At 41.3% G+C, this 144,179-nt stretch overlaps 4 protein-coding genes across 5 annotated transcripts; 2 read left to right on the top strand and 2 right to left on the bottom strand.

The window, feature by feature from the left end:
- The first annotated feature begins 1,188 nt into the window (after positions 1 to 1,188).
- On the top strand, positions 1,189 to 45,232 carry vps37d (VPS37D subunit of ESCRT-I). 2 transcript variants are annotated; one of them, XM_026181806.2, is made up of 4 exons: positions 1,189 to 1,445; positions 10,378 to 10,549; positions 28,587 to 28,669; positions 40,475 to 45,232. In XM_026181806.2, the coding sequence occupies exons 1-4, from the start codon at positions 1,323 to 1,325 to the stop codon at positions 41,009 to 41,011; spliced, it is 915 nt and encodes a 304-aa protein (XP_026037591.2). In that variant the 5' UTR covers positions 1,189 to 1,322; the 3' UTR covers positions 41,012 to 45,232. The 2 variants fall into 2 exon arrangements, with proteins under 2 accessions (XP_026037591.2, XP_026037592.2); XM_026181807.2 differs by lacking the exon at positions 1,189 to 1,445 and adding an exon at positions 8,910 to 9,051.
- Positions 45,233 to 54,793: 9,561 nt separating this feature from the next.
- Positions 54,794 to 59,076, bottom strand: kcnj1b (potassium inwardly rectifying channel subfamily J member 1b). Its single transcript, XM_026183309.2, has 2 exons — positions 58,663 to 59,076; positions 54,794 to 56,603 (listed from the first exon to the last, which is right to left on the bottom strand). The coding sequence occupies exons 1-2, from the start codon at positions 58,677 to 58,679 to the stop codon at positions 55,448 to 55,450; spliced, it is 1,173 nt and encodes a 390-aa protein (XP_026039094.2). The 5' UTR covers positions 58,680 to 59,076; the 3' UTR covers positions 54,794 to 55,447.
- A 4,037-nt stretch (positions 59,077 to 63,113) lies between these two features.
- On the bottom strand, positions 63,114 to 78,889 carry foxred1 (FAD-dependent oxidoreductase domain containing 1). The gene is made up of 11 exons (XM_026182575.2): positions 78,590 to 78,889; positions 77,958 to 78,178; positions 77,648 to 77,758; positions 77,254 to 77,372; positions 76,807 to 76,901; positions 74,596 to 74,697; positions 69,350 to 69,426; positions 67,522 to 67,682; positions 66,007 to 66,136; positions 65,329 to 65,433; positions 63,114 to 65,090 (listed from the first exon to the last, which is right to left on the bottom strand). The coding sequence occupies exons 1-11, from the start codon at positions 78,747 to 78,749 to the stop codon at positions 64,836 to 64,838; spliced, it is 1,536 nt and encodes a 511-aa protein (XP_026038360.2). The 5' UTR covers positions 78,750 to 78,889; the 3' UTR covers positions 63,114 to 64,835.
- A 4,110-nt stretch (positions 78,890 to 82,999) lies between these two features.
- Positions 83,000 to 125,371, top strand: LOC113030191 (F-BAR and double SH3 domains protein 2-like). The gene is made up of 20 exons (XM_026181371.2): positions 83,000 to 83,241; positions 86,644 to 86,741; positions 91,764 to 91,809; positions 100,689 to 100,759; positions 102,654 to 102,798; positions 105,830 to 105,963; positions 108,731 to 108,785; positions 108,868 to 108,996; positions 109,078 to 109,200; positions 114,121 to 114,216; positions 118,326 to 118,442; positions 120,337 to 120,435; positions 120,729 to 120,881; positions 120,978 to 121,112; positions 122,393 to 122,476; positions 123,968 to 124,151; positions 124,236 to 124,459; positions 124,697 to 124,907; positions 124,995 to 125,059; positions 125,142 to 125,371. The coding sequence occupies exons 1-20, from the start codon at positions 83,221 to 83,223 to the stop codon at positions 125,223 to 125,225; spliced, it is 2,274 nt and encodes a 757-aa protein (XP_026037156.1). The 5' UTR covers positions 83,000 to 83,220; the 3' UTR covers positions 125,226 to 125,371.
- The last annotated feature ends 18,808 nt before the right edge of the window (positions 125,372 to 144,179 follow it).

Raw genomic sequence — 144,179 nt, 5'->3', positions numbered from 1 at the left:
GATGTGCCTTATAGTGGAGACTTCCTATAGGACCTACTTATTAGGGGTGCAACAATACTCGTATCGATATTGAACCGCTCATACAATGCTTTTGGTTCGGTACGCATATGTATCGAACAATACAATTTTTTTTAAATTTATTTTATCAACTTTTCTTCTGACGACGCTGTCTGTGTTGAGCGCTCAGTGGATCTGCGTTCGACTACTCCACCTAGGCTGCACCGTCGAGTGCAGATCCACTGAGCGCAGCGCAAGACAGAAGCTAAGCTCATTGCAACATGGCAACTGCCTCAACCTACCCGAAATTAAACCTCCCCCATCCTCATTCAGATTTGGCATTTGGAACTATCTTGGTTTTCATGTGAAGCATGACCCTGTTGGTAAGCGCGCCATGGACAAAAGTAAAACAGTATGTCGGATGTGCCACGCAATGCTCAATTGGTGGGAACTAGTGTGTTAGCGCAGTTAGCTTGTTAACGTGTTGACGCTGTCCAGCCCCACGCACGGGGCGATCCGCGGTAGCTCGTTAACTGAGATTTGCCGTGTTGTGGCGTTAACGTCACTTCAACAAGATTACCGCTGACAGCACTAGTGGGAACAACGAATATGACTGCACATTTATGCAAAGACAAGTGGAAGCAGACAAAAACAACAAGCACGCATGCTACAAACTTTACCCGAGACAGCCGTTAGCACATGATTCTCATTATGGGGACTTGATATGTTTAATGTGCTGCTGAGAATATAGCCCAGAAGAAGGGTATAGCTTTTATTTTGGAAAGAGCCATTTCTCTTTTCCAAAGATGAGTGATTTCTCAATCAGATAGATTTATTTATTTTTTATTATTTTGTTGTTTCAGCAACATTAAATTTAAAAACTGTACTTTTGAGTTAAAATATATATTTATAATTTTAATAAATGACAAATTAAAAAGGAATGAACATTTTTTTTGTATAGAAAAAATATCAAACCGTGACACCAAAGTATTGAACCGAACTGTGAATTTTGTGTATCGTTGCACCCCTACTACTTATGTGTTGTTAAATTAGTTCATGTTTAATCTGATTAATGATTAAGCTGGTCTACCAAAATTAATCTAATTTTCTTTGGAGGTCCCTTGTGCCACCCCTTGTAAACGCCCCTGATGTCAGTGCGGTGGAGGTGTTTTATTTTGAAGGAATTGACAGGAAGCGTGACGGCTGTCTGGTAGACGCTGTGTGCGGGACGGTCGCTGTAGCGCATTCCAATGTGAGCAGAGATGTAACCGCTGTGCGGACTTTATGTTTCCCAGCCGTGTTCAGCCGCAATTTCAAGGAATAAAATGTCCAACTTGAAGGAGGCCAGCACTTGTCCTGACGGCTACAGGGCTTTAAGCGCGAGTGAGCTGAGGGAGCTTTTACAAAACGACGACAAAATGGACCAAATCATTCGCCTCAATGAGAAGGTAGGGATCCTCCGTGCTCCCCCCAAGAACCAAAGTGCCGAGAGTAATTTGCTCTGTGTTGGCGCTTCGTTAGCAGTACCTCCTATTTTTTAGCACAGTTTTTGGGGGTTTGTTTGTGGTCATTGCTGAATATTCTGCTGTTTGTGGTCCTCATATTTGGTGTGCGGTGTGTGAAACAGCCCAGCTTTCAGTGCACGGCTCATCGATTGTCTGCGTGGCGAGCGGTCGGATTTCCAATTCGTTCTCATTAAACTCCGCGCTATTAATATTTGCGGTGAATGATTAATTACTGAAGCGAATGTAAAACTCTGGGATATCTCTGTGTTTGGTTCGTACAAGTGGTTTATTTCAGTCTGTAAACCTTCTCACTGGACAGAAAGCTTCGTATCGTGGTCTTGAAGCCCCCCCACATACGCGCCGTCATGTGGCTTGAGTCCTCGCTCCGAATTCCCTTTGAGAAATCTCGCATTGCAGATTTTTTTCATTTGCATGTGGGGTTAAACTCGAAGTGGAAGATGACTTTAAGAGAAAAACTAAAGTAATTACATGCTATTAAGTTCGGCGATATTTGAATGTACATAACGTTACACATCCGAGTAAAATTCCCACTTTTAAAACTGGATATGCTTAATCTTTTCGCTCAAGAGACACAATTGTAAGTTAAGCGGCAGTACTTCATTCAAGAGTTGTGTTACTGCAGTAAACTGCATCTTGGTGTATTGCATTCAAGCCGAATTGAGGAGTGGTAGCCAATCTTTAGAAAACGCCCGAAGTCGTGTTTGTAGGTTTTTGTAAATTTGCGTGGAACCGTGGTAAATATAAATTGGACATTTTCTAAAGGGAGTAACCACTCTGCACTTTAGAGAGGCGCATTTCCAGGGGGGTTGCATGGTGATTTTTGTGGTGTCAAGCGACACCACATCTCTCTCTCTCTCTCTCTCTCTCTGACACTCACACACAGACGCACGCTCATACTCATCTTTCCATCACTTAGTTATGGTAAACCTCATGTACACCTAGCTAGCGCGTCTTATCTTACCCAAGCTTTCAAGAAATCCGCATATTCAACACAGTTTCGCACCAATTCCTGAAATACTCGTGACCTGTAATGTATTGACCTGTGTTTCTGAACATGCATTTTCCAACATTATTTTTTAAGACATCTGATCAGTCTGGTATGCAATGATTTGTGTCCATCTACATGACATTAACATTTTCCCCTAAAGGTAAAAAAAAGTCCACACTCGGAGGCTGGGTGGTTTGGTTGGTTTAGTGAATCATTTACAGCTCACATCAGAGACCACCATTTGAGTCCCACATGTCAGAGTTTAACACTATTAATATATGGAAAAATGAATTATCAAATAAAACATGCTTTTAATTCTCACTGAAAACTACTCTGTTAGGGTTAAAGACTTAAATAAAAATAAACTCTGTAGTTGTTACGGAACAGCTAAAACTGCTGTTACACTCCTTTGAAGTCCACTGCCTGGGGCGGATGCTTATTTGGCGCATTGTAATGTAAATTCACCATGGACAAAACACAGTTACCCTCTGAAGACAAAATTTTCATTGCTCTGACCCAAGCCAACCATTCGATGATTCACATGGCTATTAAAGCTGTTCAGTTTAGGCCTTACACACTAGTAACGTTTAGGATATCAAACCATCTAGGTTTAGAGATGACCAAGCTGCTCATTTTAGTTTAGAATATAAAAGAAACTGGATCTTAATGCCTAAACACACCTATCTCTTAGGTTTAACAGACTAAATACTACTCCTAGAGCTGGTCCCAAGCCCGGATAAATGGATAGGGTTACAAACATGCAGATTGTCAAAAATTAGATTTCTGTACCGGATTGAGGCCTGGGTTAACAACCGCTGGTGCTGCTGTCCAACAGGGTGCCGGTGGAAGCTGTGTTACTGTTGGCTGAAGACAAAGGAAGCGGAAATGGGGAAGCCGTGTTAGAAGGCAGCGAGAGAGATGGGGGTGAAAGTGGGGCTTTAACGGGAAAGAGCTGGCTCATGTGATGAAAGGTAGGTAGATTAGGGTTAGGTGCAGGGACCAGGTGTAAGGAAAGCAAGGTTTGGAGACTTGGTGGCGGAAGGCAGCTTGGTTTATTTTAGGGATTAAACACTAATCAGTTTAGTTTAGAAAAAGAGCATTGGTTGGGTTAAAGCCAGTGGTTGCCATGGAGAGTGTGCATCCATAGCCCAGTTGTTTGGGGTTTTTGTGTGTTTTTCTGTGAGATCAGGCTGATGCATTAGGATCTAATGAATCAGACACTTGCAGACAGATCTACACCAGTTGTAACCAGACGTCTTTTTCTTGGGCCCCATTCGGATGAGTTTTGCCTTGGGGTTGCTCAAACAGAAAAGGCTCTCAGTTGGGATTCAGCAGCTATAGAATTGCAGTGCTTTTTCACAGCCACGGGTAGAGTAACAACAACAGCGTGTTCACTGAAACGTAACCATTGTGGATTAGTCATCCTCAAACACTGCAAGTGTGCTTAAATCGATGGAGCTAAATAATTAAGAAATGCAATTATTTTGCATTTTGTTTGCAACCCTCTGCATTGTAGCAGCATAAAACACAGTATTACTGAGACAGAAGCATGAGAGTCACATCATTAGAAACGACCCTGGCTCTGTGTCGTAGATATAATTAAAACCTGGAGTTTTGAGCAAGTTGGTATAATGAAACTAGACTCGTGCAACAGGTCTTATTTCTGATGCGCTGTTAGACAGTTTGACTTTGGGAGGGCTCTATGAGAGTAGGGTCACTTTGGGAGCAGCCTCAAGTGGACATTAGAGGAACTGCTGTTCGGGGTATTTTTGGGGTTTGCTTGGTTTTTAAGCTCTGAACGTTGCTGCTTCACTGATGTATGGGATTAGTTAATAACAATAATAATGCGGAGCTTAAATTGGTTGAAAAAAAAAAATGAGCAGCTACCAGTCTACCAGTCAGGTTGACATCTGTGAGAGCCATTCATTCCTCTTTTGTTCCTGCTTTTGTTTTGTTGTGATACGTGTTTGAATACCAGCTGTGTAATGCATTACTGCAGGATGCTTAACAGTTTCTGACATATTCAGCAGGAATTAGAGCACCGATGTTGGTAGGCTGAACAAGACCCACGTGTGTCCGACTGTATGACATAAAGGAGAAACGACTGCAAAGATGTTCGGAGCGCACAGCTTGTGGGAACATCAGAAATCGCTCACACGATGTGACAACAACACAGCGACCCACTGGAAAGCTGATAAAATGTCAAAACATAAACTGTAGCCTACACATGCCGTAATCACTGCTTGCTGTTTCATTAACCCTTATCAGTGAGGAATGGTATCTGAATCACTCTTCAGACTAAATGTGGGGCGAAGGTGGTGTTTACGTGGAACCTGAGGGGTATGCTGCCAACATAGTTCAACAAAGCCAGGCTTTCTTTGCTTTAGCTGGCTCTAGCTGGACTTTCTGCTTCAGGGTCTGTGTACGCTCACATAAAAAGGGGTGTGTCATGCATCACATGACTCTTCTTCCTCAGAAAATGATCCCCGCGAGAGAAGTTATCAGATTATGATGGTGATTTAAAAATCTGTAAAGAACATGAAAAATGTAACAGTGAAAAGCAACAACATAGAAAATGAGACAAGCTATTAATGCTGCAGAAGGTCATTAATCTGGTGATTTAGCACCCAGAGTGATAAAATAAACAAAGAAATCAAGTTTTCTATGTTAATGCTGATTTTTATCAGTGCTGCTGTTTTATTTCTAAGATGACAGCTGCACATTAGAGCTCTGAAACTTGGGACTGGACACATTTAAGCATTGAATGTTACTGTCTCATAGCCTAATAGAGGAGTCATGGAAATAGCTTTTGTTTCCTGGCAGATCAAAGTGAAATTAATTTGAATGATTACACAGGTATTTTCACTGTGTGTCTATGTGTTCTTGTAGCTGCAGTTCAGAAGTGTAAAAGGGACCTCGCAGCAGATTAGAACCGACTATAAAGACTGTTCATACATTTTCTACATCACAAAATTAACACAAACACAATCCTGTGATAATGTTACGGATTTTGCATTTTATCCAGCGGGTTTACTCAGGTACAACTTAGCAGCTTGCACATATAAAACATATTTGCCCAGCAGATTATCCGTATTACACTTAAATCATGTTATAAATAAAAGAATCAGTAAAAAGCGTGACGCGTTCAGCCAAGACTTGCAATGCAACCTGCTCCTAACCAGGTTGGGTGTTCAGCACGAGTTGCCATGGTGATTTAGACACTTTCATGTCACAGAACTTAAATAATCAAATCATTAAAAGAAAACAAACATAAATAATCAGTCTGACATTTTATTTTACTGCCATGCATCATCTGTTGAAGCCTTAAAGTGTGAACCTGAGCCAGTCTTTAGTGGTTAGTTCAGAGGAAACTGCTTAAACAAATTCTTTAGAGTCATATCTCAGTTAATGTAATATCTCAGCTGGTGTGAAGATTGTATAGAAGATTGTATAGAAACACATTTTAAGCCTGTCTTAGGGGTAGTTTGATCTGTCCAAATAATATAATGTTAAAGATATGGCATTGAGTCTTTATGGTCCCGTGCAAAGACTCAGAACACCTTTTCCCATTTACAGCAGTTATTTTAGTTATGCATGAGAAATGTTCACTTTAAACAAGAGGACACAGGATAAAAATGCCACTCAGTCCCACATGAAATGGGATACCTGACCACTCTATTTATAATCAGCCACACAACAAGCTTCATGCTGTGTTGTATTTTCAGTTGCGCTTCATTACTTCATATTCGGATGTAGTTTTTTGGTGTCTGGAGATCTTTCCACTTTGCTGGGCTCTTTAATCTTGCAGACTGGTAAAAATCATCCTCGGAGGGGAAACCAGGTAGAGACAGACCTCACGTAACCGCTAAACTTCAGATCTAGGTCATCTTCCCAGTGATTCTGTGTGAACATGAGAATCACAACTAGCTGAAGACTTGGGGGAGGGGATGAGAGCGGTACATTAAACATGGGGGGTGGGTTTATGTCGTGGAAGCTGTCAAGTACTGAGCGCTGGCATCCAATAGATTCATTTACCTTCTTTGTCTTTGAGTAAAATTACTCAAAATTTGCTTGACAAAATTTCATGAAAATTGGTGAGGAGGTGGTGTTTGGGTGAAGGAGTAACCCATTACATTTTGGTGCAGACTGGATGACTTGCTCAAGGTGAACTGCTCTCCCTGAGAATCCTCCTAGTTCTTTGATGAGAGAAGGTTTGAATTTTAATCTCCATTTTGCCTTTTTAAAGGCTATTGAGGGTTTTCCTGGCTCAGAGTGGGCCTTCAGTGGAACGTCATTAAACTCGGGTGGTCTGCAGAGAGTCTGCATTGTTGTTCGACAGAAATCTTTGCATTTCCCCTTAAATCAAACCACAAATCCCACATGATAAAGTCTTAGTAAAGGAAAAGCTTCACTGTCAGTACATGAGTCATAGGTTAAAAACAGAGGTGTACAATTGTATTTAAAAATTCAAACGCTTTAGAGCCCTCCTTTGTAAATAAAAGGAGGGCTTTTTAATATCTCGTGTACTTATCATTTACACATTCTTCAGGGTATTTTGGAGAGTGCTGCTAGTGCTGGTTTGAAAGCTTTATTGTTTAATCTAAAAGCTTAGTTTCAGCTCCTCTTCCTCAGAAAGTTGGTATGACGATAATGCTGCATTGCTGGTGTAGACCTCTAAAGTGCCATCAACCGCGAAGCATCAGTGTAGCTGCCACCATGTAGCTTCAAACTTCCATTTAACGCATTAATATAACTGAGAATTTTTTTTATTTTTTATAAAATGCTTTTGTTGGGTGATAAAATCAGGACTTTAGCTATGATTTTACATGACTCTTAATGCCCATGCAGTCATCTGAGTAGGAGCGAGGCAGATAGATGTAACGTTATCCCCTTTATCTGTTTACACCAAACACACACTGGTTTCTCATTTGTTGAGGAGATGTTACTGTTGGGATTGAACCATAATTCACTGCATCATCACTTTTTGGGATACTGGGATACAATCCGGACCTGCACTGGGTATGGTTGGGTTAATGCTTGAACTGATGCTAGTACCTGGAATTCAATGCTAGTACCCTTTAGTATTTAGTATTTTATTTAAGTTCAGACCTCCCGCCCCCAGCCACCTCCTCCAGCTTTATCAGAGGGAATACTGAGGTGTTCCCCAGCCAGCTCAGAGATGTAATCTGACAGCCTGAAGAAGAAGAAGATGCCAATGTTTCACTAGCTGCATCATGTTCATTCATGGATTCACTTTTCAGGCTGTGAAACGCAGTACACTCTTCACCTTTTGGTTAGATTTTGTTTGATCAGGTGTCTGATGTGCTGTCAAGACCAGCTTTGCAGTTTGTGTTACAAATTTTGCAGACGGCATCATGTAACCTCGCGCAAGATTACTTTGGGGTTGCCGCAGCAACGATTGCAGTTTGTTTGTTCGTCAGCACGTTGCAGGAGTGACGTCACTAAAAGCAGTTTTTTGTTGTTGTTTTTTTACGGTTTATTAAATGCATGACATTTGTGAAGTTAATGAATAAATGAGAAAATAACGGTGATTTTTTAAAAAAAAATAATCAAGCAGCGTTATTTGATATTTTTCTCCTACATGTGGAGATTAGTACAGCTGCCTGCTGTGACCAAGAAGAAAAAAAAAACGCCCGCTGTGAGATAAGTCAGAGTCAAAACAGTTTCATGCAAGACAGCCAAACAATGAGCTAGAAGAAGATATAAAGCTCTGAGAAGAGTGGGCGAAACTCGCAGTGGGTTCACAAAATCTGCAGGGGGGCGACGCCACATTACACACTGTCGTTTGATCCATTATTGTTTTTATAAAAATATTTTTCTATCTCGTTTATGAAAGTCTTCATAATCATACAAGCTGGCTCCGTGACAGGAGACTGTCAGCGCAACACTGCTTCCTTTCTTGCAGGTACATACTCGGTGTTGCGTGAAGAATTCTTTAATGGAAAAGACTTTTAAGGCCTTCAATTTCTTCACAGACTGAGTTGTTAAATTGGCGGCTTGAGCCTCGTTTAAGACAACAGGAACACCTTTTTTATTGCAGTTTACGTGGCAGAAGAAAACAACAATGCGTCGCCTCGTCTTCTCCAGTGCAGAGTTCCTGACTCTGAAGTGTCATTTGTCTTGGGCGGTAAACACCGCCAGCCTATGCATCGGAATACAGAAAGCACTCCCTCGCTGAAGACTGCAGCAGTTGTTGTTTGGTAAACTGGGCGGACCAGCCGAGGCAGGAAATGCGTCCGTTTGGATTCTTGTTTAAGGAAAGAAAGGAGCTTTATTGGAGTGTGAGTGTGAGTTGATCTGTATTATCTTTTGATTTCTGAGAATGAATGAAAAGAAGATCTGACATCCTGTTTTTCAGCAGCTCAGACAGTCATCCTTCTTTCGACCTCAGGGCAAATTCTGCAAATTTTTTTGAGACTAATCCATCCTTTTGATGACCCGGAAAATGCGAGACAGATGCACCGTGCAGCATGGACTCAATGCAGAGGGCTTCAGGCCCAAAGAGGCTGACCGCTGAAAGTGAGCAATTGAGCAAAAAGAAAGTGGCGGGAATGTGTGAAACTGACTCTTTTAACTTTGTGAAACTCACAAAGTGGCATTGTGTCTGTGTTTGAGACGCCAGCTGCTATTGCTGGGACCAGACTTAAAGGGAGTGGCTTTGAGTTTAATAATTTATGGTGGTCTCATGCTCCAGTGACAATATCACATTTACCACTCCTCCTCCCCATTTACCCAGATCTTACTCCTTTATCAACATTACGGCTGCAAACAACAGCATTTTATAGTTATCACACTTGATGTTTTTTTGTTTTCTTTTAAACCTTGGCGTTAGCTTTCTTTTATGTTCCTCTTTCTTTACACAGCAGTTTTTGCTGGTAGCCATTCGTTGTGCTTGCGATTAGTGATAGTGTGAGTGGCTGATCCTCGCTTTTCCCTCATAGCACAAAGAAACTGTAGAGGAAGAAAAACAATATACACTGTTCAATTTAAAAAAAAACCAGAAAAACATGAACATTAGAAAAATATCATGTTTTCTTTTTAATGAGAGACAGTGTAACAATATTGTGGTGAAATAATGAACATGTGACTGAAATGCATCACTTTAACTGTTTAGGAATTTGAGGCATTTTTATGCACCGGCCATCATTTTCAGGGACTCAGAAGTAGTCAGACTAATAACTGATAAGCAGCATCATGGCCACAGAAGACCAGTCCCCCCATTCTGTTAATTCATGACAAATTAAGTCGATTTCAGGAGCTGAAATTGCAACAGGAGCGCCAAAGGGATGTGAATATATGTGAAGGTGGCCATCAGGAGACTGAAGAGCCCAAATAATCTAGTTATTTAGAAGGAATCACAGAAGACAAAGTGGATGATCACAGAATTATTATTTAAATTTCTAAGAAAAAAACCTTCACAATATTTAGTGTGTTGTCAAGAACACTTGAGATAATAGGTGTATCATTTTTAAGGTCCACAATCAGTTTCTCTCACTGAAGTGTTAAAAACATCCTTCTAGTTAAATTTTTTGTCCACTTGCTTCTGAGCCTCTGAAAATGAGGCGCTATGTATAAAAATGTCTGTAATTCCTAATGCAGGTGATGCAGTTCTTTCTTGAATTACAGCACAAAGTCTGCAATTAGCGTTTTGATGGTTTATACACACCACAGTCAAAGTCGGAGGCAAAATTGCAAGAGATGTGTCATTGCCCAAATACTTTCACTGTTCTGTGCAGCACTGTGGCTGCACAGCTGTTCATGAGCCGGTTGTCACGAGAGTCTTTGCATGTACGAGGGAAAAATGTCAGCTAATTTAACACTAATTGTTTTTCTTTCCCCTCACAGTTTCAGGAGCTCCAGTTTGACAGGGAGATGCTGCTGACCTCTAACCGGAGTTTGGCCGAGGAGAGCCTCGCTCGGCGACCTCGCCTTAATAACGGCAAGCTCCAACTGGCGGAGAAATACCGGGAACTGTCCAACCTGGCAACCACATGCTGGGAAAAACAGAGTCAGCTTGGTAAGTTTGCCCCCACCGCCGAGGAGACAAAGACGGGGAGGGGGGAAGGCCAGTTTTGGGTTTTTCTTTCTTTCTTTTTTTTTTTGGGTGGATGGGGTGCCAGCGCAGAATCATTGTCAAGACATAAGTCAAGACGAGTGTGGTTGTGATGACAGGGTCACTGGTTCAGAGTCCAAAACCGGGTGAGTAAATATGGGCTTTCTAAGTGAGAGTGCAGCACTGAATTTTTCATTTTTCTGATGATAGCCTCAGAGATTTCAAAAGGTTCAACCAAAAGAAAAAATTCCTCAAATCCAAAGGAAAGGTTTCATCCCAACCACTTAAGGTTTAAACTAATTACACACGATAACCCACAGCGGCTCCTCGTTGTCTCTTCCCCATGTGATTGCACTAAGAAACACACACTCGCTGTTGCACACTTTGAGACACAGAAAGCAAAACTAAACGTAAATCACGTTTGACTTGATGCGACACCCTCGCTGGTTCAGAGGATGAGATGATGGAAGTTTCACGTCGGGAGTGCAGCAACGCTGCGAGACGAGCCTTCAACCGCCTCGGCGTGACTGGAGTTCGGTCATGGGAACGAAATGGAGCATATCAAATGCCAGCAGGAAGCTTGCAGCAGTTGTCAAGGAATTTGTGGGGTGAAAGGGGCCTTGTCTTTGTTTAGGGAAGTCATGCTTTTGACGGCGCGGCAGCAGCAGAGGATGTCCTCTAAGCCATGCTCCTAAATGTTTAAGCCTCGTGAACGAGTTTAGACATTCCTCCAAGAACAGTTGATAAAATAAATCCTGCTGCATGAGTTTCCATAGGTAATGGCGGCTGCTGCTGCTTATTTGTAAACCTAATGTGTGAGTTTGTATGGATCAGGTCTAGTGCGTGGTTTCTGACACAGCTGCCGGCCAGCGGTGGAAGTTGGAACTTGGGTGGAATTTTAAACTTCCTGTCAATGTGTTCACGTTATTACACAGATGCTATCCCACCTCCCCTGCAAAGCAGGATGGGCGGGGGTCCGTACTTCCTCTCCAAAACATCTGATTCTCATTTGGTGCTGGAGGAGTGTGTGTGGGGGGGGGGGGGATGAATGAGGCGAATAATCGTAGCGGAGACAAACGTCGGAGTGGATCAAGGCAGACAGCTGTATTGTTTAATACATCCTGCAGTTTGGTGTAGGGAACGCTGGCCTGGGTGAGCTGTAGTTGTAGTCCCCGGGTGGAGCTGAGGCCTTGAGTGTTTCTGCTTCAGTTTCTCACAAATATTATTGGCATTGTTTTCCACTGCTGCCTTCTCCTGTTACACTAGAAACCAAGAGCTCTGACTTCCATGGGATGGAAACCCACTAAAAACATGAACATATTGTGGCTTGTTCAGAAATATTTGTTGAAGATGTTCTTTTATGACAACCACCAGGTTTCTAGAGAAAAGGAGGAACAACACTAATGAGCGGGGGGAAATAAATGAAGAGAAACTTGAGATCGCTGGAATGTGACACAAAAGAGGACTATGTTGCCAAAAGAGACTCCAAAGCTGGGATTAATGTTCGCAGATCACGCCAACTTAACTGCCTAACCAGACCAGTAAGATTTACTAGTTGGACCTCTTTAAACGGCAATATTTGTAAACATAAAAGTTACCTGTGTGTGTGTGACAGGTGTGGAGGTGAAAACTAATCTCTGGACCAGTCTCCAGTTGCACTGAAAACACAAATTAGCCCAAATAGAAACTAGTGTTGGTGTGACTTTGCACAAACTGGGTAGTGTTTAACTAGTAAACATTGACAAGGTACACAGTACTGATGGGGTACTTATAGATGGCTGCTCACACTCAATCAACAGCCCTGTTTCAAATTTAAAAGTAGTCACCATGAAAGAGAGGGAAAGAGAGAAATTACGGCTACTAGAGACCACTACTCTACATCATCCATTGGTTACTGAGGTCCCATTGTGCAGCCTCAAGCTGTTACTGTGTTAACATCATAGATCAAGTGTGCAGAGGGTCAGTTTACCACTGCCTTTTGTAGCCGGAGGAGTTGCCCCCTGCTGGTCAGTAGAAGTAATACAGCTTTAACCCCTTCATTTAACAAACAATTCAAGCCAAAGGAAACCACAAGGCTTGGTTAGGTTAACACATTTCTGTTATAGAATTTCCTTTTGGGTTTACCAATATAGGTTAAAATTACATATTAATCAGTATACGTGAACCCAACCTTAAACAGGTCACTGGGAAACTTGCAGATATTTAGAGGTTGAGCCACTCATGTGTTAGACTCACTTTTCAGACTGAGAACCTCTCACCTTGAGGCCCAACAATAAGACATTAATGCATTATTTAACAAGTACTCAGCACTCTGTCTGGACCGCAACCGCGTTCGAACTCCGCCTTAGTTTTGATTTCTGTTACTCGATTTCTGCTACTGTATCTGTGCACAGACAGGCAGGCATGTAACTAGAGACTATCTTCTGATGTGATCGCTACAGCTGTGGCGCCACTGACTTCTCATATTTAGATGCCACATAAAGAAACTTTAAACGGACACTTGGATGCATTCAATGTACGTAAGAGTTGGCGACTGCCACCCTCTGCAACCCAGATAAGCAGCAAAGGTTGGATGGATGTATAAAATATGATGTGAAATATAAATAATGTGGATCATGGGCGTAAACACAGACCCCTTGGCTGCCTCCTCCTTCCATACCCATTTACTCACTACTTTAGTAGCCATTTTCACACAAACCTTTATTTTTCCCCAAACTAAAAACCCACCAAATTATTAAAAAACACATTTGTGGCCAGTTTTTCTGAGCGTGTTTTCCATGATGAATTTCTTGTGGCTCAGGAGATGGAGGGAGTTGTCAACTACTCTAAAGGTCAGTGCTTCAGTCGCTCGCACCTCCATATGAACACCTGAGCCGAAAAGGTCTGTTTGCTATTTACAGATACTTAAAATGACAGCAGCTTCAATCGGTCACGATATATGGAAGCCGCTGTAACTGTAAGTTGTTTTTAGTTGGAAGTCGGTCCACAGTTACAGGCCCCCGCGTGAAAAGAAGTGGTATCTTTGCTATATTTTACTTTGAAAAGGATTCTTGGACAGCCTATTAGCAAAGCAGAGGAAGTCCAGCTGAGGCAGGTAACTGTACTGAACAGCATTTCAAACTTTGGATTTCTCAGTCAAGTCACATTGAAATCAAGCTCAAACATCAGCTGATAGCATTTCCAATTTCCTGGATTATCGATTGCATCTGAGGGGAACAAATCTCTGAAACTGTCGATCGGCTGTGTTATCAATTCTCTTTGTTTGGGGGTCAGGGAAAGAGGCTTCTTGGGCTGAATCTCATAATACTTAAATTTTTTTACATTTTACAGTCTGGATGCCGCTAGTTTCATGTCACAAATTTGCTCGATTAACTGCATCGTTCTTTCAGTATCCTCATAGTCTTTTGTTAATGAGAAAATAATTACTGCAAGGAAACGCTACCTGGTAGTGATGTTCCCTTCGCCCTGCCTTTGTTTTCTCGGTTTTTCAAATGAGGCATTAAAAGCTTTGCTTGGGTATCACAGCAGGGAAAGATTGAATTATGGGTACAATAACGTGGACGTTTGACAAGAGCTATATTTGTCCTTATTGCTCCATACTGCTCTACATTGAAACACAAGAACAATGCTGTTTTCTTCTTCTGTGTGGGTCGTCAGCTTTTGAGGAGGCTGATGTTTGCCCGAGGCACATTGGCTCCAGTCTTATAGAGTGGTATCATGTATGTAGCCATCGAGTGCATATTTAATTAACCTTTCAGTGGTTTTCCCCTGGGTTGACAGCTTTGCGGTGGGCCTCAGCTAGGGAGTTGGGGGTGGGGTATCTTTTGCCTATCAGCTGCTCTTTTTTCAAATTCAAAGCTGAGCAAGAGTCACCCCCCCATTGATTTATGTGGTTTAACCCATATATGGAAGACTTTATTGCTCTTAGAGCAGTAGTTCTCCTTTTTTATAGATGCCTAAAGAATTCAGACCCAATGATTTTTAAATTTAAATAGTCTAAGTTGAAATTCACATTAAATACAGGTTGTTGCAATTGCCAAACGTCACCAAACTCTTGTTTCACCTTATAGTTTTCATCCAGTTGGCCTCAACTGACCTGCAGTGGCTCAACAGTTTGCTGGTGGGGCCCATGGTTCATTTTGAGAAACACTCTCTCCTACAGTAACACAACGAGCTGTCTTCATTTAAAATAACCTTGTCTTTATGTCGGTTGTCTCTGCTTCCTGCTTGCCTCTACTGACTAGAAGCACAGAGTGAAACAGACATGCGGTGAAATCGAGAGCACAGGAGAGACTCTTGTATTGCGGTGAAGTTAAACTAGTACACAAAGAGTATAAACGGTACACATGTAATATGTTATCTTGACTTCCGTGATAAAGACAGAAAGACGGCGATAAAACCGAGAGCAGAGGAGAGAAACTGTAAACGAGGACAAAACACATTAGAGACTCAACCCTGAAACACAATCCTGAAATTAAACTAGTGCACATGTTTAAAAAAACAAACAAAAGTAATGCACAGTCTTCACATGAGAAACGTGGTGAAACCAGGAGCAGAGGAGAGAAACCAACTGTAAAGACTGTACTAGTTTCATTTCAGGACCGTGGAAGCAAAGTGTATATAAAAAAACACAAATCTAACATTTTTGGTGTCTCTATGGAGGGGACAGTCTGTCAGTAGTTGGTGGGAACATTTGTGTGTATATTTCTTTATTTTTCAGTGATTTCTGTTGCGAACATTGGCAGTATGCAAGTATAAATGGTTAGAAGCTGCTTTTGTCCCTTTCTGGAATCAAGGGCCCATTATTTTAATGATTACTGATTGGTTTCACAGTAGATCTGCCACCTTAATTACTGCAAACTGGAAATATGTTGTGTAAGGTGCCAAATCTTGACTTGTAGCAATAGTAAATGAGGAGCACATGAGGACAAAATGGCCCTCTGGAAAGCGATGGATGATCTCATAGTCCTTGCCTGTTGCAACTGGGAACCATTTTACCCACTGTTAAAGCTATAAACTATGTAGACTTCATATGAGGTTTGATTTTGAAGAGATATCAAAACTTTTGCCATAGCTGAAAACATGAAAATGAGGCATGGCAGCTTTGTAACGCCGCTTGTCAGCGCTGCGAGCGGAACGGTTGCTGGCACCAGTTTAATCAAACCGTTGTAGGTAGTCGGATCGTTGCGGATCGTTTGAGGCCATTGAATGTTTTCAGCTGTTTGAATTCTGTGGTTTACTAACAGCGACCTGACTGCACCTTTCTTTTATATCCACGTGCCGATCGCTTTTTTACGTTTTTTAAATTTTACAGAGTAATAAGAATGAAAGTGCAGATATTAATATCCTGTCATAAAGCAATTTATAAAAGCAGTGGCCTCTCAATAAGTTCTCTTTACACCCACATGTTCAGGACAATCAGAGGTCAGCATTAGACGGGACTGTACTTGCTGTGTCTTGTTTCATACTTGTAGCTGGGTGTGGTCATTAAAATGGGATTATTGGCTTTCTTGTTGCTATCATAGCAGATCTAAATGAATGGGAACTGTGAGACGGGGCTTTTATGTTCCCTTCCTTTGTGGACCCAGCTGACTGAGACTATCCAGCACCTCTGCTGCTGGAGAACAAAGTGCCTAACCAAGCTTTTTGTTCGGGACTTTCCATACTCTGATTTAAATAAAAAGGATTACACCCTCTGACTGAAAGTCAACAAGTCACTTGTGGGTTTGAATGATTTAAAAGAGCTGAACGTTTCTTCGGGTTTCTCTGCGTGTGGATTTAGACATTTATGAGGCACTTGGCCTTCTGATATCATTCACTTTTTGACTGTGTTAGTTGGCTCAGTGTCTGTTGCATATTTTAGAGATTCAGAGTGAGTGAAGTGGTGTCAGAGGAGATGCAGAGCAAAGTGAAGATGCTGAGCGTGTTGCACTCAACTTGGGTGCATGTTTCTACCTCCGCTTTCAGCTCGAGGGCTGCACGTGTGAGTATTTAATCCAGGCTATCGGTGTGACCGTTGTTGGCTGCTTCACCACTTGCCCTGTACTGACCGGGTGGTGTTTAAACACTTTCTTTAGCAGCTCAGATATAACTTAATGTGCATATCGATTTTCACAGGGGCAGCACTTTGAGCAGAGATATGCAGACCTCCCTTTTCCAATGCACAAAGCAAACAGCAAACACAATGAGGGAATCTAACTGTCAACAAAAGACAAGTGGGAGCAAATCACAGGTACAGACGATCAACCACAGTTGGAGAACAAATTAGGGCGGAGCAGACGGTCACAAAGGAGGGAAAAGTTAGATTAGACATAAGAGAAAACTAACCTTCAAAGTAGAGCAGGAAATGACGAGGGAACAAATGCCACTAATTTCAAAACAGAAATCATCTCAAACACCCAGGACCCCAGAAATAGGAGCTAAAACCCGTCACCAGGCACCCACCCATGGACCTCGGTATCCTGTCCCAGGATCTGGCCCCTAGGTTATTTGTTCATAGGGTTTTTTATTCTTTTTTCTTTTTTTCTTCAAACGTGTTCAGTCTGGCCTCTTATCCAAGACACTTTGCTTTGGGCCACTAAGGCTTCTGGGAAAATTCAGCACCACCACATTGTGTCCACCACAGTGAGCTGGTGATTTTTGGATGTATAATGGTGACACTAGTGGGGACAAATCAAAGCAAACATCATCTTGTCTTCACTAAAATTAGAAACTAGTGACCAAGCCCACGAATGCTCATAAGGAAGGTTACTGAGGTCATGAATCATGAAAGCTGATGGGTCAGTTTCTCATAGAGGTCTATATGATTGGACCTTTTTGCTGGTGGGGTTTTTGCTGGCACAGATTGGACCTTTGTGGGGTGACTAGGCACATAAGCACAGTGAGTCTGCAGACAGTAGGAGTCAGAGTTGGCTCATCTGACAGACATTTTGGGCCTATTCAACAAAAGTGATTTAAAAACCTATTTTGTCCTTGCAGGCCATCAAATGCAGTTTTAGATTGTCTGTCTGCAGGTGGATCTGATTCCTGTTGGGTTTGTATTTATTAAAAAAAAAAGGCATCTGTATCATTGTAACAAGAAAGCAAGTGCACAGCAGCAGGAGTGTTCGAAATGGGCAAAATCGAAAAATAGATTGAATATGAAGCTGCGAGCGGAGGTCTTCAACTTGTCGGGCTCCAGCATTAGAGAGCGGTCTTAAAGCCAAGTTTAATCCCATGAGCTGTGCTGACCGTGGAGGCTGGAGAAACATCGTTAACCCTCAAAAACTCAAAGAGCAGAGAGTGAAGGGGCAGGGAAAAGACGTGATCGAAGGGCCACAGCAGCAGATGGGAAAATCATCTTTACACTTCAAATCTTGTTTCTTTGGCTTTCAGCAAAGTGCTAGTTTCTGTTTTGAGCATTTTTAGAAGAAGCTGTGAAGCTGTTATCACACTTGTGTAGCAGTTTGTTGCATTAGAGAGGACAAACACAAGGCTGATGTGCTGCAGGCGGTCTAATTCACTGCTGCTGACTTGCTAGTTAATTTTCAATCCTCTGATACATGCAAGTCCTGCAAGGGCCCCATCTGCAATACCGTGACCTATTTGTGTGTGATCGGCGACAGATCACTTCCCCGACATCTTGAGCTGCGTTTCTTAACTTGATTTCTTGTGTCAGTGCAGCAAATTTAGCAACCTTCGAGGGGAAAAAGATCGCATTAGCTCTTGTGGAGCGTTGGCTTCCACATGTTTGTGTTTCCAGCTGCTGCTCCATTAGTCGTACTCATTGATATTCCGCAGCCTTCGACCCGAGAGGACATTATCAGCAGGACAGGCGTGCAGTGTGCGAACGTGTCGTGCTTAAAGGCATAAATAGACTCTAATAAAAGCCATTTCTGTTGGTCATACAGAGTAAATCGGTTCACTGCATTCCCAGTTCACCGATCGGCCGAGCTAACGTATCGCTTTTCGGCATGCACACCGGAACTATGAACAAATTTATTTATTTATTTTTAGCATGGTTCACTGGGTTTTATTCATTTATTTCTGGGGATAAAAGCAAAGAAATAAAGGTTAAATAGAAATCATCAAAAGAGAATAAACACTGTAAAGATAAAAATGGAATCTGGCACAGCAAATAAGAAAACTGCATAAATAGGATGATGATAATATTCATTTAACATCAATAGCAGTTACATATATACACGCACATGCATGGACATTAAATCAGCCCTGACAGTCTCACAGAAGTCTCTGTGATGGAGTTGCTTTAAAATCGATCTGAGAACAATCCCTCAAATATGAATCCAGCACTTTTCAACTACTCGATGTGTTTAAATCATCATTAACCATACCAAATATGTGATTGATTGATTGGCAAAATCACGTATAATCACTTTTGATTCTCCAAAAAATGATTTACAGTGCTTAGAATCAAAGATTGCGTTTATGGCATGAATTTAAAATAAAGATCAATCTGCATAAAGATCAGTCTGATCTTTCAGTTGAGCGGACTGACTTAAAGTGTAGGTAAAGCAGCTTGTTTCAGATGGTGACATAGCTGCACTGGTGCTTATTATAAATCAAATTAGGATTGTTTTGTACTGTGAATCATACTAAGCTACTCTGTTAGACGCCCAAGATTAAAAATATGAAGCAGAAAAGGGCAGAATCATGATCTTCCGACTGCACACACACCTCCAGGTTCACTCCCGCCCCCCACACACACCTCTACATGTGTCCGATGGGTAGGTTAGAGGAGCAGGTGGGCTTTTTGACTCACTGCTCTTTCAGAGCCCACGGGTCTTTTGCACTTTGCCCTGGTGCACTTCGTCGACCAAAATAGAAGATGCTAATCGCACCCACAATACCAGAGCCCAGGACCTACCACAGATCACTGTGCTTGTGCAGCAAGAGAAGGGACTTTCTGACTTTTGGTTGCCGCGATGCGTTATATCATACTGGTGTTGCTAACGATGCACACTTGCGGTGTCTCCTTGAAGGCATCCTTTTGTGTCACACTCTGCTGTAGACGTAAAGAGTGTCAGAGAGAAGTGTGAAGTCTAGGTTAAATGTCTGATCGTCTCTTTCAGAGAGTGAAAACAAGTTTCAAGGTGAGGAGAGATAAAACTGATCTCTCATTTTCATGTGCAGCGTTAAGGATGTTTCTGCCTGCCGATCACAGCGGGGACCTGCACTGCAGCAGTGCTTTTTGTGACTGCACACTTGTCTGCAGAGAATTGACTTCACAAACTATACACGCACCCAGCCCGTGGACTTCAAAGATGTATAGCTGCTCTTAAGATCTGTTAATCTGTTTAATTCTGTTAATCTGAACGTTTTCAGTTGGAGAAATGTTCCATCACTCATCTGTGTGACCTTCTCAGTCTCAGCTGAGCGCGACCTTATAGATGGCACAGCTGCAGAACGACCGAAACTAGCACCACTGACTAACCATGTGCGATGAGTCAGTTTCACGATCGGTAATATGGAAACTGTCACGACTATTGATCAGTGGCTGTGAGTGCTATTCACAGAGGTTTGGGCAATGGCGGTTGAATGGTTATTACATTGACTGCCTACTCAAACCAGCATTTCTGTCCAGGATGTGCACACAATGACTGTAAAGAGCCTGTGGGTGTAAATAGAGTCCTGGCCTGATGCTTAGCCAGAGGTTGTTATAATTCACAGAAGTCCTACTTGCACTCAACAGCGTACACTGTATTGCTCTGTTTGCACCGAGGGACCCGATCCCAGGGGTGGTAGCTTGTGTTGGGGTTTGAAAGACACAGAGACACAGTATCTCAGCTGTTCTCATACTCCTGACACATAAAGGATCATCACTGGTTTTCGCCTGGGCAGCAGTTATCCTCCTTCTCTCCTGATTCGCCTCGGGCGTTCGTTAAAAGTGTCCTCCTAGCAGGTTAGGTCTGCAGTATAAGATAACACAGTGAAAAATTAACCACCTTCATTATACTGAAGGTCGAACTTGAAGTTAGCTTACTAATCCTCTAATCCTACTGATTTCAGCTTCTTCCTCCACTTTACGGGAAAGATTTAACTCTGTTTAATGTACCTCAGTGCTCGGCGGTGCCTCAGCGGGGTCTGTTAACATGTTGACATCAGCTGTTTGCTGAGAGCTTGTTTCTTTGCCTTCACGGTAACTGTCACATCGATCAGCGTTCCCGCAGCACCAGGCCGATAACAACACGATGCTGGTTTTGACTGCACATCATCTCAGATCAGTGTAGAGGATTTTAATGCTGACTGCGAACCTGCCCCGACTCCGTGGGCGTCCGTGTAGTCGGAGCTTTAAGGGGCATCGGTGCCTGACGAGTCGAGTCGATCTGGGTAATTTGTTTTGGCTGTTGAACTGCAGACCAGTCCAGACCGAATATAAATAAATAAAACGGTGATTTTTTTAAAAACGTGTTCAGTGCTGCGTGTGCAGACGGAGCCGTGACACTGTGGAGATGAAATATGATGCTGAGAACAGAAGATTCAGTTAAATGTTAACCTTCATGCGACCAGGAGTCATTTATATCTTTGACCATTAATTCATCAAACCACCTCTCCTACAACTTCCCATAGTTTATTTTACAGGATTTGGCCCATTGATAAGAGGATAAACTTTTTTATGTTTTTATTTCATTGATATTTTCAATTTTCTTTTTTTGTTTCTGCACAACATATTTTAAATATCATGTTTGTTTAGATTTAGTAATTTTGAAATGGACCATTTTGCCACAAGCAGCAGACATGGCTCTATTACACAGTCTTGTTCAGCTTTCAAACTAAATCCAAATCACATCAGTTAAAATTGCCCGTTAACATTTTTTCCAGATTCAAAGCTCACTATAAAAATGCTTTTTTTTTTTTTTTCCCTCCCCTTGTCTGGCCGGCAGTTTAAAATTCCAACCGTCTAACTTGCTTAACGGAAAAAGAACAAATTATTAACAAATTAGAACTGGAATCAGATATTTTTAGGCATTTTAATTAATGACTGATTGCGTCCTCAGTTTGCGATTAACCCTCAAGCAACAGTCCTTATTTTAAAGGCTCTTGTTTGTATTTATCTTGCCCGCACATATTCAGAAATTATTTGATGTAATAATCGTAGTTTTCAATCATTTTTATGCATAATGGCGTTAACGAGACAAATTCCAACATCAGCTTTGTTGCTTTCGTTCACTTGGGCCATGAAGTGTCTGCCTCAAGGCCTCTGCAGCCATAAAGCTGCCAACTTTAGCTCTGTTAGCCTCGGTTCACTGCAGAATATCGCAATGCACAAGGAGACGTGGAAAATTAAAGGCTAATGTTATAAATGAAATCTGAAATCTTAAAATCTTAATCACAACTCAGCATTGGCGAAAATGAATTTTCTTCAACTTTAATCACCAAGTAGTTTTATCCTTAGTGAAAAGTGTGCTTATTCCTTTTTGTCTATAAGTAGACTGTCTGAGATTTCAGTCGCCTCCCCGATACAGTGGAAGTGAAGGAAGTTTAATCCTGACACCACAGAAAATGACTCCAAGGAAAAATTTTAAATTCTATCTCCTTAATAAATGAAACCAAAATTGCCTTGAATGTGTATTTCTTCCTTTGAAGAAGAGGGGAAGTGTAATCTTTGTGAACTGACCCTTTAACAGCAAAACGCCAAAGCGAGGTCATGCTGGTCCGTCCATCTGTGAGCCCAGCCCTCTGTTCACTCGCCTGTTCCCAGAGGAGGATTTAAAATGTTTTGGTGACCTGCTGAACTGTGTTTACGGTTCAACTAGAGACTCTGCTAAGAAAGAAATGTTTAGTTTAAAGGTTTATCTCACTTTCTGCTGTGTTTAGTCTAATTAGGAAGCAAAACTTGATTTACGTAACATTAAATTCCAGATGGAGCACAGTGTGCTGCACAAAGTGTGAACTACCACTGAGCATGCAGGAAAAAAATAAAAGAAGTGAACCTTTTCAAAGCCTGAACGTTAAAATAATTTTTTTTTAAATTTAGTGCTTATTACACCTTCAGACATATTAAAAAATGAAATGAAATTCAATTTGCAAATATTGGCTGAAGTATAAAGGGTAAAGGCAGCTTCACGTTTCCAGAAACAGTTTCAGTAGAGCACAGTCGCAGTGTTGAAGTAAAGAAATCAAAACACAGAGTGATTAAAAATGAGGGTTGGGTTTTTAAATTGATCAAAGGGACCGCGAATAACTTCAAGGAGATCATTTTTAAAGTCTTTTGAGTCTTTTACTTCCTGCTTTTATCTGCTCCCTCCTTTGATTGTCTGCCTCGCCCTCATAACTCACCTGCGTTTAAGTATTTCCACCTCCGCTTCCTTCCTGTGGATCAGCCCCTCGCGCCTCAGGCTTCTTGTGCCAAAACAAACAAGACGGCTTGTTTCAGACAGGATGAACTGAAGTCCAGGAATAAGACAGACAAGGATTATTTTGAACTCTGAATCATGATCTACTAGAATCCAAGAATTAAAATATGGAGCTGGAAATGAGAGAAGTAGAAGTAGACAGAGGATTAAGAGTTACTATAGCAGAGCAGTCACAGCAAATACACACTGCTGTATTCACATGGTTACATACAGCATCTGTACTGAGGTGAACCCATGCCAGGCGATGCAAATGGATACAAATTTGCAATCTGCATTTGCTTCACGCTGGGTCTTAAAAGCCCATCAGCTTGGATTTTCCCATAGATTGTCCTGACAGCGCGGTTAAGGACAGTCTTGCTGTTTATGGGCAGCTGGGTGTGAATGATTCAACTCCACTTTTTATAGAAACATTAAAAAAGAGTTAGGGCCTAGAGAAACAGAGAGCGACATCGTGGGAGTTCTTGGTAACTTCTCAAAAAATGTTACGGTAACCTGAATTCAGCTTTCAGTTGTACTCCTCTAAATGCTCATCACGCGGTGTTATGAGTGAAGAGTAGAAGCTAAAACGACATCATTTTTGAGTTAAACATACTGCTCCTTTCTTTTTTTCTTTTTAGCTTTGGGAAGAAGATGTTCACCTCTGCGCTTCCCTCTATTAACCAGCCTGACCTCTAGGGCTCTTACATGTTAAATTGCTTTCAGGTTTGTGAGTGGGAGTAGGAGTAAAATGATTTTCACTTTCAGCCTGCACTCCTAAACGTCCCTTTCAGCAGTTTGATTTATCTCAGATGAAGCAGCATCCACAGATGACACTGAAATTCCTGCAAAGTGGCGTTTCATAATTGAGCTGTGCACTGACAGAGGTATGATTTGTATCTCTGCCTTATCGCCATTTTAGCTGGAAGAAATTTGGAGACATCTACTAACAGATGGCATGATGTCGATTTCGGAGGGACTTAATTTTACTGAAAATTGTTTGCGGCATCACACAAGATGAATAGTAGATAGACGGATTCTGTTTGCTTTTAGTGTGAAGCGTCCACAGGAGGGCAAAAAAAAGGGAGGCTTGGGAAAAAGAGTCACAGTGCGACTGCTTCGGTGCCTCATTGTCTCAGATCAGCTCCCAGGCAGGACGTGCGACTCCATCGTCGATAGCATTCACTCTTTAGTACAGCTGACAGCAGCCTCCAGGTCCACTCCCGCCCCCCCCATCAGCTCCTGAATGTAGGCCACATACAGCTGCTCTAAGAGCATTTGTTTGCTTGGCTGTCACCTCTCATTGCACCCCCATCTCCCAGCATCTGCAGCGTGGGGTCAGCTGCAGGGCCATGCCTGCTTTTCACTACACCTGAGCGGATGTTTGCGAGCACTAGAACGTAGCGTGGCGTGATAGATTATTAATGGGGAGGTGACTGTAGTATCCGTCTGTTAAGCGATGGAGTAAAGACCCCGTTTTCAGGTCCAAGTATCTCCGGTGATGTTCAAACAGTTTAAGACTCAAGCGTACTTCATACTTCAGTAGGACATCTTCAGCCTAAAAAGAAAATAGTTGCTCTCGGGCCAACTAGGTTTAGAATCTGGACCTTTTCACTGTGAATAATCCAAAAACATGCCGAAAAACAGTTACTGACTAACCTCATTGTCGATTGGCTCAGACGTCCTCTTAGCCTGAAGTTTCCGGCGTCGTCTTCCTGCCATATGATGGCATCTCTCTGTGCCCATTTGGACTATTTCTAACCATCAGAAGTGCCTCACCATGTGTTTGCTTTTGGGAACTCAAGGAGTGTTTAGACCTGGAATCAGCTAATAGTGCCAGCTTAGCTCTGATGAAGCTTTTCATATCAGAATCCCAGTAACGATGATTATCGCATTTAAAGATGCGTGACTGACTTCACTGCTTGGGTGCTGACATTCAGTAAGAGCAAGCGAAGGGGAAGCGACTGCCTTGAACGCATTGTCTACTACTCCCTCCCCCCCCAATACAACTAGATGGGGGGTAGGATTTTCCCGAGGGGCTCAGAGTTATTACTGTGACCTTTATTTGCCCCTTGGTTTCGACTGAACCCGGTCTGACTTGTGTGGGGGGGGGGATTAGCGTGGCTGTCATATCGTCTCTCGGAGGGACAAGACACTTTGCAGTCAGCTGGGTCAGTTTGTTCGCAGTGACGACCGACTGTGATCCCCAGGAGGTGAACACATGCTGCGAGAGCGGCACTACATGCATATTTATGTTTGCACGCTGTACCAGTTTGTGATGATGGCCGGCAGTTGGGTGTACCATTAGGGATACTTTCTCTTTTTTAATTACATAATCAAATTATATTAAATCAAAACTCAAATGGAAACCTCTAATTTGAGTTTTTAGACATTTTTGTGTTTATTACTAAAGGCATCTTCAAATAAAACGAGGAGTTTGTCTGTGGGATGCGATCTGAACCTCATTTTGTTTTCATTTGGGCAAATTGGCACCGTTAGAAGTGCGGCAGATTAGCTGTTTGCAGTCCTTGTTTACACTAGGCTCATAGACATGCAAATGGCTTTGATGCCAAAGAGAAATGATTATTCTGAGGCAAGTGCTACAGTTATGAGCCTCTCGTTTTTTTCTTTGATTTCCAGGAGATTTAAGGAGTTTTATTCACAATCGGCTTCAAAGATAATGACATCCTCTGGCAAGTGAGAGTCGCGCCAAATCTAAAAATAAGTGTATCAGTTCTGTGTGTTCAGTTTTGACTGCGAGGAGTGTCGTTTTATGCAGATTTTGGCAGCTACACTCCCAAATTCCTGAATTACCTCCGTCTGTGTCACAACCCCTGCTGTTCAGAGGCAGGGGGAATCATTTGGCACAAACTACAATCAGTAACCAGTAGCTGGTTTTAAAGCGTCTGCATGCACATTTCCTTTTAACCTCTGAGTAACTTTAGCTCATAAGTGTCCATCACAGAAGGAAAATGTGAGCTTTGCCAGCCAAAAGTTGGAAACTGGAGGAAATAAGAAGATTTTATGGACAACACTGTGCAGAATATGTTGTAGTTTTTGGAAGCTCAAGGCAAACAAACCACACAACTGTGTAGCCCTTCAATAACACAAGAGACATTAAAAGAGAAACGGGGGCACTGAGAGATTTATGAGTAGGTTTTCTTGTTAACCAAGAAAAAAGACTTGAATGTTTTACAAGAGTGTCCTGGTCAACAAAGACAGTAGTACAGTCATAAATATTATAAATTAGTAGGATGTATGTCCACATTCAAATCTATACACCACTTAAGTACAGGCAGTAAAAATGAAATACAGCAACTATCAAATTTATGACCTTCAGTGTTGCTTACTAAGTTATTCATTTTTAATCACGACTTTTATTCCAGAAACAACAGTGATAATATTCATGCAAAACATTAAAAGCCTGGAGTAACTACATCCAAGTCACTTAAAATCACCTAAAATTCATTGAGATCAGTTCCTTCAGTTTTATTTCATTCTGCAGCCGTTTTTTCAGAGCCGCCTCTGACTTGATGTGAGGTGAAAACACCAAAATGGAAATGCAGAAAAAGCATCGCTGGTTTTTAATCACTTTGTTAAACTTTATAACTTTGTTATTCGTTTTTTATGTGCACAAAAAAAAAACTGGTAATGCCAACCAAATGTAACAGTTGTACATTTGGTCTTGAATATATGCAGACTACTGGCTCCAGTATAACCACCATGCTGGTCTTTGGAAGTCAACGGCGACGTCACCACAGCTGTGTACCATTTATACCAGCACTGGATTATGAATTATGGAGTTTTCAAACTGTTGCAACGTTTCCCGCTGTATAATCTTTAAATCTAAATATCAGAGCTTCTGTGCTGATAGATGATTTAAAATGGCAGCAAAAACTGAACCAACCATACCTTTTGTATATTCAGCGGCAGCAGCACAATGTGTCACGGCGAGTGAGATGAGCCGCGTGGAAGAAATAAAGGAGGATCCGAACGCAGGCACTTGTAAAGGTGTGAGGGTGGTTTATTAAACAGAAAGTAAAAATGGGCAAATGGAACAGAAGGCTATCTAAACTGAGAACAACTAAACTAGTGAACACAAACCAGGACATGAACATGAAGGCGGATGAGCGGCGGAGAATGACGACGGAGAACACACAGACGAACCAGCGACTATAATGACAGAAGACACGACTTAAATACACTCAGAGAAACACAGGTAGATTACACACAGGTGGGGGACACAGCTGGGAGTAATTAACGAGACAAGACAAGGGAGGTAAACAGAACACACTCACATGAGACGCAGACCTTCACAATAAAACAGGAAACAAGAAATCACTACACAAAGACGCAGACTCGACACTGAGAGACAGACAGAATATAACACATGGAACCTTAACTAAACGTGAGACACAACCGAAGAACAAATCCTTAAACGTGAATAAACAGAAACATGGAATTCAAATAATAACCAACAAATCACAAAGGTAACAAAACGATAATTCAAGAATAAACCAAAAATATAATAAACACAGAATGCTGGGTCGAACCGACCCAGAACCGTGGCAGTATGTGCCAGGTTACAAAAATCCAAGTGGTCGACAAACCCCCAGAACAATACCAAACCGATGGCTAGTGCCAGCAGAGGTGACCCTAACCCGTACAGAAGAACAGCGAGCATAATGAATCTTTCCCTTGAGGAGCAACTTGTCTCTCTTTGCTCTCTGTCCGAAAAAAGGAAGCAGACGTCATCCTTCCACCCACCAGTCTGGTGTTCGTGATAGTTTCACTCGCATGACTGTTGCGCAGTGCTGCTGTGTCATCACAGCACTGTCTCCTTTCATTTTTAAGGTTGTAAACATGGTAATCTTTTCCCATCTCTGCCTTTCAAACGGGTGCACGACGTGAGCGTGGCACCACTGTGGTTCATTAGACACTCGCCTTCACCTTGAAGTCCATATTAGTGATTTAGGCCTACAACCTGTCCGATCATCTGACTTCGTCATTGTTGAGATTTTTCCAGATGTCAAACCATTAAATTAGAGCGTTATTATTAGATTTTTAACATTAAAGGAGTGTTGAGCATTCATCAGCCTCTGACAGTTTGCTGACACGTTAAAATGTCGAAACATAATCTTGTCAGCCATCACGTCGCCGCTTACTCGCTTAAATGCGATGCTGATGTGAGCCGGTTTAAATCCTTTGGTGGCATTTGCATTTATTTGTGATGCAGTTCTTACGATTCTGTGAGCTGCTGTCTTCGTCTTTTTATTTAAGAGTTTCCTGCATTTGTTTTTATCATATTGACAGAGACTTAAATCATTTATGTACTTGTCAATAGTAAATGCAAATGAGAAAATGAGAGACTGGCAAGAATGAGCCCCCGGATCAGCCTGACCTCGTGGTCAAACCAAACTGCAACCGGTTTCCCAAAATAGCTCAAAGTAGAATATTTACAGCCCCTGTTTCCCCTTTTTACTAGCCAGAAAACGCCCACCCCATCACCAGCGTCTCCTCGTCAGCACATACCCTAAAGGCTCTTTGTGATTTGGAAAATAATTTTCTCTACTGTGGTTTCTTGGTTTCTGGATCTTTTTTTTTCTTCTTTTCCAGCTCCCTTTAAAGTAATCTTCATGCATCCATGTTGTTTCTCTCTGTCGTTGCAGAGGCTCATGTGCAGAAGCACAGCCTGCAGACGGCGCAGAACCTCCTGCAGGAAGAGGTGGCACGTGCAGAGGAGCATTCAGAGGTAAAAACACACAGACGCGCAAAAGCTGTGAAAACTGAGCTGGTTTCTCTTGTTCTTGCAGAGAATCAAACAGTCTTTCATCACGTTGGCAGCACTCTTGCGGCTGCCTCTCAAAAGCCTTTAGTCTAGCTGACAGCCCACCCTCTTCTGTACAGTCTGATCTCGAAAGCCACGAGGCATGCTGTACATACAGTGAGCTCTACCCACTTCACCAAAGCAGCCTCAGCAGCGATGCCCCCACGTACACGTGTTTAGTCAGCACTGCATTCAAACTGCTGCCTCTCTGTTAATTGCCCTTTTTCTGCAATAGCTACCAAGTGTCCTTGCACCATTGAATTCTGAAGACAGGGCTCAAATCCATTTAGCTGCAGGCAGAAAGGAGGGAAGAAGCACAATATCCTAGATGAGAAAAGACAGAATTTAGCTCAACATAGATCAATGTGAAGATTAATGTGAGGCTTCAGAAAGCGATTAAGGAAAGACAGAAAATGTTTTTATCTTTCCAGACTTTTCTCCCGACCCTCTTGTTTATCCTAACCTGACTGTCATAGACTAGAATATGCAGTCCATGCCACTGCAAAACAGGCGTTGTCTCGATCCCTTTCTGGAGATTTGCAGAGATTTTTTTTTTAAGTTAAGGATTAAGAAAACAGAGCAGACATGTCTGCAGGAGACGTACAGGTCTGTCTCACCTCAGTCCATCACAAATATACACCTAAACCTATCATGTATGATCACTGGCCACTTTACTGGGTACACCTTTAGCATCTTTTCCAATCACCTCAATGTCAACCCTTGTCGTGTTGTTTGTGTCGCATAAAAATTACATCACAGGACTTTTGGGCCACCCACATCGAGGTGGCACTGTCACTACCCGATCCGTACCGGAAACCCGATCGGTACCCCGCATGCGCGAAAGGTTTCTACTTCCGGTCGTAGCGTTTTACGATAGTTATGGGTCAGAGTATCTGTTAAGATGTTAAGAATAACAAGTATATCTTAAAATGTTTGCAATAATGAAGCATTTCAGTACAATGTAGACAAAAACGAAAAATAAAAAGAAAGTTACGGATCAGGACTCTCCGATCCTTACTGCGCATGTGTAAAGTCTGACCGTACAAATCGGGTCTACCCGATCCGTACCGCGCATGTGCAGATGTTTTCTTCTTCTTCTGTTCGTTTAATGGCAGTTTACTCCCCAGTGTACGAGGATACCGCCACCTGCTGACCGAGCGAATAAACCCTATTATAAACTGATTTATCGTCATTACAAACGTGTGTTAAATCTGATTTAGCGATAGTCGAGTGTGTTTATGCTTGTCTGTGAGGAGAGGATTGTTGGAATAGTGATGATGATGTGCGCTATCACTGTCAATTGTCAGTAAACACTTCATCTGGCTGATGAATCTACACGTGAGATATTACAAAGTCTGCATTATTAACTCTGTAATTAGGCGCCATTCTTCTTATTTTACGGCGCTGTTGCTCAATCAGGGGACGCTCTCTGTTGAGGAGAAAAGCATGAATTTCTTTGTATACGGATTATCCATTGTTTAAATGTCCCGGGCAGTCGAAAAGGAGGCAGAGCTGTTGAGAAATGCTAGGAGCTAACTGGGCGCTAACCGCATCATTCAAATATATTGAATGTCGCAAAGAGAGGAAGTGACGTAAGATTTGCACATGCGGGGTACCGATCGGGTTTCCGGTACGGATCGGGTAGTGACAGGCACTAAATTGTAATGGAAAACATCCAAAACTCAAACACTGCTAGTGAAAAAGAAGCATGTGATAGTAACGTGTTGTCTTCAGAATTGCCTTAATTAAGGCTACGTTCACACTGCAGGCGAAAGCGCATCAAATCCGATTTTTTTTTTGACCCTATGCGACCCATATCTGATCATGGTATGACAGTGTGAACGGCACAAATCCGATATTTTCAAATCCGATCTGGGTCACTTTCGTATGTGGTACTGAATCCGATACATATCCGATGTTTTAGAAAGCGACTGCTGTTTGAACGGTCATGTCGCATTAAATCAGTCTTTTACGTCACTGACACGAGACAGGCGCCAATTATCAGCGCCGGAGAAGACATCACGAACGCTTCCTGGCCATCCAGTGTAGATATCAGTGAAACTGTTGGGAAGACAATGTTGGAGAAACATGAACATTTTATTTGTACTGTATAATCTGCAGATTCTGACAGAAATCTGCAGCTATCCTTTGAAGCACCGCTCCTCTACAACAGCAATAAGGATCATTATTAGGTTATTTACATTATTATGTAAATAACAAAATGACTTAAAGCAAAAATTGGGAAACGTAAAGTCCGAAGTCTTTATATTAACGGCCATTAGTCAAACAATATTGTTTGGTCTGGGTCTAAACAGAGCGCGCTGTGTGTGACGTCTTCTTTTGCGCACGCGGGCCGCTTTGAGCGTTCACACTAGAGCGCGTTTGCTGTCACATTTTATTTGTAGTGTGAACAAGCAGACAAAAAAAATCGGATTTGATCAAAAAATCGGAATTGAGCATCAAGACCTGCAGTGTGAACGTAGCCTTAGATTCAACAAGGTGCTGGTAACATTTCTCAGATTTTGGTCCACATGGACACGATAGCATCGTACAGATTTGTCAGCTGCACATCCATGATGTGAATCTCCTGTTCCCCTACATCCCAGAGGTGCTCTATTGGATTGAGCTCTTGTGACTGTGGAGTCCATTTGAGTACAGACAACTAATTATGATGTTAAGAAACCAATGTGAGATGATCTGAGCTTTATCACATGGCATGCTATCCTGCTGGAAGCAGCCATCGAAGATGGGAACACTGTGGTTAAAAGGTTGGACGTGTTCAGCAGTAGTACTCGAGTAGGCTGTGGTTTTTAAACAATGCTCAACTGATACTGAAGGGCAGAACGTGTGTCAATAAAATATCCCCAGTGTTCTGTCTCCTCCAGTTCTAGTGAGCCTGTGTGAACTGCAGCATCAGCTTTCTGTTCTTCACTGACAGCAGTGGCACTCGTGTGGTCTTCTGCTGCTGTAACCCATCTGCAAGTTTTGACATGTTGTGCATTCAGAGATGCAGTTACTCAAGTGTTTATGAGTTCATGTTGCCTTTCCCTGCACAGAAAGTCCCAGTAAATCAGCCAATCACCAATAACCTTTCTGATGTTCAGTTTAAACTTGAGCAGGTCGCCATGTTATTGGCTGATTAGATATTTGCATGAGCAATGAAGAGATATACCTAATGAAGTGACCAGTGAGTGTACGTCTGTTCCAAACATAAGGGATCAATCTCCTTAATTGCCAAAAAGTTGATGCTCCTTCCTACTTAATTCCTTACTGTGCGTGGCCAAATCCTATGACTCACTAAAATGTAAATAGTTTCCAAATAACTCTAAATTCCCTCTGTGTTGGTGGGGTGATCCCAAACAGCTGCCTGTTGACTTTAAAAGGAGAAATGGGCTGTCTTGTAAATTAAACTTGATAAATATTTGTAAGTAAAAACTTTAGTTTAAAAGATTCGCCACATCCAAACAAACCACACATGCCTGCATGAGCCGCAGAAATGAGACTGACAACAATGATTTTGGACAGTCTGATCACAGCAGCTCAGGACACTCCACAGCCACAACTGTCTGTAATTGACTGTCCACTAGAACAGCGATCCCCAACCTTATTTGCGCCACGGACCGGTTTATGCCCGTCAATATTTTCACGGACCGGCCTTTAAGGTGTCGCGGATAAATACATCAAAATAAAACTAGTACCGGTACCAAAAAAAAGAAAATTTATTCATAACACACGTGAAAAGACCCAGGAAAACCGAGTTAACGATAAAAACGATAACAAAATAACGCTGAAAACTATACATTTCACACCTGAGCCTAAACTCTCGCGGCCCGGTACCAAACGACTCACGGACCAGTAACGGTCTGAGGCCCGGGGGTTGGGGACCGCTGCACTAGAATATAATTTAGCCAGTCCCTTTGATTTGTTCTGCAGGAATAAACCAGGCTGTGAATGGATGATCAGGATGAGCTCATCACTGTAGTAAATAATACCTGCATGTAGGCCTGTACTGTGTAATTCCCATCATCCACTGGCATGACAAATGTCCACAGCCCAGTGAGCACGTTCAGCTCATCCCATCTTCATGACTGTCCAATTTAAGATGATTACTAAACAGTGGACAGTGCCGTGCATGTGCTGGGTAGATTTTTGGAGTCGTACTTCTCTCGCCTGCCTGGCCGGCTCATCGTGGATTAGTGGAGGATTTTTCACAGGCAGTGTTTATCAACAGCACATCGGTCATTTTTTAAAGCCCAACTGGAATTAAACTGACAGGCTTTTTCTGCTTTACGCACACAATTCGAATGGGGAAGAAATAGCTGGACAATCGGCAGACAGTTTACATAGAGGCAGAGGAAAAGAGAGCTAAAGTGGCTCATTTTAGATGGAGGATATAGCTTGAATACGTAGAATAATATAGTATGGTAAAGAGTGAGAAGCTGCATCAAAGTACAGTATGAGGTAAATAAGGATTAGTTTGAGGTATGAGTTACCAGCTGCACTGGTATACCAGTGATAATCTCATGCATTATAGAAATTTATTCTAATACAGTAATACACCATAAAACCAGCCATGCGTGCATTTTCTGATTCATATCTGGGTCTGGGCTGTGTGGGCAGCAGTCCCAGCAGAAAGGCCCAGACCTCTTCCTCCAGCACTTCGGAAGTATTCCCAAACCAGCCAAGAGACATAATCTCTTCAGTTTAGCCCGGGTTTACCCCGGGTTTCCTCTTGGTACAACATGCCCAAAACACATCAGCTGGCTCCTGTTAGTGTGGAAGGCTTTTCAACAACTTCATATGCACTGCTCAAAGAAACTTAAAGGAACACTTTTTAATCATGTTTCATTTCCATCAAACAATATGGCATCCTTTCCTTCCTAATACATTATCGAGTACGTATCAGTGTAGATATCAGCGTGATTTTTATTTTTTTAATTGCGACGTGATGTTTTCAAAGTGTTCCTTAATTTTTTTGAGCAGTGTATTTGGATTCTCATCTTATTTCACCAAACAGAGTCAAACTGATTTAAAAAAAAAAGGTTTTCTAGCTCTTCTGGTTGCTGTTTAGTTGGAGGCTTGTTTTTCCTTTCCCCTTCACTTAGTGTGAAATTAATGACCAAATCTTTGATTATATGACTGGTATTGGTCTTTTCTTTTAAAGATCTTACTTTACTTGTAGCGCCTAAACATTTGCACAATCCTGTATAAACTATGAGTGCTTGGAGTATCCAAAGTGTGCTCTGTGTAAACATAAAACACTTATAAGTAGACTGGAGGAAGGCCTTTGCTGAAATAAAGCATCAGCAGCGATGTTTTGACATTTATCTTTGTCATGGCGGTGTGCAGCACATACACAACGTGCCACGATAACACAGCGGTCCTGTTTAAATCCTGCACGCTCCTCTGGCCTCAATCAGGACTCTGAGGGAGTCTCATCCCCACCTTCAAACCCACACGTCTGCACCCGGCTCAGATTGATCCGCCCAGCACGCCTCCCTCCCCCATCTCGTGTGGCTGCAATCAATACCAGCACGACTCAGTCATTGGATCGGCTGCTCGCTGATTGATTAAGCAACACCCAGCACAAACCAAGCAGCCTCACTGAATGAGAAAGCACACCTGAGAGCAGACACATTGGTAAACATCCCGGTCTGCTGCTTTACAAACAGCCTCAGAACAGCTTCAGCTGACGGGATTTTAAACTATTTGGCGACACATGAAAGAATTTGTAAAAATATTCAAGTCGGCATTTAATAAAAGTTGTACAGTTTACTGGGCTCGAATCCATACACATGAAGCTGTTTTATGTCTCCACGGCTATCTGTGTGGATCTCATTTCAGATTAAGCCCTCACAGAGCGGTCGGTTCAGTGGGAAGCCATCTTGATTTTCATGGTCGTTCGTCAGGAGAGCTGACATCAGATACAGCTGTTTCCCAACATCATCTCTCAGATTAATTCACACTAGTCTCTCTGTGGCCTTAAAACTTCTCAAAGCTTTTTTTTTTCTTGGCCACCATGACAAACGGATCCCAGCCCTCGAAGACTCTGCACAGCATCATCTTCTTATTTTGTCGCCTTAAGTCAAACATTCTTCCATATAGGGAAGATTCCTCGTCAGGTACCGACATGAAGATGGATATCTGATGAAGGAAACAAAACCCAAACGTGTGTTTGGCTTCCACGCTCGCATAGATTAAATCACCTGTCAGCCTCCGAGCTAACCTTGTTTTACTTGCTGAGCTGAGGGAACACAGCGCACACTGGTTTGGGATTTTTCTTTCAAGTTGACAATGCTAGTTCACAGCTCCATTTTCCTAAAGGCCTGCTGGCAAAGTGTAAAAGCTGTCAGACAAAAGCCCAGAGGGAAACATTGGTTCTTGTCATGTTTAGTCTTTGTCATACAGACCAAGGTTATTATTTTTTACTAAAACAAATGAGAAATAAAAATTACCTAAGCAGTATTGTGCTGTTATAAAGACTAATACATGATAACAACCAAAAACTGTGCATTCTATAAGGAGATGTGGCACCAAGGTTATTACATTAAACTAAAACTCAGTGTGGCAAACATTTTAGACAGGAAAAAGGAGAAAAGTGAGCAAATTCGTAGGATTTGAATTCCAGCTAACCCTTATCATTGGCCCAATGACTACTAGTGGCAAATGTTTGTAGGTTTCCATGTCTTACCACACCATCTGTACTTAAAAAACAAACCATAATTCCTGTCACAGGTACAGATGTTGGATTGAAATGTGTGCCACAAACAAGGGGCACCTTCGTGAAGGTGCAAACTACTGGGCTGAGACCATTAAGAATACGTGATTGTCACTTTCATATAAAACAAACGGCAGCAAGTTAGTCGCACCTGAGAAAAGTAAGAGCAAGAAAGGGAGAAGCGCTGGCTCAGCTATGTTGGGGGTCCGACAGGTGCTCAAAAGAAGACTAAACAAAATTCACATAAAAATGTATACAAGCCTTGTCTGCCTTTGCACGTCTATGATGTCGACCAACTGCAACTATGATGGCTTCAACTCTTCTGGAAAGGCTTTGTGCAAGGTTTTGGAGTGTGTTTGAGAATATTTGTAAGATCAGACACTGATGTTGGACTAGAAGGCCTGGCTCACAGTCTTCCCTCTAATTTGTCCTAGAGGTGTTCTGTTGGGTTGAGGTCAGGACTCTGTGCAGGCCAGTCAAGGTGTTCCACACCAAACTTCCTCAACCATGTCTTTGTGGACCTTGGTTTGTGCATTGCTGCACAGTCAGGTGGGAAGAGTAAGCGGCCATCCTCAAATTGTTCCCACTAAGTTGGACGCATGAGTTCTATTCATTGGATCTAAGGTTCCAGGCCCAACTCCTGAAACCCAACCGTCAAACCCAGACTCGTGCATCAGACTTACAGACAGAAGTACGATTTGTCTTTCCAGAGAACGCGTCTCCGCTGCTCTAGAGTCCAGTTGCGATGTGCTTTACACCACTGCTTCTGATGCTTTGGATTGCTCTTGCCGATGTAAGGCTTGGAAGCAGCTGCTCGTCCATGGAAACACATTCCATGAATCTCTCTACGTTCAGTTTTTGAGCTAATCTGAAGGCCTCGTGAAGTTTGGAGGTCTGTAGATAACGGCTCTGAACAAAGTCGGCGACCTCTGTGCACTATGTGCCTGAGCATCCACTGATCCTCCGACTTTTACATGGCCTACCACCTCGTGGCTGAGTTGCTGTCATTTCCAATCGCTTTGACTTTGTTATAAAACCACTAACATGTGACTGTGGAATATTCACTAGCGAATACATTTTATGACTGGACTTGTCGCACAGGTAGCATCCTAGCACGATAGCACGCTTGAATTCACTGAGCTCCTGAGAGCGAACCATTCTTTCACAAATGTTTGTAGAAGCAATCTGTAAGGCTAGGTGCTTGATTTTATATAACTGTGGCCATGGAGGCTGTTCATGTGGTTAGAAATCACCCGTTGTTAGTGTTCAACGGCTAAGAAGCTGGGAACACCAGGAAAGATGCCAGGCTTTATTGTAGATAAGTATGCACTCATACGTGATGTTTGACTTGCGTGTTAGTCAAAGTCGTGGCTCTTCTTCCTGTCCTGACTTTGGTTTCTGGACGTGTGCTGCTCAGTATGAACATTAAACTAAAATGTCACGTATAGTTTGCTCACTCCGGATGAAATTAAAAGCACTCTGCCTGTAGCAGCTGTTGTTTATTGTCAGAAAGGCCAACGTATTCTTGGGGACCGGGGCTCTGTTTGTTTCACGGTGTCCACGCCAGATGGAGAACCTCTCACAAGTCGCAGTGGGGGGAAGACACAGCGGGAGGAAATGTAATAAACCCAAAAATCCACCAGTCACATGACGGTGACTGTTAATGGAGGGTACTCTGCAGGAGTATAAACATCCGCTTTAACAGCTGTTTTTGTGATTTAACCCCTCACTGTCACAAATTCATGCGCCTGTGTATCAAACTCTTCTGACCCACTGAGAAAATCACTGTGAAAATAATCAATTAAATACAGTGTTTATGACCCATTTTTAACCCTCACGTGACCAAGCTGCTCTAGCAACTCAAATCACCAACTGGGGGTCAATTATGACCCAGTTATATTTCATACAGGAATATTTCTTTAAACGTTGCCTCCATGCTTCAGTTTCTTTCTGCTTTTACATCTTCTATTTCAAATATTTTGTGCAGAGACTCTAAAAGTGAAGACTTCTGCAGCAGTCAATGCTGCATCTCTAACAGCAAAACATTTTAATACAGTGACGGCAAGTGGCAAGTTAGAATAAAATCAAAACCTATGCTATTTTATGATTATAATGATTAAAATAATCCCTTACTGTCTTCACTTTTATCCAGTCAAATAGCAATAATAAAATAAACTTTATTTACACCGTACATTTCTTAACAAAGTACTTCACAGAAGTGTAGGGGTTTATTTTAAGTCCGCAAAAAACTTAAAAGTTAAAAGAAAGAAATAAAATGAACAAAGCATAGAAAACCCTGATGCACATCATTCAAAAATACTATTTTATTACTAAAATGATATTAATGTCTTATAATACACAATTTGCTCCAAAGTACCTTCAGTTTTATTTATTATTATTAATCAGATTTAGTTTTGTTTCTTTTTGGGAGTTTTTTAAAGACGAGACAAGGATTTTGTGAATAAATCTGCTTTATTCTGCTACTTTAGGCCTATCAGCCATGGCGTACTACAGAGCATGACAATATAGTGATCAAAAAATGAAAATGAAATTATTCAGCTTGGTCACTTTCAAATTGAACATTTTAAATCTTGAAAAGTTTAAAGTTAGAGTTAATTAGAATAACATCAGCCTCATCTGTCCATCAGTTCACTGGTGACTCCACTTCTTCCCATTCTTAACCTCCTAAGACCCGAACTCTTTCATGGCGTGCGTTTTTAATGTCTCTTTTCTATTTTGGCTGATTAGGGGCTCATGAATGTAAAAACAAAGAATTACCTTTGTTTTTTTGTTTTGTTTTTGTTTGTGTTTTTGTTTTTAAACCTGATTTTTGTTTCTGAAAAAAATTACATCCACATATGAGGACATTTGTTTTAAATTTTGATAGAACAGTGGTAGTATAATGTCCTCGTAGGTGCATATCAGGCCCTTGTAGAGCAAAACTTTGTATTTTGGTCTAGACAACCCAAAATGTGATGTCCGCATATATGGACGCCAGGTCCTAGCAGGTTAATGCAAACCATTTAGGAAAAACCAGGATATCGATAAAGGAGGGAAAGAAATAAAAGCAGGACATAAAGACAATATGAGACAAGAAAAAGAGCCTTCAAAATAAAATTAACCGATAGACAAATATCTAACATTAAAGTATGACAAAACCAACAAATAAAAGAGGAACTAGACAACAAATATATCACAGTATTAAGGATAAAATAATTATACGAACAACAATTAAATTGGCAATTAAAGGCTATAAACACCAGGACCATCATAGCAGTACATAATTGTACTACTTTATTTTCTTAGTCCAATTTTTAATTTTTTTAATGCACAACATACCAGCAAATAAAGAAGAACATGCAAATACCTGATAATAAAGATTGCAGGTTTTGAATCAAAAATCAGGTTTTATTGAAGGTTTTATTGCTGGTTGATGTCCAGTTAGTCACCCTGTGCTCTCTGCATCACTCTGTGCTTTGACACATGTGGCAGAAACCAGGTCAGTGGTAGAAATCAGGTTATAGGGGACATCAGAGGACACATTTAGACCTGAAAATATCCATCAGCCACCTGACAGCGAAATCTGGCAACAAATTTATTAACAAATTTAGTTTTCAAGCAAAAAAAGCGAAACACTTACCAGATTCAGATCTTCAGATGTGACGATTTCTATTATTATTTAATTCCAGGGTTTTTTTTTGCGGTTTGTTTGTTTGTTTGTTAATTAGTTCACGGTTTTAAAGCCAATTAAAAGAAAACAGGGGATTTATGAGGAGCTTTGTAAGATACACAAGGATTATTTTGATCTTTGGATCATACCGAGCCACTCTCGTAGAGTCAAAGAATAAAGACATGTAGCCAAAAATTAGTAATCAGTCCCTGAAAACAGAAATTCACTGTTCAGTCCTCACCAAGCTGTGAGTTTAACTCTAGTTTCACACTGATCACACTGATCTTCACTATCATCTGACCACACTCCTCACTGCTCATTTGTAGCTTTTGCCATGGACGTGTTTAATTAAAATCCCATTTAGAACCTGATTATTTGTATACATGACCATGGAAATGACCTCCACCTTTATACCGCTTCTATGAAAATGCAGTTAAAGGACGTGTGCGTGTGTGACAGAGAAGTCTAACAAATGTACAGTATCCGTATTTACATCAACTTTAAACGCTCAAAGCTGCATGGAGCAGGACGGCGTACCAGAGGTATCTGAACGTCTTTAAGCACCTGAAAAACGTATTATGTCCTAGATTACATGCACGAAAGTCGAATATTTTCTCTAGCTTTTCTTAGACAGTGGCGTCTGCTTTGTGTGATATTTTTTTTTTTTTTTTTTTTTTGTGCTCTCAGGAGACAATAAACACCTACAAACAACCGAGCGTGGTTTGACAGTGGATTGTGTGCGCACGCTTTCAGTTTGCACATCAAACACTGTCAGCTGCACAGCCGAATGAGCTCAACAACTTGAAAGGAGGAAGTGTCAATTTTAGCAAAGATTTGAGTCAGTTAATTCTGTGTGTGTGTGGGTGTGTGGAAACCAAACGGGAGTAACTCCAGGCTTGCAAAGAAAGTGGGTAAGCTTGCTTTTAATCGTTAAGTTTTAAACTTAATTTGGTGAACTCTAAAGAAGCTACGTAAGTATTGTGGAATAAATCTGAGTTTTGGTTTCCGGTATGTGTAAAAAAAACCAAAAAAACCCAAAACCTGACTGTGATTAATTCAGTGATTACTCCATAAATAAAACTTCTATTGTCAGTGCTCGGTTCAGCCAGACGATGCTTGTATGGTGCTGAGAACACACACACAGTCTTTGAAGCTTTGCCAGAAGTAATAGTTGTAGGACATGTGTAGTAGTATTAAATTTAGTTGCAGTGAAATATTGTGTTGGACAAAGTTCACCGGTAAACATCCCTGATCAGATTGAGCTTGTTTGAACGAGTCCCGCTCTGCTTAGTGTGACGTCCTGTCTGCTAATGCCGCTTTATTTGTCTACCCTGCTTCACAGGAGCTCCTGGAGAAGTTCATGGGGGGAAACGTAAGCCTGGACGAGTTCTTGGACTCCTTTCAAAGCTCCAGGAAGACGTATCACATCCGCAGGGCTCAGGCAGAGAAGATGCAAGAGCTCGCTCAGGCCAGGAAGCAGCAGGGGAAAACCAAGAGAGCGGAGGAGTGCAAAGCCCCGGAGGTAAAGGACTCGGAAAAGCTGCAGGAGCCTCAGCGGCCGAACGGCTTTTTAGCGCAGGGACCTCTTAGAGTGTTCCAAGTGCGCTATGGCCTCACGCCTGCCATTCTACTCCCTCATTACCCTGTTTCCCCGCCCGCCTCGGCGCCATGCCTTCAAAGTAGCGCCCCCACCACTGAGCCCCAGCTGGGACAGACCCACATCCTCAGCCCCAGCGCCCCACTTCCAGGACACGGCCACGCGGTGGGCCTCAGGGTTATCGGACAGCTATCGGGAGGCTGGCCGGCTAACGGGCGGCCCGTGCGAGTGCAGCAGCTTTACAGGCCGAACCCTCAACAGCCCGAACCGCCGTACCGATAAGCCGGAGGAGGAGGAGCAAGGGGAGGATGAAAAGCCGAGAGGTCTTCCGAGACGTTGGAAGCAAACGGTGGCTGTCACAATCATGTAAGCAAAGACTGATCGAGAGACGGGCAGCGCTGCAGACGTCCGTTTCTGTTCTCCATCCATGACACTCAAACGTAACACATCGAGGGAAGGCGAGCAGAGGGAGCGAGGCAGGGGGGGGCTAGGGATGGGCTGTGATAGCTGGTAAACAAATCTCTCATTAAGCCTTTTTTTATTAAAGAACAACAAAAGCAGAAAGAGGAGCCGGCTGCAGATTCAGCTGGAGGAAAACTTGATTTGATGGGGGCTGAAATGAAAACTTCGGCGTTTGTTCAAAGTTTTAGCTTCACACTCAAACATTTTCAGGTTCTTATCCAAAACTTCTCGTACTTTGATTTTTTTGTGCCAAACTTTCTAACCCTGTGAGACATAAGTAGCCTAACTCTGTTTTAAAGAAAAAACTAACAATAATTTGTTTTCTGGGTTTTTTTTAAGCGTGTTAGGTGGTATATTTGTTTTTCTCCCACCTGCTGGGATAACAATTTTCACAGGCCTTGACGACTTGGAGATCTACCCAAGTCACTTGAGCAACTGCAAAAGTTTGCAAGAAATTGCTAGATTGAAATCGGCGAGCCTAAAACAATTATAAAAATTAATACTGTGCCATCAACAAGCTGTGTTGAAAGGTGGATGATAGGTGCTTCTCCCCTTCACAGCCGTAGCAACGAGTCTTAAACCTGGAAATGACTTTGCACTTCCGGTTCTTTGTAGCTCAAATTAAGGCGCGTGTTTTACGTGAGCTTTACACTTTCTCCTCGTTTTGTTCCACAACATAAAAGATGCCAGTGAATAGTCCACTCGTGGATTCTGTGGAAGGGCACCAAACACCCAGCGAGCTTTAGCGGTGATAGCGTGGTGTTAAATCTTTTATAGCCTAAGATTATGTTGCTCAATAAAACATGAGCTTTTCTCTGTTACAAATCTTATTTTTCTGGCGTTTTTGGTTGTTGAGGCACATACGGCGACATGAACTTCCTGCTTGGCCTGCAAATTATGTCGTCTTTTCAACTTTCTGTAAAAGAAATGTCTGAAAAATAGAGCCAGCAGCAGAGCAGAGGGCGATCGTGGATAGAGACCTGCAGGAAGAACACGGGCACCAGTTAAAGTGTGATATTCGATATTTTAAACTCTGATTCGGGCTGAAGCTTGCAAACAACACCAGTAAAACTACACAGGCATACAGTCCAGTACAGTTTCATGAAAGCTGTGTTAGCATCATGTTGTTATAGTCTCGTATTTACCTGCCGGACTTGTTCAAGTTCAGCTCAGATGAGTGTTTTTATCCCCAGTGATCCGGGCCACTCGTGAATTTCGCTTATAAACAAACATATTTATACGACAGGCCGTTCTCTCACCTCTGCAACGCTCCAGCGTGGAGTCGGTGCTGTTTTTTGCCTCGTTAAATCACCCCGAGCGTTTTAGAGTCGCTGGTGAAGTACAGTAGCCTGCAGCTTTTAATTAAATGTGTCACATACATTTAATTAATATTTCATACTTTATGCTGCTCGGCTCATGTTTATTTAATCAAGCTGCCACTAAAAACAGCAGCTTTTCGTTACTGGAGATCTGACACTTGAAACGCTATCCAACCCCGTCCCTAGTGAGAGTTTTAACTGTTATTTTAATATATTTCAAAGAGATCGAGGTGAAGCACAGAGTTGCGACGCACATCTACAAGCCGGGCGAGACGGACGAGTATGTCGTCGTTAATTTGTACAGACGGAGACGCTCCGTCACCGACGTGAACGATGACATCAATAAAGTGGCGTTTAATATAAACTCTCGTCATCCGTCGCCTCATCGAATAAAGCGACTTTCATTCTTCGCGACCGCCGAGCAAAGTTTGAACAAAGGCGCAGCGCAGACCGGAGCAGGTGGTATTTATTAATAATTCCCAGACTTGAACCTCGCAGTGTTATTTGCAGTGTCATGTGTGTTAGAATCACAGACGATTACCCAAAGCCTTCTGCCTCACATCAGTGAGCGATTTATTTATTCATGTAAATCCTATTTTAAATGGCTGACTTCAAAGCTTCTTGTTTACCGTGCTAAATGAGGAGCTGCTTCTCCTTTTCAAAGCAGCCCGCTGTTTTCATTTTTGTTGTTGTTGTTGTTTTGTTTGTTTTTTTCCTCTCTCTCCGTCAAACTGAGCTGCAGAGTGAGGCAGACTTGATCTCTATGAGAATGCGAGCCCTCAGTAAAATGAGAGGAAGTTTCCTTCTTCATTTTCTCATCACGCCATTTTGCATCATTTTTAAAGGAGGGAAAATCTTTGCATTGTAGTTGTAATGACTCTGCTCTTCAACATACATTTCGCTGATGAATAACTCATAAGTACGTGCTTACTAAAGCCTGACGAAGTACATGAAAATGCCTTTTTACAGCCCGGCGCCCAGTTACATGCAGCGTGTCACAGTATGGGAAGAGTCGTTATATACACTTTGCACTAGAAGTGTGAATGGATTCCAAGGCTCTGAGTTCTTTAACCTTCAAGTGACCGAGTGCTGTGTATTTATACATGTGTGGGAAAACAAGTTCGTCCATCTACTTCTGCAACTTTTCATTGTTCTTTATTGGAACTGGTGCTGCAAAGATGATGTAGAGTTCTGTTTTGCAATGTTATTTGTTAGAATTTTTCACTTTTAATCTCCACTTTTTTTTTTCTTCCTCTCTTTTTGTTGTGGCTACTACTAGTGACTTGCATTTTTGTAAGTGGATAAAAGTGATTTAAAACCATAATTATTATTAATTATTAGAAAATTTCATCACAGGTCAAGAAAACCCCACAAACTTGGACAGAGCCGTACAAAATGTGTTCCCATGTAGTTAAGAGCTTGGTTGCTTGAGGGTTAAAGGTTGTGTGTTTTGTTTTTGTTTTTTACATCTTTTACATTATTTTTTGTTTTTTTGCACATCATTTCTGTCCGCTAGCATTCAGTTCAAAAAAGTCGACTCCTAAGATCTGAAAACGGTTTTATCTCACTACAGAGAAGCAGGAATGTTGTGGTGTGTTTGGGGTAAACGCAAAGCAAAGTTTGCACCCTGTAGCGCTCAGAGAGGCGAAAATACGTTCTTGTATGTTTGTAACGGGCATGCTAGCGATTAATCAACTAGATGTGTAAGCGTCGCCACCCTTGCTGTACAACAGGATTTGCCCGCTGGTTCTCGAGGGGCGTCCACCCAGGAAGCGACTAGCAGCAACGTCACTGCGACCAGAAATCATAAAAAGCCACTTAAACTTAGAGATACCAGATCAAAGCTTTTCTAGGCTTTGCAGTCAAGGCAAATTGAAGCAAGTACTAATAAGAGTAAAGGATACTGTTGGTTGACATGAGGAGGTGGTACATGCAACCGGAGCCTGGACCGCACCCTTGCAAGCAGCCCTTCCTGTTTGAAGGCCCCTTAAAACTTAGCAGATCTTTATGATGGCGAAAGTGTAAACAAGTGAGCCAGCGTCAGTTCTGCGGTACTTTAACCCTCAAAGATGAGGACTGTAATCTTAAACACTGTCCATTAAAGCAAATTTTAACCCTATTTGTTCGACCCCTCCCATGTGCTCTCCTGATGCCACAAGTGATCAGAAAAGGAGGAAAATCTAATCGTTTGTGAGCATCTGGAGATTCTCTTTTATATATACAGAAAAAAGGGAGGGATCTGTATCTGCTGCAGTCTGGATAAAAGTAGTTGTCTTGCTTGCTGCTAGTGGCCACATTGTCCACATAAAAAAAATAATAAAAAGTGCTAAAGTGACTTCATTCATGAGGCAAAACCTCGCTTTGCACTTACTCTGAACACACCATTAGACTCAAAATGTCTGGGTAAAAAATACCAGTCATTGATTTAAGAGTGCAAACACCTTTTGTATCCTGAGATCTTAGTTTTGTTTTTTTTTTTAAATGGTTTAAAAGGTTTGCTTTTGTATTCCTGCTATTAAAAGGCAACTTGCAGATGGCGCATTACATCTGATCTAAATGAACCTGCCTTTTCATTTTAATGTTTGCCTTTTATGAACTAATGTGTGTCTGTTTGTTGTTTCCATGTGTCTGTGTTTCTGTTTGTTTTTTATGCTGTTTGTGTTTTTATTTATTGTTGGGAAAACAATAAAGTAAATACAACAGACGAGAAGTCGGAGAAAAACACGAGCAGTCACTCTGTTTTAACCTCACGTGTTCACGGGTCTTATGTTGTTGTTGTTGTTGTTGAAAGATAAAAATCGTGGGAATAACTCAGATTTTTATTTTAAAGTCTGTGTTCAGGTGTTCAAACATCCAGAACGATCTGAAAACAGAAAAACATAAATATTTAAAAGATGGACCCACCTAAAACCAGGATTCTGTTTTGATTGTTGATTGGATGAATCGCACCTCGTCTTTCCATTACTTCTTTTTTTATTTTTTCCACATGTGACTTCATGCCTTGGGCCACACCAACTTAAATGACAAAGTATCCTGTTAATGTGCACAAATAAAAATAATAAATCACAAATTCCTTAATAATTAGAAACTTTTTTAATTACTTTTTAATATGCTGATATGCTTTCGTTTCAAGTTGAGATATTAATCAAATGTCTCTATGATCAGTGTAAAGGAGATGGTTTAATCCCTCTCTGCGGTTTCTCCTGCAGAACTAAGAATATGGAAAAAGCCTGAATTGTTGAAACCTTTCTTTAGCTGCAACATTTACAGAAAATTAACATCTGAAAAACATCTGAGCATAAACTGCTGATGTAACTGGGCGCTGGCTTCAACAAACATGCAGTTGTGTGTCCACTCAGGGTCTTTTTTGGGGGGCGGGGCAAAGTGGTGCTGCTTGTTGAGCTTTAGCACAGATGGACCCAAGGGTCCCTTTCTACGGCAGTGGTTCTCAAGCTGTGGGGCGTGGATGTCCAGAGGGGACGTATGGAATGAAACTAAATCAGGATGATTTTTGTAGAGAAAATAGAAGTATAGTAGTATAGAGTTTATTCTGATATTCAGATTTCTACTTGAGTTTCTGGACACACATAATTTTGGTTTGGGGGGCGTTTCTTATTTTTATGTTTCTAATTGCAGTTTTTCATGTTTTCTGTTGTTTCAGAATACAAACTTTCACATTTTTTGTTTTGTTTTTTGTTTTTTTACATTTCTGTAGACTTTCACCTTTAATTTTTTTTCCCCCAGTGTGATTCTACCGACAAATTACATAATACAAAACACCAACAATTAATATTTTTCACTTTTAAAGGGTGAAAAACTCAACATTTGAAGTTGTCCGCTGTAGCTTGTGACATGGGGCCGTGGGCATTTTTAAGATGGGCATGCCATAAAAAGTTTGAGAACCACTGCTTTACCAGATCCCTCCCCCCATCCATAACCAGAGCAACGATACCAAATCACCTCCAAGCACATCCCATAGTTGCAGTAAGATTCTGGGGCTTCAGAGGCTTAGAGCCCCCCCCCCCCCCCCTTTTTTTTTTTCTTTTTTTTCCCCTCTCTGTCTGAATCCCCTCAACCCTCCAAATTCACTGGGATTTTATTCATGCTGATGATTTGTGTAAGACTGGCTGCTTAATGTGTTTGGAGAATCCTCAAAAACGATGTAAAGTGCTTGTTTTGTTGTTTCTGAGCCCGTGCTTTTTGTTTGTTTGGTTATTGTGTGTCTCTTTTCTAACTCGGACTCATCCCAGCAGCCTTTCCCAAAAAAAACAACAAAAAAAGAGAGTAATAAAACAGATAAATGAATGTCTCTTTATAATTTAAATTATGAGCCAAACGGCCTCAAAACATTTCAGATGATTTGCATCGCAGCATCCGCGGTGGAGGAGCTGTGGCTGCAGGCGCTTGCACCAGATGATTATGAGTGACGTCAAAGCTGATCAGCGCCACAGTGAGTGAAGATGAGCTAATAATATCCAAGTTGAGTCATTTACATGCCTGCATCAGCTTATGGTACAGTACAGTATGTGTGACTGGATCCACGTGGCTGTCAGAAGCACTCAAAGAGCTGAAAGCTGTGAATGTCACCTTACTGAGGAGAAACAATAAGAGTGTGCTTTAAAAATAACTTCATCCTTTGAGTGATTTCTGAGGGTCTTTTACTTTTCAAAATAAAATGACAGCAGAAGCCTCATATTTAAACTGTGGGAATACACAACAAAGCATGTCAACTCCCACAGCAGGGAAACAGATGATGATTCAGATACTGAATCATTATATTCATGGTAAAGGGCAACATGCCATTAAAAGTCCCGAGTCTGGGAGAAAAGCTGTGCCATTTCTGTAAATACGTTTTGTCATTTGAGTCCGAGCTTGCTTCGTAAAATCTCCAGAGCAGGTTTTGTGGAGCACACCACATGGCTTTAATTTGCTGTGACAGCTACTTTCCAACCCAAAATAATTGAGCCGAACGATCTAAAGACACAATTTTATATTTTCCAGCCTCTCTGGAAGCTTTCAAGTCGCAGCAGCTTGTCAAAGATGGAAACGTTTCAGTCCCCTGCGTGATGGATGGAGCTGTGACGTTTCAACGTTATGTTAAACAGAAATTTCTTGCATGGATGCGGAAACTTGAAATCCAGACTCTTTCTTACAGTTGGAAGTGAGTACTTACTTTGAGTTGTTCACAGAAAGTTAAGTAGGTTACAAGCACACAGGAGAAGTCAAGTATACCTCAGAGCTGCACAGAGGAAACGGGAAAAACATTCAAAAAATGACTAAAAATAAACGAAACAAAAACCCAACTGGGAAGTAGTAGAGTGACAGTGGTTCCCAACATGTAGGTCAGAACCCCACACGTGGCCACAGTTGAAGGGTCCTGAGGTAATAAAAGCCAAACTGTTTTTAAGTGAAAAGAACAATTCTCCCGCTAAACAGTTAGTTTGAAATGCCATATAAACATCAGGTTTCACTTTCTCTCTCTTAAGGGTTTGGTACCAAAACATCCTGTTTTAGAACAGTACAAGGTAATAGTTCAGGTTAAAAAGCACCTGGTTTGTAAGATACCAAGATAGTGGATTCCACACGTGTTCATCTTAGATGTATGTATTGACATAGCCACTTAACATCACCATAATGAACAGTATAAAAAAATGAACATAGCTATGGTGGTATTACCCATCGGTTAATCCAAGCAATTTTGCTGTCGCCATATTGGAGTTTTCAAACCAAGGCATGTCTGAAATTTTATAAAATGTGCTTAATGTTTTAATTATTTTGACCTAAAATGAGCGAGATTAGAGCTGAGGGCTGTTTTCCCAAAAGATATATACAGGACCAGTCTTTGTGCAACCAGAGGAGTCCCCCCTTTGTGGCCATTAAAAAGAAGGCAGATTTGAGGCACCCACTTTGGTTGATGATAATACATCTACACCTTAACTTGTAGTACAATGGAGGAGGATGGTCTCAGAAGAAATGCTTGTATCCTGGGATTAAACTAGGCTCAGAGCTGATCCTGCTAACCAAAGCTGCGGTGTTGGTCACACAGCAGAATAACTATTAATACCTGTGTGACTCATTAAAATATATTTTTCTAAACAACAGGTTTCATAACCCAGAAAACTTTTCAAAGTCTGATCTTTCCATCAGTTGCAGCGACCTCCCACTCGGTGCTTTTTCGACACCAGGTTACAAAAATTTGCAAGGTCTGCAAAAACATTCAAACTGCCCGTAAAGTTTAAAGTTCCACCAAATGCACCACACCATGTTTCAGAAGCAGCTGTACCTTCAGCCCTCGTTTTAGCGACTCAGTCTGTTGTTTTTTTACGGAAATAACGTCATACTGAGCAGAGCAGCTGAGGCGGGAAGGAAGTTGGATGCAAAAACAACATACAGGGACCTGTTAGACTAAACATTTTGCTTTAGAAACGGTTCCAGTGTGATAAGCCAAAACCACATATGAACCCATTGTGTTCCTGGGTGAAGTCCTCCAGAGGGAGCACATGGATGTATTATAGGACCTGGATAATTGACTCAGAAAAGCTTTAACCGTCTGCATTTGCAGAAGCTGTTGTTAAGTGTCTCCAAATCAAACAGCTACTAAATTTTTAAGTTTTATTTTAAAACTAAATTCACCTCACTGAGCAGTTTCAATCTCGCCCTGATGACCATGAAGATCTAAGCGTAATTCCTTTGCAGGGAAGGCAATCTATAAAATGAGAGACTCTGCTCCCCATTAGTTCAAAAGAATAAAGGCACCTATCTTAGTGCCAGCAGGTGTGTGACTGAAAGGTCACTGGTTTATATCACTGGTCCACCTGGGAGAGGAAATACGGGCATTCATAAATCTTTCTGTTAACTGCCGGGCAAAAAAACGAATAAACTAATGCCTCAAACCAAACAATGATGCATTATAGTTCGCTTTTAAATCAGTCTTTATGGCAAAGCTGAGGAAAGTCGTAAATTATTTACATCAAATACATTAGGCCATACACAGCCTCTCTGTTCAGTTGAGGAGCTGCTGAAACATGTATGTGATGAATATTTTTGCTGGCAGTACAGCTGGTCGACTGAGAGAGGCTGTCTGCACATCTGATTTGCTGAAACACAGTGAGCAACATCCCTGTTGAATTTGTTTGGTGAAGGCATAATTTTAGGAATGATAGCATAAAAGCTCTGTGCATCATTTTCCTCCACCTGACACTGAGATATCACAATCTCTTCACTGCAGTTGTGACATCTGGATTTAGCACACCAGCCCTCGAGGACAGCTTCTAAAGCAGAAGCAGCTGCTCCACTCATGACTCCTGCATCTTTTTTTGGAGAGAGTGTCACTTAGGTCATATTTAAACTTTGTTTAATCAGTATTTTTAGCACATTAGCCACTCTCACTCTGGGGATCGGTATGTTTGCTGGCTGATCCAGCATTTTTGGTCCAGACTGAAATAATTAGGTTGATGACTTGCAGGGGGGGCGCTAATAGTTATACATAAATTCAAGTCCCCTGAAGTGAAATCCTGAATTTTAGCGGTCCCTGACTGCTTCACGAGGTTCACTATGAAGTTTTCTCCTGGTTTAGAGATTCAATTCCCCTTTTGATCTCCTAACTTTCATGTAGCACCACCATCAAGTTTAAATGCAGACAAAAAGTGGATGTTTCCCATGGCTTTAGCTTTGTGTTTGCATACTGAAACAGTGGAATAACATGGTGAGCATGGTAACCATGGTTACCTTGGAAAGTGTCTGCCTTTTAGCAGTGTTATGATGAACAAGTAATTGATAAATGTAGATAACCTACGCTGCCATTCATTCCAGCAGTGTGCCAACCACGGGCTGAAAAATGAATCCACCGCAAAGTATTAAACACTGCAGTTCCTTTTATGGCCACTTGAGGCTGCGTCCAAATAAAGAATTTGCAGAATAAAAGGTTTTGGTCTATATGCACACAAAACACACACACACTCCATCCCCACTGTCTGGGCTTCCAGGGACAATAGCTACAAGATGACAGTAATACAAACGACAATGCAAATAGCAGCTTTATGGAAGGGCAAGCAGGGCCTGTTTTGCTTGCCCTGATGAAATGCCACTGCCTTTGATTGGCAAGATTGTGAAAAAACCTGATGTGGGGTTTAGATAACAGGTTGAGTAGGTAAAGACTGTTTGTCTGTGATGTGTTACTAAAGCTGCTGGGGTCCCCTTTTGCAGCTGCTTTTATTTGTTTTAAAAGAGATTAAAGGTGCTGTAAGCCATGCTGACAATGACAATAATCCAGATGTCACAAGGATGTCCAATTTGTCCGTCCTTGTGGCATATTTCAGTACCAATCCAAATTTATTGTATAGTAATTTCTAAAAAAAAAAAAAAAAGCTTCCCAGGAAATTGATTAATTTCATAGTATATTCTTTTATTTTACAAACAAAAGGGCTTGTGTGGAGGATTAGGCGTGACTCTCCTGGCCCTCCATAGTCATAGGTGATGAAATGAAAACTTCACTGACAATGTTTTTCAGGAGAGCCAACAGATAGTTTCAAATTATGAACATGTAGCTCTGCTCTCAGTTTTGTTGGAAACTGAAGGTGGCGAAATTAAATCACAGCTGTAATTAAAACGCAGAAATAGGTCCTAAATGAAAGGCAGCTCCATCAGCTTCACTAATTAATTAGTTCTTAAATAGTTAATTAAAAGGAAGCACACTTGCTCAGTGGTTGGCACTGATCACATAGCGAGTAGACTGACTAAGGTGTCGGAGTGCAAGTTGCTCATTCTGTTTCCTCCCACAGTTCAAAAGCATCAGATGATGGGGCTTCCTGGTCTCTTTACTGTTTATGAGCTGTATTTACTGATCATATGAGAGTCTCTCAATCGGTGGAAATACATCTATGTCTACAACAGAAATTAATACAGAAGTCAACTCTTTCATTAATTCTTTTTTTAAAAAGCTTACAAACATGGTTGGAAATCAGATTTCTGAGTTTAACAAGAATACTGAGCCTTTTTATCAAATCAGTATCGTGACTGTCCAAATGTGGGTCATCTTGACTTAAACAGTTTAATTATGAGGCTTCTGTTGATTTAAACATAATTAAATAACTAAATGTTCTTTAGTAAAGGCTCAACCATCCATATTTTTTCTCCGACCCAGTTTTTTTCATTTCATCCAGTGAAATAAAGGCTGCTGGGAAAGTTCTTGTGCATGCTGAGCTTTACATAAGAAATCTACTAATACGATCGTGCTGACATACTATTGAAGAATTTCAGTGGGATGACATCTCTTGTTGCTACAGTGTGTTTCCTGCCAACACTCCAACATCCAAGTGACCTTAAACAACATGTTTACATGTGAAATGAATTCCATTTGCTTCCCACATGAATCCAGAGGAGTTGACAATAAAATACATTTAACATTCGGAGTGAATCTGTCCTTCACTTTATTACTGTTTAATTACAGTTTCTTGAATTTCTTTTGTTGTGCTTCATTGACTACAGTCAGAACATTGAATTCTTTTGTGCTAACAGAATCCAGATTGATGGTGGAATATTGGATCTATTGTTTTGCATCACAGCAAATTATAGCATAATTAGAAAAAAAATGCAAATTTTAAAAGAAATAAATCAGGACAAAAGATGAATAAAGCGAGCATTACTTATGGTTGTAGAAAAATGGGTCACATCTGCACATTGTAGCCAGTCTTGAATGTAAATTTGTGATAATTCATATAAATAACATCACTACCGTACTCTCAAAATATTAGGTGCATGTGTTAACTACTAAAATAACGACCCACACACTAAATAAAACCATAATTTATCAAATGAATAGAAAAGAAAAAGTTATTTTAAAAGGTTTTGCCATAGATTTCCATAGAGCTCAACATTGACCTCCCACTTTTTCAAAGGCTACATTCTGGTATTAAATTTTCATGTCATTTTCTTGAGAAAATCCCTATATAAAGTTTTTATAACTTCACTGCTTTCTCAATGCATTTTTTTCTTACTAGTCTGATGTCAGTTAAGCCCCGCCTCCTACTGTATAAATATGACCTATCAAAAATAATTAGGCATCAAAGTACTCTTGGGAACAGCTGCATGTTCTTAATTCTTATACATCATTTAAAAAACCAAAGATTAATGAGAAAATATATAATGAAATACTTAACCTCCTAATTACATTTTTAAATCCACCCTCCAACTTGCATAAAAACTCCAGCAACAGTTAGCCAAATGTATGTTAAGCTGATGCTAACAAGCTAACAGCCCATTGATAACATTAGCATTCTGTGTTACATAACTTTGTGATTTTACAGGTTATATTTGAATGTCTTTGCATGACTTCCTAAGCTTGTAGGAACTGAGACTGTTGTGGAGGACGGCGCCAATGAGATGAGACTGGTAAGAATAAATGTTACAATTAGGCAATGATGAAAATGTGAAACAGCTATTGTTAAAAATGCCAAAATTTTATCACTATTTAATCAACAATTGCAAAAAAATTGTCCACGTTTTGCAAATTTTAATAGACTTTTAACTTTATACAAGTGCTGTTACTATTTTGTCTGTAGTTTAATTGCTTCTGCAGGTCTTCACTTCTTTTTTTCTTGTTTGGTTAGAGAAATGTAGCCTATTTGGCCTTGAACAAGTGCATTAAAGTCAGATTCAGTGTCAGGGACAACCAAAGGGCAGGATGTAGCTGTACAATACCCAGGTCTGGTCTTAAAGCCTTATGTAGGTCTCAGAAGTTCTAGAACTTCAAAGTTCTGTGACCAGAACTTTAAAACAACATCCTCTAAATAAAAACTAGACAAACATAGCAACAGTAACCAAGGAAAGCAGTGCTTTTGTGTAATTATTCCATCTCCATGGCACTGGGGGATAAAGTGCGTCGTTATAAACGAATCAGGCCTCTACCAGATTAACAAAAGCTTCTGCACCTTCCACTCAGCTCTCTCATCTCTGTCTACTTAATTTTTTCTATTCAGCTGCTTCAGACTCACTGTGCCGATCTCTTTCAGCAGTTCTGCTCATTGTTATGCAGATGAAGCCCAGTAAACTTGCCTCTGTAAATCCAAATGGGATGAAAGCCATTTCAGAAGTCTGTCACTTCCTCACTGACAAAAATGTCGAATGCCGGTCTTAAATGAACAGCCTGCCTTGCTGTTGGAACACCTGCAGAGACGCGGTGCTGCCATAACAAGGTCCATCAATCCACCCCGAAACGGTGGATGAATGTTATCAGATGTTGTTTTGTCGGTTCTGTCTTCTGCCATCAGTACACTGTGGGGCATTGGGGAAAAGTGTGAACATCAAAAGTTTGTTGTATGAACCTTTTCAAACATCCCTGAGAATATGAGAGACTGCTGGCAGAACTGGGACAGTTGGGAGAGAAAAAAACAACAAAAACCGTCTTTATTGCTGAATGAATTCTTTGTAATGTAAGATGGCACTGATCCTAGCCATGGTCTGATCTTCTTTGGTGGTTCGGCCAGCTGTCTCAGCTTTTTTGGCATCTTTATGTATTGTTGAAAACAGACATCAATTTAGGAGAACATGACTATGTGACGAACATCTTATACAGAGTCATCAGGATGAGTCCTCATTGCCTCTTATGTTTTACATTTCATTTATGTTTCATGAAATCTGGGAAATAATCCTTTATACTCAAGCTAATACTATACTAATACTAATATTAATGCAGAATGACTATCAAAAGCTGTTGCAATACAAAAAAGCTTTAATTTTTTTGTCAGCAAATGATAGACATCCTATATCCATCCAGTTTCTGGCACTTACATGGGTCTGGGTTGTGAAGGGGGAGGCAGTCGACACTCTTCTCGGGGGACACTGAGGTGTTCCAGAGCCAGCCAAGACCTTTCCAGCATGTCCTGGGTCTGCCCAGCGGGCCTCCTCCTGGCTATATGAAAGACCTCACATGGGAGACGCCCCAGTCGGGTACCAGAACTACGTTAGCTTGCTTCTCCTGTGGACCCGTCACTCATAGGAGGGTATAAGGCCTCCTTCAACTGTGGATTGGGGTGGCACTCAGGGGCAAAGGTCCTGGGAGTCCGATCACCAGCTCCCAAACTACTAAGGGTTGTCCTATCTCTGCATGCACAGTACTGCACAATGCATCTACTACATGATACACCCATTTCGCATAAATCAGTCAATTTGAAGTTATATTATCTACATCTTTGTGGTATATTTCAGTTCTGTTTATAGCACACTCTGATGAAATATTCAATGTGTAAAGTACAAATTGTGCAATAAAATCAAATGTAAGTCAGTGAATTGTGAAAAAGCTTTTATTCCAACTAAGGATGTTACTTTCCCTGAGAAGTTAGCGTACAGCGTTACACAGGATGATCTACAAAATGTAGACTGGTCACAGTTAAAATCCCAGTTTCCTAATTATTCAGGCATACAGGATCTGTCAAAATGACAAAAAACACCACAAAGTTAGTGTTGTAATAGAAATAATATGCAAACTCAAAAGGCACTACCTTTTATTTCCTCCTGCAGCCTTTAAGGCACACACTTTTCATTATAACAGGCTCAGGTCCTAATCTTCTCAAGAAGTACCCACTGTGCATCTGCTCTTTTACCCCCTTTCATTTTCTGTGCGTCAGAGCTACAATCCATCTTTCTGACGTTACCTATTCAAAGTCCCAACAGAGGTTTGATTGCAATGAGCAACTCCCACTCTGTCTGATTTTTTTTCAAACAGTTTAACAGCTGTGGATGTTCGTTCTGTTTAAGGAAAAAGAGCTGACAACAATTCAGATGCTGAATGGTTCACCGTGACCAAATATTTATTCGCCGGTGCAGTCTGACTTAGAGTGAAACTGGTTCAAAGGAAGTGATAGGCGCCAGCTTTTACCACTTTACTTCCCACATTCTGATTCACAGTTTCAATGAAAGCGTAGGCTCCTTTTCTACCAGCTCACATTGTAGTGACATCCACAGAGTCATGTATGTCAATCACCTGAAAGCCCAGGTTATCAATCCCCCTCTTTAGCTGGTTATTGTGATTTTCTTGGCTGTGGTTGTTGTGGTTTCTCTGGTCTACGTCGGCCTCAAAGCAGTGGACGCAGTGTGGAGTGGTGACCCGGACGCTCTTGGAAAAGTTAGAAAAATCCACATGGTACTTTCCTGTCTTGGTGCGGGAGATAATTGGCAGAAAGCTGTATCCCCACTGGATCTCCTGTGGGATGTAGGAAGTTCGGACCTGACAGGAGGAGCTGGTGGACTCGGCTGTCCCATCCAAAAAGACCACCAATTCAAAGTCCTGCTGAGGAAGGGTGTCAGCCGACAGATCAAAGAAAGGACTCGATCTGTTAATCACATGGTACAGGGTCAAGGGGCAAACAAAAAACAAGTTATCCTTGCCAGCATCAACCATGAAGTCAATATCCACCTGCTCCAGGATGATGGTCTCGCCATCCGGTGTGGTCGTTGTCCTCAGCAACTTCCCATAGATCTGGCTTCCGATTAGTAAGGTCTTTCGAAGGTTGGCCACTCTGATCAGGAGACACAGACTTCCTTTCTTCAAGCAGATGACAGCTGTGTGGCTGAAGGTCACAGTCTTTGCCCTTTTCTTTGGTAAGGAGATTTTAGCTAGGATGATACCACACATGAAGCAGTTGATAAAAACCCCAACTAGAGACTGGATGACAATTAGAGCCACCGTGCCAGCACAGTGGCCAGTCAGTGCTCTGCCTCCATACCCAATGGTGGTCTGGGTCTCTAACGAGTACAGGAATGCCGTTGTGAGCCCGTTAACGTTGTCTATACACTGGATGTGTCCTTCAGTGCGGTTCTGTCCAGCGAGATCCCCGTTGCTCTTTGCAATCCAGTACCACAACAGGCTGAAAATGAACCAGCTGCCTGTGAACACAGCCACAAACAAAAGGAGAACAAACCGCCAGCGAATCTCCACAAAGGTGGTCCAGAAGTCTACCAGGTACGCAAACTGGTTACTGTACTCGATGTTCCCGAACTCAATGTTGCAGTGCCCGTCTTTGGTGACCAGGCGGGTTCTGTGGTTTCGTTGTCCAGCTGGCTGGTTGTGACCCTGGAGCAGCTGGAACATCCTGGAGCTGGAGGAACAAATACAGTTAAGTATTAGAGAGTACAAACTCTCCTCTAGGGAAGTTAATGCTTGCAAAATCACACATGCAACACCTACACATTCAGAAAAAAAACCCTCTCAGTTGACATATTTCTACTTTTATTATCGCTATGACCTTTAGTACCTTTAGTCTTCTTTCAGATAATTCCACCTTTAGTACCTTTATTCTACTGTTTGATAATTCTACTTTTATTACCTTTGTTTTACGTTTGTCAGGGGTTGTTTTTAGTATTGTCTTTTGTGCCTTAAAAGGTCAGACTTGTATTTAAATGAACTAGTTTAAAAATTTGCAAAATTAGGTACATGCTGCCCCTTATTTTATAATATGCTTTTTTTCATCTTACTGATGGCTCAAAGCTCCCACAACTACAAAGCAGATACAGAATGAAACTTGTCAGAGTGTAAAATCTTAAAATCTAAGCATTAAATGTTTTGTATTTGACCAAACAAAGACTCTTTCCTGATATTGCACCTAAAATCTAGAAGAAATTGTACTGTACTAAAAGGTACACACAGTTACTTTAAGGTAAAATAATTAGCCCAAGAGAGTAGATTCAGGTTCACTGTTCCGCTGGGACAGAAACTGAGTGTACTATCGTTTAACGTTATCGTTAGAATGAGGAGAAAGTTAGCTGAGACCTTACACAGATAATATTAAAAAAAACATTTGACAGATTTAATGTCCACATAGACAAACAGGGCAAAAGTCAGTGTGTTACACTAGTGATCTGTGTTTCCATGCATGTCTAACTACCAAGAAAATCTAATTTAAAGACTAAAACAAATAATGATTCGATTTTGATTAACAAGTATTTTCTGCGCTGGCCTGTTGCTCATTCCCGTGTGACACGGAGCTCCATTATCATTATAAATCTATTAGAAACATCAATTAACCACTCAGTTTATTACCACAAACACACACACTACATTTAATTTAGATTTAATCACACATACACATGCCCTGCTGCTGTAAATACTAATTACAGGAATTTGTAACTGAGAATAGTCCCTCCACAAATCCACATTTACACCTTTAACTGTTTAAAAAAAACTATGATGCACAGCAAACTACTGAACCTTTTTTTAAATAAAAGTGTAATGCATCTTATGGATTTTAGTTTTCTTTATGAAGATTTACAAATAGAGCAATAAAAAAAAAACAGGTTTTGAGCAGAAATATATGAGCAATATGATCATACAGTTTTAGCCAGTTTTGTTAATTAAGGCTTTGTGCTCAAATATGAGATATTATAGTATTTTTTTTTTAAATTGTAAAAAGAAAATGTATAGATTCCTGTCAAGTAAGGTGACCCAGACTCATTTCTTGCACTGTAAATTACATTTTGGCCCCCCAATGTTTTCTTCAGTAGAAAAAAAGACCACTCACAGATGCATTGTTCTGGTCTTCTTATAAAACATGTAAAACCTGCACCAGGCTCGTTCAACCTTGACCATACAGCCTCAACCAGTAAACAAATGTCAGAACAAGACAGAAAAGGGGGACTAAAATTTAGAGATCGAGGGTATAACAGGTAGAGAATTTCCTTTCTTATCATTAGAATAGAAGTATTTCCAAGATAATACATAACCTATGTATGCACAAATACATTGTACTTATTAACTGATCTGAATGGTCGTTAAATAGCAGAGTATGTACCGTGCAGCGTGTACCGCGTGGTCCACTTTGAGTGTTGCATAAGACGTACTGAATAGATTGCAAAAAGGACCCAAAACTTTAAAAGTTACATATTTTTGGACTGAAGTTTACCCCAGATTGAAAATAACCACAGGTTGTATCTTAAGAGCTATTTGTTCAACATTTAACCGTTTTAACAACTGTTTTTTTTTCAGTCATTCATGGAGGTGAATGACTGAAAACGGAGGTAATTTTCTTCCAAGCAGCTACAGTCGCCCTAAAAACACTATGGATAATATATATATATATATATATATGTGTGTGTGTAAAATAAGTAAAGCTTTAGATCTTCAGTTTTGTAGAAAAATAGAAAAGTTTTGTTGGGACATACCTGCTCCGTGAGACCATGGGCCCAAAGTGCTCACTGGATCTCTGCAGGACCTTCAGACTCCTTTCTTTCAGCAAGTGGCCATGGAGGCGTTGGAAAGATTTTAATCCACAGTGAAATTTCCTAATCCCAGCCACATGCCACCATGTACACTGGCTCCATACACTCAGAAGAGCCAGCCAGGGAGCTCCCAGTGGCCGTCAGTCCTCTGAGACCGACAGAAGGACTCTCTTCTTCAACCCATCAAAAAAGTTTAATAACACAACCTCGGGCTCGCCTCGGCTGCAGCAGCTTTTGACAGTGTAGATTTGGGGACCAGCACGAGGAGGGGGGAATGTTCGGGAAGTTTGGTGTAAAAGGCCTCGACGCCTTTGTGTGGCTGAAGGTGCGTCTATTGAAGAGGCCTCAGTGACCGGTGCAAGCACTCATGCTGTTTTGTTTTCAGCCCTGAGAACATTTGAGATTTACGTCAGGCCTCACAAAGAATTCCCTCAGTTGCATTTCCCCTGGTTCCCCTCCCCCTCTTTGAACCTGCAAGGCTGCCTCCCATTTACATCAGAATGAAGAGCTGCAGGGCAAGAGTGTCTGCAATATTCTGCTGGCTGCAGGAGGACCATTTTCATATCTGTGGAGCAGATTACCATGATCTGTGATGCTGAATTGATAAGCCCACCCCAACCCCAGCAGTGATGAATATAAATGCCACAGCTGCATGTAAGTAAAGGGAGAAGGAAGTGGATGCAGAGGGTCTGCAATTCAGATAGAATCTTACAGGCTCCTGTAGCAGCGTAATTTAAAGAAAGTCATCTCACACCCAAGTGTGTTTAGCTCCAGGCGCTGTGCATTTCTAAACGTGCTGGCAGAACACATCTGCACATCACACTCTGCAGGTTCATTGAAGGCAAAGTTCAGCATTTGGGGAAATAAGCTCATTAAGTTTCTTGCCAAGAGTTAGAAAAAGCATGTCTGTATGCTCGATATGAGGGAAATACGACCCTCGACTGAGTTAGCTGTGCAAAAAGAATGGAAACGGCAAGAGGAGCACACCCTGGTTTAGTCCTCCACATCTCACTAATGAACGTTGATTCATACAAAAGGAGAACTGTGTGAATGTGAAACACTATGAAGCAAGCTGAGGTTAAAAGGTGATATATAAGTGCAGACCATTAACAATCATCACATTCTCCCAGCAGGACTCCAAGAAACTGCTGTGACCAACAAAGTCAGAGCACGTCAACTACAACTGTTCAGAGAAAATACTTTATTTTTATAGGTTTTATTTTTATTTTTACACCATTTTTCACTCTAAATGTGATACAAAGTGGATCTTTGCGTGAAGAGGGGGGAAGAGGAAGCAGAAAGAGTTCAATCCAAATCGCTTATCCAGGCCGAGGTCAAAGACACAAAAGTTCGTTCCCAGTATGCCCACCTGTGCAAATCAGGTAAATCCAATGATGACGAGTTCAAAGGTAAGGAAGCAGCAAAAAGACACAAAATTCAAAGAAAAGACGTGACACTTGTTTTTTCAATGCAAAGGTTTCAGCCTTGTGGCCTTCAACTGCCACAGGCTAAGGAGGAAAACAACACTTTACAGTTCCTCCATGGAGATCCTGAGATATATATAATCTCTCCAGCAGGTTTAGGCCCTACCCTGGGGCGTCCTCCTACTCGGATTTGCCTGGAAAACCTGGACACATCCAAGTGCGGGACAACATTGCTTGGAAGTGGGAAACCGCGGTTTCCTCTTGGAGCCAGAACTAGGAGGAGAGCATTTAAGGCAGTGTCTAATGGCCAGGCCTGGATGGAGCCGTGGACCCTGTTCACCACCCTCCAGGACAGGCACTGGGTGCACAGCGAGCTAGCGAAGGTTGGAGCCTGGGAGTGTTGATGGTCACATTGTAGATAGCTGCCTCTCCTTGAGCGTGGATCAGCTGGAGGTTTCTTCCTGTTAAAAGGGAGCTTTTCCTTCCCACTGTCACCAAAGTGTTTGCTCATAGGGGGTCATCTAATTGTTGAGGTTTTTTCTCTCTTTTCTCTGTATTATTGTTGGGTCTTTAGCTTAAAATATAAAGTGCCTTGGGGTGACTGGTATTGTGATTTGGCACGAAATAAATAACAAAATTTAATTTAATTCAGTTGAAAGGAACCAAAACAAGACAGACCAGACCAATCAGAATGGAAAGGAGCACAGACAATCCAAATAAACCATTTAATTTATTTATACTGGGTTCTGTGTCTGCTTTGGCTTTCCACATAAATTATGACAGATTTAATGAGCAGCTTTCTCAACATCCCTTAACTGTAAAATAAACCCCAATGGTTTTAATCGTGTGTACCCTGAGCTGATTTGATGACGGAGGGGGTTAAGTTCAGCCCGACAGCTCACTCATTACCATCTCTGTGATGAAAACATGATCCACTTTCAAGGCAGTTTATGAATTGCTTTCCGGTAACTTTGGCAGAGGGGCTTTTGTCGTAGCTCTGCTTTCATACTTACCTCAGAGGCAGTGAAGGAACCTGTTGGTGGGGTTTTGCCGGTGACTGACTCTGCCGTGCAAAATGATTCATTCTTTGCTGGTTTGCTGCATTGAGCGGCAGGAAGCTGAGATGTGGAGGATGCGGAGGTGTCTGGTCTGTGGGGAGCAGGGTGGTTCATAAACTCCTCTGAAGTTGCAAGGCGAAACCACAAATAATGCAAAATTGTTTTTCAGCGATGGAAGGCAACACTTGCAGGTGCAATTAGTCCCAAACTTGTCGCTGTGTGCTGCTCGTACTTCTTCTGCAGCACCTGGCAGTCCTCTTCACTGTTTTTAAAGAGGGAACAGCTGTGCCATCCTGAACGATCTGGTGCCTTTCTTAGGTGTGATAAATTAACCTAAACTTGTAGAGTTTTCTGTAATTTAAAAATTATAGATGGACTACTATGTGGGAACAGTGGAGCCCTGAAGTCAATCAGGGCCCTTCACCAGCACGTTTCTTAATAATTAGTGTCACTTTTGATCAAATTCACAACATGGTCCAATGGGGAAAGATATTGTATCATTTTTATGACACACCAAAAAATACATTTTACATGTTTTACGTGATGGCAAGCTACATTGTAGCCACAGCCGCCCCGGAGCAGCTGTGGCTACAATGTAGCTTGCCATCACCAGTGTGTGAATGTGTGTGTGAATAGGTGGATGACTGAATCTGTAAAGCGCTTTGAGGTCCTTAGGGACTAGTAAAGCACTATACAAATACAGGCCATTTACCATTATTGTATTTACGTAAGTGATCTCTCTATCACTATCTCTACCACTAACTGAAAACAACAAATGGTTCACCTCATCTTCAGTTTCTTCAGTTCTAAAACCACAAGATAAAGAGTCCAAGGTAGTGGGGGTTGTCCCTTAGACCTACTAGGGCCAGTTTTTGCCTTTTCCCCTTCTTATGCACCTCATCACTGTGGTGTACATCCTTCTTCCTAAAAAGCATTATTGTAGCCAGTTAATTCTTTCCCCTGACCTTACAGCAGTATTCTTTTTTTTTTTTTATCATCCACACCAGTGTGACATTTTCCAGTTTGAAAGGTTAATTTTTGAATATATTTAGAATAAACAGATCCAGTCTTGGTATGAAAAATGAAAAGTCTGTTTTGAAACGTTCAGACTCCGATCTGGCATCCAGACCGCAGCTCCTGCTGCCTACATGTGTGCCCCGAAGAAATATTAACTCGCATGATAATCACAGGCAAAATATACAAGTGGCAGCTGTGGTACTGACTTGAATTAATCACCTAGCTCTGGGTTCTAAATCTATACAGAGTTTGCATGAAACATGTCAGAAGCGATGACGCTCCAAGCTTAAAATTACCCACTGAAATGGCGCCATCTGCTGCATGTTTTGTGTAAAACACCAGGAACTCCTGCATAAAAGACTATTGTTTTGTTTGCAGTGCTCGATAAGAAAGTAAGGCGGATGTTTTTAAGAAATGAAATGCTTTGAGAGTGTCTACATATAAGGTCTTATTTTGAAAAGGTTCAGTATCTGTATATTTATGATCGTACTGACCACCTGCTGTGCCGCCTTTTATGCGCTTTTTAATCACACAAATTCAATACAGAGTAAACATTCTGACAGTAAATCATACTGAGAGAAAGCAGATAACACCACCTTATATATGTTTACACATTTAAGTGTATGACAGATATAGTTTTTCACTTTCAGTAAGCAGATGATTGTCAAAGACATTTTTTTAATGATGTTTTTTAAGACATGGAAACTGCAAAGTTCAGCTTACACAGGATAATCCGATGATCCTGTCACTAATTAGTTATTTGGAAAATTAGCTTTTCTTCTTTCTAAAGTTAAATGAGTCACTGCACCTTTTTTATGCCTATTCCTTCTGGAGATTTAAAAGAGGAGCAGCGGCAACAAATGAAGGAAACAGGAAGTCAGGCAACAACTCCACGTTTTTCTTGAAAAATTGTCTTACTGATAAAAATGTAATTACACTGATCAATACAACACAATTACAGTATATTGATCAAATTAGAAAAATACACAAAAAGTATACAAAGCTGTTAAAAGTACCACAGTTAAACCGTTGCATGGGACAGCACATATGCATCTGATGATGTTTCATTCTAAATTTGCACGTTCCGACTGCGTAACGGTACCAAACAGCAGAGTTCAGTGGAAATCTGGAAAGCAGAAGTTATTCCTGTTACTCTGTATCAGGAGTGAGTCAGCTGCTGGCTCACCTCCATGCATATTTTTTGTCTTCTAATGAAGAAGCATCTCTTAGTTCCACTTTATTCTCAGTGGTTCCTCCTGCTGATTTCTTTAGAAAGGAACATTATTGCCTCTGAAATCAGACTAATAAAAGATACTGGTGCTGCCAGTAAGGTTCATTATTAAATGAAATCAAATGATCATTTAAAAGAATTAAACTCTTGATTTAAAACATGTTCTATATGCACGGAAAAAGTCCAAATTAAAGGATAATTCAGTTCACCACACCTTTGGTCTCATCACAGCAATAAGCGGGGCGTGGCCACGTGACCGGCTGACGGTGCCCACTCAATTCAACGCTTGATAGTTTACCAAATTGAAATGCACAGAGGAGCCAGTCAGTTTCAAAATGAAAGACCCCGAGCAGAGTAGGTGCTCTGAATCTGAAGCAAAATCTTGTAGGAAGTCATTTCCAGGGTTGTTATATTAAATATGACACTTTTACTATTATGGTTTATAACATAGTCTGAGCAACAGTTTTACTGTTTGCCTTTTTTGTGTTTAATGTCTTTAAGATCTTAAATAGTGTTTTCTGAAAATTTGTGTGCCTGAGAATTGGAAAAAATTCAAAATCTTTAAATATAATAAAGAAATGTATCAAAATCCAGGCTGAAAAAGTAAAATTTAGGGCATACTGACTCATTATTTTTGGTAACATCCATTAATACCCTAATTTATTTGTTTTTTGTTGTTGTAATTTTTAAAATTGAAAAAGTGGGATCACTAATACATACATTTTTTCCTTATTATCAGATTATAAACTACAACAGAAAGTTGTAAAATTGATTAACAATATCAGCTATCATCACCATTTGGCTGTGATAATTGTGTAGTGAAGATTTGAGGCTGTGACAGCCAAATAATTTAATTTTAATAACTAAATCACACGTCAGCTACACATCAGAAAAAGCAACATATAAATACCTTTAAGATACGGGACTCATTTATGTCTTTCAGTGACACATCAGAGAGATCACACTATGAAAAATCTTATTTAAAGAACCAAATAAATGTTCTCTGAACCTGCTGTTGTGAGAACTGTGTTAAAATCTTTAAAGACGAATCTTTTAAAAGGCCCTTTCATTATTTTGTCACTACCTGGCAGGATGTCTAATAATAACCTGAGACATCTGTCCACTCTGACCTCTTTGCAGTCCCAAATGGTCAGGAGACATTATTCCCGCAGCTCCTGAAGGCTGGAAATGTGCCGTATTCGGGCCTTTTCTTAAATCACTGAGGTTTTGCTTTTGCTTATCTGGATTGTAGAAATTATACTACCCAGATCTTATAAATCAATTTGTGTCATTAAAGTTATGTTTCCAGCTACAAAAATAAGACTTAGGTTATAATAATTTGGCTTCGGCAGGATGTGAAAGATATGATTTCAGGGTTCGGCTCAGCTACACGATGTTCCTCTCCAGCTTTGGTTCCTGCGTCAGAATCCGGTTGAAACTGAAGCCGCTCAGGTCCAGCGTTTTATAGTTTCCGTCCAGAATCAGCTCCGCCACAGCGCGACCCACCGCAGGCGAGTGCTGCAGGCCATGGCCGCTGAAGCCCGTGGCGAAGTACATGTTGTTGATCAGGGGGTGCGTACCGATGATGGCGTTCTGGTCAAAGGTGTTGTAGTCATAGAAACCTGCCCAGGCACTGGTCACCTGAGGGGAAGAATGTGAGGACAAATTATGTTATTGTAAGTGATAAAGAGAGATCATAATCATTGTTTTGTTTTGGAAAAGCCCATTTCTGTACCAAGTTTTTAAATTTAACTCACTTAAAATATGGATACAATAAAATTAATCTGCAAGCTTCAAAATAAAACCAGTTCTGGCTGATAATAATGCTGTAATGCTGGCAGTAACCATGACGTGGGTGACCACACTTTCCCAACTGTACCTTAAGTTTCTCGAAAGCAGGAACTCGAAAGGCCAAATGAGGCCAGACATTCTCCTCAAAGAAACTGTGGTCCACCTCTAGATTACTGGCGTCTGGCTCTGCCGCCTGAGGACACACAACCAGTGCAAACAACGACATGATTTGCTCAGCTGTTGAATGTTAACATAAGGAAACAGCTCAGACGTCTTGATGCATTCTCAATCATCCAGGAAAGTAAATCTCCAAAAGTTGATTCTGTTCATCTGGACGTAGCATTTGAGTTCCTCCAGGGAGAAACGCTGGTGTGAGCGCGGAGTCAAGGAGGCCATTTACGTGAAAAGGGAAAGACCATCTCTGAATCGAGGAGGGGGCCTAAGGGTACATCTGTCGCCGTCTTACAACGCTGTGATTGCAGCCATTCCCCAACTCTCTGTGAATGGTACTCATGGCCATTGACCAGTGGTTGTTGATCAATGGTCATGAGAATTTGCATAATTACGATTAAGTAACTGACCTCCCAGCCCATTGTTCCTTCAGTGGGCTGGTTTCAGTCATTAGTTTATAAGATTGGGAAAACCTGCAGTCAGCTGAGACTGAAGAAGTCACTTGGAAGAGTGACGAAATGTTTCTCCCACAAAACGCTACGTCCAGATGAACAGAATCAACTTTTGGAGAAACAGCTCAGAGATAAAAACCAACCTCCTCTGGCGAGGCCCCGGTGATGTAGTTCCCACCTAACCCCTCTCTCCTGACGTAAACTCCTGAGTAATCGATTAAGAAAGGAGTGTCTAGACCGGGACCATCAGGACAGCGGACCACATACACATACCTGAAAAACAGTGACGAAGTAAACAGCTCAGAGTCGTACATCCAGTATGATATTATATCAGCTGATATTTCATTTCATGCCAAGATGTAAGTGAGGTTTCTCTGGCATGAACGTGATCAGACATTTACTCTGTTCTGCGTGGAAAAGTGTCTACAAAGAATTATCCAGAGAGCTCAAAACTCTGTCTTATAAAATGTTTATGTGATGGTTTGACAGCCGTTCAAGGCGGCACGAGGAAAGATTTAGTGGAGGTTTAAATAAGGCAGAAAAATGGGTAGCTTTTCAAAACACAGCCCACAGCTTAAGGTGAAAGTTTAATTTAACATGTGGCTTTTCTGAATTCATGCCAGGTAACCTTCAATACCTAAAAATACCATGCCCCAATGATTACTTAAAATGTGGGTGCAGGAAAGCAAGGAAGCAACATTTGGGAGTTTTAGAAGAAATAGAAGAAAAAAGTATCAAAAAAATCCGTCTCTTGTTTTAATGACATCGAATTTTTAAGGGTGTGGGCTATATTATAGACTATACTAACCTTTCCTTCTTTAGTTGTAATTACACAATATTATTAAGGATACACGTTATATTATAGACTAGCCTAACCTCCTTTTTTTAGATTGCAATGTATAAATGAGGTAGGTAGGCTTTTTTATAATACGGTCTGCACTGTGTTGTATATTTACAATTATAGAGAAACCTAACGTCTCCTTACATTATAATTGTACAGCAGTATCAGGGGTGCAGGCTGTATTATAAAGTATCCGAACTTTCCCTCTTTACATTTTTCTTCTTTCGACTGCTCCCTTTAAGATTCAGCACAGCAAATCATCTCCCTACATCTCACCCTATCCCGAGCATCCTTTGTTCTCAGCTAACAGTAGCACAGTTTCCATCAGCACTCTGTTAGCCAAAGCCAATGGAGGTGGTCTTTGTCAAGCCGAGCTCAGACCGATTTGGTATGGAAATCTCATTTTTTGATTTAATGGTGAATGTCCTTTCGTATTAAACACACCCATTTATCCAAGTTTGGGACTGGCAGTAGGGGTGCAATGGCTCTACCTAAATCTAAAGCCACCATTTACACAGAATGCTTGAGTCTGATGGCATACATACTCAAACAGTCCAGGTCATGCCGACTAAAGTTATGTGACTGACTCGCTTGTATCCTACTTAGATTCATTTTTATCTGTAGTCTAAATGATGCAGAGCAAGAGTAAAATGAAAAGACTGCAGATGGTAGACGCTGACAGGCAGCGGAATGAAGTTGGTTTTTCAATTTTCGGGGTGCAGAGTCTGAAAAAAGCTGTCTGGTATTGATGCGGTTCGCTGTATGAGGCGCTGCCTTTCAAAGAAAACTCTAGCAGCCCCTCGAGTCAATAGCCTACCTTTTCCGTGGCTCAACAGGCAGTGGGATTCCAGCGATGGACTGCTTGGGGCCAAAGCCAATTCCCAGCATCTCGGTCAGTTTACCAGAAAAGGCTCCTGCTGCATTCACCACAATAGCACACTCCACTGGCTGGTACTCCAGGCTGTGTGGCATCTGCACCTGCTCGACACAAGCAGACATCCCATCATCAGAGGTGGGAAAAAAAAAAGAAGTACAAACTTTTTACTTTTACATTTTCAAAACAGGCCCATTAATTTTGGTTTGACGTACTTGAGAGGAGTTATTTTTTCACGGCACTGTGAGCCTTCAAACATCAAACCGATTTGAGTCTGAGCAGGAACACATGAAAGGCAGCCCTGCACGTGTATTAATCACCAGGAGATGTGGCATAAAAAGAGATGAAAGAGGGGGAAAAACTGTGTGGCATAGTTAAAGAGGTTAAAATGGGACGGTGTTTTTATTTATTTATTTTTTGGCACAACACCGGCATGACTGCAGGTGTCCATAAGTCGCTGTACTTCAGCATCTCGCTAGCCACACACAAAACAAGCGTGCATAAAGATCTAACATGTTGCTTCAAGTTGATAGCTAAAGGTCCAGCTGCCGTATTTCACAGGGAGAGACAAGTACAGAATTATGTACTTTTACCTCCTCTACCCATCATGCACGTTTGTGCTTTTTCTGATTCAGTGCACAGTTTTAACAGAAGTATTTCGTGCCAATCAGTCAGCTGGAGCTTGAATTCCATATTTTCATTCTTGGACTCTTAGCAGAGTAGCTCAGCATATTTCACAGATCAAAATAATTCTAATGTGAAGGTTGGCCGGTTAAAGAAATCCTTTTTTAGCACACAATATTTGTCAAATTGAGATCAAAATTCCATAAACAACATACAACCGTACTAATTATTTAAAATAATATCCCAGAAAGGACAGCACTGTTTCAGCTGCTCAAGAGGACACCAATAGCAATAGCTGTGAAGAGTTTTTAAAATGGCTGATTGTTGCAAAGCAGTATTGTTTAAGGGAAGAGCAAGACCTTCACCTGAGGTAACAGAAAACTGCAGAGAGCTACTTGATGACCTCTGGGAAATATGTTTCCAGGTTTCTTCAGTGAACATGCAGGAAACGTTGGTTAATGACTGATTAGTCTACAGATTATAATAATCCTTTGGTAATATATTGTGCAGTGAAGGATCTCTATGCTGATGGTAATATTTCCTCATCTGGACAGATGTCAGACAGTTTAGTCGTCCTAAGACACATTTCTAACGACGTAATGCAGCTCACAAGTTTTATGGCTTCCCTTTCTGACTCCTTCCTGCCTGCACTCCACAATCCCTCCTGGATTTAGTGCTCTAAAAAAAAAAAAAAGGTATTAAAAGCACCACAAGACAAATTTATGAGGTACTTAGTGCCAGTAATCAGGCGGTGTGGGACACATTAAACAGGACGAGGTCACCTGGGAAGAAATTGCAGTTGATATATGGTCTGAAGGGATTTGAAGAACATGCCATCCATCTGTTGTTATTCAGACTTCACACATTCATTGAGAATCAGCAGAGCTTTTGTACGCAATAATTTTAGTATATTTAATGATACAATAAAGTTTTACTTGAGTAGTTGAAGACACTGCACTGCACAAGTGTCACAGCAACTGAGAATTCCCCTCTAAAGCTTAGTAAACATTAACATAAGTGAACCAAACCGAGGGAGGTACAAGTCAGAGACTTCTCTAACATGTTAGCGATCACACAGAATAATAAATAAACAGCTTTATACGCTTCGCTAATCTCACAGACATTCAGCACTTGCAGTTCCACTTACTTTGACTGACTTTATTCTCCTCAGATCCAGCTTTTCTCCATCAGTTGTCGTTATCACGCTTGTCGTATATTTAAATTCTGTGTGAGAAACACATTAAAACCAATTTTCAACACAAAGAAAAAGAAGAAGAAGAAGTTACTTTCAGCTGCTCCCTTATTCACAACGGGTCACCACAGCAGATATTTGATTTGGCAGATTTTCACACCCTTCCTGAGACAAAACACGGGGGACTTTTGTCTCCTATTGGGATCCAACCTTTTGCTATTTAGGCGAATGTAGGAACTGAAATACTCATGTACGGAAGCCCGGAGTTGCCAAACAACTAGTTGTTGTTTTCTGAGATATGTTTTTCTTTCTTTTTTTTAAATCAGCTAAATTATTTCAGGGCTGCCAAATAACACCAGATTTTCAAAATAAAAATCATTTTTTTCAATCAATCAATTAAAAGAAGGGTGGCATGTGGAGCCAATGGGAACTCACTAACGGAAATTTGCCACATTAACGCGCTTATGGCGTTAACGTCATTTTAACGAGATTAACGCTGACAGCGTTAAAATACATTTAAAGTTAAATTATATAGAATAAAAGAGAATACATTGTTGGATCATTCATTAATGTGTATATGACTTTAACGATGCACATAGAGATGATTTTAATTGCTTATTTACCGCCTCATAGCTTATCTATCATAAACATATTACTTTATTTATGTTTTAAAACTACAAAAAATGGTGAGTAACTACAGTTTTAAAGCAAAGTTTAAATTTCTACATCCTAATCTTGTCCCTCCACTTGTTCTATCAGTCCTCTCATCCAACGAATGATGTAAGATTAATATTTCTCTAAAGCCATGAAGAAAACTGCCTGAGGAAATCAGGTCAGCAGAGTCAGAGACTTCCTCTCTTCTTAAGACAGAGAAAACCTCTGATTTTATTGATCTGCTCTGTGTGAATATGTGATACGAGTGAATTCTTTTTATACAGATGCCTGTGTAACATAACAGTTTTGTAAAACACAACCTCAATCTCTGTGTAACACACAAGGTGTCCTTTGGTGCCTTGAGGCTCCAGCTGTGGCAACATCAGTCACCAAGGGATAAACGTCCTGGTTTAGAGACCTACAAAGCCTGTGCTAAGCAGCTGGAGGGTTTTTTTGTTTTGTTTTTCTTATTTATTTATTTTTTTGAGGGGGGGGGAATACGCTCCAGATTTAAAAGCAAGGAGACAGCGTTTCACTTCCCAGTGGGATCACTTTGTTCCCCCTTTGTCACCCCCCTGGTTCTGTTTAGGCACTAAAAACTACCCACTGAGCTTTAGGAAAAGATTGTGTTTTGTTTTTTTTTTTTTTAAATCCACCACTTCATAATGGTGAATAGTGAGTTTTTAGACTCGTCTCACTTATGCTAGAACAAGGTGAGTCGAGGACAGTGAATCCCTATTAATGGAAAGAGAACGGACCGGTTGCTGTTGATTTTGTGGTCTGTTTGTTTTGTTAAGAGTGCTAGTATACAGTGTTGGGGAGTAACGGAATACATGTACCGCCTTTACGTATTTAAAATACAAAATATGAGTAACTGTATTCCGTTACTGTTACCGTTGAAAAAGGTGGTATTCAGAATACAGTTACTTTGTTGAAATAAATGGATTACACGGCGGTACTTCCCTGTTTCATATTGTCGCCGGTCAGGACTGTTTGGGTTTTGTTTGACAGCTATGTTCTGTTGTTCCAGGCGGCAGCGTTACGGTTGCCATGGTTACAGGGTGACGCTCTCTCTCTGCGTGTTTCCTCGGTGAGAGAGCGCCTTTTTGTTGTTGCTGTGCTAAGCTAATAGGCAGAATGCTACAGGTATAGCTCTAAAGAATGTAGCATCATAGGCAGTGTAGTCCGTGCTGCAGGGAGAATGGACTGCCATACCCGTTATGTGTCTGTGAGCGAGGGAGGGAGAAAAAGGAAAAGTACGAGCTGTCATCGAGCAAAGACGGGAGCTGGAAGCATGTAAATATAATAACTAGAAAGCGAAAATTTCAGAAGAAATTTTAAGTGTGCCTATGCCGCTGCTAATCAGTGTAGTTTGCCATTCATACGGCTACAGAGAACAAAACTCAGCAGAGCAGCCATTCTCCACCATGAACTATGGTAAAAACAAACACTGCTCACGCCTCACAAATGACAGCTTACAGTTTTGTGTAAAGATGAGGTGACTTCGTACAGCCCCGATTTGAAGACGCTGTGCACACAGGTTCATGAGCAGAAGTCCCATTGTACCACAGCAGACCCAACAATGTTTGCATGAACACGCTTTGAAGCATTACGTTATGGACCAATTTTCACACATGGTTGGTGTACCCACACAGAGGGCTGTAGCTTTTCAACTCACAGCCCAACACACACCCAAAAAACAGCCGAGAGAGCATAGACTTTACGCCCGAGAGACGTGATTGCAGATGCCGCTCAGGTGGGTCCACCTCCCCTGCAGCGGCACTGCAGACCACGCCCCGCCACATACATCAAACACGTAAAATAAATATTTATGCACTTTTGCATTCACTTTTTGTTTTTGTTATTTTTACACAGTGTTCTGAATGAATAACAATGGTCCACAGCCAGTCTTGTGTATTATTATACAAACTTTGGTTGTAAGATTCAGATAACTATTTAATAAAAGCTAAATATTTTATATGAGAGTAAGAAAGAAAAGTATATCTTTGTGCCCCAGTTACCAGCTGTCAGCTGCTTAGAAAAGGATCCTGGTGTTATTTGTCTCTCAGAAACAGTTCATAACTTCCCTTCAAATAATTTCCCCCAGGGATCAATAAAGTATTCTGATTCTGATTCAACTCATTCATGTCACCTAAAAGGTAAACCTGTTTCTCCATCACCAGTTCAGCTCTGATGATTCAGTAAGGACATCTCCTGGTTTCGACCAGCCGTTTTTACAGCTGTGGCTCCAGCAAACATCAGCTGATACTATAAATTAAAATCAAATGAATTCTAACAACAGCTGATCAAGCTTAAACGCGCTGCTGTTGTTTAGCGCGATAAACAAACAAGAGAGAAAAGCCGATCATTGATCAGTTTCATATTTGAAGTTGCAACAGGCGAGAGAATGACAGGAAGACTCCGCTCTGCAGCATAACGACAGAATAAATCCAGCTTTGTGTCTTTTTCCATTCTACCTGAAGTCCGGGACAAACTGCGTTTCTTTTTCAGCTCAATACGAAACGCATAATATTTTCTCTGAATGCGGGACGATTCCGTTTGTACGGAACGGTTGGCAACTCTAAGAACTAACCCTTATGAATAAAATAAAGTTCAACATCAGTAACTTAGCACGCACACAGCTGTATAGAAACTCCGTCGTGCTAGCTAGCGCGCAGTACGAGTTATTGTAACTGAAACGAAACGAGTGTGAGTCGCCTCACTGAAAGCCAAGCCCGGGTGCTTTTGAGCGAAGCCGCGCTAGCTAGCCGGCTAGCAGCAACATCGTAAGAGAACTGTTGCTACTATGGGATGTCTTGATAAAACGAGCAGATATTTGAAGTTTACACAGCTACATTCTCGCCTGAAAATATCTTAAAAGTTTATTTTGTGACCTACAAACACTAATAAAAGCAATATATAAAACGAAGAGGTAGCCGCCATTGTTTTACTCGGCAGAGGTGTGCTATGAATTGTGGGATATGGAGTTTTCCACTAAGCATACACCCTTGCAGTTACCGTAACTATTCAATGGTTCGCGCAACCTTAAAAATTCCAATGGTTACTGAAAGCAGCGGCGCTGTGCGCGCCGTTGATATTGTCGTCATTACGGTAATCCAAATAAGGGTAGACAGGCCGTACCACTCCCGGCATACCACTAGAGAGAGCCAACACACCACAAATGAAGTTTGAAATTTGTTTCAGTGGGACCAAAAGATGGAGCCAACACACCACAAATGAAGCCTTCCCATTCATTTCAATGGGCAAAAACTTGCATTAAAATATTCATATTTAAAAAACTATAGAATTAATAAACACCAAAAGTCATGAGTTACACGGCGAAATTTTAGGCGGAAAAAGGAAAATAATAAGAATAAGAATAATAAATCCGACGAATAGTAATAAGTGTGCCTCTTGGCATAGGCACACTTAATAACCACTGCAGCCAAGAAGAGTGCCCGACGAGCCCAGTTGTAAGTAAGCTATTAAGACTCAATTGTACACTGTGTTGTGTTTTCCTCCGAAACAATAAGTTCAGTTGGAGCAGCCTTTCAACGCCTCTCTCTGTAGAGCAGAGTTGACCCACACAACAAAGTAAAGCTATTTTTTTGGCTATGAGCCCGACACAGAACCCTGCGTATTAGTCAGAGGTCCCTTTACTACAGTTCGGAGCCGCGGACCTTCAGTAATAGTAATAAATCACAGCAATAGTACATTCACGTAGTTGATGGGCAGGGATAGCTCAGTAGGTAAAGTGGTCGCCCCATGATCGGAAGGTCGGCGGTTCGAATCCACTTAACGGCTACCCTGAGGTACCCCTGAGCAAGGTACCGTCCCTACACACTGCTCCCCGGGCGCCTGCTTAGTGGGCTGCCCACTGCTTCACTGAGTGAATGGGTCAAATGCAGAGAAAAACAAGTAATTTCCCCATGGGGATCAATAAAGTATCCATTATTATTATTATCATTATTATTATTATTATTAAACAGCATGATAATATATTAAGTAATCCAAAGTATTCAGAATACGTTACTCTCATTGAGTAACGTAACGGAATACGTTACAGAATACATTTTGGGGCATGTATTCTGTAATCTGTAATGGAATACATTTTAAAAGTAACCTTCCCAACACTGCTAGTATAAATGAAAATGACTGGGTTGTGTCCCAAGCTACATGCCTATGGCAACAATATTATTAATACTGATTAATTTTTTTTTTAAATTAGAAACACCTAAAATACACTCTTACAGCTGCTCCACAGGCAGTGCTTCCACCCTGTTTAATTTAAGCTCTGTAAAAGTGAAGATTCTTATTAATTTTATAGCTATTCTTATATTTTCCAAATTTAAAAGACTGATGTCGCACAAATGAAAACCCTGATTTGTCCAAAATAATTCAAAAACAAACATTCGGTTTATACAAAAACTATAAATCTTAAACACTGAATAGGATTATAACAAGTTCTTAGCAGACGTATTTCCCCTGTGTGTGTGTGTGTGTGTGTGTGTGTTTGTTTGTTTAGTTGTCAGGACGCTGTAACGAACCTGTGACTTCCCCACAGCACTGAATGGCTCCCATGGAGATGGCCTTCCTCTTAAAGGCGTTCAGCAGAGTCCATGGGTCAAACCAGCCCTCATTCTCCAGCCCTGCATGACAGAAGATCAGACAGACATTCACAATGGTGCGCACGATTACTGAATATTACAAGGAAATCATGAACAACTGGATAAAAGTACTAAAACTGGCACATTTTCTCTTTTAAATAATTCATTTGATAAACACCATTAGCCACTTGAAATATAACATTTCTGGTTTTCTGGTTATCGATAAGTGATGCCAGACTTCAGGGAATAATACTTATCGAATATTACAATACTATTAGTACTATAATATGCCATGACTAATAGTAATAATTGAGAGAACTGCTGGAGCTCCTGAGATGTGAATAGTTTCCGTTTCTTACTGACTGTGACAAAAGAAGACAAATCAGGATCTAAAACTGGGCTGTCAGAGAATAATTAGGCGACTCCACACCACTATCATCTAATATTAGCAGATGGAAAGAACTGTCAGACGCCCTGATAAGTTAAATTACTGTTGGCTGCAGCTTTGCATTACTCAGATTAGTTTTTCTAAGGTCTTAAAACGAGAGTGTGTCATAGGCTCATATATCACAGTTAATCTTCTGCTTAAGTGTTGCAGATTTCTTAAAAATCGTGACCCAAATGATGGTGTTGGGGATTTTTGCCTGGATGGGAATCCAGTGACGTAATTGGGTGTGCAAACACAGATTAATGAATGCTTTTGCGCCTATTTTTCACTTATATATTTGGTGTGTATTTGTTACACTGGTTGTCCCAGGACAGAGCTGCAGACTGTTTTCAACATTAGTGGAAATTCTCTCCAAGAAGAGGAAGTCAAAACTTTAGGCGTTAATAAAAACTCTAATGGGATTTACAGGTGCCACGAGCTAAAGCACTTTAGCTTTAGTCTGCAGAACACGAAACAGCAGCAGAGAAAGTCACACTGTAGATATCCAGCTCAGTTAAATACAAACAGATAAGAACAAAATTCAGAGCCAAATATACAGTTGTGGTCAGATGTTTACACATGTTCTTCATGGGCATGAATGTCATGGTAATTTGGGGCTTTTAATGATTTCTTTGAACAGTTATTTTTCCAGTGTGTGATGAATGTACAGCACACTCCTTTAAGAAATTTAAAAAACAAGAATTGGGTGCACAGATTTTTATTTATTTTGGATTTCATCAGGTCAAAACCTCTGCATTCATGCTCAAATATATACATGCACCTCCACTAATATCTGTTTAAATATCCATTAGCAAGTTGTACTTTAACCATCACAAGCTTCTGGCTGGAGTGTTTCTGGTGTGTTTCCTAGTAAAGATGTGCCTTTTAAGCACAGTCCACAAATGTTCAATAAGGTTGAGGTTGATCTTTGGAAAGGCATTTCCAGAAGCTTAACATTCACCTGCTTTATCCATCCCAAAACCAGATGTGAAGTATGTTTGGAATCATTTTCCTGTTTGAACATCCAACAGTGTCCAAGTTTCAACCATCAAACTGTTGATTTGAGTTCAAGTTGAAAAATTTGGAGGTAGTTCTTCATTATTCCATCCGGTTGGTGTAATAAAACAGCACCACTGGCAGCAACACAGCCCCAAGTGATGCTACCACCACCGTGCTTCACAGTTGGTACATTGTTCTTTGGTTTGAATACGTCGCCTTTACTCCTTCATAGATGTGGCCAGATAGCCTAACCTTTGTTTTATCTGACCATAAAACTTTTCTCTAGAAGGTGAATTTCAAATTTCAGTTGAGCTTGAAGGTGTCCGGTTTCAAGCAGGAGCTTCTTTCTTGGTCAGCACCCTTTCAGTCCACGGTGGCGTAAAACTTCCTCTACTATGGACAGTGGCGTTTGTGTTCTAACAGTTTCTGGTTTGTAGCACGTTCGAGCCTGTTTGGTTTTTCCAGATCTTGGTAAAGTGGTGACACATCTGAATAACTTGGACTTACTTATGAAATGATCTTAGACTTGTTGTTTAAAAATAGGCTTTCCAATTGTTCTGAGTATCATCAGTGCTACCAAACAAATTCTTTTTATGCCAGAAAAAATAAAATAACAGCTGCATTCAATCATGATCAGTGATGAGAAGCTAACATTTCTTGACCTTGTCTGGTGTGGCTGCTGATAATCATTACAGACCTTCAGTTCACATTTTATTTGCACTCACCGTATGAAGCAAGAACCACACCCTCTGTGTTTACCCACGGAAACTTCTCCTTCAGTTGTGTCGGAGACAGAAGAGACACTTTGGCTCCAGCGTACCTGAAATGTGAGTTAAATTTTAGCTTCCTGATATCCCAAAAACTCACAAACTTAGCAACTAATATGTAACTAATCACAGAATAAGATGAAAAATGTCCTTAGTGTTTTTATTGATTCATTCTAGCACCTTACAGAAATCCTCTAGGACAGAAAATGGAAAAATGTATAATTTATAAACCCTATGGCTGTTTTATGAGTTCAGTTTCTTTCCAAAATGTAAATATATCAGGACATTTTTAAAATTAACTGCAACTCTGAAAATTAATAATGGCAAATGACCGTTCACGGCCCTTCACGTTACACACTGTGGGTTTTTACTGTGGTATGAGCACTGGTTTCTTGAGCCTGATACCTTTGGGTGCTGTAGTTCTCCTCCATGATGTGAGCCACCGCCTCACTGGCCAGGAAGAGGTATCCCGAGTGGTTAAACTGCAGGTCTATGGGGTCTTCGTTCAACACACCGAGATGCTCCTGACGGGATTCAGAGGTGTGACAGTTTGCACTCTTTAAATAAAACATTTAACTGCATTTTGTATTTAATATCAAAATTTGTTTGATGATCTGAGACATACAGGAAAAATCAGGAAGGGGGGGAATTTTTTCACAGCACTGTATGACAGAAAAAAGTATAATAGGTCCTCTTTGATCTCATCTGACATGGCTATGAAGTGTTCACATATTAACAAAGCACATGTTCTGTCACATTTAATGATTAAAAGCCTCATTGTTCATTTCCAGTGACCTACATTGATGTTCCTTATGAAGTCGGCAGAGGCCAGGGAGAGGTGGATGTTCTCCGGCAGGGAGAACTGCTGTCGGATCCCCCCAGCAGATAGCACTGTGGAGGCCTGGGAGTACTGCGAACAGTCAGGGGGAGCAGTTTATGAATATGAGGAGGAAAAGGCAGAGGATTAGTTTGAACAGCAGTGAGGACATGACTCATGAGCACAGTATGATCCTTTCTCCTGACACTTTGAATAGATTTAAATCATGCAATTTTTTGAAAGGAATAAAGTGACACTGCTAGTCTACACTCATTATCTCTCAGTCCCTCACCGTTGGGTCCTTTTCCACAACCAGGACCCGCACCCCTCCGCGCACCATCTCCTTCTGTTTCAGCCAGTAGGCGATGGACCAGCCCACCACCCCGCCTCCCACGATCACGATATCCGCCCTCTCTGGAGGAAGGTTGGGGTTGATTTCCAGAGGAGTCCAGCTGCTCCCAGGAAGCGCGTCCATCGCCTTCTTCCGCATAGCTTCCATATGGGTCTCCAGATCTGAGCCACAAAACCCCAAACTTTACACTCTCTCAAGGTTACTTGCAAATGTTTACCTTCAGCTAAGAAATTAAAATGATTCCTGGTACTTTAGCTATCACTCTCAAATACGGCATATAAAACAGTTTATAAATTACAAACACTTTAACGCAAATTAACATGCATGGTTGTTCCTTTTGAATTTTCGGCCAAATCGTTTAGTAGTTTAGTGCAAAGAACTATAAAAGTTGTTATTTGAAACACTGTATGCAACCGAATTGCAGACAGGCTTCTAGTAGCTTATTAAAACTGTTTAGCAGGATCCTAAAAGTTGCACATATTTATAGAAACACAAACCATTGGATAATTTTAGTATTTTTAAATGTAAGCTGGTTTGCTGAGTTGCACAACAGTCGTCCTGGTTACTCCCACCTTTGAAGAAGTCATTTCGTAGAGATGTGCCTGTGCTAAAGCTTTGACACAGAGACAGATGTCCGTTCAGCCATGTGGATCGACGTGTAACCTGTGTGGAGGTGAGTAATCCACGAGCCGGCCCCACCTTCACCTGCAGCCGCCGCCACATGGCAGACATGGCTGGGCTTCAGTAAGCTAATCGGCTAGCTAAAGTGAAACACGATGCAAACCAAAACAAGAGCAGCGTGAGCAAACTTTCATTCTTCCTCCATCACAACAGCACTAACAGTCTAACCTTGCAGCGCTGCTAACAAAAACACGCAGCACGACCGGTTTCACTTAGGCGTCCTTCAAAATAAAAGAACCAATCTGGACCATTTAGCGGATTAGTGTGTGAAGCAGTGATGCATTCACCTTTTCTGACACTTCAGAAGCCAGAAATCCGCACCTAAGCAACCATTAACAATAAAAAGCGCTCGAAGTTGAATTGTACTTAAAGTAAGGGCAGTGCAATAGCTTTAAAAACTTTTATTTTGCCCCCCTTTTAAAAAAATCACACGGATTAATTTCATATCTTCCAAACTGTCCCACAACTGGAGAATCTGATTTGTACTTTTTATTTGTGTATGTGTGTAGATATATATGTCCAGATTTCACCCCATATACAAAAGAAACAAGATGTATTTTGCAAAGGATGCAAAAAATAACAGTAGCAGACCCTTTTTTTTTTCTTGTTGGCTTCATTGTTTAGCTCCACAACACAGACATAAAGTGTGATATATTTTGGAGGTCCAAAGGAATATAATTTAACTGAATAAATTCAAGATGAATATGAACCGATGTCTATTTAAAGAGGGCGTTTCCACAGCAAACTGATGCTGATATCCACACACTGCAGCAGAAAAAGTCACTGAATCCAGGAAATGTGCATGATGCTGACATTTTCCTGTGTCCAGTGTTTAAATGAACCCATGCACACATGAATATACAAACTTTATATAGCTTTTATGCCAGCTAATTATCCCCTGCTGATAGTTAATAAGAACTTATGAAATATTTTTTATGTAATTTTTTGATTCAGTCAGTGATCCAAAACACAAAAATGTAAAATATAAAATGTACAATGGCATAATCGTGTTCTGATCAATCTATTAATTAACTGACCGCTTAAATGCGATTCTCAGAAATACATGCTGGGGTCATCACTGTTAAGATACATTTAATCAGTAAACTTTCAAATCTTATGTTTTCAGCTTTTTTGTGTAGAAAAATGTAAAATCATAAAGAAAATATTTACTAAATAACTGAATAGATTTATCAAATTTATTTAGGCATACACCTGTTTCAATGAAAGAAACACATCTCATTTTGTCTTAAAATAAATTTTAATGTGAAGCATTCCATGCCTATACAGTATTTAATTTTTTAAATACATTTTAATTATGTTAAAGTCTACATTGATGGTAATAATCCAGCCTGATGCGCAGTATGTTGGTAAAGAATTTTAAATACAAAATGTGTATGTTTAAAAAAAATGTCTCACACTCAGGAGCTGGAGGGCTTTTAAAACATATATTTCTTACACATTTTATTTCTATACCAAGTTTTGCTTCGTTTTTGTGGATTTTTTAAAACATTATCACTTTTAAATATTACTCCACATTTGTTTTTATATATTTATATGTTCGTTCTTATTTTAAAATTCATAGATTACTGAAGCTGCTCCTACAAAACGTGGTGCATGAAAACATGATTTTATTTTGAAAACTTCACAGGAAATCGCACTTATGAACCTGCAGGCGCGATCTTCATCGTCAAAGAGGCAGTGGCTTGCCACGTGAGTGAAGAGGACCAATCAGAAAGGGGAGTGGATCCATTTCTTCTCCTTGGAGCGCATTCTTATATCTTTTTTATTGGCTGCAAGACAAATTTTGGGATATGCGAATATCTTTGCAGCATATTAAAGCTTATCAAAAGTTTTACTTGAAATTAATTAGACTAACAATGGAAACATTATCTTCCTCATGAATTCTTTTAGAATATTTTGTAATTAGACACCCCCCTTAAGCCAACACTGTTTTCCTTCTCTGCTTTAATCTGCTTTTTGGCTGCTTGTTAAATGAAACCATATTCTTAGTATCAGAGATACTAAACCTAATTTACAGGCCGTTATGGAAAATGTCTGGCTTTTGAACCCTTAATTCAGCTCCTTACCGGAAAAGTTCAGTTAAAGTGAAATTTAATTCCTTGCTATTACAAAGAAATGTCAGTTTACAAAGACAGTTCTCTAGAGCCTTCAAACCAGCTGTTGCTACTAGAGATGGACCGATCCGGTATCGATCCGATACTGACCTAAATTACTGGATCAGATATCGGAGAGAAAAAAAAGAAAAAAATGTAATCCGATCTGAAGTATCACAAAATCACCTCACAAAACGCACTACTTAGCATAACCCAGCTCAGCGCATCAGAGCAGTATTTGTCACGTGATAGAGCTGTTGTCTGCCAGACCTGTCAGCGGGCTGTTGGAGCATTTGGAGCCTGGCCACATGCTTCCTAACCGCTGCATTTCATCTCGGCGAAAACTATCCCATAGAAGTAAAGCAAGTGTGTAAGTTCATCCCTGAATGTTTGCATAGTATTTCCACGTTAAGCTTAACAACTGAGATATTGAGCCACAGCTGGACTGGCCATCAGAGTTCCATATTGAGGTGAAAAGGAAGCGATTAGACACAAAGCTGGAGTTATTCTGTCTTTGCTGCGAGGTTGCATCTACTTCGCTCATTCTCTCTCCCTTCCTCTCCTGTTATTACTTCAAACATGAAACTGATCAATGATAAGCTGATCGGCTTTTCTGCCGCAAGTCCCGTCTTTCTTGTTTGTTTATCGCCCACTTTGACCAGTGGATAAACAACAGCAGCACGTTTAAGCGTGATAAGCTGTTGTTAGAATGTATTTAACATTACTTTCTAGTAACAGCTGAGGTTTGCTGGAGCCACAGCTGTAAAAGCTGCTGGTGATGATATCCGTTTGGATATGTGGTGAGAGGGAAACATGAAGATGAAAGATCCTTACTAAATCATCAGAGCTGAGCAGGTGATGGAGAAACAGGTTTACCTTTTAGGTGACATGAATGAGTTGAAGGGAAGTTATGAACTGTTTCTGAGAGACAAATAACACCAGGATCCTTTTCTAAGTAGCTGACAGCTGGTAACTGTGCAGGGGCGGATCTAGTAAAGCTTTGTTGGGGGCCAGGTAGGCCATTAACAGGGAGAGGGGGGCACAAAGAAATATTTTTCTTTGTTATGTCAGTCAAAAACTTTGAATAAATAATTATCTGAATATTACAACAAAAGTGGTCATCTGATTAAATGTATAGAAATCCATTATTGTATATAGTAACTAATAAGTCTAATATACACCCTAGTAAGCTATAGTACTTTTTCCTTTGGGAAGGTACCATCTGTGCAGTCTGCAATTCTGTTGAAGAAAGATGTTGAATCTATTTAAATATTGTAGAAAAATAATTGATTTCTGTGGATTTGTTTTACACTTGCATTAAATTAAAGTTGATTACATCGATTAAGGGCGGGGGTGGTTCCCTAATATTTTTGCTGGGAGTCAGCAACCCTATTAGTTAGGTTGTTTAATATTTCCACTAAGTACTCTTTAAAATACCAGAATAGGGAGGATGGTGTAGGTTTAAATTTATAAGATTGATCAGTGTTGCTAAACCATAAAATGTTTTGGGTGGAGTGTATTTTTTGCATACAGGTATAACAGAATAGCTTCAGTCTCTTGTTTTTTAAAACTTGAGTATGAACTTATACAAAATGCAGCAAGATATCTATAAAAAAACTCTTTTATTGATTACAAAATACGCTATATCAGATTTATATCTGTATCGGCAGATATCCAAATTTATGATATCGGAATCGGTATTGGACATTAAAAAGTGGTATCGTGCCATCTCTAGTTGCTACACAAATATATAATTATATGCTTGTAATCTTATTATTAAGTATAATAATAGTTAGAGTACAAACTGTAGTATTATTTTTAAGAATTATTTATTGCAGAAATTTTTTTATAGCACAAGCACGAATAACTAGATAGATAAATGGATAGATACCCCTATCTATCTATCTATCTATCTATCTATCTATCTATCTATCTATCTATCTATCTATCTATCTATCTATCTATCTATCTATCTATCTATACAAAAATATCATGTTCCCATGTATAACGCGCCTTATGTGTTAGGCATGTGTTAATTCGTTACAAAATAACTTACATAAAACCTTAGAATATCTGTTCAAAACCACACTTTGACCGAGCGTGCTTTTATTTTCGAGATTCTGCACGGAAGTAGCCTCTATGTTTCCCAGAACCGGGCTCTTATTTCGAAAGTTTGTCGGGAAGTGTGTCTTAATTGCGCAGGGTTTGATTCGCTGCAGTGTTTTCTGCGCCCTGGGGCCACAGTGTTTTCAACGGGACTCAACTTACTACTTGCTGGACTCGCCATGGCCGCTTGAGCCTGCTGAAATATTCTTCTTCCGTTATCATTTGGTCGTAGCGTTTGGATAGACTTTTTTTCAGACATACTTTCGCCTTCTCTTTCGTAGTTTTTATGTCAAGGAACAAGGATGCAGCCTCCGCCGAGAAAGGTGAGTTTTTGCCGTTGTAGCCCCCTGAGCTAACGTTACTTCGACGGACTGGTGCATATTTAATGGTTGGAAATTTATGCTTTGTTGCTCTTCGCCCGGTTTAAATGAAGAAACTCCCCTTTTATTCTCCAAATATGTCCTTGTTTGTTTGCTTATACGTCGATTTTGCTTTCATTACCTCTATAAATACCACCACAAGAGGAAAACTTATTTTAAAAGACTCCCATGTGCCACTTTTTTAAGGGAGAATAGCCCCGTTAACGTGCCCCGTTCCCTCTCGAACGGAGAAAGAGTCCTACTAAAGTGACAGCTAAAATTAATAAATGCATCCGCAAAAGTGCGCACATCTTAGAAAAAGTTTATTTTGTTTAAATAAATAATATTACGGAGATTTTGTTTTACATCGGCTCAAAACTGATCCAGCTAAGCAACGCTTAAGTTCAAGTAAATGCCACTTTGGCTCCCTCCTGTCCCGCTGCCACCCGCTAGTTAAGAGGAGCAGAGTTGGGGGGGTGAAAAGCTGGAAGAAGGTCCTCATTTTATCCAACGCAGATACAAGTTGTGCTTTTATGTGTGCCGATTTTAAGAGGAGGACTAACCTTATTGTAAAACTTACAAGTCAAGTTAAGAACTGTGATGCAAATATTCCTGTAGCTCCGGGAGAGTCAGTTGACAGATACTAGTACGGAGTTTTGTGGAATTTTTTTCTCTCTAACAAAAAGTCTGTGTGCGGAAGAAAAGCACTCGTTGGCTTAAAATGGTGTATTTAAAGCTTAAAACAGCTCAGTAGGTGTTAAAGTATAGATTAGTTCTAAGTGTTTTATTACAGAAATAAGCATGAAAGCAAACAAATCTCTGCAAAGTCGGCCTCTATGCGAAAAAATGTTCTTGTGGGATCATATTTCAATAACAAGACTCAACAGCAGGGCAGTTTTTTTTAACCACAGGACATTTTGTAAATATAAAGCTGTTAGGTTTTGGTTAATTTTTGTTTTGTATTTGGAGCTTTATGGAGCGTTTAAAGATTTTTTTAATGTGTTTGGACATTTTGCATGACCCCCATGAAGGGTGATGTAATTGTAAAAATCTGTGTTTTTCCTGCTGATGCCCTAGGGAAAAACTTTTTAACTGTTACACAAGCAGTCCGTTTAACATACTGATAGCTTGAAAATATAATTTACAGTGGCAGCAGTGTTGATTATTTTGGATTTTTTCTATGTTTTTGCAAATTGTTTATTAAGGTAAAGCATCTTTGACGACTTTTTATCTAGTTTATGTTATTTTAGCTGAGGTTCCTGGCCTCTGTACTCGCTCATGAAGGAATAAAGGCACTGCCTGCTCTCCCTTTTATTGTACTTAATAGTTTCGCGCCCAAGGATCAACCTAAAGATACTGAATCATATCTGTAAGAAGATATTAATTAATAACAATGATTTATTCTCACACAGCCACAAAATGTATAATAAAACAAATTTAATTCTGCTTGTAATTGTGTTATTAGCAGATTGTTTTGACATTTTTGGACAAACAAGACACTAATGAGGCTTTGCTTTCTATCTTGTGTTCCTTGGACTCTTAGTTAGCTAAAAGTTTATCTAAAGAATTATCTTAGACTAAAGACACAACATTGATTTCTTTATTGATCAGTACGCTACCTTTGTGTGGTACTTTGGTCCATAAAGCATTAAAAAAATCAAAAATATCCATCAGAAATGCCTTAAAGCATACATTGTATCATTAGATTGCTTATTTTATTCTCTCTTTGCTCGCAGACTAAACAAAAATAGATCATCAGAATATCTGATTGCTTTTCGGCCTGATGACTGGAATAGTTAACTAATTTCTCCACCTTTTACTAGCTCTCAGTAAGTCATTTCTTTATAATTAAATTGCAAGATGTGTTAAGCATCGTGTTATTAAACTTACTTATGATATTTTCAGTTATTTGTTTTTGTTATAAAATGAAAACGGGGTGATGGATCGTGTGAATTATGTGGGATGGGAATGAAACACACTATATTTTGAGTTAAGAACATATATATTTTTCCTAAGATGTCAGCTAAATATCCAGAAGTGCACTGATGGTGAGAGGATGAAGTGGTTATTTCAAAATTTTGGTTTTTGCCTGTGTTTTAGAAGCTTGGAAAACACATCAGATTCGACATGGCCAGGCTTTATTATGCATTATCTGGTTCGACAAAACCGACACCCCTGGGCGAAAGTAATTGGCGTCACAATGGTGGTTTAACTTTCTCCACCTACATCAGTCAAACATTATCAGAGGAGCTGGTGATAGGGATCTAAGACAATACGCCACAAAAAAATAAAGCTGTAATGAATCAGGAAAGAAATGTTGCACAAATGTGTCCAGCTGTGTAAAATAGACCTGCAGCAGATTAGAACCAAGCATGAAAACATTCATTTTCTGCATAACCAAGTGGATGGATGCAGATTCCAGTGACTGTGCGATACATTTTTATGCTGCAACTTTACAGAACTGCATTCCTCCATGTGTTGTTAGTAAGATACAGCTCAACAGGTTGCATGCAGTCCTGCAACAGAGAATCTATAACACACTGAGAACATGCTGTAAGCTAAACACCCACCCCCAAAATAAAAAAAAAGGTTTTACACCAAAACTCTGAACATAACCTCTTACGGAGTAGGTTATGCTTTCAGTTGTCATGGTGACCTGGCCAGGTAAGAAGAGCTCTCCGAAAACGCTGACTTTAAGCAAACATGTGTTGCTAACCCATTGATCTTGCTTCAGGTTTCTTGTTGTTGCTTTCTTGTATTTTGGCTGGGCATATTGTTTTGAACATCATACAATGTTAAAATAAAATGATCATATTTGATTTTTGATTTGTTTTGTTTTTTTAACAGATTTTCACTTTTGAGTTGTAATAAAAAAGTGGAAAATTGACCAAAATAATGAGACAAAACCTCTAAATCAGTTGATATTAATAAGTTCATTTCATATGTATTCATACGACAAGTTCAAAACACTCCTTGTGGTCAGTAATGAGACTCTTGGTCTTTTGATTCACATCCAATTAGAAACCCAGAGAGACCAATTCTCACCTGGTTGCAGGTACTGCTTGATAATGATGGTTATCACTTCCAGTAATGCCAATTATGAGCTAAGCTGAATCAGCTCATAATTAACTCATTCACTGCCATTGACGTCTATAGCCGTCAATTGCAGTGAATGAGTCAATGGGTTTAACTCATTCACTGCCAATGGCTGGCAGTGAATGAGTTAAGCTGAATCTACCCTCTAGAGGTGCTCCTGTTGTGATTGTGCAGGATGAAATCTCCTTGGTCTACCTGTATGAGGTTAAGAAGAAGAAGAAGACAGCTTTAAGGTGTTTCTAATGAGCCTTATTCTGTTCCCCTGTTCAGGTCCGGGTCACCCAGGAGTTGAAACACATTCATGCTGAGCAGATGAGCAGATTACAGATCAAACACCAGACAGAGTGTGACCTGCTCGAAGACCTGAGGTAAGCAAACACAGGTGCATCACAGGGTACCTATTAAATGCCAAGATGATTTTTCTGAAGAGGTAAAACAGTTTCAGACTGGTCCTCATATGCAAAGCTGTTCGTCTTCTAAAAGTAATTAGAGCATTTCCATGAACATGGCCATGAATCTTTTAATCTAGTAGCTGGAGATCAAGCATTAACCAAACACCTCATGCTCTTTTCCATCAACCTTAGAAACAGCACAAAAAATTCAGTAAACATGATCACAGCAAGTGACAGCACTCAGTTGAAAAAGAGGTATTTTATTATGATTTGCTAATTGGAAGCTATTGCATTATTCACGAGAGAGCTGCTGCTGGGAACAGAGCTTCTAACATCCTTGCCTGAGTTTTGGGGTGTGTTTAAATTCCAGTATTTAAGGGTCAAAATCTTTGGCTTTGGTTGTAGCTTCTCCTCTGCTCTCTGCTCCATATTTCTCTATGAAAATGACAACAAAGGAGGGAAACTAAAAGACTCACTGCACTGAAATAAAATGAGTTTGTATGAAATAGTGAAATAGGAGTGTTTTGCACACACAGACTTTATTTGACCAGGCTGCTCAAGTATGTCTGGGGATATATAGTACCATATACTCAAAAAACACATCATTTTCTCACTGAAGAGTCTTGATATTTGAAACAAGGACACAGGTTTTCCTGCTATGTGTATCACAATTCATGGAGTTTATCTTAATTGTCCACCATGTGGATGATTCTCCAATTCATTTGTTCAACGTTTACTTAACAAAAAATTGTAGGGAGTTTAGTCGCGGCTAAACAGCTTGCTGTGACCTTTCCCATCTCTTTTTTCCTTAACATCTGGCTCATTTGCTGTTATGGCACTCCTCAGGTCCTCAGCTTCTTAGCTGCTTCTCCAGCAGGTCTCCCATTCTTGCTCTACAGCTGGTATTGGTAGTCCCTCTTATGCCCTGAGATTCCTTCTACCACCACAAGTTCAAGCACTAAATTAAAAACACAAATTTGCATTGTATTTTTTTATTTTTCCTTATAGTTGTTCCTGGCACGCAGGATTGGTTAGTCAAAGCTGGTGTCTATAAGCATTAAAATTAGACTGTTTGTTGTTATGTTTGGACAAAGTGAAGCTTTGTGCTTAGCTAAGTTAGCAAACTTCTGGCTTCATGTACGGGCTACAGCAAAAACACATAACTGTAAGCCATTACTCAGTGCCGATTCAGGCATGTGCTGTTGTAAATATGTGAATGAATAAGTGTCCATAAAAAGTCAGTCAAAGCTCCTCAGAATCAGCAGATTTATTCTGAACAATGACCTTTTTGTGGGATGCAAGTTTTCTTTTTATACTATGAACATTTTAGAAATTACAGTCTCTTGAAGCACAGAGGGGTGGGCCAAAATGTGTTGCTTTTCTTATTTGCCTTTTTTTCATCTTTTTTGAGCCCTCAGAACACATTTAAGCACATTTTAGCTCTGCCAAAAGCTGCAACTAATTTAAATCAATTTATAGCCAAAGACTAGTTTTTGTTAATCTTCTCTTTCTTTTTTATTTAATCTCTTGATAATGGCACATTATCTACCTACAAAATGACAATATGATGTGATTTTATTCTGTAGTATCATTCTCATGTTTTCGTTTTACACACCTTAAAGTAGAAATTAAACCAATTATTTCTTCTTACGTTTTTCTGAGGCTATTTGAAGGTGGTTTTTCACTTTTTTAAAGAAACCAAATCCAAAAGTCAAAGTGGATTAGTCTATAAAACTGAGGATCGGGCCAAGTAAACAAATAGTGACACAGAGAGCTCTGTGTTCAGATGCGTAGGCATTTTAAAAGTTAAAAGCCAAAGGTTGTGGTTGTATCATGAGCTTTAGATTTGACAGCCTACTGGCTCCCCGCTTCCTGTCTGTGGTTGGTGGTGGAGCTGTGGACCTCCAAACAGCTGGAAGTCAAGGTCACAGAGAGCTGCCAGATGTTCTGACTACCCTGAACCATTCGCTCTGGGAGGGTGAGCAACTTTACTCAGCCAGGAACAATGTGAAACTCTGCTGGTACAGATTTTTTTAAGGGTCGCTCCTCAATCACTGACAAGAAATGATTCAGCAAACTTGAAATTACGTCTGGCTGTCAGCAAAAGCTCTGGTTGGGAAAATGGCAGGAAGTAAGTGTGGGGGTCAGTAGATAAAGGGAGCCTTGGAAATGCAGTGAAGAGGAAGAGAGGGAAGCTCCCAGGAAGTACAGCAGATTGTTTGGAGGCAGGGTGGAGCATGGAAGTCAAGTCTCGACATGTTTAACGACTTAATGATGATTTTGCTTCACTCGAATTTTTCCCAGGGCACTGACCTCTCTTCTTTTCTTAGACTTTGCATAAACTTAAGTTGAATTGTGATTAACTTCCTGTTATTGTGAGTAAAAAGTGCTGGTTTTCCACGAGCATCTCACAGAAAACCATAATTGAAATGGCAATAAAAAAAGAGCGGCGCCTCTGATATGTAGGATACAAATGTAGGGCTTCTAGATGGTGTCATTAGAAACATCCATGTTAATTATCACAGAAAGAGGGCGGCAGCTAAGGGGATGGCGTGGAATGGGGGGAGTAATAAAAGCTTAAGAATAATCAGGAAGCGTGGTCATTTGGTTTTAAGAGTGTTTTTTTTTAATCACAGTATGTTTTCAGATTCTGGTGGTTTCTGATGTTATTGCCACTGTTATCTTTATATAGGTTTAATGACTTCTCAGGCAATTATGTTACCATTTCTTGTGTAGTATCACAAAAGAATGTTGCTTTCACACATGGATGACAAAGTTCACCATATCCACAATCATTTTTCAGTACTGAGGTCAAAAATTATCAGTGCTTTAGTCTGTAATACCTCCCTAATACCAGGTTCCTGTACCCAACTTTAGTAATGCGGGTATAAAATACCTGAAAAATGCTAGATGGGATAGGTTTGTGTGGGATACGTGGGATATGTTTACATCAGCAGATTCTTAATGATTTCTTGGACCTTTATTGTCAAGTGTTGCCACTTTGTCTTGAACAGGAGACTGGTCGATTAAACTGAAGAAAGAAATCTGTCCACTCATTCAATTGCAGATGTGTACAAATATTGCATGTCTGCTAATGTTAGTGTGGCTAAAATTAGCAGGTCTAGTTGGACTTTTTTTTTTTTTTTTGGTTTTCGAGTGAACTTGTCTGATATATCTAGTAGAAACGTGTCTTACAACAGTAGAAGTTACGTGATGTTTACATTATTGTTTCTAGATTTTAAGGTGCAATATTAAGAGAGTCTGTGTTCTGCAAAAGTAGGACGCTCTCATGACTCATCGTGTGACGCCACTGACTAGCCAATCGGTGGCATGCGTTCTGTTGTCGCCGGATCTGGCAAAAAGGCTTAGAACGAGCAGCAAGTACACCATCGCTTTGCCGTCCTCCATTGTTGTGACTTTTGGCTGCGTTGCTATTAGGGCTGCCACAAACGATTATTTTGATAGTCGACTAGTCACCGATTATTTATGCGATTAGTCGACTAATCAGATCATCATCCACTGGACGTAAAACTACAGCTTATTGCACCAGCAGCATCTGCTCTTATATAACTATCATTAGCTTACAGCTTTAAGTGTTTAAGGTCTGTGCTAACTAAAAATAAAGACAAGATGATAGTTTATTCAATTTTAATGAAATTTGCAGATTGTTTCGGTAAAGTTTAATAAACTCCTTGCTATCTAAAATATAACAGGACACCGGAGTATATTCTCCAGCATCTCACACTTCTGATAATCAGCTGTCTGCTTGATGTTTATTCAGCTGTGTAAAAACTATAACTTTAATCTCAGCCAAACCGATTTACTCAGGAACAAATAAAATACAAAAAAAAAAAAAAAAAAAAAGCCAAACAACAACATTTTTAATTTATCTAAGTGACTCATATATATTTAACCTGAGTCCCGAAAGACGGCGGTGGGTTTGAAAACAATTTGCCGGGAGTCCGGTGTTCTCACGGCGCTAGTGACCTAGCCCCCGGCTAGCTATCGAGCTAGTGGGTAACAGACGTCTCCGAAAACGTTGGAGCGCTTTTGAAAATATGTGGTGTCCTGATAAACTGAGCCGATATTTGAGGTTTACACAGCTACATTCTCGCCTGAAAATATGTTAAACGTTTATTTTGTGACCCAGAAAGAATAATAAGAGTAATATTAAAACTAACTAGCTACCGCCATTGTTGGAAACTAAGCTGGGCCGCGCTATGAATTCTGGGACACAGCTGCTTCTTCTTCTTCGGGGTTTAACGGCAGCTGGCATCCTTGTACATGCTGTGCTGCCATCTTCTGTTTCAGTCCGTTATTACACTCTTAAATCCTGCTATTATTCCTGCGTCTTTTGCGATCTTACAAAGCTTCAAACGACACGTCGACTATTAAATCAGTCGTCGACGATTTTGATAGTCGACGTAATCGTGACTAGTCGACAAATCGTGGCAGCCCTAGTTGCTATGACGACCCCATCCACCTTGAGGTGGTACTCAGTAGTAATGGAAAATGACTGAAACCGAGTCAAGCCAAGCCGAGTGCTTACTAGTGGAAAGGATACCAATATAATACCAATATATAGGCGTATAGCTAATATCAGCCAACATATTGGCCATGCTGATTCTTTCTTTTGTATATCCAAAATCCAATAATACTTTGTGGTAATTCCCACTGTAGTAGGTCTCTCCAGAACATTTTGCCACAAGGACAGGTACATACACTCAACAAGAAGAAGGCATATACCTCAAAGTGTCATTCTGACCACGCTATGAAAGCAATGTATGTCTGTGTGTTATTAGATGACAGTGAAAGATCATTTTGACTGGAAATCTGTATAGACTGGCAAGAAAATCTGAAGTTCAAGTAAACACAACTCATATTGTCTTTGCAATCCTGGTTTTATTTATGGATGCAAACAGTAGATTTGTTGTATGTTGTCTTATCCATAATTGTGCTGTGCTGTTTTACAAATGTACTCCCTTTTCTTCTCTTTAGGACTTTCAGCCAAAAGAGGGCAGCTATAGAGCGGGACTACGCCCAGGTAAGTAAATCTCTTTGTCGTCTTCTTCACGCCACTACTGATGCTCGTTAGCATCGCTGCTGTGCTGCCTTGTCATTTCTGTTGCTAAAAATATGTTTATTTGTTACGATGCAGCCCACCAAACACACCATATGACAGTGAGGTTGAGGATGTGGCCCTAAGAAAGCTTTTAGTTCTCATGTGGCCAGATAGCTCATGAATGGAAACCAGCCGCAGAAAAAAACACCACAACAGAGAGAAGAACGGCATCCACCAGCCATCCGCTGGCTCGTTTCCTCCTTGCTCTGTTGTTTTTGCCTGCAGCTTCCTAGAGACGCCAGTCGAATGTTTGAAAATCCCCTCTCTGTTCAGGTCTTGCAGCCCTGTGAGGAATGTCCACCAGCTCTGTGAAAAGAGGGGACTCATCTGTAGTTATCTAACCAGCAACCTTACATGTGTGTTTGCCCATGTGTGTCTGGTGCTCAAGAGGTTTATTGTGAAAAGTCAAACAAACGGAAACAGGATTAATCTGTTTTATAAGCCCAGCTGGTAGCTGAAGGGAAAGAACATCAGCAGAAGAAGAGAAAATGAATGCTTTTCTGCAGTGTGTATATATCTGTTCCTGATTGTTCTGTCATGCTCAAGAGCTTATCGTCCTTACAGAGCTTTGGTTAACATTCCACTAGACAGTGCAGTGTCAGTATTTTATGTCAACTTTACTAGCCTTTTGTTTAAGAAGCTAATTTCTTTTACTTCATACACTGTTGGGTAAAATAAGCTGATCAAGCTTTGAAATGAATACTCCGTGCCCCTTTTTTTGACTTGCAGAGAGGATGGACACTGTTAGCCTGGAAAAATTACAAGGGAAATGCCAATGAAAGTGATCGTGGCAATCTAACCAAAGACTGTTTTTCTTTTCCCTTAAACTCCATTGAAAAGTTGGTTTTATTAAGAACCCCACTGGCTTTTTATTAACAGAGGTTTTGGTTGTGACCACAGCTGTTGTAGACTCTAGAAAAGTGTTTTCTGTCACTCCAACTGGGTTCGTTGTTGTAGTTGTGCTGTTGCATCTTTGCTGCTCGCTGTATGTCAGAGATGAGAAGCTGCAGATCCTCGTTAATCTATGAAAGTAACATCTTCACTTCAGCTGTGATAGCAGCTTTTTCCTATAGATAAACAGGCTAATAAGTTTTTTTAAATAATATGTGTGGGCGTGTGTGAATAATTTTATTCACACATGCTCTTAAATATGTTTTACAGTCTCAAATGAAAGTGAAATGCTGCATGACCGGAGTCATTGACCATGACAATAAGAACGTGATTTTTATTACCTGAAATGCTTCCTTTGATTTAAATGACAGCATTGACAGCCAGAAAAATAGCATTCATCTAGCTGTTTGTCTCACATAATTGCATTTAGTGGAAACATCATCACTGACCCAAAAAACTATTTTTTTTACTGGCCATCAGTTATGTCAAACTCTGTAGAAGGAAAAAACACTCTTGCAGCCAAGGCTGTTCAGTTAATTGAAATATGTGAATCCCGCTCATTGCCTTTGCAGAACTCCTGGAGGGGTCATAGGAGTTTGACTGTACAGTTTGCATGCGTTTTATGGATCTGTGAGGTTCCCCAGGCAATCCTTTTGGGAGTACTGCGGGGCTACAGGGTACTGGGGTCAGTGTTACACAATATCAGTCTTTGTATAACTTAAGTGTGAGCTGTGTTGGTGTCCTTGGCACAGAGTCAAGCGCATTCTAACTGGCTGTTGGCCAGTTTCACCCCCTTGTCTCCTGTATCCTATTTGTGATCCTCAAGGAGACAATCAGAAGGTGTGAGTACTGAGATCACAATGTTTAATGCTCAATTTTTGTGTTGACCCAAAAAAAAAAGAAAAGAAAAGAAAGTTACATTTAATCTTTATTATTTGGATTTAGATTTTTCCCATAATCAGTCAACCCTACCTGTAGCTCTCCCCTTAATTAATGTGCGTACAAATGAGTGAATCTTGACCTTTGGCTTTTATACACATTCACTCGCAAGTGGAAGACCTATTTTTGTCTAGTAATGCTGAAAATGTGTAATTTACCCAGCCTTTAAGATTTTAAATGGAATACAGGTATTACAAGTATAACTTACTGGGATCCTCTGCAGATTCTTTAATCCGGTCAGATTGGCTGAGGCACATAAATGCTTGATTTTATTTAATTATTTATTTATTGCCAGATTAATCAATGATTGGTTGGACTTTAAAGTTTGAAGTTTTGATTTGTGTGGGTTTTTTTTGTTGTTGTTGTTGTTAATTAGGGCTGCCACAAACGATTATTTTGATAGTCGACTAGTCACCGATTATTTTTGCGATTAGTCGACTAATCAGATCATCATCCATTGGACGTACAGCGTACAGCTTATTGCACCAGCAGCATCTGGTCTTATATAACTATCATTAGCTTACAGCTTGAAGTGTTTGTGCTAACTAAAAATAAAGACAAGATGGTAGTTTATTAATTTTTAATGAAATTTGCAGATTGTTTCGGTGAAGTTTAATAAACTCCTTGCTTTCTAAAATATAACAGGACACCGGAGTATATTATCCAGCGTCTCAAACTTCTGATGATCAGCTGGCTGCTTGAAGTTTATTTAGCTGTGCAAAAACTATAACTTTAATCTTAGCCAAACCGATTTACTCAGGAACAAATAAAATACTAAAGAAAGCCAAACAATAACATTTTAAGTTATCTAAGTGACTCATATATCAAGTCTAACCTGAGTAGCGAAAGACGTGGGTTTGAAAACGATTTGCCGGGAGTCCGGTGTTCTCACGGCTCTAGTTAGCCTTGCCCCCGCCTAGCTAACGAGCTAGTGGGTAACAGACGTCTCCGAAAACGTCGGAGAGCTTTTGAAAATATGTGGTGTCTTGATAAACTGAGCAGATATTTGAGGTTTACACAGTTACATTCTCGCCTGAAAATATGTTAAACGTTTATTTTGTGACCCAGAAAGAATAATAAGAGTAAAGTTAAAACTAACTAGCTGCCGCCATTGTTGACAACTGCGCTGGGCTGCGCTATGAATTCTGGGACACAGCTTCTTCTTCTTCGGGGTTTAACGGCAGCTGGCATCCTTGTACATGCAGTGCTGCCATCTTCTGTTTCAGTCCGTTATTACAACCTTAAATCCTACTACTCATTCCTGCGTCCTTTGTGATCTTACAAAGCTTCAAACGATGCGTCGACTATTAAATTAGTCGTCGACGATTTTAATAGTCGACATAATCGTGACTAGTCGACTAATCGTGGCAGCCCTATTGTTAATGCAGGTCTATGGACCAATTTCCTCCATTGATGCTGTCAAAACTTCCAGTGTGGGTACATAATAGTTGCTCGATTGGCTTCACACAATTTTTTAACAATGCAGAAGTAAAAAGGGACTTTTGTGGAGGAACTTGATTGTAAGAGGCATGACAACAGGACCGGGGTAGTGTGAAGGTGAATATTTTTGTGGTGAACTAAGAGAAATATTTATTTAAACTTCTTTGAGAGAGACGAGTATTTGAAATAAGCTGTTAAATAAGCCTGACTTAATAAACCAGGTTTAAATGTACTAGGTGTGTATGGGCCACACTGAATTAGACAGCTTCAATACCGTCATGTGGACAAAACACACACACATTCAAATATATTGTTCTTTACGGATTGTAAAAGAGGAAACGTCACCTCACATAAAATACATTTTCCTATACCAAGAAAATAGCAAACTTCAAAACCACTGAACAACAATAGATTAATGTGTCTCCAATTATAAATTCATCTATAACATCACAAAATGAATTTGGGCTTATAGCCTCATAGGCTGTTAAAATTATGTGCATGTGATATTAATATTTAAAGGTACTTATCAGCTGATCTGTAGGTAGACTAAGAGGAAGTAAAGCTTTTAAATAAAAATCCCTGTTGACACAAATGCAGAGAGGACATTCAAATAGAAACGTGTGAGTATCCAGCTGAGAGTTGAGCTCAGGCTGCAGATGAGCTTCAGTAACCCGGTGCATGTGTGTTTTATTGGATATGCATGCCACAACGTTTCAAACATTTTATCCTCGCATGTTTAATAAACACGAGACCTTGACAGATCTTTGTCAGATGAGAGCACATCAGGTGGTCTTTTATAAGATAACTGTGAGAAAGTATTTTGATTAATAATGAATCACCTGGGTTTTTAAAAACTTAGTTGTTCCAGATTCTCAGGTGTGCAAAGTTCAGGGTTTTTTTTTTGTCTGATATTTGTAAATATTATGGCAGTAAGCTAAATGTCTTGGGCTTTAAGTGTTTGATCAGACAGAAAAAAGAGGTTGGATTAATGTCTGCGTGGGAATCGGGCATTTATTTTTTGCTGTATTCAAAGATTTAAAGGATCAGACGCTTAATGAAATGTTACTTTGAGCCATAAACAGGAGAACAGTAATCAAACCCAGTCTGTTTGTAGGGGAGTAAATTATGGCGTCCGTGTTTCCAAAATGATAATCAGTTGTTCTTCACTAACTATATGCATGATCTGATTTTTCTCAGTTTTATGTTATTTATCAGCCAAAACTTGGCAAATAAGACAACTGACGCCATCATATTTTCCTTTATTTGAGTATTTGATAAGTAGAAATCGTTTCCTTGAGCTCTGAGATGATCTGATAAGCTGTTTTTCACATTTTCAGATGTTTTACAGGCTAAAGGATTAACCAATTAATGGGGAAAATGATCCCTAGATTAACTGATACCAGAAAATACCACAGCACAAAACATCCGTAATCAAAAGTCCAACGTTTTGTGACCTGTTTAAACATCATATGAAGTTTCTATGTTGGCTCTTTTGCTTCTTTACATGTCAAAAATGAGCCTTAAACAGAAGAAAAATAAGTTGACTAAACACACTTAATAATATTGTCTCGTATATGTATTGTAAATTTGGCAGACTCATTAATCTTTCGTTGCAGGCCTGAAATGAAGTAAATGTCTTCATTGAGTGCTGCATTAGGTTCAAAGGTGTTCTGTGTGCCTGGGTTGGGCTGCCTCTCAGTTATGTGATCAGTTAGAGACCCGCTGCCAATGGTTGAATCAAAGTGGGTCAGAGTGTCTCTGGATTTCTTGTTCCTTTTGGTAACACCCCCCTCTTTCCAGTTTTTTCTACCAAATCTCTTTTCTTTATGCGCCTTTTTCTTGGTCCCTTACACCTGCAAGCTGCTATAGCCATTAGCCGATTGCTATTCAGACCACACGGTGTGATTTAAATGTCCCCCTCTGTGTGGCTCTTCCTCTGCCATCCTCACATCCCTCCTCCTCCTCCCCTGTCCTTTTTCCCATCACACCATTCAGGCGTGTCTGCGATGCTAGCTCAGTAGGCGAATCTCTCTATCTGCAGCTCACAATGGCCTGGTCTGTAGTGCCTTTGAAGCTTTGGCACCAAGATCACCAAGACCAGTGGGTTCAGAGTCCTGGCCTAGCCTGCCTCAGGAGCGCATGACAGGGCCTGTCTTTTCACAGTGGACAGAGAGAGGATAGACGGGCTCACATTCTTGATAGGCACGAGTTAAATAAAAAGAAAATGTTGACATGAAGTGGAAAGTCAGTTTGTCTGCACCCAGATCTATCCACTCTAAATTCTGTTCTGGTGGTATTGTTCCCCAGTTTAAGCCCGGTAATCCTCACAAAATAAGATGTTTAAATGAAGTGAAGCCAATCTGTTATTACTATTATATAAATGAAGTTTTGCTGCTTTTTTTTCTCCTGGTGTTCTCACATGCATCACTATATTGAATATAATGAGTTTGATTCTGGCATGAAATTAATACAAATAAATTTTAGGTATTTATTTTACTTTTGTGGGATTCATATATTGCTGTATGAGATAAATGTCTGCACATACCATTTGAAAACAGTAGCAAATGCTTCAAGCACACCACTAACAGGCTACCTGAGGCTGTTATCTGGAGACAACAGACAAGATTTGGGTTTTCATTTGTGTCCAGGGTGAGATTAGATTTGTTTCCCAGGTTGTAATTTGGGAAATGTGTTCCCTTTTCTGCTCTCCACACAAGTGTTTACCTACATGGGACAAAACCGAAGCCTTGGAGTACAAGGCAAGAATTGGGGCTTAGTGAAAGTAGCTTCAGGTGTAACCCTCAGTTTTCAGAAAGCAGCTCACTTTTTTCCATGTTAGATCGCCACGATAAGCTCTGTTGCAGACCTAACCTGCTGTGGAACAGGTTGTGTTCAGGATTAGAGGTCAGCAGGTACAAAACCACCTACTACTGACCAATAAAATCTCTGGAAAATATCGATCCAATCCAGGAAGATCTCTCAGACCACTGTGTGCAGATAGTGAGAGGTTCTTTCCCTGATGAGCATCAGCATGAAACATGAATTCTTCTTCTTCTTTTATTCCTCTCATACTCCTCTTGGCTGCAGTTTGAAAACAGTTTTATTCTATAAGCCTCATAGCTCTTAAATTAAATTTGGAAGCAGTCTAAGCCTGTGTTTTAATGTTGTTTTCTATTCTTTACTCTGTGTCAGACTGTTAAATGCTACCGAGCTGGAAGATTGAAATGATCTTACAGTCGTGTAAACATTAATTTAACAAAATAAAAATTGTAATTATACATCAGATTATCCATTGCCTTTAATGACAGAGCTGTGATAAGACTGCTAACTTACACAGTCAAACACTTTTCCAGCCTTACTGATTAAGGCTTACACACATTTAGACAACATTTTTAATAATACGCTTTCCCTCTAAGTCATACTGCTGCTTTGTCTGCAGCAGCTGTGCTGCTTTCAGCCTGTATTATGTGTTATACTGCCAAATATTTTTCTAAAATTACAGTTTTATCTTTGTTTGTTTAAAAGAATACAATAAAATAAATATAAGCCCAGTAGACATATCCATGTTTCTGCTGCCAAAAGCGCCTTTTCCATCTTAACTCGCTTGTAGCCAAATTGGGAAACATTGCATTGAGTTATTCAGTTGATAGCCACCTACATGTGACCACTTAGCCTGATTCATGATGTTAGGTTAAGGGAAGCCAGATAAGGTGACCTGGATATGCTGAATTTCCTTCATATTTCACTTAAATGCCAGTTTTCAGTGTAGCTCAGGCTGCTACTCGCCTGCAGATTCTCATCACACAGATATGTTTGTAGGATAAATAACTAATACTAATACTCCAGCCTTTTTATTTAAAGCGTTGATTATTTTTAATACGAATACTGTCGCTCCAACATTATATGTCTGCTGCTAAAGATTAGGGCTGCCACGATTTGTCGACTAGTCACGATTACGTCGACTATCAAAATCGTCGACGACTGATTTAATAGTCGACGCGTCGTTTGAAACTTTGTACGATCACAAAAGACGCAGGAATAAGTGGCAGGATTTAAGAGTGTAATAACGGACTGAAACAGAAGATGGCAGCATTGCATGTACAAGGATGTCAGCTACCGTTAAACCCCGAAGAAGAAGAAGAAGAAGAAGAAGCAGCTGTGTCCCAGAATTCATAGCGCGGCCCGGCGCAGTTTCCAACAATGGCGGCAGCTAGTTAGTTTTAATGTTACTCTTATTATTCTTTCTGGGTCACAAAATAATCGTTTAACATATTTTCAGGCGAGAATGTAGCTGTGTAAACCTCAAATATCTGCTCAGTTTATCAGGACACCACATATTTTCAAAAGCGCTCTGACGTTTTCGGAGACATCTGTTACCCACTAGCTCGTTAGCGAGCCAGGGGCTAGGCTCACTAGCGCCGTGAGAACACCGGACTCCCAGCAAATCATTTTCAAACCCACCGCCGTCTTTCGCTACTCAGGTTAAATATATATGAGTCACTTAGATAACTTAAAATGTTATTGTTTGGCTTTTTTTTTTTTAGTATTTTATTTGTTCCTGAGTAAATCAGTTTGTCTGAGATTAAAGTTATAGTTTTTACACAGCTGAATAAACGTCAAGCAGACAGCTGATTATCAGAAGTGTGAGATGCTCCAGAATATACTCCAGTGTCCTGTTATATTTTAGATAGCAAGGAGTTTATTAATCTTCACCGAAACAATCTGCAAATTTCATTAAAATTCAATAAACTATCATCTTGTCTTTATTTTTAGTTAGCACAGACCTTAAACACTTAAAGCTGTAAGCTAATGATAGTTATATAAGAGCAGATGCTGCTGGTGCAATAAGCTGTAGTTTTACGTCTAATGGATGATGATCTGATTAGTCGACTAATCGCAAAAATAATCGGTGACTAGTCGACTATCAAAATAATCGTTTGTGGCAGCCCTACTAAAGATATTCATGTTTGCTTTTCGTCAGTTTATTCAGGTTAGCGCACCTCTCTGACATACCAAACATACTCAGTCTTCTCCTGCTCTCACCCTGTCCTGCTATTTTGGCCCTTCAAAGGTTAACCTCACCATTGGCTGAGGTGGAGGAACCTAATATATCTCCAGGGCTGAATGTGGTCTAAATAAATTACATTTTTCTGCTAAAAAAAAAAGAGCCCACGTCAGCATAAAAACCAGCAAGTGAGCCAGCATCCAAACAAGGCTCTGGCTGACAGGTGAACGAGTCCATGCACTGTGAAGTCATTCCATAGAGAACATACTTTATAGTGAATGTGGACAGTTTCATATGGCTTACTTTTATCACAGCTGTTTTTACTGAGTTTACTCTATCTGTGCCTGAAGGGTAGAGTAGAGTTTGTCTCTTCGTGCTCTGCCCACCCGCTGGTTTATAGGACAAGGTCAGGGAGGGTCACAGTCCTCTGAGTGCATCTTCTGTGAAGAAGAGACATGTGAAATGTGGAGTGGTGTCAAAGGTGAAAGGTCACCGCTGCTTTTGTTTTTCACTTCCTCTTTTGCAGGCCCTGCAGAAGCTGGCAAATCAGTATTTAAAGAGAGAATGGCCAGAGACAGAAGAACCGTCAGACCACAGGTAAATTCCTTCTCCAAAACACACAGATGCTGCTTTGGACTGTTTATTGTTTATTGATTTTGTTTATTGTTGTTGTTTTTGTGTGTGTGGGGTTGGGGGGGTTAAGCTGTGGTGAGGGGTCCTTGTTAAAATTTTGTGCACTCTCAATCACATCAAGAAAAGATAAAACATGGCACGTTCATCTCATACTATGACAATAATTTCTCTTGAATTTAATCTTTTCTGGTCTCATTATTATTATTATTATAGACATGCACAAGTACAACTTTTTCCCTTTCTGCAACGATACCAGCGCCTCGCTTTGGGTATTTGATCTAAAACTAGTGCTAAGTTGTGAATCACTCCTTTACATGTAATGCAACGTAAAATGGCTTTCCTAACTTGGTAAAATAAGATATGACTGAACAATACATCCAACTATATAAAATTAATAAACAGAGAGAGAGAGAGAGTCATCAGGCTGCTGCACACTGCTGTCATTTACGGTCACACGGTTTCTCCCTTTCCTGAACTTTCTCACATTCATGCGTTGGGTGTGAAGCTGACAGACACAGCTGAAAGGAAATAGCATTAACTGAGGTGACAACATGTTGTCATACAGTAAGCGCAATAAAAGCATTACAACAAGTGTTACAACACGCCAAGGTCTTCCTGGATTCTACCTCTGACATTAACCCTTTGATCTCAAGTCATCAGTGGAAACACTAACTCTGTGCAATCAGAATAGGACATTTTTTTTCCCTTTTATGACGTTGTCTAGAATATAGTCTAGAGATAACTTCTACCTGGCCGAACACAATGACAGTGAAAGTAAACTAGGGAGAGAAGGCGAACCAAAGCATTGTTGTCACCAGATCTTTTACGTTGTGTCAGCTCACTTCGACCACAGTTTGCAATTAAAATTTAAAAAAGAGAAATAAAATTTGTTGGAGCAGGTAGGAAATACCTGCAGGTTGCCATGCTGTGCTTCCTCCATCCTTTACTCAGCACATAAAACAAAGAACAGCATAGAGTTGAATTAAATAGATCTGACCATTGTCACTGATACTTGATCCAGCTTTAAGAGCCAGCCTCAGACTCCTATTTCCATCCCTTTGGTTTAGATTGCTAAACTGTCTTTACTCTACTTCATAACTCTGAGAGAAGATACAGAAAAAACACTAAATATGTTTCATTTTTGCAGTAGTTTATTCTGCTCTGAGCTCAGGGTATCAGATATATCACGAGCTCTCCACCTGCTTCAGGTTGTAGTTAAAGTTGTTCCTCCTTTATTTGACGGAGGACCACCACAGCAGTGACCTAACCAGCATTCCAACAGCTTGATAGCAGCGGCTGAACTTTCAAAGTAAAAGCAAGGGTATTGTTCGACAATAAGTCAATGACGATGTTATCTCGGGTGATTGAAAAAAAAAAAAAAAAAGAAAGAAAAAATGTATTTGGGTGGTGGTTAAAACAGCTGGGCGTCTGAAACACTGAAATCCAGCTTGTCAAATGTCACATAACAGTGAGCTGATTATATCGGGCATGGACGTCATTTTGGCCTGTGGGAATTTATAACATACATTTCTCATTAATCACAAACAGACTAAACATCTAGTCTTAAATAATTATGTTAGTAAATAATGAAGCCTAGACTTTCCATCCTTCCTGTATACAGGTTGTTGCCCGTATTTACTCACACATTTATCATTGTTGGTTCAAATCAGGGAGAATTTTGGATTGTTTGCTTGTTTGCAGGGTCGTCATACATTTGAGTTCACGCAATAGCCCGATGGGACGTCAGACCATATCCTATTTTGTTTAATAGTGCATCTCTAGCTGTTTAGTTACTCACTTACCATTCGTTATGGCGAAAAATGTCTCACTGCATCAATCTGCGTTTGTTTGTTTTTAGGAACATGTATTGTGTTTGGAGGGCCTATTTGGAGGGTATGGTCCAGGCAACGCAGTCCAGAATAAGCACCTGCGACAACTACAAAGTCCAGGTGGCCGACGCAGCCAAGACAGCACGACTGCAGAAGGAGCAGCAGCTTAGGAAGGTATTGCAGGTCTCACTTCTGTCCTTACATTGACGTGCACTGCTGTACTGATGCAATGCAGGGTGTTTATCTTGTTTCCCCAAAGTGAAAAAGGGAAGTTGATGGTTTTAGAAGCATGATGCTCACATTGGTTACTGTTTAGACCTTCAGACACTAAATGATGCTGTTTAACCAGATGTTAATGGCTCTCGTGAACTAAATCCGAAGACGCCTTCTGTCCTCAAACAACCACCTGAAAATTGTAACAGTGGAAGCTGAAGTCAAGTCGGCTGGCTTCCTATTTCATGCACACCAACAGGAACAAAGTGGCTTTTATTATTTTTAACACACAACACACAAATGGTGTGACATGCCCACACACTAATGATAAAGTTCTGCTTTTCATACTTGCCTGTTTCTGTAAAACAATGATGAAGTCACAGACTGCTCGACTGCAGTTTTCCCTGATGTCATTTTTATCTGCCCTTTTTTCCATTTTGTGTAGTGCTGTCATCCCCAGATAGTGTGCATCAGTTATGATTGCAGCACAAAATGGGAAAAAATGTTGTGATAAAGTTGTTAAATTGCTATATAGTACTAATTATCCTGAAAAATAGTTTAAAAATATGATGTTAACCCCAGTTTGTTTATGTACTTTCTGCATGGTGGGGGTTATTTAATTGTGACACATGAAAGGCCCTGTTTAACATCAGTAAGGTTGATAAGATGGAAAATGAATCCCTTTCTTTTATGGGCAAATCAAAGGACAACATAACACCTAAAGCTTCCTAACGTTTGGCTTCAACAGCCCTCGGCCCAAGTGTCTGGAGAAGTTGGCTGACGCCAACATTAGGTTGTGGTGCCACAAGCTAAATTCCACTTCTGAGAGAACCATGGCCGACTTCAACAGAATCTGTCAGACTGTTTGCATTATGTGAAAGTTTCTGATAAGGAGCAGGCATCGGTAATTATCAGTTACCAGTGGCTGAACCTGTGGCTACACACAGGACCACACAGATGTGGTTTAAGACACACATGGGTTTGCCCATATGGTGACCATGTCAGTCCAGCCCAAACTGAAAGAAAACATAATATAAAATAATCATATTGAACTGTGTCGTTGTGTAAACACTAAGTCAACATGCTTATGAAGTGTGTAGAAAAACTAAGTACACTGCGTGATTCGGTAGCTGCTAAAGGTGGATCTATAACTTGAAGTAATTGTTTTCTGAATTATTCAGTCTCTCACATTATAGGGGAATTTTAACCCTCTCTGCTTGAAAAGTTGGGATTTGCAGGCATTCATTTATGTGCAGCTCTATTAAGCTCCCACCACAGTTTTTCAGTCAAGTTGAGGTCTGGACTTTGATGGGCCATTCCAACATTATGATTAATTTCTTATTAAGCCATTCGATTGTAGATTTACTTCTGTGCTCATAATCATTGTCCTGCTGCATGATTTAAATTCAGCCAAGCTTCAGCTATTGAACAGCTCTAAATCTAGAGTACTTTGTTATACGGAGGAGTTCTGGAAAGTGCCCAGTTCCTGTGGCTGCAAAACAAGCCCAGATCATGACCCCTTAACTGCTGTGCTGACAGTTGGTTTGAGGTGTTTGTGCTGATAGTCTGACCTTGTGGTGATTTTGCTGGAACACTGACTCCTGGTAAGTTTGGGGCTTTGTGTTATTACACACCTGAAAGCTTCAGACCTGAAAACTTGCAAAAACTTCTGCTTTAATTGAGGTGATCACAGTTGATTAAGTAGCACCTGGCTACTACTTACCCTCTTAATTCGCACAGAGGAGGTAAGGGTGTGTTTAGATCTTTTTAAATAAATGACAGTGGAATATGTCATGTGTTATTATTCATCTGAGCTTGTAATTACCTAATTTATTAGGACTTGGTAAGGACCAGATGATTTTCTTAATTTTTGTTGTGCTCTGATACACAAAACTTTGTATTTTCACATAACTTTATGTATTCCTAGTTAAAGTTTATTTTGAAAGTCAGGCAGTTTTTGAGACGAGAGGGTGTATGTACTGAAAGGAGGACTGTTCAAGACATACAAAATGAAGGTTAATGGGAAAAGAGTGCTCACAGGAGGGAGCAAACATCTGAGCAGGCGAGTCACTAAAAAAGAAACTTCATAACTTCAGACAGGCTTGCCGTTATGGTGCTCCTGGAACGCAGCGTCACTTTCTGGTAAAAATCCATCACAACGATGACGTTGCAGAGTAGACATAGTCACATCTTCCTCGTCTTCAGGTCAGTGTTACTACCCAGTGGAAAGTGCAGGTTCTTGTAAACGGTGTAATAAACAGTCAGCCTTTGAAGGGCAGAGTTCACAATACTGTCTCCTATTATCATTTAGAGTTGCTATCAGCTCTGCAGTTAGCTCTGCACGTCTGGAGTTTTTTTCCTCATCGTAATGTCTGACGCCTCTGTGCCACGTTCTGGTTTCTAATGGCCACGTTCCAAAGCCTCAGATCAGCTGAAACACTCAGTTTATTTAAATCCAGGTTGAAGACTCACCTGTTCTCAGCTGCATTTGAATAAAGCACCAAATCCACACTTTAAGCTTAAATTTCAAAACTTACATTTAACTACTGATTTTATCTACTGTTCTGATTTTATCTGTTTTGATTTTATATACTGTTGTTTGTTTGTTTGTTTGTTAATTAGTTAGTTAGTTTATTTGCTTGTTTTATTCAATTTTAAATCATGCTTTTTATTTGTTCTTGTTTCTAATGTCTCTGTAAAGCACTTTGAATCACCTTGTTGTTGAATTGTGCTATACAAATAAACTTGCCTTGCCTTGCCTTGCCTTGCCTTGCCTGCAGCCTACAGTGCTGCTCTTGTTGGGCCTCACCTTTTTGGGAGTTTCCATCAAAGCTCCTGTATGTAGCGTGTGCCATGATGTCATTACTCACTCCATGTGTTGTATAGATATGCCTGAAGGGTATTTGCATATTTCTCAGTGGTTGCATGTAGATGTAAAAGCCCTTATTTGTTTTGTTTTTTGTTCTCGATGTCTCCAATTTGATGTCATCAGTGTATTGAGCAGCTGACTGTGGTCCAAGCTGAGCTGCAGGAGTCGGTGAAGGAGCTGACCAAGAGCAGGAAGAAGTACCAGGAGGCCGAGACGATGGCGCAGGCAGTCCGAGAGAAGGCAGAGCTGGACGCAAAGTATGATCCAAATTACTCTACTCTCTTTGTTAGACTATTCTAAAGTAAAAACCCTACAGTTTAATGATAAGTATTTGTTTGTGGAAAATGTCCTCAGTAGCTCAGGGTAGTAATGGTAAAATGGTATCTATCTTCTTTTCTGTACCAAAAATCAGACAGATTCATGACTTTCTGTCATTTATTTTGAAAAACTTTCACCTCTCTCTCTCATTGGCAGCACTTCTAACTGTAACGTTTGATCCACACATGGCTACGGGAAAATGTCCCTTTGGTCTGTGACCTCTGTAAGCACTTTCCTGACAAGTTTATGGACTCAGTGTCTAATTTTAGATCACACTGAATGAAATAAAGTGCATTTGGTAAATTACAGTGATCCTAAGAGTCAGAAAGAGGTATCATCATGGGCTATCCGCTTTTTTTCACAACCTGTGAGCCAATATGTGTGGAGTTTCTCAGTTTCTCAGTCAGATCAGAAATAAAAACCTCTTGTGTATTTTTACAATTATTTCTCCGTGACTAAATTGAAAAGTGTCTTGAAGTCACTCAAAGGGAGTCAGAAAAAGCAGACTGCCATGCTGGACTGGAAATAAACTGATTAATAATATGACGGTGATGTTGTTGACGCCTTTTTGCAGATCAGTTAATTAGAACAAACTCCAGTTTTGCTGAAAAGCACAGCAAACAATTATAACTTGTATGTACTGGGGTTCTTCTGTAAATTAATTGATTTGCCTTCCTTCTGTCACTGAAAACTCCTTCGTATTAAAAACTTGCAAAACTTCGACATAATCTCTCCTATTTCACTGAAAACAAGAGAAATTTCCGAGGTTTAAGTTAACAGAAATAGTTTCCAAATCAGATGTCACAAATCAGCTCTTAAATTCAGATCTGAGCACATTATTTTGCTCTGAGTGGATCAAAAGTTCCAATGAAAATCAAAGCACATTTTAGTCGAGAGAAGAAAATTCTAAAAAAACAACATTTTTTAGTTTTATCAAACAAGCAGCTCTCAGGCTCTTTGCATGAGTCGATGGAGGCACTTTGGCCTGGCACGACATGAACAGCTGGCACTTTGACTCACCACATAGCAGACATTTTTCTGCTCATCAGGAAAGTTTATTACCAGGCTGTCGGAGAGGATTGATAGCTGGGCCACCACTTACAAATAATACTATAAATGCTGTGTTTTTCTGGTCTGTTGTGTCCACACACGCACACATTCTCAGATGACTCCTCTGAGGTTTGCCTTTTGAAAATCTGCAGAATGAAACACTCCAGTAAGAAGAGAAGACTAAAGTTTAATAATTTCACACAAACTGCTCTGCTCACAATTGTTTACACTCATGCAGCTGTTATTGCACATCGTCAGGGTTTAAATTGGAAGCAGCAGGTCTGTAATCAGTTCCAGCCTTTGCTCAGATTTATTTTTTTTATCAAAGTGGATCTCTTATTATCTTAAAGGCATTATGATAGCAGCTTGGTTTAAACATTCAGCAGTGGAAACGATTATTTACTCTTCTTCCTGCCGTCGTTTCATCCACCCTGCGCATGCATAAAAATCAAATGAGAGACCTGGTTATTTGTGTATATATATCGTGTTATTCTCCAGGAGTTAAACAGGTGATAATGATGTGTTTCTTGTTTACAATATGTCTAAAGTTGGGTTCAAACTATAAATCAGAGGAAAAAAAGAAGCAATGTGAAATGACTATAGTGATATCTTTGTTCGTGGTCACACTGTGGAAGGGAATCTCTTGTAGTTTTCGACATTACTGCAGGTGTGCCATGAGGTTAAAATTCCAATAATTATTTGGAAATAAATATTGAGGCTCAAACTGCATTAGATAAAAGTCATCTGACTGAGTTACCTGATTAAACAAAAGCATGGATTTAAATTTTTGATTTACTATAGGTGGACAAAGGTAATTACCATCAAACATTAAACAAGCATTAAAATTAAAAGGAAATATCATGTTCAAAATGCACATATGTTAATTTTGTAAACAATCCGCTTCCAGCAGAGTAACGTGGGTATTAAATGTGTCACTGTAGTAGTGTTAATGGTCATTACACAGATTCCATTGTTTTGATTGTTCTGCTGTCTTTCGATTTTTACTTCCTTCTAATGTAGGTTTTAATTTGTCATAATGAGACAAATAAGATACAACGCTATAGTTCATGAGCTGCTCCTGTGTCTCTCAAGCAGACATGAAGCAGATTTGATAAAATTATAAAACGAAAGGCCTCTCATCCATGACCACAGAGTATAATCTCCTTCTAGAGTCAGGCTCATTTCGTAGTTTATCAACACTCTTCTGTTTCATTAATTACTTTACTGCAACCTCAGCTTATCTACACACTTGATGGCTAACTAATGTAAAGTGCCATTCGCAGTTTTTGCCTCTGTGGGTATTTTTCCTTTTCCTAACAGCACAGAGAATGAGTTTTATTTTGTTTTAATTATTTATTTGTTTTGTGAGTACCTGGCTATTGGATTTAGGGGCGTGGCCTGTTTGATTGATAGATGTTTCTACATGGGCAGTTGTTGGGCTCACCTTAAATAACTGTCCCTGAACTTGACCTCTCCTCCATGTGAGGTATTGACACCTTTTGGTACATTCTTGTACTTATTGTAATTGCACATCCAACTGAGGCTCCTTTTTTATGTTGTCAGCCTAAATTTGATTACTTGGTTAAACTGGAAAAGGCAAAACATTGATGCTCATGTTAAAAACCAAAGAGAAATGATTTTGTATCTTCTCTGCAGGTCAAAGCTGAGTCTCTTCCAGTCCAGATCCAGTCTTCAGAGGGCCAGCGTAAAGGTATAAGATCTTGAGTCCACGAGCCCAACGTTTAGTGGTGTTTTTGTTGTATGAGCTGTTTAAACGTTTCTTCCTCTTCTAGCTGAAAGCAAAGCGGAGCGAGTGCAACTCCAAAGCCACGCACGCCAGAAACGACTACCTTCTCATGCTTGCAGCCGCGAATGCGCACCAGCAGCGCTACTACAACACAGACCTCATTGACTGCATCAAGGTGAGCATATATACATCTGAATTGGTGGGTGAAAGGAGACGTGGTGTAAATCTAAACACACCTTTCTATCACTGTATACAGATTTTAGATGGGAGGATCTACGAGCAGGTAAAGGATTACCTGGTGTCACTGTGTCAGACAGAGCTAGAAGCCTACCAGGCTGTCCACAACATCTTCAACCAGATCCTCAACAGCTCAAATGGGGTGAGTCTTAAAGCCTGCAGGACATCCACCACCTCACACCCATGTCTGTACCAAATAGTCAGGTACAGAGACCCGTTTGTAGTTAATTAACCTGCTTAACCTTAAAGCTGAATGTGGAGTAAGAGAGCATGGTGGTGCTGTGATTAACCGTAACACTGTGGTTGTAGGTGTGAATGTGAGAGTGAGTCAGATGTAACAGCTAAGCATGCGTTTTTTAGGTAGACTCCAAGTGGTTTGCAAAAACTCGACTGGACTGTACTGGACTGTCAGCCTGTCCAGGGTGTAACCCCGCATCTCACCCTGTGACGGCTGGGATAGACTCCAGCCTTCCCACAACCCAGCGTTAGTTAAGATAAAGCGCTGTGTCAGAAAAAAGGGTGACTGTGGCTTGTAGTGGGTCAGTAAGACCAGAAAATCACACTGTAAATAAATACATTTTTAATTTTATCCTGAAATAAATGCTTGTACCAAAGATATCAACGTATCTTCATGTGTGCAGCTGCATGTTTGTTTTGTTTTTCTGTAACTTCAGCTGTTGTTTGAAAGGCCTGGCCGCTCTGGTTGTATGTCATTAGAGTAAGGTTTAAAGTTACCGCTAAGGACTACAGACTGATATTAAATGAAAGATGAGTCAGACTATATTATAAACTGTGTCCACCACATTTTCCAGGAATAAAGCTGGAACATGTGCAGCACTTTTTTGTGTATAATAGACTGGGTTTTGTTAAACCACTTGGCTTTCTGTGTAAAAATATTTTTGTCAGTCAGTTTATGCTGTAAGGTGTTTACTGCATCTGGTCCTAAAATTCAAAATTTACTTTGGACACAAACGTAATTTTGGCAAAACCAAAACAGTTTTTTCAAAAATATGCATAGTTATGCTTGAACAAGCTGTGTTTGATACAGCTTTGCAATAATGACACTTATGATGTAGGAGTAAAATAAACACTGGCACTGGTTATGCCTACTGTTGACACACTGAGAAGCTCACCAGTCATGTCACGAGGTTGTTGGAGTCAGTCTCAAAGTAAATGAGTCAGTCCCCGTACACTTATAAGCATGTTTACAGCCTAGTATATAAAGTAGTTTGGTCTTTATGGATAGTTTCTCCTTTTCTAAGAACTCTGGGAGGGATGACTTTATTCCATAAGCCATCCATGTAGAGACTGGAGTTGACTGTGTTGTGACTGGTTTGATTGATGTTTAACCCTAACACAGACCATCCAAGAAGTCTATACTTCTATAGTTTTTAATCTGCCACTTAGCAGTACATATATATACATATATATGCATGATAGCAATCCACCCTCTCATCCGAATTTGGTAACTTCTGGCTACAGAAATGTAACGTGGCAGAGGGCAAAAGCTCACTTTGAGTCCATCTCTGATACCATCTATGTTTTTGACCTTTCTCTGATGGCCCAGTTTTTTATGTTCATGCAGTCCTATTGTTGATCCCAGTGCAGTGCTGTAGTCATTAGGTCTGTTATTGTAAATGTGGATCAGTCCGTCTTTTGATCACTTTTGGAGGGCTCTAAAAATTCAGTAACTTGCTTTGCGAACCTTAGAAGAGCTGAAGTCGAGCGCCTCACCAACTGCTAATTAATTTAAATGGGTTGAGTTACGTTGCCGCTCCTTGGTTACACGCTGCTCCCGTTGGCCTCTCAGGTCACCTTCAGAGGGGCATCTTGTTGCTGCTCAGGCCTGAATCTGAACAAATCAGAGGGAAGAGTGAGGGAAGCGGTGGGTGCAGCGGTTTTCGGCAGGGCTCACATTACAGCCCATGTGCTTCCTGTGTCAACACAGAAACAGATCTTATGTGTGCTCTGCGTAAAGTGACGTTCTGATTTGACTGGACGAAACTCTCATGAATGTTTTATTGTTTGTTTTGAGTTCTGTGGTCTAAATATACCATAGGATCCAATTTTTATTTATAAAGCACTTTAAAACAACAGGGCCACACAATAAAACCAAACATGAAAGACAAACACAGGCCAGAGAGTAAAAGATACATAAGAGATGTAGACGTTAACAATAAAGGACTGCTTAAAGAGAGAGGTAAGGTCACAGTCAACATCTCATTTTTAATAGTTTTTCCCCATTTTAATGGGGCATAACTATTAAAAATAATGTAAGTGTATTTTTAAATTAACCTTAAGCTAGTAAAGGGAAGCCAAAGTTGGCGTGATGTGCTCTTCTTTACTTGTACCTGTTACAAATCGAGCGTCTGTAGGTCAGCAAAGGAGACCTGGCTTATTCCAATAAGAAGCATATTGCAGCAGTGGGAGGAGATTATTATAAGAGCAAGCGTTACTGTTTTAAGATTGCATTTAAAGAGAAGCGTCTTAATTTTGACAGTATTTTACCACTGGGTATCATCACCCAAATATGTAATGATGGTCCATCTCAATGTCAATAAGGAGGTCAAGGTGAGGCTGAACAGGGAACACAGCAATGTGCTTTACTGGGAAATAAACTTGACAGTCATCCTTGTAACAAGGAAAAGAAATGCCGTGTTTCTGAAAAATAATAAGAGGCAGCAGGTACAGAGAGAAAAGTAGAGGTCCAAGAATTCAGCCTTGTGGCCCCCCACCCCAGGGATGGGAGTAAAGGTGGAGGTAAAATCATCCGTGCTGACACAGAAACTTCTGTCAGAGAGGTAGGACGTAAACCACCAGAGAGCTTAGCCAGTGATGCCCACCCACCACACCAACCTATAGATAAAGATCTCATGGTCTATGGTGTGTCCATGGCCCAAGGCAGGTGTTAAGTCCAAAAACACAAGCAGCACACAGTCACCCGAGTCAGCTGCTAAAAAATGTAATTTAAAAAGTCTTAACAGAGCGGACTCAGTGCTGCAGTGAGTTTTAGTGCCAGATTGGAACACTTCCAAAATTGCTTGTTCATCCAGGAAGGACTTCATTTGGGTCTAAAAGGTTTTTTTTTCCAGTTTAGACTGAAAAGTTAGTCTGGAGTTTGGTTTGACATTTCACAGAAGAATCTAAGCTTGGTATTTTAAAGCAGGGGTTGCACAACAGCATGTTTAAAGTGAGTTTAAATTGTATTCTACGGGTCTGATGGGAGGAAAGTAATGCCTCTCAGATAAATACAATTGTTGAACTTAGATTGCTATTATCACAGTTTGCTCCCAACAGTGCATTAATGTTTCATTTTTTATACTCCAGTTCTTTCTCCTCTATAGTTTCAGTTCAGTAGTAAACTGAGAATGTTGTGTATACACCGCCTGCTCTGTCCAGATTTGACCCAAACTGTGACAAATGACTGTCCAAATGCTCCTTTTTCCTGTTTATCTGGAGTTTGGGGGCCAAAAAAAGCTGTTGTTGTAATCTCATACTGATATGAGAAAATATAATGTAATGTTACTGTGTGGAGATAAAGATAAAAGTAGATAAAGACCTTAATATGAAATATTTGTCATGATACATCAGAGATTTTGATTTAAAGAATATAAAACTGATATTACTAAACCTGATTTCCTTCCATCTATTTTCTCCTGCTTATCTGAGTCCGGTCATGGGGCAGCAATCTAAGCAGATGCCCAGACGTCCCCCTCCCCAGCCACCTACTCCTGCTCTTCCTGGAGAACAGTGAGCCGCCACTCTGGTGCCTTTCGGTGTAAACGAGTAGCTTTCCAAATAACTCAGCTGTTCATCATGTTTCTAAGGCAGAGCTCAGACATCCTTTAGAAGATGCTCATTTGTGTCAGATTTTAGCCATAGGTAAAGGTATGACTGTAGACTGACGGGTAAATCATCAGGGATCAATACCCTGCTCCTCTTTTTTCCGATACAAGTTCCTCTATCAAATCATTTTTTGACACTTGAGTCAGCAGTCCAAGCAGAGATGTCCAGAAGTTCCTTTTCCCACTTAAGTGGTATTTATGGTCACACAAATGCGTCTGACAACAGACAGGCAGCGAATACTGGGATACCACGAGATACATAATGTGTCCCAATGTGTCCAGTGTGTGTTTGGTCTGCCCTTACCAGCTCGTCTAGGAGACATTCTGGAGGCCTCCTATTTCAGATGCCAGTCAAACCACCTACACTGGCTCCTTTCCTTTCTGTGAATGATCACAGTTGAGGAGGAGAAGCTATGCTGTCCCCTGGTATGGTCTCCCCAAGGCAACTGGTTCTTGATGAGGGGCCAAACTTAAGTACAATTCAAAAGACCAAAGTTACCAGCCTGGGACCAGTACTGGGGAGGTTTATTTTTTTTCCAGAACAGCTGATAGCTGTGCCCCATGAGTTCAGCTTAAAATATCCACACAGGTACTTCGTCCTCCCTCGGGTGGGCAGAGAGCTTTGTGGTCCAGGTGGTGGTCCAGTCCCCGGCTGCTTTAGCTGGCTTTAGAAAAAACCTGAAATTAGAATTAAAACTGTTTGTACCTTCACCTGTGTTACTTACAGTGATATGTTATGTAATTTGTTTACTGTCTCTTTAAGCTTTCAGCAGCTGGAGAGTTAAAAATAGTCTGTGTGAAAATAGGCAGGCGGTGAACTCGAGCCTGTGATACGTTTTTAATGTCAGGCTGTGACCACAAACACCAGAGTGGTCATCAGCATTCAGATCAGCTGATAGTAACCAGAAACGGCTTTATGGTCATTCTCTTAATTGTTATTGGCGTTTTCTTTCGTTTGACTTGTGTAAAATAATAAAAAGCTGATTTGGGTTCATTTTATAAGCAAATCAAATAACTTAATACAGCAGAAATAAACTGATGGAGTACTGGAAAATAAATTAAAGAAATTAAAACTAAATAGGGAGCAAGCCTGAACCCTAAAGGCTTTACTAAGTGTTAATTATGCAGGTTTAGACATGGGCTGATTTGTAAGCTTGTGATAAACCTTAAATAAGTATATATGTATATTTTTGTCTGTTCCCTTGAAACACATGCAGGTTCTGCAGGAGTTTCACCAGCAGCTGTTTGTGCAGAAGAACATGGCGTTCCAGCAAGCACCAGACTTGATGTTCCAGCCTGTCGACTCAGACACGGTAAATACTGATGTTTTTCTCTTTTTATTCATTATTAAATGCATAAAATATCACATGCGATTGCTTTTAGTGATTATTGGAGAAGATAAACTCGTATTTATTATGCAAGGAATAAAATCCCCAACCTTAAAAATCTAGAACTTAACATGATTTCTCTAAAATGTTCAAGTAAAACTTGAAGAATAATTGTTGAAACGATTAAAATCCAAGGGCAGCACGGTGGTTAGCACTGTTGCCGCACAGCAAGAAGGTCCTGAGTTCAATTCCACCATCAGGCCGGGGTCTTTCTGTGTAGAGTTTGCATGTTCTCCCCGTGTTTGCGTGGGTTCCCTCCGGGTACTCCGGCTTCCTCCCACCGTCCAAAGACATGCAGCTTGTGGGGATGGGTTAATTGGATAATCCAAATTGTCACTAGGTGTGAATGTGCGAGTAAATGTGAGTGTGAATGGTTGTCTGTCTCTGTGTGTTAGCCCTGCGACAGACTGGCGACCTGTCCAGGGTGTACCCCGCCTCTCGCCCCATGACAGCTGGGATAGGCTCCAGTGCCCCCCGCGACCCTGAAAAGGATAAGCGGAAGTGAATGGATGGATGGATGGATTAAAATCCAAATCTCAAAGTGTTTGGGTTGCTTTTAATACAAATTTTGTAGCATAAAATAAGGTTCGTGTTTGACTAATTTAGTTGGCAGGAGGTGTTAATCAGTTTACTGGAAAATCAATTTCTACAGAAAAGTGAAGTGAAATGTGGATCCTTCAGGTTTGAACTGCACAGGTTGGAAACCACAGATAAAATGCTGTAATGAAAACAGATCAGAGGAGATTGTTGAGAAGTGGAACAAAGCTCAACAGATGACAGTTTAATTTGTTTAGACAACAATCAATACAAAATCAGACGAGTGGAACAAGCAGCTCACGGGCATCCTGAAAGCTGAGCTGGCCGTGGCCACAAAAGCCCGGACTGGACTCGGCTCAGGACCTTGATGCTCAAAGCGGCTTTAGGCAGAGCAGATCCACCTTTTTGGTCCAGAGTTAAACATCTCAACAATACCAGATGCAGAAAAGATTTTTTGTTTTTAGACATTCATGATCACTGGAGTATGAAGCTTGAGAAGCTGGGGGATGACTTTTCCTCTAAATTGATACACAAGCAGGAAAAAATGTTCAAATTTTTCTAATTTTCTAAAAATTTGTAAATAACAGACAAAGTAGCTCCATTGTTTGAGTGTCAATAATCTGTCTGCACTGAAATAAACGACTAATTTAAATATATTTTAATCACAAAAGTGCTGCACACACATTATAGAACAGTCTGGGTAAGAAGTCAAAGCAGGAAACATAATAAGTCCTGCGTGATTGGTCTTTATCTTTGTTAGTCTGAACTATGAGCCTGAAGGCAGAACAGTGAACTCTTGACTTTGTACTGTACTCCTCGCCCTGCACAGGAACTTAGATTATTTCCCATTTTTAGTTTTTATTTACAGATGTGTCGTCTCATTTCCTCACCGTGGGACTATTTCCAGCTCGTGTTTGTTCCGACTTTATCAGACTGTTTATCTTCCTAAATAAATGCACAACCTCTACTTTTAATTTGCACTTCAGTACACACACACACACACACACACACACACACACACACACACACACACACACACACACACACACACACACACACCTTTTAAAAAGCATATCTTAACTAGTTGCTGTCCTAAACACAGAGGAATATCTGCACAATATAATGACATTTTCCATTTTTATTGTTAATGCACACCACGCACTTATTCCTCTGAACTTCACACTTCCAGGAAGTGTAAACAGATAAACGTGTGCTTTAAAGATTGTCTCAGCTCATTGTCCTCACTGCTAAATGACCTGTGATTATAAGACAAGATACAGACACAGTAATCTGGAAAAGACTGTCACTGTTTTCCATTTACTTTTGCTTCCAAGCTCTCGTTTTGTCTTGTGCTTTAAATCAAAGAGTTTCGCCTCGTTTTAGAAGTCCAAACACTTGTTGTTTATTCATCTTGAGCCATAAGGTTATGAAAAGAGACAGAGTATCTGCAGTCTTCTTTATCTGCGATTACCTGGTCTATTTCAGTCATTTTAGAGGCCATCAAAATCCATCCGGCAGCATCAGGCAAAATCTACCTAACTGATATCTGACAGATGCCAGCTAGAAGATAATCCTGGTATAAATATGGAGAAGTTTCATTTGCACTCACTTGGTAGCACACGTGTTAAGAGCTTTGAGAGTTTTACTCAAAATGCTGTATTTGCCGGTGAATTAATAGAAAACACACAAAACATCCGGCAGCACTGATGTTTGCTTCTGTTTCTCCACATCATAGAGATTAAATTGGTGCAGGATTTCTGTTTGAAACTACTTGAAACAACTCAAAGTTGATTAAAGGAAACAAGATTTTGGCTTTAGATTGTGCCATGTGGGTTAAAGTTGATTGTTTGCAGTTTTTTTTTGTTTGTTTGTTTTTTACCAGAGCTTTAATGTGTTTTTCCAGCCCTGTTAATTTCACATAGATATCTCCTGTACTTATAAAATTATGAATCTTCAAAAGCGCAGTTGAAAAAGTTTTACATTTCAACCCACCACTATGCACTTTCTGCGCCTATAATTCATAAAAATGTACTAAAGTTATTACACATATATATTCAGCTGATTGTAACGGGGTCATGTGGGGTCATGTGTGTGTGGAATGACCCAGGATTTTTATTTTATAAAACACCCGCAGGTGTGAACCTCCCTTTCTACATGATAGCCCTGTGCAACAGGTCATGTAACATGTAACAAGCCTTTAAAGTTAGGTAAGAAGTTTACAGAAAATCAAATGCTGCTGTTCACCTCATGATTGCCACAATATGGCTGGTGAAATGATGCTGCTGAGATAACTTTCCAGAGTTGCTAAATTCTTCCTTCCTTCCTTCTTTGCTTCCCTCCGACTGTTTTGCATCTGTTACGCTCTCAGCTTTATGGATTTCTCAGTTCAACTTGACTGCCTGGATCGTTTTTCAGTGCCAGTTCAGGTCTGAAACCTCTGCTGTGGTCAAAATCTGCCCTGGGAGCTGCACTTTAGGTGATAAAAGTAGATATGCGTATATAAAATACACATCCTAAACTCCTTTACGAGTCCCATTGCAGACATGGGTGCAATTCAGGTGCACCTGCTCATGAAGCCCACAGTGTCTCCTTGTGGCCTTAAGTCTATTTTAAATAATTTTACAGCCACATTTGGCTTTTATTGGATTCTTTGCCCACTATAAAAATTTATGTAAATGTCGGCTTTGGTCCAAAAATATTTTCCTATCAGGCTGTAAGGTGACGCCGCAGGTCTGCCAAGCGATGTGTTACGACTCCCGTTCGTGGATGTAAAAGAGTCCGATTCTGCCGCCCAGCTCCACCGCTCCTTTTCTCCTCTGCCCCGCCGGACAACACTAGACAATTTGTTCAAACTGCAAACGCTGGTGTTGTTTTCATTGGAAGTCAAACAAGCAGCAGCCTGTTCCTAAAGAAAACATTAGTGGTGGAGAGCCTCCCCTGCCTCCCCCTGCACCCACCCTTCATACCACTTGCACCAGACGGAGGGATCCGGTAAGGAATAGAGCTGAGTTTGGGAGGGAGGGAGGGGCAGGAGGTAGGCCGGGCCCTGTGAACAGCCCATCAGTGAAAAGGAGGCATTGTGAGCGGGCCTCACCAGAGTGCACTGACCCCCACACTCCCTCCACCCAGCCTCTCCCCTCCATATTCAGACACACAGCTGATGTCATGTGGAAATGGCTTAACTCATTTTGTCGGGGTTTAGAAGAAAATAAAAACTGAAGACCGTCACACCTTAAAGTCAACAAATATAAACCTGGCTCGTCAGAAGTCTTGAAACTCACCAGCCATCCTGGAGCAAATCAGGGCAGTTAGTTTAAAGCCTATATCTGTATCATTGGGGAAAAAGCTGTAACTTACATTTCAGTGATGACTGGGATTTAAAAAATATTTAAAATTCACTGAAGAATAAAACACTTCAAAAACTGTCTGAATGATAATACTTACTTATTAGTAAAAACATTCTTTGTTATACGCTGGTGTGTTTGCCTTCGCTGTAGGTGGTGCAACTGCAGAAAGAGAGCGGGACGGCAGAGGAGCACACTCTGGATAAGGAGGCGAGGAAATGGGCGAGCCGCGTGGCCCGAGAATACAAGAGCATCATCCACACTCAGAAGGTGAGAACCTCATCAAACACAGACAGTTTCTGCAGGCATCAGGACAAAGATGGTGTAACCATGTCAGTCTGTGTGTTTACTGAAGTACTTTATTTTCAATGTGCACATATCCAGTGCACAACTTCTCCCTGTAATACAATTAGTTCCTTATATTACAATAAAACAATAAGTACATAGGGTGTCAATATTCTGTTCTGTATGCATGTGGTGCAAATGGGTCATAAAATGCAGCAGGGGGGGGAGGGCTGAAATTGTTTAATTATATTTTTATTGATTAGAAGAAAATAGAAACAAATATAACCATGTTGTTCATGAGACGACTAAGAAAGGGTTTATAATGCTGACATGGTGTAACAGTCCAGACACCGTGCAGTGAATTAAGTTACACATGGTGTATGTAAATGATTAAAGCACGGTGTGGATATTTGAAAACACAGCAGGTAACACTGGTCCTTGTGCTCCGAGTAAAGCGTGTGATCGTTATTCACAGCGATCCAGTAACCAAATTAGTTCAAATTGAATCAATCAGTCAGTCAAATAAGATGTTATATTTAAAACATCAGACACACATAGGAGATAGGTTTTCTTTATTGTAATGACATAAGCATGTTCTTTTCTTGTTGTGTAAGAGACGATTTGACTGGATGGCTGTTCGACACAGAAACGTCCTGAAAGTCCATCTGTTACAATCCGGTCAGTGCCAGCGTAGCAACAGAAACAACTTTTCTGTGTTTTGTTAGATTCATAAAGCGAAGCAAAGAAATTGGCAAGTTCAGGTTTTAAACATAAAACACCTTTTAAAAAAAAGGTCCCACAAAGTTGATGTTTAAATTCTCTTTTAGGTAAAAATCTGCTAGTTTTAGAGCTACAGATTACTTGTTGAGCCCTCTATTGTTAAAAATAGATCCTGTAGCTTTTTTGGAGAATCTGTGGATTTAAAAATATGTTAAAATTAGCTGGTCCATGTTTTCATATTGAGAAAAAATGTAATGCTAGACCTGCCCCCATCCTGCAACAGCAGCAGTTGAGGCAATATATTTACCCATCAGTCATGTCTAGGTAGCTCTGGCTCATGTTACTGCAGCCTTCTAATCAAAATCCATTTGCAATCTCTATTTTAATTTTTTTTTTTTTCTCACTGCCTTGAGCCTCTTCTGTTTAAGCACATTTTGCATGTAATGAAATGTGGTCTATAAATAAAATTGCCATTGACATAAATTTCTATGCCTATCAAAATGATATCCTCAGCAGTTAAAGGTATGAGTGGTGGTCATTTTTGTTGCTTTTGCTTTCACTATATAATGAATAAACCCATATAAGGAAAAGTCATGAAATATGATGATCATGGGATTTTAATTTAACAGTTTTTACAATTCCAGAGGAGTCAAAATGACCCTTTGAACATGATGAGTGTGACGTTCTGCAAAGAGAAGGAAATCCTGTGGGAAGTTTAAGTCTCTGAATCTAAACGTGCGTGTTATGTCTGTGTTTGGGTTTGGAGTTATTCTGATGTGGTTTGTCACCCCTTACTCACACAATCCCTGGAAAATCTTTGCAGGAAGTGTACAAAATGCACTGATGTGTCACTTTTTTCCATTAAACTGGAATTTGGCCTTTAATGCAGCGAAGCCGGTCAGCTGGATGATAATAATAAACCTCGGCATCATAAACTTCTCCATATTTTACTGTGGCATGAAAGGATAAAATTGATAAGAGCTCCGTCTCACTGGTTTATTGCGAAAGCTTGTTTAAGATAAGTGAGCACAGCTCGTGCAGCGACCTGTTTCCAGATGTCCCTGGTTATGTTGATCGCTTTATTGTTGGACCGTTTCCATCTATTCCATGTGTTCCTTTGTATACGTCACCACAATAGTTGTAATTGTTTTGTTTTCAGGCCCTGGAGGAGTACGGGACCCAGGAAGCTTCGGAGCCAAACAACAGCGAGCTGGAGATCAAGATGGAGGTGGCCAGACAGAGTCTCCGGAGGGCAGAGGTAACCTTTGAACTTCTAGATCAGCGATTTCTCCATCTTCTGAATCAGTTTCTCCTTATTTAAAGTTGCCCCAGTGCGCCACCTGCTGGTTTGAAAGGTGAAGTGACAGATTTAAAGGATTAATGTTCTGTTAGAAGAGAGCAGAGGTGTTTAAAACACACTAAGTATTTATTTTATTTTCATACTAATCTCATTGTGTTTTCTTTATTCTTTGGGGGGTGGGGGGCTTGTCAGTGGGTTGTGAAAGTCTGGTGGTCTTTAACTCACCTTTTTTTTTTTTTTTTTGCTGCTAGACGGTGAAAGCGAAAGCCGAGGCCCGGCTGGACCTGCTAAGGGAGGCGGGAGTCCCGGTTGAAACGTGGCTGAAGAGTGCGATGAACCAGGTGATGGAGGAGCTGGAGAACGAGCGCTGGAACAACCTCAGTACCCACGATCCTTCACTCTCCGTAAGATGAAAACTCCAATTCCACAGTGCTGTAGTTTTGAAGTATATGCGCTGTAGATTTGTGCCCTAAACGCAGATGTCGGTCTAACATCCGTAGGTAACAGCAGATTTGGAGCGAGAGGATGAAGAGGAGATGGAGGACAGCGGTGAAGTGTTGGATGACAGCAGCTCCAGCCCCTCCAGCACCTTGAAAAACTATCCACTCACCTGCAAAGTGCTCTACTCCTACAAGGTAACGACACACGCTTAAGCAGGGTCGTAGCCGATGAGTCGGTCAGTGTCCAGAGAAATGGTGACATCTACAAAGCCTCATGTGTTTGCAGCGAGTCGAGTCTTGAGTTTAGTCTTCTAAACAATCAGTGTCGCTGCTCTGGAAAAAAACACTATTTGATTGCTGTTGCAGCATCTCTGCGCTTTCTGTATTCATAACTCGTTAAAATACGTGTAGAGGCCGGCCTTGCCTCGAGCTCGAGGCACGGGGAGTGCGTGTTGGGAGTTACAGAAGCAGTCATTATTAGAAAATGCAGGAAGCTGGCGTAGCTGGATATTGATGGATGAAGATTCAGGAGCCACAAAAAATGTGTTTTTAGAAGAACAGTGACTTGCAGAGTTACACTTTCTGTCCTCTGTAAACCTCATTTTCATGCAGAATACATAAAACGGCTGGAAGTGAAAGGAGAAGTATTTTTAAGATTCTGTAGGTTTAACCATATTTTCTGGTAATTATATGATTAATATTTAAATCTTTTTAAGTGTCTTGTCATGTTCTCCTGTGCCTCTGTGGTTCTCTCCAGGTTCCTCCTTCATTAAAATACAAACTTGTTAGATTAAAGCTTCTGTTACTGACGCAGACAGCTGGAGACTCATTCCTGTTATATTTTCTGAAAGTGTGGTTGAAGTCTGCCGTCTGTGTGGTGCATTATAATGTGGATGCTCACTGTGTTAGCCTACAAAGCTGGCTGGGATTTCCTCCATCCCTGCTGGATGGATGTTGTCATAAAATCTATTAAGATGTAAATACGGTTAACCTCTCCACACATGATTTAAATATTTGGATTGGACGTGGATCTTTAACATGTCACCAATTATAATTCTGATTTTGAAGTAAAGCCACTTTTTGTTTTGGCTGTTTTTAATCAGTTCCAGTCGTGTTTAACCCCCATTTAGATTTACTTTCCCAAACTTTGTGGCACTAATGATTCTGTGTCCAGGTTTAAAACACCTGCTCTCTGAATTTGTACAGAAATTCTACTGTAAGTCTGAGTTTTGTGCTGCTTTGGAGTATCAGTTGTTTTATATTAACTGAGTCCTGAGTAAAGTGTGGTATTAATGCAGGCATGGTCTCAGTGTTTTCTTCAGCGTTCTGGCTGATGTTATTGAAGCCACAGTGAGCATTTTTGTCCGTTCACCAGTGTGGCGGTATTTGAAAAATATACATCACGGGTGAAATGAAGATGGTTAAACTGTTACATCGCAGCTTTAATTTGAATTAACGTGTTTGTCTGTCTGCAGGCTTCTCAGCCGGACGAGCTGACCATCGAGGAGCAGGAAATCTTGGAGGTCATCGATGATGGCGACATGGAGGACTGGGTCAAGGTACAATAATAACACAAACACAGTTGTGTAGCAGAAGCACTCTCCTGTTTGAGGGTTGGTTGTTTTGTGTATTAGTTCACTCTCTGGCTCTTAGACTGTTTGACAAACATTTAGTTTCAGTTTATATAAGAACTCGCACCGGTACAGACTATCTACTGGACGTTTTAGTGTTTCTCTGGGATCAGTTGGTCTGATGTGGCTTCAGGAATTAGAATAATTCAACTAAAATGCGTGCGGTGCATTGAGGCAGGTCAGGTTGGCCTGGGTGGTAGAAGCTCTGCTGAACATAAAGACAAATCAAAAAATGTACAAATACACAGTTCTCTGCTTCTTTTTTTGGCCTCACAGCCGTAAAGGGCTGATGGGAGATTCTCGTCACCCAGCCGGGCAGGCAGGTGGGCGGGCATGGCACCCAAGTTTGTGAATGCAATAATTCATGAATGAGGCAGTTTTTAAATTCATACCTTAAGTGCAGCTACTGAAAATCTGGGCCAAATCCTGATTGATGGTGATCCAATCCTGCCTCAGCAGCGCTCCGGTTCGATCACAGTTTGTCAGCTTCTGCTTTTTAACAGCGGTTCGTGGACTCTTGATCAGTTTTAGATCTGCGGAGTGACCTGGTCATGGATATAAAATGTTAATTTCATGATCTCCCAGCTACTTAGTTATCATTTTCACTTTGTTTGTCACAGACTGTTACAAAGTTGCTCCTGGACCTTTGGGAGAAAATTTGAGAAGTCTTTGAGGACATTTTTCGGGTGGTCAGTGGTGTATACTTAAATGTAGAAATGTCAGCTGTGGATGCTCCCATCATTGTGTGAAGTCATTCTTTTATAAACGCCTCTGCAGAGCTCCTGGTGTGTAGTCATTGTGTACTTTGTGTGTGGTTGTTTTCAGATCATTTCCCTGAAGGAACATTGTGCATTGTTGCTGTTTTACTTTTGTTTATTGTGTAAGTCTGGCTTTCCTGTGAGCCATTGTGCAAATGTTCCACGTGTTGAGCCAATATTTTATGTATATTTACTTAGGTGATTATCTTTTCATATACAGATATAGTGTTTTAATGGGGTATTTATTTTAATGAATATAATCATACATAAAAATGTGAGCAATATCATTTATATAGATCTGTTTTAGTGCTGTGATTCCCCACAGCATGCCCCAAAAGAGATCCCAATACCTCTGAGTGTTTTCAATCTGAATGAAAATAAGTAAGCAGCGGGAGGGGAGGCCACCGGTGTTCATGAAATCAAGCTTCATGAATTCAGCAGAGGCTTGTTTAGGATTTTAGATTTCTCGTTAATTCAGGAAGAGAGAACAAAAGCTCTCCTATTATTCTCTTTGTGGCTGTTATTAAATTCTGGCGACGATGCAGTGATATTGTTACAGCCCTACTCTTTACATCTGACTTTATTTTTTCTCAGTAGGAGTTTTCCTGTTGAAACATTTTTGGCTGTTGTCATCGTCTGTGTGCATTGTCTGTGTTTCCAGGCCAGAAACCGTAGCGGACAGGTGGGCTACGTCCCGGAGAAATACCTGCAGCTGCCCTCCTCCAACAGCCTGCTGAGCATGCTGCAGTCGCTGGCCGCGCTGGACGCCCGATCCCATTCCTCCAGCAACTCCACTGAACCTGAAACCGAACTCCCAACCGGCTCCGTCAACGGAGACTCCAGTGGTGAGATCCGCCTCCACCAGATAATATCGGAGTTTTGATTTCCTGCTTTGTTTAATACCCTCGTTGCCACTGTCTGTGTTGCAGTTTCATTCGCAAAGGCTTTGTACGACTACGCGGGACAAACGGAAGATGAGCTGTCGTTCCCAGAAGGCGCCATCATCCGCATCCTCAGCAGAGAGACCCACGAGGACGATGGCTTCTGGGAGGGCGAGTTTAACGGCGTTGTTGGTGTGTTCCCCGCAGTTCTTGTGGAGGATCTCACCGTGACCAGCGAGAATGGAGATGGGCAAAGAGACGGCAGCGCACAGGTAGGCTCACGCTGACTTAGCCGCTAAATTTCATGTTCTACACAATTAAAGTTCTTCTGGTTGAACGCACACACACTGTGTCCCCCCCCTGGATCAGCTGCCCCTACATCAGCGCAGTACGAATCTACTGTAGCAACTTATTTATGACACTAAGTCCTGTGTTGTTAAATAATTAATTTCTTCTTATTTTATATAAAATATTAAAGTTTGCACACCTGTCCACTGTTTGTGTTGAAGGCTTCCCCGTCCACACTCTCTCAGTGCGACCGCTCCCCTCGTGGTCCCTTCCAGCCGGGACCTCTCCACAGCAGCCCCCTTCAGACCCCCACCGTGTCCTCTCCAGTGTCGAGTCCCTGCAGCGCCACAGCCTCTCCCATTGGCCGACCACCCTCCTATCACAACGGACACCACAGACCGCCGCCGGCTCCACACAAAAGCCCCTTTCACAGTAAGAATCTCTGGTTTGTCTGTGAGTGGTTATCTGTAAGAAAAAAGGCCGGTGTGAATAATAATCTGCCTTTTCTGCCCTCTTCAGGTCCAGCACAAAGCTCCCCCCAACCCCCCAAATACCCGGAGAGCGGCGGTGGCACCATCCGACCCGTGAGTAAAACCTTCTGTGGTGACGTAAACGGCAGCAGACTTTTTTTATCTTCATTTTAACTGAGCTGGTGGATTTTTACAGGTACGTGCCGCACCTCCGCCCCCGAAGCAGCATCCTCGCGGGCAGGTGAAGCGGCGAGAGGAGGTTGAGATCACACTGGTGTGAAGGCGGCACCCCCTCGAGCAGGGACTCGTAAAAACACTCCCAAAGGAAACCCAAGGAAACTTAAAAACTCCTGAAGACGCCTGGAGACGGAAGAAGCCCCCCCACTCGGAGAAGGAACACCGCTGCGCCTTTTTCTTTTAACTTCCCGTTCAGTGTTCTTGTTTCTCAACACTACTTTACCCAGAGTTTGTACAAGGCTTCATTCTCACCCCCGAACAGTTAATAAGGTGATAACGAGCAAAAGAAGTTGATAGAAAAGTTAACATCATTTTATCCGTTAGTAAAAATCAGTGTGTTTGGACTCGCTGGCTGATATTTTAGGGAGTCGAGCTCATTCGTTCCCTTGCAGAGAGCTCAGTGTGGTATCATTCATCAGTTCGAGCAGCCAGTTTGGTTCTAAAGAACATGCAGCTGACTGAATGAGGCGTTTCATGATATTTAACACACCGACAGCATAAAACAGAGTCGTTAGCTGATGAGCAGACCCTGGATTTTCTGTTGTTTGAGACTCGGTCAAAGCAGCGTTTCATGTTAAAGTAAAACATGTTAGACTGGACTGACCTTGACCTTTGAGAGGTCAAACTGAAGGAAGCGTTTGTGTTTTACCTTCATTTTTCTGTTTACGAACAAAGACACGAGTCTGCAGAACATATCGTCGATCAGGCCTCTGTTCCCTAGATTTAGACACATTTCACACCCCTTCAGTGAGTCTTGATAATTTCAGCTGTGTTCTGAAATGAGAAACTGAACCCTTGAACACATCAGGGAACTGTTCACAGAGGTCCCAGAGACCTCTATAGGACCAGAAGTCTTTTGCAGACGCAGGGGTCGCCCCCTGGTGGCCTGTAAATAGAGTACAGTTTTTTTTTGTTGCTTCACTTTTCCAACCTGGCAGCTGTGTCAATGTTCTGATGTCTGTGGTCCTTTTTGGCAGTGACGTCATTCCCGAGTTTGTGCATTCCAGCAGGAAAGTCAGAAAAGCAAAGTAAGATGGGATTTATTTTAGCTGCAGCACGTTCATTGATAGAATGTGGTAAGTGCTTAGCGTGTGACTCATATCATGAGTCACAAATACAGGTGAGTGACAGAGCAGATTATGTTTATGTTCTCTGTCACCATCTTGGATTGTTGAGGCTGCTCTGACTTTCCAAGAAGGAAATACTAGTTGATGAAAATTACTACTGGGAGCTCAGGAATTCCGACTTCCGACTCAATCTGGAATGCACCGTAAGCCAAGGGCCAACAAGACAACAGCAGATATTTTGACGTCGCCCCCTGGTGACAGGACAAGGTTACAGCACCATTGTACAACCACACCGCTGCCTTCAGTGACCTTGCTTTTTAGGTGTAACCACTTTTCTGTATCTCTGTTGACACTTAATCGCAAAAAAAAAATGTTGTTTGAAGTCAAAATACAAAGAAATTGTGAGCAGTAATCAGCAAAAATAGTCTGATTATCGCTAATTACATCATCAGCAAACCATAAATCAATTCTCTGTTTTCACCTGAGCGATCTTTAGGCTGCCCGTGCTCCACACGGGTATTGCACATGTTTTCACTTCTTTTTTGGCTTCATTAGTCGATTATGTTTAAGATAAACTGCCTCCTGGCTCTGGTTTCACATTAAAGTCTCTGCAAGAAAACAGATAAGTTCTTCCTTCAGCTCGTCGGAAAACATCACTTCTAACTGATCGTGTTATGGATGCCTTAGCTGCAGAATTTCTCCTCGTTTATGGATTGAAGAAAGAATTTTTTATGTTATAGTTATGATTTCGCCCCCGTTGTGTCTCACGTCATAGCTCTTTGTTACCACCATCAGATTCACGTCTATGCAACAGAGCTGCACTTGTGAGCAAACCAAAAGTCTCGAAAAGAGGCTGGTCCTCTCCGCCGACACACGTGACCGCTCGCGGTTACACAAACAAGGGAAAAGTGGCAATTTTTACCTGTGATTGTTTTGGATCCCTTATCTTTTTTTCCCCTTCTAATGTTTAGGAAAAGTTTAAAGTGGGAAACATAGCACTTAAACACACAAACACACAGTCTAACTCTTTTGTTTTTATGTTGCATAATACAGAAAAAAACTGTTTTTACGACACTAATGATGCCAGTAACAGTTGCTGTTGGGGAGGACAGTTTACACTGAGCATGTGCAGTTTAAAGATGCCTTTTATTTTTAAGGAGGAAACCATCCTGAGCTGCTAGCTGTCCAGTTTAAAATCTATAGTGAAGCACTTTCTGATGTCTTCTTATTCCTTTTCAGTATTGTGGATGTTTTGTTCAATATTTCCTGTTTGATGTTTGTTTACCAGCCGTATTGGTATCAATACTTCCTGTTATTTAGCCGTAAATAGCCATTGTAGTGTCTTTGATTGAGATATGACTTATCGATCGTATTGATAGTTTACGGAGAGCTTAGAGATGGATATCTGTGCAAGTAATGGCACAGCTTTTTTCCCCTTTTTTGTTTTTAGAATTAGGATTTTAAGAAAACAAAAACAATTAAACTGTAGCTGAATCTGATCAGAGGAAAAGAGGTATCCGTCAGCCGTGACGCTGCGTTCTCGTTGATCTCCTTGAGATCTGAATGACATCAAACTTATTTTTGAAGTTTGCATTTACCCTGTTGTATTAAAAGAATAACTAAAGTTTCTTTTCCATTAGAGAATTTTTTGTTAACCTGTTTACTGGTCTCGATTATGCATCAAGTCAGAATCTGAAATTCATTTTCTTAAAGGACGTAAAAACTCCCACGTTTTACAGCGTCGGCTATGCGGAGGCTGCCAGGCGTCGTATTTACACACCCATGGATGTTTAACTGTATTTATTGTGTACAAATAAATGTGAAATAAAGATAGCTTAAATGGAACAAGACTCTGTTTTAACTCTTAATTCCTGCATCCACCTGTTTAAAATATATTATTTTAAAATAATGTGTTACATGACTACACAGGATGTTTCAGCTCAGTATATAGCAAATATAAAAAATATAAATAATTCTTAATTTTAAAATAAACATTAATCTGATTATTTAAAAAAATTATTGGACAAAAAGTACATGGAAAAAAGAACTCGGTGAAATAGAAAAAATAAAGTTCAATATCTTGAAAATCAAATAGAATACAAGCTTTGCTTTCTTCTTTCTTTTCAGTATTTATCTGTTTGTATAAGACAAAAAGTTTATCATAAGTAACTGAAAGTCTTTCGGCTCTTCGAAGAAAAACTGATGGGATCCAACAAATAAACAACTAAAAACTGCAGCCTCAAAAGTAAAACTCATTTGTTGCTGAAAACGAACGCAAATCCAAAGTGTTGTTGTTCCCACCCCAGAGCAGCAGGTGGCAGCAGCACGATACAAAGGAACTGTACTGTACTGGGATTTCTGTTCGTTTTTGTTTGTTTTTTTTCCAAAAAAAGAAGCCGTTTTTAACGTAAACTGTTGATTAAAGAGTTTTTTGTTGCAGTTTGACCTTCAGCTGAACTTAATGTTGGGTTTCTATTGATTTTAGAGAAGCTATTCGCTGAGAGGTTGTCATAATTCATGCATGAAAGGGTTAAAACTTATCCTTTGTTTCATTTTTTAGTGAAACTCTGGTAGAGTAGCTTTGAAACTGATAATTCAGCATATACTAAAAAATAAAAGCCTTTTCTTACAGTATATTTGTGTGTATTTTATTTTGCAATATTTCTAATTACCACACTTAAAAGTGAACAGCCTGTAATGCTATCATGACTCATCACTCAGATGCGTTTTCGTTTGAAAACGCATCTTTTTCTCTCCGTTTTGGCCTTCTGTCCACACTGAGACAGCGTTTTCGGTCAAGGAAAGCGCAGCGTTTTGAAAACGCTCTCCAAAGCGTATACATTTGACGCCGTTTTCGCGTAGCATTGTGGAAAGTGAACTGGAGCCTTTTTAAAAACAATGATACATTGTAGACTACGTCCACACGTACACGGGTATTTCTGAAAACTGAGATTTTTCGTTTTTTTAAAAAATCCCATCCACACCTCAACACCAAAAACGAAGGAAAATGCTGCCAGGAGCATGCCAAAGCAACAGGTGGCGATATATTCCTAACCGTGTAGAAATGTTGTCCAATCAGATGTCTAGACGCCTGGGCGGGAAAGGGTAAACAAAGATGGCGGCGCAAAGAAGCAGAAGTGAGTCCTATGTATGGAGGGACTGTAATTGTCTGTGTATGTAAGCATTTAAACACTACAGAGAGTAAAATTAACAGTATTTTGTCTAAGTCCGCCATTGTAGAAATTAATTTCACCGAAACAATAACTTGGCGCAGTGTGACTGCACACCTTTGACCCTGCGTTTTCTCCGTTTTCCTTGTCCATAGTAAACGCAAAAACGGAGTTCTTGAAAATCTCCACCCAGGCAGGAATTTTTAAAACTCTCCGTTTTCAGTGGCCGAAACGTGTGGACGAAAGGTACAAACGCATAGAAAAATCTACGTTTTCAAAAATACCCATACATGGGGACATAGCCTAGTCAAGTGATGCAATCATGTGATAAATTGTGACAGCCCGTTAAAGATTAATATCAGTTTGTACATGCTCCAGATAGCTTTTCTTCAAATTCTTTAATTCTCAATCGCTTTTGCAACTTTGTACTTTTGTATTACTCGCAGCAACAACTCCACCTCATTGTTAGTCCATTTAAAAAAACTCGTCGCTTTTCCTCGAACTTTTTGCCGCGATGTTTCAAAGAGCCGGAAAGTAAATAAAGGGCAGACAGAAATGAGGCAGGTCGAGTCACCTTGCGTTTCACGCATGCGCAGTACTGGAACGTAAGCGATTTAGGCAGTTTCAATGTGGACGCACAACTCTGTGAAAACGGTAGTTTGGACACGGAGCGTTTTTAGACAAAAACGCCTTTTTCAAATTTATCCGAGCTAGTGTGACGTAAGAACACAGGCCGTTCCAATGACGTCACCAATCGCCACACTTCAAAGCACAAAGCCTGCGTTGTCACAGTAACGCATTCTGCGATAGGAGGTCATATATAGGAGTGAACTTGACTCTCACACAGCCTGAACTGTCTGCCTGTCCTCATGTCTGCAGTGCTGCTGTCTCCTGTCACCCTGCATGTTTCTAAGGTTAGTTTTCTCCATATTTATGTTGTTCTTGTAGTTCTCTTTCATAGCATTCGCTTCGTGTCTCACTATGGGAACGCCTCCTGCGTGACCAGCCCTTACAGGCTGGCTAGGTGGCCAGTGCCTCCCTATATAATAGGCTGACATAGCGTCAGATGTCATTCAAAAACCTCTTCTCGCTTCTCACAGAAGCCTGTAGACAACTGTGCTATTGGGTGCTAAAGCTAAACTGTCCACAGATTCGAGTGAACAACTCGGTCGCCGGGCGCTTTGTTCCCAGCTTTTCAGTTGTCCACTAGCATACAAGCAGTAGCAATACTGTTCTATAGCTAGTGCTGGTGCCAAGTAGCAATACTTTCACCCAGGGAAGTAGCAATATTTTCCGAAAGCGAAGTAGCAACACTTTGCTAATAAAGGTACCTCTAGCTCACCATCAGGTAGCAATACCCTTCGACGCTAGCGGCTTTTACACATTAGGTAGCAATACCTGTAGAAAAGTAGCAACACTTTTCACCCCACGTTAGCGAGGAATAGCAATATTCTCCGCACTCTGTGTCAGTCTCGCTAACGTGCGCAACCCTCTAGCTAACCATGGCTACGACGGCCAACGAAGTTGCAAAACTTGGTCCTTGCGGCAAGAAGATTTCTGCCTGGGATACACACCCCGTGTGTGCGGCATGCCTGGGTTTATCTCACGCTCAGGCTGCCTTGACACCCGCACAAGACTGTATCCACTGCGCGGCTTTCCCACGCAAACTACTCCGCCGCAGGTTAGCTCGCCAGGCTAACCTGTCGGGTGGCGACCCTTTGCTGTGTGAGGCTGCTGCGGCACAAGGAGAAATTGAGATGGCCGATGATTTGGCCGCAACGCCAGGGCCGAGCTGGGCAGAGGCAGACCCTCAGCCCATCGCGACCGCTTTCCCGTCGCTGGAAGCACACGGAGATCGTGTGTTTTTCCCCGATGCTGGAGTCACCTGGGGAGGAGATGCCAACAAGGACGGAGATGAGTCGGCTGACTCTGGCCAGAGTGAGGGGGAGAAGTCACTGTATGATCCTGATAGCCCCGCACTGGCCAGGGAAGCACTGGCTGGCGGTGATTTTTCAGCAGCTGTGCTTGGCCGTTACCACTACGCAGAGACCTCCTGTCTCAAACACAGGGGGGAGTATTTCCCCCCCCCCCACCCAGAGAGGCTAGCTCTGTGGGCTTGGCCCGTGAGTGGTTTAACCTGAACACAGTGGGGCTCCCTCATAGTGTTATCGACACTATTCAGTGTTCTGGAGCATCGTCTACTAGGACGCTATATGAGCACAAGTGGCGTGTGTTTGAAAGCTGGTGCTTAGAATCACAGGCCATCCCTTTTCAGTGCTCTGTGGCTGTGATTCTGTCATTTCTTCAGGCCCTGATTAATAGGGGTAAAGCCTTCTCCACCATCAAGGTGTATTTGGCAGCAATTTCAGCCTGCCATATTGGTTTTGAGGGAAAGACTGTTGGCCAACATCCCTTAATATGCCGTTTCATGAAGGGTGCACGGCGTAAATTGCCTACGTCTAGGCCGTTGGCTCCATCGTGGGACCTTCCCACAGTGTTGGCTGCGCTCTCCTTTTGCCAATTTGAACCCCTGGAACAGGTTGAGTTAAAATTTCTGTCCTTGAAGACGGCTCTATTAATTGCTTTAGCTTCTGCTAAACGTGTGGGAGAGATCCACGCTCTCTCAGTGCATCAGTCATGCATTCAGTTCTCCTCGGATAATACGAGGGTCAGTATGCAGCTCAACCCTGCCTTTGTCCCGAAGGTTGTCGGCACATGTTCACCTATAGAACTGCCGGCCTTTTGCCCACCGCCTTTCTCCTCAGAGGAGCAACAGCGGCTGCATACCTTATGTCCAGTCCGTGCTCTGCGCATTTACATGGACCGAACCCAGAGTGTCAGACGAAGTGACCGGCTGTTTGTGTCCTGGGCTAAACCACATATGGGAAAGCCTGTGTCTAAACAGCGCCTCTCCCATTGGATTGTAGGAGCAATTGCCCTGGCCTATACTAGCAGGGGCCTTCAGCCCCTTGCTGGCTTACGTGCACATTCCACTAGAGGTCTGGCGACCTCATGGGCTCTCTTTAGGGGAGTTTCTATTCAGGAGGTGTGTGCAGCTGCATGCTAGACTTCACCTCATACATTTGCTAGGTTTTACAGGTTAGATGTGACAGCACCTAACCTAGCGCGTTCAGTCCTCAGTGCAGGTTCTTCCCGGGTGGGGGCCTCTCCCCTGTGAAGTGCTGTTGGGGACAGTTGTCTTCTTAACAGGCATGTCTGGCAATCCGGGAGTCATTATTTCTCCCATAGTGAAACACGAAACGAATGCTATGAAAGAGAACTTAAGGTTATGTATATAACCCCGGTTCTCTGAGTAGCATGAGTGAGTGTCTCACCAGACCGCCCTCCTTGCTATGGAAGCGAGGAAGAGGTGGGCTTGTTTTGAATGACATGTGACGCTATGTCAGCCTATTATATAGGGAGGCACTGGCCCGTCCTGACATGGGCGTCACCTAGCCAGCCTGTAAGGGCTGGCGTAATGGTATTTGACCTTCTGATAAGGTCACGCAGGAGGCGTTCCCATAGTGAGACACTCACTCATGCTACTTAGAGAACCGGGGTTACATAGATAACCTTAAGTTTTTAGCCTCTGTTTTTTGTCCTCAGATCTCCCGACGCCCCTCGCGATGCCCCTCCTTCTTCGACTAACCCTCTGCATAGGAGCCGTGAGAGCCAGGAACTTGTGAGTTTTGTATGTCCACTCAGGCATCATTCATACCTGGTGTGTAGGAAGTTCCTGTCAGAAGGAGGGGGCACCGCGAGGGCGTCGAGGGGCGGAAGGCGGTGCCTTAGTGCCTCTCTCCTTCTGACATTGTAAAGGAACCCTAACTTTATTATTTTTTTAATACTAAGATATATATATATATATATGTATGTATATGTTTTTTGTCCTCAGATGAGGTTTGAAGTGTCTGTGTGGTGCAGCTGGTCTGGTCTGTCTCTGTACAGTCGAGGCTGCACCCACCTATAAAAGGTGGAGGCTCACCAGGACATGCACACCTCACAAGTTCCCGGCTCTCTCGACTCGGTTGAAGACGGGTTTCTTGGAGAAGGGGAGGGCAGTGAGGCACAGTCCCCCGTCCCCCGACGCCCCTCGCGATGCCCCTCCTTCTTCGACTAACCCTCTGCATAGGAGCCGTGAGAGCCAGGAACTTGTGAGTTTTGTATGTCCACTCAGGCATCATTCATACCTGGTGTGTAGGAAGTTCCTGTCAGAAGGAGGGGGCACCGCGAGGGCGTCGAGGGGCGGAAGGCGGTGCCTTAGTGCCTCCCTCCTTCTGACATTGTAAAGGAACCCTAACTTTATTATTTTTTTAATAGTAAGATAGATATATATATATATATATATATGTATGTATATGTTTTTTGTCCTCAGATGAGGTTTGAAGTGTCTGTGTGGTGCAGCTGGTCTGGTCTGTCTCTGTACAGTCGAGGCTGCACCCACCTATAAAAGGTGGAGGCTCACCAGGACATGCACACCTCACAAGTTCCCGGCTCTCTCGACTCGGTTGAAGACGGGTTTCTTGGAGAAGGGGAGGGCAGTGAAGCACAGTCCCCCGTCCCCCGACGCCCCTCGCGATGCCCCTCCTTCTTCGACTAACCCTCTGCATAGGAGCCGTGAGAGCCAGGAACTTGTGAGTTTTGTATGTCCACTCAGGCATCATTCATACCTGGTGTGTAGGAAGTTCCTGTCAGAAGGAGGGGGCACCGCGAGGGCGTCGAGGGGCGGAAGGCGGTGCCTTAGTGCCTCCCTCCTTCTGACATTGTAAAGGAACCCTAACTTTATTATTTTTTTTAATACTAAGATATATATATATATATATATGTGTATATATATGTTTGTATGTATGTATGTATGTATATGTTGTTTGTCCTCAGATGAGGTTTGAAGTGTCTGTGTGGTGCAGCTGGTCTGGTCTGTCTCTGTACAGTCGAGGCTGCACCCACCTATAAAAGGTGGAGGCTCACCAGGACATGCACACCTCACAAGTTCCCGGCTCTCTCGACTCTGTTGAAGACGGGTTTCTTGGAGAAGGGGAGGGCAGTGAGGCACAGTCCCCCGTCCCCCGACGCCCCTCGCGATGCCCCTCCTTCTTCGACTAACCCTCTGCATAGGAGCCGTGAGAGCCAGGAACTTGTGAGTTTTGTATGTCCACTCAGGCATCATTCATACCTGGTGTGTAGGAAGTTCCTGTCAGAAGGAGGGGGCACCGCGAGGGCGTCGAGGGGCGGAAGGCGGTGCCTTAGTGCCTCCCTCCTTCTGACATTGTAAAGGAACCCTAACTTTATTATTTTTTTAATAGTAAGATATATATATATATATGTATGTATATGTTTTTTGTCCTCAGATGAGGTTTGAAGTGTCTGTGTGGTGCAGCTGGTCTGGTCTGTCTCTGTACAGTCGAGGCTGCACCCACCTATAAAAGGTGGAGGCTCACCAGGACATGCACACCTCACAAGTTCCCGGCTCTCTCGACTCGGTTGAAGACGGGTTTCTTGGAGAAGGGGAGGGCAGTGAGGCACAGTCCCCCGTCCCCCGACGCCCCTCGCGATGCCCCTCCTTCTTCGACTAACCCTCTGCATAGGAGCCGTGAGAGCCAGGAACTTGTGAGTTTTGTATGTCCACTCAGGCATCATTCATACCTGGTGTGTAGGAAGTTCCTGTCAGAAGGAGGGGGCACCGCGAGGGCGTCGAGGGGCGGAAGGCGGTGCCTTAGTGCCTCCCTCCTTCTGACATTGTAAAGGAACCCTAACTTTATTATTTTTTTTAATACTAAGATATATATATATATATGTATATATATGTTTGTATGTATGTATGTATATGTTGTTTGTCCTCAGATGAGGTTTGAAGTGTCTGTGTGGTGCAGCTGGTCTGGTCTGTCTCTGTACAGTCGAGGCTGCACCCACCTATAAAAGGTGGAGGCTCACCAGGACATGCACACCTCACAAGTTCCCGGCTCTCTCGACTCGGTTGAAGACGGGTTTCTTGGAGAAGGGGAGGGCAGTGAGGCACAGTCCCCCGTCCCCCGACGCCCCTCGCGATGCCCCTCCTTCTTCGACTAACCCTCTGCATAGGAGCCGTGAGAGCCAGGAACTTGTGAGTTTTGTATGTCCACTCAGGCATCATTCATACCTGGTGTGTAGGAAGTTCCTGTCAGAAGGAGGGGGCACCGCGAGGGCGTCGAGGGGCGGAAGGCGGTGCCTTAGTGCCTCCCTCCTTCTGACATTGTAAAGGAACCCTAACTTTATTATTTTTTTAATAGTAAGATAGATATATATATATATATATATATATGTATGTATATGTTTTTTGTCCTCAGATGAGGTTTGAAGTGTCTGTGTGGTGCAGCTGGTCTGGTCTGTCTCTGTACAGTCGAGGCTGCACCCACCTATAAAAGGTGGAGGCTCACCAGGACATGCACACCTCACAAGTTCCCGGCTCTCTCGACTCGGTTGAAGACGGGTTTCTTGGAGAAGGGGAGGGCAGTGAGGCACAGTCCCCCGTCCCCCGACGCCCCTCGCGATGCCCCTCCTTCTTCGACTAACCCTCTGCATAGGAGCCGTGAGAGCCAGGAACTTGTGAGTTTTGTATGTCCACTCAGGCATCATTCATACCTGGTGTGTAGGAAGTTCCTGTCAGAAGGAGGGGGCACCGCGAGGGCGTCGAGGGGCGGAAGGCGGTGCCTTAGTGCCTCCCTCCTTCTGACATTGTAAAGGAACCCTAACTTTATTATTTTTTTAATAGTAAGATATATATATATATATGTATATATATGTTTGTATGTATGTATGTATATGTTGTTTGTCCTCAGATGAGGTTTGAAGTGTCTGTGTGGTGCAGCTGGTCTGGTCTGTCTCTGTACAGTCGAGGCTGCACCCACCTATAAAAGGTGGAGGCTCACCAGGACATGCACACCTCACAAGTTCCCGGCTCTCTCGACTCTGTTGAAGACGGGTTTCTTGGAGAAGGGGAGGGCAGTGAGGCACAGTCCCCCGTCCCCCGACGCCCCTCGCGATGCCCCTCCTTCTTCGACTAACCCTCTGCATAGGAGCCGTGAGAGCCAGGAACTTGTGAGTTTTGTATGTCCACTCAGGCATCATTCATACCTGGTGTGTAGGAAGTTCCTGTCAGAAGGAGGGGGCACCGCGAGGGCGTCGAGGGGCGGAAGGCGGTGCCTTAGTGCCTCCCTCCTTCTGACATTGTAAAGGAACCCTAACTTTATTATTTTTTTAATAGTAAGATATATATATATATATGTATGTATATGTTGTTTGTCCTCAGATGAGGTTTGAAGTGTCTGTGTGGTGCAGCTGGTCTGGTCTGTCTCTGTACAGTCGAGGCTGCACCCACCTATAAAAGGTGGAGGCTCACCAGGACATGCACACCTCACAAGTTCCCGGCTCTCTCGACTCGGTTGAAGACGGGTTTCTTGGAGAAGGGGAGGGCAGTGAGGCACAGTCCCCCGTCCCCCGACGCCCCTCGCGATGCCCCTCCTTCTTCGACTAACCCTCTGCATAGGAGCCGTGAGAGCCAGGAACTTGTGAGTTTTGTATGTCCACTCAGGCATCATTCATACCTGGTGTGTAGGAAGTTCCTGTCAGAAGGAGGGGGCACCGCGAGGGCGTCGAGGGGCGGAAGGCGGTGCCTTAGTGCCTCCCTCCTTCTGACATTGTAAAGGAACCCTAACTTTATTATTTTTTTTAATACTAAGATATATATATATATATGTATATATATGTTTGTATGTATGTATGTATATGTTGTTTGTCCTCAGATGAGGTTTGAAGTGTCTGTGTGGTGCAGCTGGTCTGGTCTGTCTCTGTACAGTCGAGGCTGCACCCACCTATAAAAGGTGGAGGCTCACCAGGACATGCACACCTCACAAGTTCCCGGCTCTCTCGACTCGGTTGAAGACGGGTTTCTTGGAGAAGGGGAGGGCAGTGAGGCACAGTCCCCCGTCCCCCGACGCCCCTCGCGATGCCCCTCCTTCTTCGACTAACCCTCTGCATAGGAGCCGTGAGAGCCAGGAACTTGTGAGTTTTGTATGTCCACTCAGGCATCATTCATACCTGGTGTGTAGGAAGTTCCTGTCAGAAGGAGGGGGCACCGCGAGGGCGTCGAGGGGCGGAAGGCGGTGCCTTAGTGCCTCCCTCCTTCTGACATTGTAAAGGAACCCTAACTTTATTATTTTTTTAATAGTAAGATATATATATATATATATGTATGTATATGTTTTTTGTCCTCAGATGAGGTTTGAAGTGTCTGTGTGGTGCAGCTGGTCTGGTCTGTCTCTGTACAGTCGAGGCTGCACCCACCTATAAAAGGTGGAGGCTCACCAGGACATGCACACCTCACAAGTTCCCGGCTCTCTCGACTCGGTTGAAGACGGGTTTCTTGGAGAAGGGGAGGGCAGTGAGGCACAGTCCCCCGTCCCCCGACGCCCCTCGCGATGCCCCTCCTTCTTCGACTAACCCTCTGCATAGGAGCCGTGAGAGCCAGGAACTTGTGAGTTTTGTATGTCCACTCAGGCATCATTCATACCTGGTGTGTAGGAAGTTCCTGTCAGAAGGAGGGGGCACCGCGAGGGCGTCGAGGGGCGGAAGGCGGTGCCTTAGTGCCTCCCTCCTTCTGACATTGTAAAGGAACCTTAACTTTATTATTTTTTTAATAGTAAGATATATATATATATATATATATATATATATATATATGTATGTATGTATATGTTTTTTGTCCTCAGATGAGGTTTGAAGTGTCTGTGTGGTGCAGCTGGTCTGGTCTGTCTCTGTACAGTCGAGGCTGCACCCACCTATAAAAGGTGGAGGCTCACCAGGACATGCACACCTCACAAGTTCCCGGCTCTCTCGACTCTGTTGAAGACGGGTTTCTTGGAGAAGGGGAGGGCAGTGAGGCACAGTCCCCCGTCCCCCGACGCCCCTCGCGATGCCCCTCCTTCTTCGACTAACCCTCTGCATAGGAGCCGTGAGAGCCAGGAACTTGTGAGTTTTGTATGTCCACTCAGGCATCATTCATACCTGGTGTGTAGGAAGTTCCTGTCAGAAGGAGGGGGCACCGCGAGGGCGTCGAGGGGCGGAAGGCGGTGCCTTAGTGCCTCCCTCCTTCTGACATTGTAAAGGAACCCTAACTTTATTATTTTTTTAATAGTAAGATAGATATATATATATATGTATGTATATGTTTTTTGTCCTCAGATGAGGTTTGAAGTGTCTGTGTGGTGCAGCTGGTCTGGTCTGTCTCTGTACAGTCGAGGCTGCACCCACCTATAAAAGGTGGAGGCTCACCAGGACATGCACACCTCACAAGTTCCCGGCTCTCTCGACTCGGTTGAAGACGGGTTTCTTGGAGAAGGGGAGGGCAGTGAAGCACAGTCCCCCGTCCCCCGACGCCCCTCGCGATGCCCCTCCTTCTTCGACTAACCCTCTGCATAGGAGCCGTGAGAGCCAGGAACTTGTGAGTTTTGTATGTCCACTCAGGCATCATTCATACCTGGTGTGTAGGAAGTTCCTGTCAGAAGGAGGGGGCACCGCGAGGGCGTCGAGGGGCGGAAGGCGGTGCCTTAGTGCCTCCCTCCTTCTGACATTGTAAAGGAACCCTAACTTTATTATTTTTTTTAATACTAAGATATATATATATATATATGTATATATATGTTTGTATGTATGTATGTATGTATATGTTGTTTGTCCTCAGATGAGGTTTGAAGTGTCTGTGTGGTGCAGCTGGTCTGGTCTGTCTCTGTACAGTCGAGGCTGCACCCACCTATAAAAGGTGGAGGCTCACCAGGACATGCACACCTCACAAGTTCCCGGCTCTCTCGACTCGGTTGAAGACAGGTTTCTTGGAGAAGGGGAGGGCAGTGAGGCACAGTCCCCCGTCCCCCGACGCCCCTCGCGATGCCCCTCCTTCTTCGACTAACCCTCTGCATAGGAGCCGTGAGATCCAGGAACTTGTGAGTTTTGTATGTCCACTCAGGCATCATTCATACCTGGTGTGTAGGAAGTTCCTGTCAGAAGGAGGGGGCACCGCGAGGGCGTCGAGGGGCGGAAGGCGGTGCCTTAGTGCCTCCCTCCTTCTGACATTGTAAAGGAACCCTAACTTTATTATTTTTTTTAATACTAAGATATATATATATATATGTATATATATGTTTGTATGTATGTATGTATGTATATGTTGTTTGTCCTCAGATGAGGTTTGAAGTGTCTGTGTGGTGCAGCTGGTCTGGTCTGTCTCTGTACAGTCGAGGCTGCACCCACCTATAAAAGGTGGAGGCTCACCAGGACATGCACACCTCACAAGTTCCCGGCTCTCTCGACTCGGTTGAAGACGGGTTTCTTGGAGAAGGGGAGGGCAGTGAGGCACAGTCCCCCGTCCCCCGACGCCCCTCGCGATGCCCCTCCTTCTTCGACTAACCCTCTGCATAGGAGCCGTGAGAGCCAGGAACTTGTGAGTTTTGTATGTCCACTCAGGCATCATTCATACCTGGTGTGTAGGAAGTTCCTGTCAGAAGGAGGGGGCACCGCGAGGGCGTCGAGGGGCGGAAGGCGGTGCCTTAGTGCCTCCCTCCTTCTGACATTGTAAAGGAACCCTAACTTTATTATTTTTTTTAATACTAAGATATATATATATATATGTATATATATGTTTGTATGTATGTATGTATATGTTGTTTGTCCTCAGATGAGGTTTGAAGTGTCTGTGTGGTGCAGCTGGTCTGGTCTGTCTCTGTACAGTCGAGGCTGCACCCACCTATAAAAGGTGGAGGCTCACCAGGACATGCACACCTCACAAGTTCCCGGCTCTCTCGACTCGGTTGAAGACGGGTTTCTTGGAGAAGGGGAGGGCAGTGAGGCACAGTCCCCCGTCCCCCGACGCCCCTCGCGATGCCCCTCCTTCTTCGACTAACCCTCTGCATAGGAGCCGTGAGAGCCAGGAACTTGTGAGTTTTGTATGTCCACTCAGGCATCATTCATACCTGGTGTGTAGGAAGTTCCTGTCAGAAGGAGGGGGCACCGCGAGGGCGTCGAGGGGCGGAAGGCGGTGCCTTAGTGCCTCCCTCCTTCTGACATTGTAAAGGAACCCTAACTTTATTATTTTTTTTAATACTAAGATATATATATATATATGTATATATATGTTTGTATGTATGTATGTATATGTTGTTTGTCCTCAGATGAGGTTTGAAGTGTCTGTGTGGTGCAGCTGGTCTGGTCTGTCTCTGTACAGTCGAGGCTGCACCCACCTATAAAAGGTGGAGGCTCACCAGGACATGCACACCTCACAAGTTCCCGGCTCTCTCGACTCGGTTGAAGACGGGTTTCTTGGAGAAGGGGAGGGCAGTGAGGCACAGTCCCCCGTCCCCCGACGCCCCTCGCGATGCCCCTCCTTCTTCGACTAACCCTCTGCATAGGAGCCGTGAGAGCCAGGAACTTGTGAGTTTTGTATGTCCACTCAGGCATCATTCATACCTGGTGTGTAGGAAGTTCCTGTCAGAAGGAGGGGGCACCGCGAGGGCGTCGAGGGGCGGAAGGCGGTGCCTTAGTGCCTCCCTCCTTCTGACATTGTAAAGGAACCCTAACTTTATTATTTTTTTAATACTAAGATATATATATATATATATGTATGTATATGTTTTTTGTCCTCAGATGAGGTTTGAAGTGTCTGTGTGGTGCAGCTGGTCTGGTCTGTCTCTGTACAGTCGAGGCTGCACCCACCTATAAAAGGTGGAGGCTCACCAGGACATGCACACCTCACAAGTTCCCGGCTCTCTCGACTCGGTTGAAGACGGGTTTCTTGGAGAAGGGGAGGGCAGTGAGGCACAGTCCCCCGTCCCCCGACGCCCCTCGCGATGCCCCTCCTTCTTCGACTAACCCTCTGCATAGGAGCCGTGAGAGCCAGGAACTTGTGAGTTTTGTATGTCCACTCAGGCATCATTCATACCTGGTGTGTAGGAAGTTCCTGTCAGAAGGAGGGGGCACCGCGAGGGCGTCGAGGGGCGGAAGGCGGTGCCTTAGTGCCTCCCTCCTTCTGACATTGTAAAGGAACCCTAACAATATTCTTTTTTTTAATAGTAAGATATATAAGTATGGACAGTGAACATTTTAAGCCCACTCGGCAGCGACAGATGGCCACCCCTTCCTGAGCCTGGTTCTGTCGGAGGTTTCTCCCCGTTAAAAGGGAGTTTTTCCTCCCCACCGTCGCCAAGTGCTTGCTCATAGGGGATTTTTTTTGGGCTTTTTTTTTTAAACCAACTGCTGATAAGTTCACTGGCATCAAGTTTAGGACTCTGCAAACATTTAAATGGATAATTCGTCATCAAGTGAGGAATGATCCATTTAAATCATATTTGAGAGTCACATATATTTGTATATAAATATGATTCGTTGGACAATAAGGCCAATCACAGACTAATTTGGACAATTGGGAAAAATTAAATAACTAAAAAAAATTGGATAAAATGCATGTGTCATTGTTTCATATTGATTTCAAATAACATACCATTTGATTTCAACATATTTTTTTTACACTTGCAGTGGTGTTATTTTGTTATGATCCTGTTCATTTTAAATCTAAATCTAAATCATCTAAATAGAAATGGAAAACTAGAAAAATTAAAAATATAGCTTTACTAATCTGAAAGTTATTTGTCATTGGATCCATCATTCCCACAGTGGAAACACATCATTTCATATTATGTTCAATTCAGTAGTTAAAAGTATAAAATTTAATAATGTCTATTTTTAGTTTACTATTTTAATAAACACATTTTTTAGTCTTTTAGAAACACTAACATCATACATATCCAAATATGAAGCAATGTTTTAACTCCCATTTACATACAGACCTGTGGCCAACTTTATAAACCATTTTGAATTTTTTCCAGCTGAGGCGTTCAAAATAGATATACTTTTGATTGTCACAGTGTAATTTGGGCAGCTGCCTGCCTAATATAACATAACGTCACCACAATATTTTACATTAAATGAGGAAATGTATCTTTGTTTCCTCAGCTAAGACTGCTTTGCTGCTGTAGCTTGTGTTTACATGTATGTTGAGAGTGACATCTGATTTAAAAGCAAGAAGCAAAAGCCACTGAGCACCATCAGTCAGCACAGAGGCAATGCTACAAATTTAAGTAACGAAGGTCAATTCTTTGTGTATGTACATGCACAGAGCACATGTGCACACGGTTGTGCAGATTAACTCACAGATGTATATGACAACTCACGTTTGTGGCATTGACATTGTTTTCCAATCTTAAATGTAATACATACATTTCCGTCATTGGCCATAATTCTTGCAAGGAAGGGACTCAAAGGTCACAAGTTATTAAATAAAATTTATTAAACACACCATTAAAAGAAGTTCACTATTCACTCCTTAAACATCATAGCTAGCAGCAGTTATTTATATCTATGAAAGAGAGAGCTTAATTGTTTGATTAAGCTTGACTGGAATGTCAGCTCCACACTGTGGCTGGTTGATTAAATAAGTTGGGGGAGCAAAAGTAAAATGAGCTACTTGTGGGATACTATTTAACTTGGGTTGGGTTGGGTAAGCTGCTCATTTTATGCTCATTTTACTTTTCAGATGCTGTCAAGCCTGGCAGTTTGGTGTAATTGTTAGCCTAGTAATTCATAGTAATATATTTCTCACACACAACCTCAACCTCTGCCTCTCCATGTGAGCAGAGACGCAGCAGCATCTTGTTTCTACAGGAAGCCTGATTAAAATGTGAGGCATTTATACGGTGTACAAGATTAATAACAAATATTCACTGTCTGCAAACCATACCAGGGTGGACTATTCGTTTTCCCAGTGGGTCACACGAAAAACTGAGACTGGTGTGGAGGCTCAAACTAATAAGCTGAACTCAGTTCTAATCAGTATTAATTTTATTTCTTCATAAACTGCTACTGGCATGAGTGCATATTACAACTTCACTGCCACAGTATTCCTTGTTTTCCTTACACACAGACCTTATAGGAGGTAATTGAGAGAAAAAAGAGGGGAGGATGGAGTGGGTGAGTAATGTCATTAGGTGAGGTCATTTGGGATATTTTATGGCAATGAAGCGGAAAATTATTGAACTTTAAACTGGATACATTTAAAATTGCATTGTTTTTCTGATGCAGCTTGTATTTTATGCAAAACATGTTAAATCTTGTGGGAATGTTCACTTTCAATACATTTCAGTTATGCAGTGCTGAGTGTCAGACATGCTAAGGCAGCGGTCCCCAACCCTCGGACCGGTACCGGTCCGTGAGTCGTTTGGTACCGGGCCGCGAGAGTTGAGGCTCAGGTATGAAATGTGTGGTTTTCAGTGTTTTTATCAGTTTTCAGCGTTATTTTGTTATCGTTTTTATCGTTAACTCAGTTTTCCTGGGTCTTTTCACGTGTGTTATGAATAAATCTTCTTTTTTTCGGTACCGGTACTAGTTTTATTTTGTTGTATTTATCCGCGACACCTTAAAGGCTGGTCCGTGAAAATATTGTCGGGCATAAACCGGTGCGTGGCGCAAAAAAGGTTGGGAACCGCTGTGCTAAGGCACATGTAATGAAATAACTTGTTTGAGCTTTTGTAAAGAGTTCATTTCTAAATGTTTACACAAATGAGACTTCTCACCTTGGTTATTGTTTCAGCTTCACAAAGGCTTCAGTGTTATAATGAAGAAAAAGGAGCATCACTTCAATACATCAGCCGTGTTGTCAGTGATGTAATTTGAGATTTTGCT

This window comes from Astatotilapia calliptera, chromosome 10 (assembly GCF_964374335.1).
Source record: "Astatotilapia calliptera chromosome 10, fAstCal68.1, whole genome shotgun sequence".
NCBI classification, from domain to species: domain Eukaryota; kingdom Metazoa; phylum Chordata; class Actinopteri; order Cichliformes; family Cichlidae; genus Astatotilapia; species Astatotilapia calliptera.
The sequence above is the reverse complement of the archived record's forward strand: the minus strand, read 5'-3'. Positions and strand labels throughout refer to the sequence as shown.

Bases quoted from the DNA above. Each gene is read 5' to 3' on its own strand.
- vps37d (XM_026181806.2), top strand. From the start codon at position 1,323: ATGTCCAACTTGAAGGAGGCCAGCACTTGTCCTGACGGCTACAGGGCT. The intron at 10,550-28,586 runs GTAAGTTTGCCC...CTGTCGTTGCAG, and splicing joins GGAAAAACAGAGTCAGCTTG to AGGCTCATGTGCAGAAGCAC. The intron at 28,670-40,474 runs GTAAAAACACAC...CCTGCTTCACAG, and splicing joins GTGCAGAGGAGCATTCAGAG to GAGCTCCTGGAGAAGTTCAT.
- foxred1 (XM_026182575.2), bottom strand. From the start codon at position 78,749: ATGTCTGCCATGTGGCGGCGGCTGCAGGTGAAGGTGGGGCCGGCTCGT. The intron at 77,373-77,647 runs GTAGGTCACTGG...GAATCCCGTCAG, and splicing joins ACTTCATAAGGAACATCAAT to GAGCATCTCGGTGTGTTGAA. The intron at 67,683-69,349 runs GTAAGTGGAACT...TGTGTCGAGCAG, and splicing joins GGAGAATAAAGTCAGTCAAA to GTGCAGATGCCACACAGCCT.
- LOC113030191 (XM_026181371.2), top strand. From the start codon at position 83,221: ATGCAGCCTCCGCCGAGAAAG. The intron at 91,810-100,688 runs GTAAGTAAATCT...CCTCTTTTGCAG, and splicing joins TAGAGCGGGACTACGCCCAG to GCCCTGCAGAAGCTGGCAAA. The intron at 102,799-105,829 runs GTATTGCAGGTC...TGATGTCATCAG, and splicing joins AGGAGCAGCAGCTTAGGAAG to TGTATTGAGCAGCTGACTGT.